Source organism: Fistularia commersonii, chromosome 8 (assembly GCF_037954325.1).
Source record: "Fistularia commersonii isolate RoL2024-O1a breed Wild chromosome 8, RoL_Fcom_v1.0, whole genome shotgun sequence".
Classification (NCBI taxonomy): Eukaryota; Metazoa; Chordata; class Actinopteri; order Syngnathiformes; family Fistulariidae; genus Fistularia; species Fistularia commersonii.
In genome coordinates, this window is record NC_141291.1 from 9,980,071 (window position 1) to 10,108,571 (window position 128,501).

The 128,501-nt window shown below is 42.0% G+C and overlaps 4 protein-coding genes and 2 long non-coding RNA genes across 32 annotated transcripts; 3 read left to right on the forward strand and 3 right to left on the reverse strand.

Moving 5' to 3' along the window:
* The first annotated feature begins 12,020 nt into the window (after positions 1-12,020).
* On the forward strand, positions 12,021-20,739 carry shha (sonic hedgehog signaling molecule a). The gene is made up of 3 exons (XM_086151066.1): positions 12,021-12,737; positions 15,864-16,125; positions 17,881-20,739. The coding sequence occupies exons 1-3, from the start codon at positions 12,438-12,440 to the stop codon at positions 18,555-18,557; spliced, it is 1,239 nt and encodes a 412-aa protein (XP_086007192.1). The 5' UTR covers positions 12,021-12,437; the 3' UTR covers positions 18,558-20,739.
* A 979-nt stretch (positions 20,740-21,718) lies between these two features.
* On the reverse strand, positions 21,719-56,463 carry rbm33a (RNA binding motif protein 33a). 10 transcript variants are annotated; one of them, XM_086151075.1, is made up of 19 exons: positions 56,283-56,463; positions 49,591-49,669; positions 47,416-47,464; positions 46,902-46,975; positions 46,467-46,770; positions 40,373-40,528; positions 39,934-40,102; positions 39,619-39,824; positions 37,513-37,834; positions 36,216-36,277; positions 33,433-33,562; positions 32,668-32,996; positions 31,840-32,118; positions 31,315-31,620; positions 30,106-30,867; positions 28,220-28,396; positions 27,242-27,421; positions 26,872-26,960; positions 21,719-26,696 (listed from the first exon to the last, which is right to left on the reverse strand). In XM_086151075.1, exons 1-19 carry the CDS (start codon positions 56,299-56,301, stop codon positions 26,648-26,650), a joined length of 3,741 nt encoding a protein of 1,246 aa, XP_086007201.1. In that variant the 5' UTR covers positions 56,302-56,463; the 3' UTR covers positions 21,719-26,647. The 10 variants fall into 10 exon arrangements, with proteins under 10 accessions (XP_086007201.1, XP_086007199.1, XP_086007197.1 ...); XM_086151073.1 differs by having other exon boundaries at positions 32,656-32,996; XM_086151071.1 differs by having other exon boundaries at positions 32,668-33,023.
* A 63-nt stretch (positions 56,464-56,526) lies between these two features.
* On the forward strand, positions 56,527-100,462 carry LOC147231882 (uncharacterized). Of its 2 annotated transcripts, none has more exons than XR_015106514.1 (5): positions 56,527-56,627; positions 58,095-58,204; positions 63,271-63,339; positions 92,565-92,687; positions 97,762-100,462. It is a non-coding gene; the product is annotated as an uncharacterized LOC147231882 (long non-coding RNA). The 2 variants fall into 2 exon arrangements; XR_015106513.1 differs by having other exon boundaries at positions 92,565-100,067; positions 100,155-100,262.
* Positions 68,109-68,649, forward strand: LOC147231883 (uncharacterized). The gene is made up of 2 exons (XR_015106515.1): positions 68,109-68,141; positions 68,468-68,649. It is a non-coding gene; the product is annotated as an uncharacterized LOC147231883 (long non-coding RNA).
* On the reverse strand, positions 82,138-85,551 carry en2a (engrailed homeobox 2a). The gene is made up of 2 exons (XM_086151087.1): positions 83,994-85,551; positions 82,138-82,454 (listed from the first exon to the last, which is right to left on the reverse strand). The coding sequence occupies exons 1-2, from the start codon at positions 84,475-84,477 to the stop codon at positions 82,138-82,140; spliced, it is 801 nt and encodes a 266-aa protein (XP_086007213.1). The 5' UTR covers positions 84,478-85,551.
* insig1 (insulin induced gene 1) lies at positions 94,628-104,626 on the reverse strand. Of its 17 annotated transcripts, none has more exons than XR_015106508.1 (10): positions 104,399-104,536; positions 104,184-104,251; positions 103,404-103,544; positions 103,175-103,203; positions 102,739-103,083; positions 101,268-101,392; positions 100,942-101,108; positions 100,235-100,334; positions 96,746-96,888; positions 94,628-96,651 (listed from the first exon to the last, which is right to left on the reverse strand). XR_015106508.1 is itself a non-coding variant. In XM_086151081.1 (9 exons), the coding sequence occupies exons 5-9, from the start codon at positions 103,073-103,075 to the stop codon at positions 96,622-96,624; spliced, it is 759 nt and encodes a 252-aa protein (XP_086007207.1). In that variant the 5' UTR covers positions 103,076-103,083; positions 103,175-103,257; positions 103,404-103,544; positions 104,184-104,251; positions 104,399-104,536; the 3' UTR covers positions 94,628-96,621. The 17 variants fall into 17 exon arrangements, 8 of the variants coding, with proteins under 8 accessions (XP_086007207.1, XP_086007206.1, XP_086007212.1 ...); XR_015106505.1 differs by having other exon boundaries at positions 103,175-103,257; XR_015106506.1 differs by having other exon boundaries at positions 103,175-103,260.
* Positions 104,627-128,501: the final 23,875 nt, after the last annotated feature.

Consider the following 128,501-nt stretch of genomic DNA (forward strand, 5'->3'; position numbering starts at 1 on the left):
TTTTAGTGGTTTGATTTCTGACCAGCTGTGACTGGGTTGGACAAAGGTGTGAGTGGATGTCAAATAAAATCACAGCACCATCAGTTATACCACCACCAGCAACACCGCTGCAAAAAAACACACACTTGGATGGAATATTCCCTGTGAGAACTATTGCTCACAGTACTGGCATGACTTAGCAAATAATTGCCAGTCAGGGGAGGAGGTAGCTTATAATATGCATTGGGAATTTTAATCTTGACTTTTAATAAGCTTTTGACCTTCTTGCGTCAGCCTATAATTAGAAATTCTGGCTGGGCCAGATTGACAGAATGCCGTGTCTTAAGGGAGGTAAAACCTTGTGCGACTGCGGTCAGCAGACCTTCTAAATCATGCAGCTGCATGAGAAGTGTTTAATCTAACAAATTGGTTTCTGTTTCCTCTCCTTTTATTCATTCTTTCGAGCAGTAGGTATTCTGAATATGGAGGTGATGTCATCGTCTCATCCTTTTAAGAGTGACTGTGGACCGTATATTCCAAAGAGGAAGGCAGAGAATCACGACCTAATGGTCTCTGCTCTGTCAGCCAAATCTAATTGTGCCCTTATCTCCCGAAAGTTTAACTGCTCCATTGAAGAGCATTGAGCTGTCTGGACTTTAACTGTTGACTTGCCTATCTGTGGCATTGCATATGTGAAGTTAAATGTCAAATCGTGCTCGGCCATGACTGACGGCGCACAATAGCAGTCGCAATCTTTAGCGGCGCGACTTAAAACGATGAACTTGCGCCTCTTCTGCAGGCCTTTACATCTGTCAGGCAGCACTAAATTTAGCGGCTGGTGTTTATTTACTTTTTGTCCTTGCTGGTGTTTCCTTGCTAAATGAAGGCGAACAGGACTGTCACCATCCTGAGGACAGCGCAGCCCAGCCCCTCTGGGGGTGATGGATAACGTGGGGCGTAGAAACCTGTGCATGCATGCATGTGTGCCCGTGTGCGTGTGTGTGCGCGGGTGTGGGTGCGTGTATGTGTGCGCACACAAAAATGAGACTAAATATGTGTGTCTGCGTGTGCAAATAACATGCATACACTCACAAGCACATGGACAAAAGACCTCCTTTTCGCACAATTACTGGTTTCTGTAATCCACTTAGATCATATACAGGAAGCCAAATGCATGACTAGCCATCACAGCTTCACTTTGAACAACAGGCCAGTGTGCCTTTAGTTATACAGGTATTTGAGTTTGCAGCTTGTGAAGGTATTCAGACTTCCATGTGGCATAGTGGTATTTGCACCTTTGCTGTTTCAGTTTGTCAGTGTTGAGCGCTACGCAGTCCTATGGATCAGTGCCTCTGTATGGATCCCCTGGAGCAGCCTCTTGTTCCTTTAACATTCCAGGTACATCCAAGCCAGCTCCTTCCTGTTGCTCCCCTTGTGTGGCGCTGATTGACAAGCGTCCGCTTCTCTCAGGCGCATAATCAATCTGCTAATTGGTGTCGGAGGGTCGGTTGCTGTTGAAGCGTCCCATGCTTTTTCTTTGGCTAATTTATCTTTGTCACTGCCAGACTCACAAGGTACATTAGTTGGGAAAGTTCAGTCTCTACAGAACCCTCTCTCTGTCTCTGTCTCTCTCTCGCGCTCGCTCTCACTCACACACACACACACACACACACACACATGCACAACCACACGCTCACACAGTATGCTACTATTCTTTGTTCATCTCTTTTTCACTGCAATACATCACACAAAAGAGTGAGGGTAAATGTTAGCCTTGCACTGTTTCCATTGGTAACCACTGCTCGGGAGGTAGAGAAAGAGAGCAGGTCACTCTCTGTGCAGGATAATTGGTGACTGTATGTGCTTTATCATAATCCGCCATGGCAAATAGCAGGAGGAGCATGGAATTCAAATGGGGCATCTTTAAGTTAAGAAACAGGTTGACTGCCGACTCGTTTTGGAAAAACAGAGACGTGACTCTCGGCACAACAGGGTTTTCTAAGCAACATGCACACTGGCAGCATGCTGACTGAGCCCATCAAAGAGTACTTCACATCTGATTGATTTACAGGCTGATTCGACCCGGGGTGCCAATCAAGGCCTGATTAGACATCACTCACTCGCTGATGGTGGTTCAGACAACAGCCGCGTCCTCCGACTCACCAAGCAGGGAAGATGGATTGCAGTTTGGAAGTCAGTTTAACCCAAATTGAATCTGTCCGAATGACGCTGGAGTCTTGAAGTTTCATATTCCTCCGTTTGCTGGTTAAACATGGGCGAGATGGGCAAGTCTGGGAGTAAAAAAAGGAAAGGTGTGAGCCACTGCTGGCTCCAAAACTCGTGGATTAGGCCCCCAGTGCCCCCTATTGGCCCCCAAATCATCTGTTGATCCCCTCTCACGCTGATCCTCTACATTCATGAGCTCAAGTTTTGAGTGAAAAATTATGATTTACTGCATAAACTCTGAAAGAATATTCTAATATCTAACTTTAAAAAGCCCTCTGCTGCAAATCCTTTGTGTTTCTGTGTCCTTCTAATTTCTTTACACGACGCAGTTGTAATTTTGGTGCAGACACAAAGGAGTACATTGGGAAGAAGAGCGGATGAGACGTCCGTATTCCAGCTCTGTAAACCTGTTCTGTCACATCACAACCAGAGCAGCGGCTGCTCACCCATCCTGCCCTTATTATCAACAGTCTCTTTCTTCTTTTCCATCTTTATTTCTTTTCCCCATGACAAAGAGCTTTAAGGCAGTGGAAGTCTGTCTCTAAGCGTGTGACAAACTACTTTACAACAGCGACAGAACTATCAGAAGGTGAGTTTACGTGCACTCCGGTCGGGATCAATCCACCCACCATATTTTCTCATATTTTCCACTGTCTTACTCATTTTCAAAGGAAAAAGGATGCTTTTAACATAGTTAGAGAATATAAACAGGAGCCTCACGCCAGCTGTGAAAAAGCATCACCGATTGAAAACCCTGAAGCTTTTTTATAAAGCTACATTCTTCGGAGCATAAAATAGTCACATTTCTTGATTTTTTTTCAATCAAGTGCGAGGCCACATTTGTGATTTCTGTCTTGCAAGAGCGTCCATTTGCCATGAAATGTGATTGTCCCTGTTAAATTGGTGATATGTCTAACAATCCGACGTGAGATTAAATTATTTATGTTTATGGTTCTCTTACTGGGGACAGAGTACAACAAGATAAGACTGAAAAGATCCGCACTTACGAGAATCTACCGCACAATAATGGTGCTTCTTCCCCTCCGAAAACTTCATAGAAACCCCCTCGCGGGTCATGAGGATAGATTCAAGATAAACAGCTGATCCGCAGTGTTTGGTGTTATATCGGCCCACCGTGCGACACCCTAGGTGTTGTGTCAACCCCGATACACAAGTGCACTAGGATAAACACATCAACTCAAAACTCAATGCTGATACTGTGCAATACCGCTTGGTGAATTTTGTCTGTCATTGCAACATAATAAATGCTTAAATCTGAGTCCTCCTCTCTGTATGGACAATAAATCCTCCGCCTCCGCAAGTTACTGTATTTGTAAACTAAGCATTTAAGGCAATAAATTCAACACATTTCTGAGTGCCGAGCTCCAGTCTGGTCGGTAGCTTACTTTACAATGTTGCAGGTAGGTGAGCTTTTAGACACCGACTCGCAAGTTTTCAGGGAGCCGCGCCAGTGGAGGATGTGGCGAAGTCTCACACCGGTTCTGACCTTCCCCAGATTCCTGCTGTGGATGCAGACTTCTGATACTTTGGAGGAAGAAACACTTTGCAGTGCGATACTGATTTCAACAACGGTTTGTCCGCGCAAACGCCCGAAAAATAGCTTCTTCGTGTCGGAGAGAAAGAGCGGAGATTTGAGATGGGAAAACATCTATTCTGAACAAACAGAATGTAAACATCTATTTGGGAAGCTCCAAACAATAATCAATTTGTGGCGGTATTAAATGAGAGCCCGGAGTAAGATAATCTGTGTGAGATTGGGCGTACCGCAACGTCTAACAATTATCTCTGCTGGATGCAAAGCGGTTTCCTGTGTTTTTATTTGATCCACGGTAAGAGTGAGATTTTCCAAAGCTGGAAGATAATGTACGATAGGGTGTAATGTTCATGTGTAGGCTGCAGTAAACCAGCCATCAAGACACTCCTCAAACACCTGCACGGGCGCTTATGATCCTCTCACCTGTGATCTAAGCCTTTTATAAACCTCTCCACCCTGCTGTTGAAGTCAAAAACTTCCAACCCATAAACTCCTCCCTATGCTCCTCACAGGGCAGCCACTCTCCATGGCAGTAAAGATAATGCTTAAGGAGTTTCCCACCTGAGGAAGGGAAGAGGGTTCTTAGTTAAAGTGCCATTTACAGATTTATTCATACTTTCGCCTTCTCCAATTTTGCCGTGCATGATCATTTCGGCTGCAGCAGCATCGGCATCCAGGGCGAATGTTCTGACGACAATAAAGTCTGACCTTGCCCGATAACACCGGGAAATATAGCGAACCGTACGTGTCCAGGCACGCCTATAACCTACCCATGGCAATGGCCCAATTTCTTTTTTGAATTGTATGAAGTATTTGGGGTTGTATTTGCAGGAGCAGCTCAGGATGTGCCCTGGTTTACTGAGCCAGACACGCATATGCATGTGCATGCGCGCATGCAAACATACATACACACACACACGCGTGGGATAGAAGAAAGTAACTGGCTCCTTCTTATACCTTTGGAAAAAAGAAAGATATTTATGATTCCATTCTCACTTGGTGCTCATATGAAAGTGACCAAAAATGTTTATTCTTGGGCTTGTTTCTTATTTTATAACCCATACATTTACCGGCTCGGTAAATTCTCACTATCAGACTCAACCCGTCTCGAACTGCAGAACCTCTGACAAACCAATGGCAAAGTTTGCCACTAGTGCTTGAACATCGCACAATCTGAAATGTCAAATCTGTGTTTCAGAAGCTGGTGGTGAATTGAGACGAACAAAAGGATCCCCTTTTTACTCGAGGATTCCCGAATACAGCCAGGAGACTCAGACGGCCGTCAAAGCTCACCGATCACCCTTGGATGTGATGGATGAGCGCTGTAATAATTGTTCAGTGTGTAGCTGGCCGGTGGAGTGATAACTGGGCATCGTCCACCCAATCATTTGCATACTGGCGCGGCCTGGAAAAAAAAAAAAAATTGAGATGCACAGTCGGTCGTTCAGATGAAGTCGGCGTGCACGCAGAATGTCATTCTGCAAAGGTGCCCGGGATGCCTGTCTGACTCTGCTGCTGCATGAGGTGTGGTGACATGCAGCAGTAAAGCAATATTCCTTGAAAACCCAGTGTAGAGGGGATTCATTTTAGATTAAGATCTGTGTCGAGGCCAGATACATGACACTGAAAAATGCCAAGGGCTACATTTAGATATATGCTGTTCGAACACTGTCAGCCGGCCATATTAAATCTTCGCTTCTTTGACTCACGGTGAAAAAGTGCTGAGAATTATTAGAAAGATTATTGAGAGATACTTTGATTCATGCCAAACATAACTCAAACCATAACCCACGGGTTGGATACAGAGAAACACATTTCAGGGACATAAAATTTGTGACATTGTGCTTTGAAACAGGAGGGGAAAAAAAGAGATCACATACGGTGACATCCTTTGTCTGGCTTCTCATCCTCTCTTCATTTTCCACATCTACCGGTACGCTGTTTGTCTGGATGTTGCTCTGAGATTCTCCTGAGTGTATTGCATCAGTGGCTTATCAGCCTGGTCCTCCTTTATCGCTGTGAGGTCAATGATCACCCTTCGATTTCCTTCTGCACCGTCACTCTGTCTGTTCCTGGTCAGAGATCAGAGGAGTTTTTAATGCAGGTAAAGGTCTCGTAGTTTCTTCTCAGCCATCTGAGAGCAAAGCTGAACAATCCATACGGAGACCCCGGTGACTGCTGAATCTAGCGATTTGCTGAAATCTTATTCTTCAAGATTTGTCTAAAAATTGAAATCTCAAGGTCCTAGATGCTATTCCAAGTGCAATTTGAGCAAGGGGTGCGAGCAGCAGGGGTCATCGGCAGGGTGAAAGAGGTGGGCCGTCGTCCGGGAGCTAATCAGACGCATCCCGGAGAAGCGTTTGACGTTTCCCATCAACACCGGCTCCCGGCTCGTCGTCTCCTCACCTGGGCTCTCATTTGCTCAGACTGTCTCCCGTTCTGTGTTGACACAGACAGGCTTCTCCGTCAATCACTCGCCTCATTAACTCCTGTATGGCTGTTATTCTCGGTGCTACGGCCGTGCACGCATGCCCACGCAGTCATGTACATTCCCTTGACTCAAAGTTTCCCACTCGAGACGTCAACTGTTTGTCATGTGGCACATTTGGACTCGCTTTGACGTGGGAATTTTCTTCCGCTGCAGGATTCGCCGTCAACCCTCTGATCAGATGAATCGATCGCGCCCGGGAGGACAAGCGTGCACTTTTTCCTTCCTCTCGCCTGTGACGATTGAAGTAAATAGATACATCACTTTTTATTCCCGGGGTGAAACCGCACCGCGTCTCACGATTCGCTCGGGCCGAGAGGTTTTCTATCATTTCTATTACCTCAGACTCGCAGGGAGCATCACTCATTGGGTCTTTCAATTTATTGCTGCTTTTACTTTGAAATGCCAACAAATATCCAGTTGACAAAGTTGCGGGTCCATCCAAAGCAACAACTCAGGATAAAATATGAGGCGGTGTCGCCACTGCTCAGCTTCCCTGTTCCCTCGAGGCAATAATTTTGATCAGTGGCAGCAATTTCCTGGATTAGTAAAGTTTAAATGAATGCACAATGCATGGCAATGATCACTATCAACTTTGACTGAACACATTTTTTGACACCGGGGCGTGCTGGCACTTCCTCTGCATGATAAACTGAGATCTGCGGTGATATTTAGTTTGATGACAGACACAATGTTTTGCAGATATCATTAAGGCAAATGAGAAAGAGCTGATTGAGGAGAGGTATGTCTGAGCAACATGTTCGCATAATATAAATGGCAATCAGACACGTGGGTGATTAGTGTGGTTGGCGTGTGTAATGCCGTCGCCCGCTTACAGGGTGTGTTTAAGCTTTCCCACTGTTTGTTGTGTTCCTAAACCTCGTTTCAGTAAGAGGGGAATTATAACCACCATTTTTTAGCCCGGGGTGAAATGGCACACATTCAAAACATTCAGGGCCCATTAAATAGATAAAATCAGTGTCCTCCGATTTAATGAAAGCAAAGGCTTCGTGTTGAAGCCCATTGCTCCCAGAACTCCACCACGCCGCTGTTTGGTGCTCCAGTCAGACACGGACTATTTCAAAACTCTGTGTCTTTGTAACTCACGGTGTTTTGATTCTTGTAACCTTGTAGAGCAACTTTTCCAAGGAGCGAGCCTTTCAGTGGACGGAGGGCACGGCAAAGGCAACCGAGGTCAGTTTCAGACTCACGTTTCTCGAGGCAAGAAAAGTTACACCGGGTGCTGAGAATAATTGAGTGTTTCGATTCACACGTCCGCCAGGAACGAGTGTTACAAACTGATGGGATTTATGAGAAAGCAGATTGCAGCACTCCAGCATGGGTCAGGTAAAACAACAACATTGATGAGAATATTTTACCTCAGTTAAAGATAAATGATATGATGTACTCATTCTGGAGGAAGGCATTCTGCCTGATGGTGGCTCATAACCAGTAAAAATGAAAAGATGGTTTGAAAATCTCAATGTTGGGATATAATACATGGTTTCATGTAGCTGGGTTAAGTTACTGGTAAAGCAGTAAATGGAATGTCTTTATATTATCTGCAGATAATAACTGCAATAAAAAGAACATGTCACCTTCCGTCAAGCTGCAGTTTATTGTTTTTTTAGATGCTTGCAGTTCTTTTGGACGGGCGTCAAAAAACACATCAGCTTCCGGAAAGGGATATTTTGATTTACCGTGAGACCTCTCAATTTTTTGTTTGGATAGTAAAATCTGTAAGATGAAACTTGAATTTTCCCGCTGACGTGCCATTACGTAAGAGTTAGTGTGTGGGTTTGCTGCGGGAGAACCGTAATACTGTCGACTCCCTTCAGGACATCAACAACAAACAAACCAAGTTGTAGTTGTTGTTGTTGTTGGCATCACCAAAATGCAAATTTCATAAGAGTCATAATGTGAACCTCCACATGCAGACCCCTAATCTGTCACCATTGCCCAAGACTGTGGCAACATTGCAGGACGGCTGCCACTGACTCACCTGGTGGTGTGTAGCACACACAAGCACAAACACACACACAAACACACACATGCACACACACACACGGCAGCCCCTTGCTATCCAGCCACTCACCTCCTTCCCCTCCCACTCACCCCTGCACTGCAGTTCAAAGTGGTTTTGCCTGTCTAGCCTTGGCGTTTAATGTTTAAGTATTGGGAGCGGCTGGAGAGTGCAAATAAAATGCCTTTACAGACTCCAGGGCACGCTGAGAGCTGTGATTCCAGATACTGTATTGTGAAATTTCCATTGTGCTTGTTAGATTAGCCTCAGGGCACCTGAATCTGCAATGCTGGATTTCAGCTCTTTATTTATTCATAATGCTTGATGTGCACAGCCTGGATATAAACCATTAAAAACAACAAAAAAAAACATTTTGAATTTTGCAATGACAAACAAACACACACGTCCTTTAGATAGCTGACGATGTGATCCATTTTGTAAAGTGTTTGTTACAGGTTGATAACAGGGCGCAGGTTTTCATTCAGAACCACCTGCCTGAGAAAAAAACACAAATAGCACAGCGAGTTGCGGCTGCGCTGCTTTTTCTGTTTTCTGGAAGAGAAGGAAATCCTATTTGCAGCAAAGCAAAAAACAACACGGAGAGCCTGATACTACTTATATGTTTGTGCATGATTATTCTGTGGTCCTAATCCGTCTAACAATGTTACAAAACATTCAGACAGGAGAAGGCTTTAAAGCAGTAATTGGGGGGGACTTACACTGGTAAAACTGCGCTCAACCCCCTTCTAGTTCCATCTCGCTCGTACTTGATCGAGATTGTGGCACAAGAAATCAAACATGGGTGTGGGTTTAGTCTGATTGGAAGTATATCTCTTAATTCCCTTGAATGTCAAGGTGAAGAGAGAATTTTAAGAGTAGACTGCCGAGTGTGTCGGGCGAAGTAAGGGATGTCGGGTTTTTCTTGTCACACAAAGGGGGAATTTCCTCGAGACCGGGCAGCCATTTTTACGTCTGGTGCTGGGTTAGTCACGTGCATTGGACGTCAGTGTGAGTAACAACAGCACAACTTCCGCTGGGCCACCAAGCTCGTCTGATATCGAGGAGTTACAGAAAAGCAGCGGAGCAAAATGTTTGTGTGCTGTAAACAGGAGGCTACTGCTGAAAGATTTGTTTAGTTTCTTAGGTTCAGGTGGCCCATTCAAAGGAGAGGATTCCAAGATGCTCTAGGCTCTTGGGAAATTCAATCCCAACACTAATTCTAATCTATCAAATGGTCCAGTTTAATGCTAAATATCAGACTTTTTAACATATATGTTAATGCTGTTTAATTTATATTTTTTTAAGGATTCTGTGTTCTTTCACATAGTTATCCATGTTCAAACACAAAATAGTGTTTATGTTTCTGCAAAAAAAAAAATTCCAGAAACATGCAGGACACAAGTTGAACTTCTGGACACAAGATGTCTTCTGTATATATAATATAATATAATATAATATAATATAATATAATATGATATAATATAATATAATATAATATAATATAATATAATATAATATAATATAATATAATATAATATAATATAATATAATATACCAAATTGTGGAGCAGCATGTCTTTGGAGGTTCTCAGTCATCCAGTTCATGGAGAATTCTTGTTGAAATCTGGCAACTGGACTTGAATTTCTTCACTTGAAGACGTTTTACCCGTCACTCAGTTCAGTTCAGAAGTGAAGTCAGCTCAGAACTGAGGAAGCCTCTCAGATGAGAGGGTGAAACGTCTTCAAGTAAAGACCTTCAAGTCCAGTTGCCAAGACAAGAAGATTTCAACATGAATATCATATCACATCATATCATATATTATCATATACTATCATATAATATAGCACAATCATGATGTATAATAAAACTTTATATCCCCTGCTTGTCGGACCAATAAAAATGATATTATTATTATTAAGTCTCTACGGAGGAGTTCATACAGTCATCAGTGGAAAGATTTTTTCTTTTACTTAGGGAGACTTTTTAGGAAATACGAGTATGTATCAATCATGAAATTATTTCACTCTGCGACATCAATATCGGCCCAAAAATCCCAGCTGGATTTGGCCCTCTCGTTAGTTTTACAAGTTAGAAAGCATCAGCTTAGATTTAATTTCAATTCCAACTCAATTTATCCAACTCTGAACGAGGCCTATATGAAGCAATTACTTTATGTTTGGAAATGCCATTTGACCGAGGTCTGACGGACACATCCGTACCTTCCTGAGTTCACCCTCTGATCCAAAGTTTACCCGAAGCACCATAAAATTTTCTCACTACATGTCCAAAGGATAGGTTTCATCAGTTGGGATTGTTATGAAAATGATCACACCATCCCCGTATCCTCGGCGAGTGGCATCCCCCACGATGCTTGTTGTCCCACATTTTCCCCTTTCGGTGGTTTCTCAGTGCACGTGTGTGCGTGACATGCCGGGTTTTATCTCCGAGTTGTGAAATTTGAGCAGATGCTGACCCCCGGGGCCAAGGAGCGCCTTCAGTGTCCCCCGAGGCTCCACTGCCGCCGTTAGCTCAGTGTTTGAACAGCACCTCCACGCAGGCAGCTGCCGGTATGCGTCTGTAAGAGAAATAACATTGGTGATGGAGCCGGTGCAGGAGTTACCGGAGGTGTGGACCTCGACGGGGGCGATGCAGAAGCTGCCAAGTGCTCGAGTATCTTTTGGCCGACGTTTTAATGTCCCCGGTCCGAATGATCGGCAGGTGGCCTCCCGGTGCCAGAAGCCTGGCGCGGACATCGAGCACCAGCCTGGAGGTCAGCCAGAGGGAGGTTTAATGAACCCAAGGCCACGCCGAAGACCAGCCGTGTTTGTCTTCACTACCTCCATAACAGCCCCTCTCCCTGGTAATTATCCAGACAGTTAAACTAGTTACCAAACAAATAAATCTCAGAGGGGAAACACTTTGGAGATTTGTTCTTTGCCTGACTTGGTCTCATCGGACACATCGGAAACAGCGATTAAAATGATTGAACAACTTTCAAGACAACCAAAGAGAAGGTGGGTGAAGTTTGGTGTGGAGTGGAGGTTACAGAATTAAAGAATGGAAATGAGCCCAAAGCAAAACGCACACATGGTGAAGCCGCGACTGAAACTCGTCCTCTCACCCTGAAATATTTTGGTTCGGAAGAAACAAGAGGGAAACGGTGGTTTCCACCCCTTTGCTCGCCTTGGAAAGTCGCTCCGGTCGCCTTGTTGCTGTTTGGACCCCAAAGGTCCGCCTTTACGCGCACCAATGGCGCACGGCGAGCGCACGGTTTTAAAAAGTTCCGCTCGGACCAAACAGAACCGTGTGTGACTTTTTTTGAAGCGTCCCATGAAGGGAACGGCCGCTAGAACCCGTTTGGGGAACCTCAGTTGGGTGTTTGTGGACGTGTGGTGGGGTTGAGGCGCAACATGTTAGGATTTCATGATGGTAAAATAGACATATTGCGCGTCCACGCAAACCTTGTGCAGCCGTGGGGTGGGGATGGGGGTCCAAAGATGCGCTTTAAGCATCCAAGAACCATCAAGAACCACCATCCCGGTCCATCGCGCCGCGTCTGCCCCCGGAGCCGCGGCACTGCCCGGGCTGCCCGTCTGCGCGCCGGGGACTCTGGAGAACAGGAAGGTGAAGAGAGGAGGAAAGAAAAGAGAGAGAGACGGTTTATAATTGATGTTTTCCCATGGAAGAGCCCCTCCCCGCGACACAGGCTCACCCTCAGGTGGAAGAAATCTTTTAAGGTTTTTGTGGTGGATAACATCAGGAGGGTTTGTCTGGGCGAGCCAATCAAGTCCCTCCCCTGCTATAGATCGGTGATATAATACAAAGCAGTAAAAGCGGTCGCCTCTCACAGGGCGGCTGCAGCTCGACCAGAGAACCCCGTGGCTTCTAATTCCCCTCACTCCTTTCTCGAAAAGCCGTCTCTTCGCTTTTCCTCTCCTCTCCTCTCTTCGCCTCTTTTTTTTTTCCTTTCCTTGTCGCCTTCGATGCGCCCCATTATCGCCGCTTTGCGCGACGCGTTCATTTCCGCACCTGCACCGGCGACGGACGGCGAGGCAGAGGAGGGGCGGCGAGGGCGCAGCAGCGGCGGGCGGACGACCGAGAGGCGGCGACCGGCGTGCGAGGGCTGAAAGGAGAGAGGAAGGAGAAGAGAAAAAAAAAAGAAAGAAATGCTGCTCTGGACCAGAATCGTATTGGTCGGTGTCGTCTGCTTGTCCTTGGCGTCCCCCGGGATGGGATGCGGGCCGGGCAGGGGCTACGGCAGGAGAAGGCACCCGAAGAAACTGACACCTCTCGCGTACAAGCAGTTCATCCCCAACGTGGCAGAGAAAACCCTCGGGGCGAGCGGCAGATACGAGGGCAAGATCACACGGAACTCCGATCGATTTAAAGAGCTGACTCCCAATTATAACACAGACATCATATTCAAGGATGAGGAGAACACCGGGGCCGACAGGCTCATGACTCAGGTAAGGAGACTAGTTTTTTCCTCTCTTCTCCTGAACGCACCATCACTGCGCACTGCACCGACCTCCCCTGTCACACCGATTGCGCACCTTCGGCTGAAGTGTGTTTTACCCGCCGCTGAACTCTTCACACACTTCACTGCAAAGAAGATGCGCTTTTTGCACCGCCAGCTCGGGATTTTTTTTTTCTCTTTTCTTTCGGATGTAGAGGTCCAGCCTGAGACGTGACGTTCGAGCGGACATTCAGGACATTCGGCCTTCATTATTGTGACAGTGCGCGTTAAATATTAATGTGGCCTCTCCTCGTATCTATATTTGTATCCGTGCGGGGCTCGTTGTCTTGCAGACGCACATTCACCCGTCCCCCCCGTGAAGCGCAAACGCGATTCGGAGGCTTTTTTTTTCACGGAAGGCGGAGGTGCTCGAGATGCGCACCGATCCACGCAGCCGGACTCATCCCGGCGCGGCGCAGACGTGTTCCTTCCACGGTGCTGCTGCGATATCACCCCTCTGGCGGTGCGCATCTTTGTGTGTGTGTGTGTGTGTGCGTGCGTGAAAAGACACGACATTTCTTTTGAGCATGGTCAGAACATCAGTTCGTGCACTGAGGGTGGCGGGTTTTTTTTTTGTTTTGTTTTTTTTCTCCATCCTCCATCCTCACAATTTGGATTCACCGTATGGGTGGGGGTGGAGGGGTGCTGTGCACGATGCCGCGTCTCTCCAGCACGGCACCGAGCACGTAGATGCGGATGAATTATTCACGGCGCTCGGGTGATATTGGCTCGGGGATGATGCTGGAGGTGGAGGTGGCTGGTGATGAGGCCAGGCGCACGCCGGAGTCCCTGAACTCCGTGCCTCCCACCAGAGCTTGCGATGAAATATTCACGGTGCGTGCGGTCTCGGCATCCCCCCACCCACTCCCACCCTCACCTCCACCTACCACCCACCCCCCATCCGTGATACACCTACGGGTTCCTGAGCTCGAAGCTCGGGGATCCAGAGGTCGAGTGGTGAAGTAGGGCGCAGTTGGACAGGGCTGGGGGGGGGATTCCAAAGCACCGGAAGTAGAACTCCGCCGCACGAACACACGCGTCTGGCATCCATGTCAGATGGTTTTGTCCAATCAGATACCGCGTTGCTGATAGATTAAAAAATGGGAGCCAGCGGTTGGAGCTTCTCTCGGCACAGCTCTCGCCCCGAGACCCAATCTGAACTTATGACCTTTGATCGGAGACGAAAACAGGTAACTTGATCAAGACGTGTGTGTGTGTGTGTGTGTGTGTGTGTGTGTGTGTGTGTGTGTGTGTGTGTGTGTTTGAGCGTGCGAACCACCGGGGGCAACGGCGTCATCACATGAGAATTAAACGCCGTGCCAAACGGATCCCGCGCCGCGCGGTGACTTTTACGCACGAACCCAACGGGCTATTACGCACAGGGTTTTTTGGCACGGACATGCTCGCCGACTCGGTAAATATCACCTACTTTTGGTTGTTTGGTTTTTTTTACCTCGTCGGGTTAAACACGTGACCAAAACAGTCTCCGACGCCCAGTGCCTACGCCAATCCGCCGTCCCTTCCCGGCAAGGTGAAGCCCAAAAGTTGCCACCAAGAGCAGGGTTTCACACTGAGATCTTCTCTGGGGAAAAGGACCGGCAATGTAGATCTCCGGGGCGCCATCCAACCTTCTAATTTCCCCGCACGGTTTCCTTTCTTAAAACCGTGAACGTGAGGAGGTTTGATGGAAGCAGCATTCAATATTAATCACGTGACGACGTGAAGGTTCACCTTGGGAGCAGCAACCTGCACCGGATTCTCACTGAGAGAAGAGAGAGAGAGAGAGAGAGAGAGAGTGGTGTGTGTGTGTTTTTTTTTTTCTTCTTAGCAGTTGTAGCTCCCTGCCCCTCTCTCCCCCCAAAAAAGCGGAAAGAGAAGAGCTGCCGGCTTGTTTGCACTGACAGGTAGCTGATAAGTGTTTCCTTTAACCAAATCATTTGTGCGGAGATTAAGAGGGGAGGCTGTTGGACAACTCTCCCCCGCAGCACCGGGCGGCTGTGCGGGACGCCCCGCGGGGCTTCAAACCCCGAGGGGATTCACGGCGGCTGAGCACCATCGGACTTGATCTGCGGCACACGACCTGATGAATTAATAAATAAGTGAAGCTTCACGGCTCTTGACTCCGACAGTCTCTCTCACAATGTGGGATTTCGCTTTTTTTCTAATTTAGATGGAAAGGAGTGTGTGTGTGTGTGTGTGTGTGTGTGTGTGTGTGTGTGTGTGTGTGTGTGTGTTTGGGGGGTTGTTTCTCATTCATCACATTCTACAAGTGTGATATCCTCATAAATCAGCCTTTTTTCCTTCTCTCTTGGGAACGGTGGCTTTTGCGTCTGTGTGAACATTTTTGCTGCAGGAATCATAGACACACACACACACACCCACACACACACACACAGAGGTTTCTCTGTGCGCCCGTTCCATCCGTGGATATTTCACAAGTCTGTCAAGAGAGCGGCCAAAAACCTTTTCGACTTAAGGAGGCACGTCACGTCCCCCCAACCCCCTCCTCCTCCTCCTCCACTTCGCAGGGGGAAGAATAATGAAAGTTTCCCTCGGCGGTTGAGTGAAAAGACTCTTTGTGATGTTTTATTTGACATATCGGTTTGAGAGTAGTTGTCCTTGGAGAAGCCAAAGCATCTTCATTGAGGCGGGGTGGAGGTGGGGAGGGGAGGGGGCAGCGGACGGACGGACAGACGAGCGGATGGACGGGGAGGCTCCAGCTGCTCTCCATCTTCATATCATCTGCATATCAATTATTTATTGAAAGAAAACAGACAAGTGGCTAACAAACAAAGGGGTCTCTCATCACCAGCTCTAATAGGGGGGGATTTATGTCGACTAAATTCATAATGCGCGCATGTTGGGTTTGATACCGCGGTTTTTTTGTTTTGTTTTGTTTTTTTTTGGGGGGGGGGGGTGCCAGACCCGGATGTTGTAGACCAGTGAAGCGAACGCAGAGCCTTATCAATATTTCACCAGCGGCTTTCTTATCCGAGATGCGCACATAAGATCCAGGAGGCTCCCGGATCCCACTGACGGCTTCTTCTCTCTCTTCCCTCCTCCTCTCCCTCCTCAGAGGTGTAAAGACAAGCTGAACTCGCTGGCCATTTCGGTGATGAACCAGTGGCCCGGGGTGAAGCTGCGGGTCACGGAGGGCTGGGACGAGGACGGACACCACTTCGAAGAGTCCCTCCACTACGAGGGCCGCGCCGTGGACATCACCACCTCCGACCGGGACAAGAGCAAGTACGGCACCCTGTCCAGGCTGGCGGTGGAGGCGGGCTTCGACTGGGTTTACTACGAATCCAAAGCCCACATCCACTGCTCGGTGAAAGCAGGTACGCAGGGTAACCGTGACATGCGCACTGCGCCGGTCCGCCGGGCCAGGTGCGCAGAGCAGGTGCAGCTTGCAGCAGCGGCGGCGCTTTATCTTGCAGAAGGAGGGGGGGGGGGGGGGGTATCAGCCGTGAGGAGGGGAAAGGTAAACCAGGTTATGTGCCTAAAAATAGGGAGATGGCTGTGCTTATCTTGCGAGGTGTGAGGAATTCAGGGATCAAACCTGGGAGAGCAGACAAAAAAATCACACCGTGTGGGGAAACCGAAGTGGAAAGTTCACGGAATGGAGGTGAAAACGCCACATCGATCAAATAAAGCTACGAATGATCAAATAAATAAATGGTATTAAATGATAAAAAGCACTTCCGGTCGCGTTCCAGAAGCCTTCCCCGCGAGGAGGATTATTTCTTGATCTTACATCGCCCCACTCTGTTTCCTGGTGGGAACCGCGGCCGTCGCTTAACATTATAAAACATTTATTATCATCATTATCTCGTTTTTCAAAAGCGGGATAATACATTTTGTTTATTAGTACTTTTATTTTGGTAGATGACAAATCCATCTACCTACCACCTCTCACGGATTTGACGTCTATATCGCCCCCGTCCCCCCCAATTTCAAGCCTTTATGTGCGTGTTCCTGCAGCAGCAACACCTCCGATGGCCTTCGCGGAGCTCCAGGGGAGGGTTTAGAAGACTCATTGATAACCCCCGCCACCCCCCACCCCCTCCGGCCTCTCTTCTTCGTTTATTGATAAATCCCTTATTAATCATTCAGCACACACTCCGTGAGATCACAGTGTGGGCCAGGCCGGCGTGTCATTTAGGGGTCATGCGACTTTACCAAAAGGATTTGGGGCTGGAACAATGTTGAATTGGCCGGGGTAAATCTGGTTTGCAGTTGTCACCTTATTTCATGCTCGGGAATCTTAAAAGAAGATTAAAAGCCCCCCAAATTCTGAGCAAGGACCCCCCCCTCCACCCCTCCACCCCTGTGTGCAGGATAGCCGCGATCCTAGAGACTGGTATGTGAAGAGCTCCACCAAGTCCAAAATTATTGTCATCCAGACTGACAACAAAGCAGGGAGAGGTGCTGGAAGGAAGGAGGAGGGGAAAAAGGACATTGATGTTGCACAACAGAAAGCATTTAAGAGCCCGGGGCCTCATTTAAATTCAAATCTACAACTCGAGAGGCTTGGAAAAGTGGCTCCGCAGGGTAAATAGTAGTTGTGAGTCGCCTATTTGTGTGAATTGTCACATAGAGGTTTCTGCACCTGAGTAAATATAAGAGGAGTAGCTGGGAAAGGCGTAAGTGTTCTTTACCGAGAGGAGCTCGATCCACAGGCCGATTTAGAATAACAATGCCAGCTCTTTATTGGTTTCTTTTCTTTTCTTTTCTTCTTTTTTTTTAATTAAGAATAGACGAGCAGAGCCTTTCAGGTTTTCGCGTCTCAGACGACGAGCCAATACGCGTCTGGCACGGAGGAGCGTCGTTATGCAAAATGCATACGAAGCCACCAAGACGGGATGGAGGGAAAACAGAGGAAGGGGGAGAAAGAAAGAGAAATTGGTTTAGTGGATTTTGAATAGATGTGAACTCCACTGTCACGGAGGACTGGGTCTGAAAGTTGAACACTGCTATTAAAGAGATTTTTGCAAATTGGCCCCTTCAAAAAAAACAAAAAAAAAAAACAAACAAAAAAAAAAAACAACAAAAAACACATCAACAACAACCGAAATTGTCCTTTGTTTGTGCAGAAAACTCGGTTGCGGCCAAATCCGGCGGATGCTTCCCGGGATCCTCCACGGTCACGCTGCGCAACGGAAGCGCCAAGGCGGTCCGGGACCTGCGGCCCGGCGACCAGGTCCTGGCGGCGGACGGCGGCGGGAACCTGGTTTACACGGACTTCATCATGTTCATCGACCGGGATTCCACGACGCGGCGGCTCTTCTACGTGATCGAAACCCACTCGGGGCAGAAGATCGCCCTCACCGCGGCGCACCTCCTCTTCGTCCGCGGCAACTCCACGGACGCGCCGCGGGCGGCGGTGTTCGCCAGTCAGGTGCGGCCGGGCCAGGCCGTGTTCGTGCCGGACGTGCGGCGTGGGCGGCTACAACTCGTGACCGTGACACGGATTTACACGCAGGAACACGAGGGCTCCTTCGCGCCGGTGACCGTCCATGGCACCATCGTCGTGGACCGGGTGCTGGCGTCCTGTTACGCGGTGATCCAAGACCACGACCTGGCGCACTGGGTGCTGGCGCCAGTCAGGATGGCGCACTGGCTCTCCGCGTGGTTCCTCGGGTCCACGTCACGAATGGGTTCGCAGGAGGACGGCGTGCACTGGTACTCCAACATCCTCTACCAGCTAGGAACATGGCTCTTGGACAGTCACTCCATCCACCCGCTCGGGATGTCGGTCATCTCGAGCTGAAACCTCCACGGGAGCAGACTTGAGACTTGAATGCAGGACGAACGAAACATTCAGTAGATTTAAAAAAAAAGAAGAAAAAAAAAAGTAAATAAAAAATGATAATAATAATAATAATAATAATAAAATAATAATAATAATAAAAAACGAACGAACAAACACGACAAAGGCCCCAGCGGAGTTGGGATATTTATTTCAGTGACTTTTCCATGATGTGTCCCCTTTCAAAGAATGAACGGAGCCTTAAAAAAGAAAAAAACAGAAAAAAAACAAGAAAAGAAAAAAAGGTTTCTCTTTGAATAATTTATTCTCACATGAACTGGCTGCTGTCACAGAAATGGATTCTGGAAAAACAACAACAACAACAAAATGGTTGCGAGCGGCGAATTGTGCATAATCTATTTTTGTATATCTCAAATACAAACGACGACACCAACAACAACAACAAAAAAGAGTTGGAAAAAAAGAGGAAAAACTAAAAATGCAAAAAAAAAAAAAAAAAGAAAAAAAGGAAAGTGCAAAGAGAAAAGAAGACCACGTAGAAAGGAGCTAACTGACAGGCTGTAATGTTCATATGTGCATAAAATATGTGCAACTGACTGTTATATTTTGGGGAGAACAAACTTCGCGGGGTTCCATAAATTATATTTTTATACACAGAATTGTAAATTAGATTTTGACAGATCGCTACCGAATCACATTTCGTTATTTGAAATAGTGTAAGATATGAGAATATATTTTAATTTAAATACAGTAGTTGGGAAAGTATTGGAAAAAAAATCTTGTACTGCTTGGTTTTATTAAGAATTTTATTATTTTGGTAACTGTTCGTTTACGTTGTCGGAGAGGGACAGATATTCTGCCTCATGTCTGCATTCTCTGCTTTTTTAAAATTTTTATTTGTGTTCCTTTTCTCTCCTGTTTTCTTCTGAGAAAAATATTAAATGCAGATTCTGACAATTCAGTAACAGTTTAAAAGTAGTACCGAGACAGTTTCGTTAAATAAATTAATAAGTAACTCATGTAAATGTACTAAAATGTATTTTTCTTTTCATATTTTGTAATAGGGAAATAGTTTTATAGAAATGACCTGCGGCAGATGCACAGTTTGGATAGTCTATATAGCCAGACCCTACCAGTTAACTTTCATAACAGCGCGATGTGTCAAAACAAATGTCTAGAGTTTATTATTTATATGTTTATTACAAAATGAGATAAAGAAAATCTTCAAACTTGCATTTGTTACATGTCTTTGTCTGCACGGGTTCCGCAGGAGACACGGGAGGGACCGTTCGCACGACATCACGTGACACTTTACGACAGAACCGTCCCGATTTACGGCAGCAACCGTATCGAAGCGCCGAACCCTCTTTGTGATGGGGATTCTGGGAGAACTTTCACCCTGCTTTCAGAAAAAAAAAGAGAAAAAAATATTGCGCTTTGAAAGAAAACCTTTTGCATGCTTGCGAAATGTTGAGAGCTCTTGTCAAATTTAACGAAGTTTGCCCTCCGCAAATAACTTCTATCTTGCAGACAAATTAAACAGAAGTGTGTTTGTTGGCCCTGAATCCGCTTCTCACTGTCTGCCGGTTGGTTTCGCGTTGCTTCATCATTTTGACTCGAAGAAATGGATTTAATGGGAGTCATTTTTTTTCTTTTTTGTTTCTTAAATCACTACAAACTGCCGTAATCCTGACATTTCCCGCCGGAGTCGATGCTGAGGTTGCGCCGCTGAATGTCTTGTCTTGTGCAAGTGCGACACCCTGTGGCCCCCACCATGTACTGCAACGCGGCTGTTGAACGCTCTGCTTAAAGATGTGATAAAAAAATGTTTTAAGGCAGTCTGAATGTACGAGCCATCATCACTAAACTCTTGAAATTCTCATAAATGAAGGAGTCAACGACAGCTTTGCACCTAATTTTGATCTTACACAATATCCTGATTGAACAAGGTTCATTCTATTAACTAATGTTATGCACGTCCAATGCCCCAAAGCGGTTGAGTTTCATCAGTTTCTGGACACTGTTGCAACATGGACAGGAATTCCATTTCCTTCTCCTAGGTTGGCCCACATTGTGTTTTGTTGTTGATATTGTGAGGTGGAAACTTGGGGAGGGACAAAGTGGCCCATCTCTGCCGGTACGGTGACCTTGGGTCCCTGAGAGATACAAAGGCGTTTGTGCCAGGCAGCATTCCTCAGAGCAGGTAAACAGAGCCTCCTCTAATCCCTCTGGGGGCCCTCCGTCTGCTGGAGCTCAACAACGGCTTTTACAAATGTTGACATTTGCAAACACGAACAGTCTGGCATTCTGGAAAACAAAACTCCCCGTTTCTAAGAGATCTGCAAATGGCAGTGCTCCTCCTTTCCAGACATTTGCTCCTCTGTGGCTCAAGACTTTTTTTTTTCTTTTTGGTAAGTTGGAGCCAAAGGAGAAAAAAAACATGTTGCTGTTTTTGCAGAAACTGAGCTGAACCATTTCACAAAAGTCTGTATGATCTTTGCAGAAATACTGCGCTTTATAAACTGACAGATGGAGAAGATATAAGAAGACTTAACATGTTCCTTAAACTTTGCATATGAGGATTAAACTTGTGTTGCTGCCTGAAGTAAAAGTATTACCATCAAAATCCTTTAAAATCATTCAACTCGAGTCCTCCGATTCACAGTGGTGAAGAGAACAATGTGTGTGTCTGTGATGTGCTGGTGGAAAACGTCTTCTACTGTTACACCAACACACACATTTAAGTCACCATTATTTGTCAAGTAAGAGTTCTAGCACCTAATCTAATGTGAAAGCACCATGAAATAAAAAAGAAAATTTCCGCAAGTAATATTAACATATTGCCAAACACTTGACTTTCAAATCATCCCTTCATTTCAGTGGGTTATAATCTGGAACTTGTTTCTTTGTTTATTCATAGATATATAATACATTTACATCATTGAGTTTCTATTTTTAATTTACTAAGCGGACAAAACCACAAAAAAGGAAACTTGATAAAATCAATACTTGAAGATTGAAAACTCATCTTAATGAATCTCAGTTTGATCAACGTTCAACCAGCAGAGATTGAAGTAATAGCTCATCCGATGGTTCTTAAAATCTAGTAAGATAAAGATCACAGTTGAAACAAAACGGAAAAAAAAAAACATAAATGCAACTTTACATATCACAAAAGTTTATTTTTTTCAGTTTCTGGAATAAAATTTAACAACTGCTCATACAAAAATATAATCTTTACTCAAAAATAAATTCAAAAAATGCACAGTTTACAACATTGAAAAGAAGCGACTTGTTGAAGTGTCCGACACAAAGTTCAGGTTCTTCCATCAAAGTGTGAAAACACGCGGCGCGACGATTTCGCCAACACTTTTCAAAAGTCAAGAGTTTCAGAGTTTTCATCAACGTCAGTCAAATGGCACATCGTACTGTTCCAGAAAAGGAAACCGCTGGGGTGTTTCTCTCTCTCTCTTTCTTTCTCTCTCTCGCTCTTTCTCTCTCTCTCTCTCTCTCTCTCTCTCTCTTTTTCCAAAATCCAACCAAACAATGAAATGCCAAGAAGTAGGGATGACCTTTGGTGGACTGAGAGCCATAAAGCAGCTTTAGAGTTACGTGTCTGCTCTGTGAACCCGGCTGTCGTCACAGAGATGGAAACCTCCATCCACCGGGTTAACAAACAATGGTAATCCAGGAGGGCCACCCTGCTCGATACAGAAGTCTTACGTTCACTCAACAATGGCGGCGCCAAGGAAAAGAGAGCAACTGTCAAATACATATACATGTTAAAAAAAAAAAAGGGACAGAGGGGGAGAAGCAGCGAGAGGGAGAAACGAACAGTCGGAGGCCGGAAAGCCTTTCTGTGAGAGAAGAAATGAAAGTGAGATCTTGGTTTGGAGGTCCAAGGCTGCGCGGCTGAAATGGACAGGGTTAGTAGAAACAGGTAAAGTGACAGAGCATCCCGCCATTTTCAAGACACCCTGCGGGAGAGTTCAAATCACAGATTAACGTCATTGCCAGAGGACTGTCCGCGGCCACGGTTCTATCGGGTGTGTTTTGGTAAGAAAGATCTCGGCGGTGCCGTTTAAACAAACCTCTCCGAGGGGGGAAACCCCTCCTCTAAACTACTTCCTCAAAGAGATTAAACCAAGAGCAGGTTGTTTGAGACAAGAATCCAGTTTCAGGCAGGCCAGGATCTTTCCGCACAAGACAAAAAAAACAAAAAAAAACAAAACACACCGTCACAACCTGCTGCACTGTCCTCCATGTGATCATCCAGATGAACAACTTAAAAAAAATGAATTATGAATTAAAAGTGCCAGATTCTTTGGAGGCATATAGGAACATGTAATATTATGTAACTCTAAATGAATTGCTACTGCATTTTGGGGGATGAAGTACCGAAAAGTTAAGCGAAATCAACTTCACTTTTTCAAAAACTTAAATCAGAAACCAAGAAATTATGCTTCTATGTCTGTCAATCATTTTGACGACGGCCAAGTGTGGAAATTCAGGGCGATTTAAACCAATTACATCGGCGGTGAAATCCGTTTGAGTGCATTTATAATACACCGTTATTGATTGTGAACCTTGATGCATCAAGGAAAACCGATTGTGACCTCACATTAGTACGACGAAGGGATCGTTAAGCAGAATGACAGATCAATGTGACGGATAATTGACTAAGGTTTCAGCGCTGCTAAAGATTTGGAAAATATCTCAAGTTGTAAAGTAGGTAGGAGCTATGCTAGCTCATCGGTGCAGCCCGATGAAGAGGAGCAAACATTTAAATACATTTAAACAGCCTGCACTGCTGCAGAGGACGTGACCTAGAGCGGGGGAAAAAAACAAAGTGAAATGATTATTGGGGACAAAGTCTGCGAGCCATTAGCACTCCTCACCCTGTAGCCGACCTGATGGAAAAGAGGTATGTTAACTTGAAGAAAAGCCTCCAAACCCAATGCCAGTATAGCTTCTGTTAAACCAGACATCCATAGCTATGAACACAATCACACACTTGGCACAAACCTTAGCTTATCAAAGTAATCTCTTTTAAAGTGCTTCGTGAAACTTTGAGGTAAGATGGTCTATTACAGTGGGTTAATGATTGATTTAAGAAAAGCCTTAAAAGGCTCAAGAAACATCTTAACACAAGATACTATTAGATTCAATATGAATCTGTTGTGGGATTAAAAGACTACGTGTCTTAAAATGGCAACAATATGACTGGCATTGGCAGTACGATCTCAAATCCACAGGATTAAATATCAGAACATCCAGGATATTATGTATAAGTATAAATATATGTACACTTTGTTAAAGGACAAAATCCTCCACATCTAGTCAACTCAAAATAAAAGGAATAAAACCAAGGAGTCAGCTTAGAACATCTATACACAATACAAAAGAAGACATTGACATTTTCATACCTTGGTTGTCGTGTCTTTTTTGACCATGAGCTTATCCTGCATGTGAACCTGATTTTAAAGTTTTTTGAACTTACTTTTAGTTTAGTTAGTTTAATGGCTACTTTAATGGAAACACCACTCTTTTTTTCATTTCTTTTTTTTTTTTTTTTTTAACACAAGCAAGCCATGAGGCCAATCAGTGCTCATTATCAATGTCTACAATCTGTGATGTCATTCAGGTGCACAGCCAGGAATTTTTTTTCTGGTGGCGGTAATGCAAAAGTGTGTGTGTGTGGGGGTCTAAATCTTTAGAACACCCAGAAAAAAAAAAAAACCTTAGAAGAATTTAGGGTGCTGCGAAGTTCACATTATTATTTTCACCTCTTGTAATGCCCTGAGCCGTACAGAGCTGTACATTAGTATAACATCACTGTTAAATATTTGTGAGAAAGCATGGAGAAATCGACCTTGTAAAAGGTGGAACCCAATGTATTAAATGCCGGAATTCTGCGGCACCCACCTCAACCTATGCGAGGCACTATTTCCTGCCGTGTAGGCACTCATTGAAGCGTTGTGGTTTTACCCAGGAGATAATGGGTGAGTGTCTTATGTGTAATAGATGTAACCAAGGCAAGTACTCGGGATTTGGTAAATTACAAGCAAAATAAATAAATAAAAAGGTGGCTCAAACAATAAAGATACTTCATGTTACACGCACACCAGACACACGGACGTCACAAACAACCACACATCTTTGGGCTAAAGTTTCACCGGCTTCACATACCTGCTTTTTCACGGTATATTGGCCATGTTTTATTTTCTTCTCCCTCGCGACTCTCTCTTTTTCAAATATCTCGTAAACAGAAATGCTGTCCAGTCACTTGTCGTTCTGGCTCTACACAAAAACACTTGTAAATTCGAATGATGTCCGGACACCTTACCATAGCCTTACATAAAAAAAAATGTTTTTAACGGTTACAACATATGATTGTGATTACTCGAAAACACTCTGACAGGGTCAATAGTGATAGAAAGCTATGGTCTACTTATGTACACAATGACTATGGAGATAATGGTTGCTCCCTCACCTTCCTATGACAAATTGGCACAGATTATGTACTTCTGAGATTGGCTCTTACAAACTACAGGTGTTTTGATGAAAACAAATAAATAGTTGCCTTCTGGAACTCTAAACCCGGGAGGCGGCGAATGCAATGTCATTGGTCAAAACACGAAACTGGAATAAGAGATAAAGTCAACGAGCCCGACAGGAACGGAGCACTTTGAGAGTTCTGGGTTTTCACATGCCCCACAGGGACAGGTGCTCAGAGGACACCAGATATGGGTCAGGTGTCTGTAGCTTTCTCTCAATGTGAGTGAGTGACGTTTAGAGCCCAGATGTTTGCAGCCAAAGTCTATATTACAATGTGATGAATTGACTGTATGAGTTTATTTTACCTTTCTCTTCCGACGAATGATTCTTCCGATTTATACAAATCGGTGTGATGCCACGTCCTTATGCTATTCCAGGTACCAATGCAACTCAGTGACACTAAATTAGAGACTTGTTTTATTGCAGTCTTTGAGCCGTTTTACTAATGTAAGAAAACCGTATGCCTGATGTATACGAGTAAAAATTTGCACCAACGCGGAAGAGACTCTCCGGTTTACCAAAAGATACAAACATTAGAGTTGTAGTAATATAAATTTGACTCTTAATCATAAAAACTCTTTAAAGAATGAAAGGAATCCCCTCAATAACAAAAAGTACACAACCTTAAAGCACACTGGCCACACTAAAAATCAAAATCCATTCATAATTAAAGATACAACTAAAATCTACATCTCACTGCTTTGAATTGCCTTTTTTTCCCCAAAACTCATTCCTGGTATCAGTTAAAAGCCATAGTATCTTTTACGAACAGGCTGTCCATCTCAAACGAACTCAACTAAATGACGGGGGCGATCGAGGGGCAATGATGAACGTGAAGAGACACAGAAAACCTACACAATCCCGGCAACGGCGACCATTCCCCGAGCCGTTGGAGCTCCAGGAAAGCTGCGCCCTGTGGCCAAAGGTTACATCTGTCTGAGCACAGGCCATCTCTGTGCTTGCATGCTTACCCGCCACTAGACTGCGCTATTTACCCAAAAATAGATTTCAAGATTGACTTCTACCTGGACTTAGACCGCGGAGAACCGAAGCTGAAATAGTGATGAAACACCGCCACCTACTGCGATCATCTGCATCTGCCACGGCATCTGAGCCGACAACGAGCCGCAAATTCACAAGGAGCTCTGAGGAGGTGTTTGTTTTGACGTCTTATTGAGAAGGGGAGCAACCATTATCCCGATGTGAGTTCCTTTCAGTGTCCTTCTATAAAGCACAAAACATTCCTCAAAGACTAGGTCAATGTACAATTAACCGTCCACCGTCTCTCCAGTGCCATTTCACAGTGAACCAGGGCAGAGTCTGGTGAGCTCACAGGTGACATCGGTGCCGTCACTGTTCCGAGTGGACAGGGGCCAGGTCGAACAATGCCTCGGTGCGAAAGTAACTGTGATTGACCCCAGATCGTAGAGGAACTATTCGTAGCGCAGGCTGGAACTAAGCACGAGGGACCGTCATGATCAGAGAAGAGAGATGGCCTCTTGTTGCGGTGCTCCCACGCTTTATTGTGATCCTCAGCCGTCAATCAGTGACACGTCAATGTGGGACAAATCGATCATGTGCCTGTGTGGTAATTTTAATAAAAACAAGTTCAACTTCTAGCTCGGGGAGAGAGGATGTTCAGAAATACGAGACGTTTTTTATAAAAGCCACATTCTAAGTCCACAACAGACCATAGAGGTCTTGAACACAACCCAATTACTTAGGCTGAGTAATTGTATGGAGAGCTAATGTTCACCTGTGGAAGCTCAGTTGAAAACTCGCTGCGTGTTGTGGGCTGGAAAATGTGGCGACTGCTTTCCTCTGCTGGGGCATCATTTTGAACATCTGTGATAACACATAAACAATAAAAAAAAAAGACAAATCTGATTTAATTAGACACTCCTTTTACCCAGGAGAGAGCGCGGGTGTTGAAGAGAAACTGATTAATTCATTAGATGGCTCTCCTTGTTACAACAGGGGGCGCTATGAGATCATTCATCGGCACCAGTTAAAGAGAGTAAATGTTCACTTGGCCATCTGAAAATTCAAAAATGACCTGCAGGAAACTCCTGTGGCAAAGACCCCGGTGTGATCTTCCCATTTTTCTTCACCAAACTGTCTCTCACCTCTATTGGACCGATGGATCGGAGTAGATTCTTCAGCTGGGCATCGGTTGTAGACGAGGAGAGACCTTCTATAGACACAGTGCAGCGTTCGCTCTCCGGACCCTTTTGGCTCTGTCTGGTGGCCATCGGGCATCCCCGACCCATGTGACCGCCCCCTCTGCCTCTACCTGGAACCACAACCTATCCCAGAGATAAAAAAAAAAAAACACGGGGGATAATTGAGACAGCCACCAAAAAAAACGAAACGAAAAAAAGAGCATTTCTCTGCCAAGAAGATCGTTCCAATTCTGAATTCAATTGTATGGGTAGATTCTTTGGGGCCGAGGATGACAATTTTAAAAAGAAAACCCTTCTTCCTGTTGCACGCCTCAGACTGTCAGGCCCTTCACGTGATTGACTTATCATATTTCTGCATAGAACATTAAAGTCTGCGTGCCGCGCCACGTCTTCATACGAGCTGGTGAGTGAGAGGTATTTCTCTTGAGCTGCTGCCGAAGAGGAGGAGGGAAAGACCCCGAAAGGGGATGAGGAAGTAGCGGCTGTGTCTATGCGCTGGGGTTGGGTGGGGGAACATAAAGGAAGGGGAGCCATGCAAGCGTTATGGTGGCTGCCTTACTCTGTCAGCATCAGTGAATATGGTAACTGTGACAGCAGCCTGGTGGTGACAGGCGTGCAGAGAGGCTAGGGGACCCTGTGTAGCCCCCTGTGTAACACCGCTTTCAGCTTGTCAATACTTCTGCGCCTGGCATACTGTCCTGTCTTATTACTACTACTGCTCGATTGGTGTGTCTGCTGAATGCCAAGGCGGTGCCGGTGGCACAGACAACTTTCCGCCAAACGTTTCATCCGGTTACATCTCCGAGCGGCCATTGGCTCTCCGGTCCGCGCTGCTACTTACAGCTTTGTCTTTTTCTATAAGTGCAGCGGTTGAGGAGACCCAGCGTGGCGATGAGCATAGAACCCTAATTTGTGACATACCCTGTTTTGCTGTGGGTTGCCCATGCCCCCCCGGCTAGCCTGGGGTGTCGCGCTCAGTCCTTGTTGCTGCTGTCCTGTCATGGTAACCTTCCTTGGGATGCCCTGCTTGAGCGGGGTTGCAGACCAGGAGCTTTGCTGCTGCACTGGGCTGCTTGCGGCCTCAGGCCCCTGTACAGCCTGCAGAGGGTTGATTAAGGACAGCACTACTTTAGAAGCTAGGAAAAAAAATAGAATAACATTGTCTCGGCATGTAAACTGCCGCCAACATTAAGCATTTAGGCAAAGTTTACAGACAGCGGTGAGGAATAAAAGACCGCGGCTGAATCTCTTGTCGTTGTCGGAGGGGTTGAGTGGAATAAAGATCACCCCGACAAGGTGATGGTCTCATTATCAAATAAAGTCACAGCTCAACTCTGTTGACACGCGGGGAGGAATTGAAGGTCGTCTCTTGCCTGACTCTACGGAGAGATGTGACAGATCAATACGGGGGAAGAAAAGAGGCGATATCTCTGACCTGTCCCCTGTTGAGAGTAAATGGATTAATCCCTCCTATAGAAATCGCAGCTCCCGATTGCACCCATCAAATGCTAAGCTGCGATACACTGGAATGACGGCAGCTGGATGTGTACCCCCATCCCCCCTCGGGCCCCCCCTCCTCACCAGCTTTTGTGTCATGTGCTGCTTTGTATTATCCCTGATGAAAATATAGTTTCCCCTTATCTGTTTGCCTAAGCCATACAAATCCAAATCCTCAAAAGTGGCAACTTTCTTACACAGGTATTATGTTGCCTCTCTACCAAGAAAGATTAATTACAAGGGTCTTGGATTGGCGTTCTTTTGTTGCCATGCACCTGAGGGATGGCTTGGTGGGAAGAAGCAACTGAGGGATGACAGAGAAAGAGAGAGAGAAGGGGGGAGCGGAGATAACATTGTCAAGCTCTTGTTGATGACAGCAGAACAATACGGAAGGGAGAACATCTGGGGAATCTTCTCCTTGCCATAGTTATAGGCCTTAGCAATTTCTTTTCATTTCCATCTTTTTCTCCACCTGACATTCCACCCACCCCCCATTCTTTCTCTCTCTCCCTCTTTCTCTCCCGCTCTCCCTCTCTCTCTCTCTCTCTCTCTCTCTCTCTCTCTCTCTGAGATGGGGTACATCAGATAGCTCTGTGCAGGTTTCCATTAATGCACTGACACCCAGTTATCTTCATCTGCAGCCAGCCAGCGATTTTGGCTCTGCAGCCTGATCCTCTGGGATGGAGTCAGAAAGCGGCTTATTTCAAATACAATCACATCTCACCAAAACGTCTCACCACTAGAAAGTGCGAGTGCTTAACATGCATGCCTTTTGTGTTATTTCAATAAAGATTAATGTGTAATTAAGGCCACAGCAGTAACACGTGAGATGTATGACAGCGGTAATTCCTGACTTTGCGGCGCTTGCTGTCATTCTCGTTTTACACTCTCTAAGGCCTCTATCTTTAAAATAATACTCTTCTGCCTTTAAAAGGATGTCAACCTTTAAGAGCAGCAATGGAGTGTCCTCGACGTAACAGATAAATGTCATACAGCTCTCTCTAATGCCTCCAGCCTTTTTGTTCGAAGGGTAAAATGGACATATAAATTGTGGCTTAAATACCAACACCCCAAGCTTAAGAGTGGAAACTCTTAACAGATCAATTTTGCCAAGATGACGCACAGACATCCCCTTGTCATTCCATAGGTTAGGTTATCTTTTTAAAATCGCAAAATAAGAGAGTGAGGGGAGTCAGTGGCCTTTTTAAATGATCCTATTTCAGAACAACGTCATTGCATTTCGAGGAAAATCAGTCATGAATGTCGGCGCGGCCCTTTAGGCTTTCAGCGTAATTAAATCATTGGCTCACCCCTCCTGAAAGTTTGACGACTCTGACTTTTTGCGGCACCTGCTGGCCTTCAGTCCCGAGGTTCTTCGCCCGCTGCATCACAGTTCTTTTTGTCCCGAGTTTGGGCTCTTGCGTCTGGGACTGACCGGGGTGCGCTGCGGGAGCTCCCAGGAAGTTCTTTCCGGGAAGCTGACCCGGCTGGACGGGAGCACCCAGTTTGTCTAGGGTCTGTGGAGTGTTCCTTCTCAGTGGTTGCTGTTGCGGCTGATTTTGCGGCGCCGGCCTCCACTGCTGATCGGGACCCGGCCGGGGAGGCTGCGGTTGATTACTACCTTTAACCATTTGGAGGCGTGCCTTGACGTTAGGGCGTGGTGTTTGGGCCTGAGGGGCACCATTGGGAGGAATGAAATTGCCTTGAGTAGGATTCCTTAGTGATTGATTTTGGGATTGATTTAGCGATTGCTGTGGCCGCTGAGGAAACGGTCTCTGCTGCTGCGACTGGAGTTGCTGCTGTGGCCTTTGTTCCAGTAACGGTTGTTGTGGCAGTTGCTGCACAGGGTGCGCTGCTTGCTGATTTTGTGAGATAGACGGGATTTGTGAAGGCGCTGGGGTTTGCGCAGGACTGCTGGTCTGCGCGTTGATCCTTTCTAGCAGTTCCTTCTTCCGGACACCAGCCTGCATCTGTCGCCTCAATTCCTTCCTCTTCAGGATCTCCTCTCTCAAACGCTTCTGCTCCTCGATCTTTAGACGGTACTGACGCGTCTCTTCGTCCTCGTCGGGGTCCTACGGCAAAAACCACAAGCTATCGCTATTACCAAATGTCTCTGACGCCCGGCTATTAAGAGACGTGCAGTCACAATACAATCCATGCCATATTATTTGTGACCACCCTCAGATGTAATCAGAGTGAAAACCCAAGAGAAAAATGCAAGGGTATTGATCTGTTCTTTCCAATTGAATGAGGCTGCCGTCATTAACAAGCTTAGAATTGGGTTTTTAATAAATAGGAGTCCTTCTCAGCACTCTAATAAGCTTGACTGAGCTAACAATTTCTGGTCCAGTGAATATGGCTGGGGGAAAATGCTCAGTCTACGATACCATTACAGTGGAATTAAGTCTGCACATTTATCTGTAATAATTTGTGCATTATGTCATCAAATTGAATGTTTTGCTATTCCTTTGCTCGTGTGTGCGTGAGCGCGTGTGTGTGTAAGCGTCAAAAAACCTGACCTGCGGTGCTGTGCTAGACGATGTTTTTGGTATTTCCTTGCGAACCACTGTCCGGCCCATTCCCTCAGCCTGTGAGGTAGTCTTGGCAACAACTTGGCCTCTTTCTCTGCCACCACCAGGCAGTGGGTGAGTGTTCTGCACAGGACGCACCCCCTGTGTTGCCTTGGCAACAGGCCTGACGTTGGTGGCAGGGGAGGCAGTGGGGCGGGAACTGTTCATGTTTGTGTTGCCAGGTGCTACAGGGATCTCCCGTAGGTTGCTGTTGTGTTGAGGAAGGATTTGCATTTGCTTGGAAACAGGTGTGTTCTGAAGATGGGATGTAACAAAACCAGTTCAGATGGTGATCACATTTCATCTTGCCTAAACGATTTTGTTAGATCTATCGCTTTTGCACAAAACGGTTTCAAATAAATAAATAAATACATACATACATAGATATTAGACGGTTAAATTAAAAGGAAGATTTCTGGTGATTTTCTGTCAATTTAAAGAGAGGGTAGTTGAAGTCGTTTGTTTTTCTCTCACCATCCTTTGGCGGTTGGACATGTTTCGCTGTTGGAGGCTTTGCAGGCGGGGAGTCATCTGCCTGGGGCTACCTTGTGCCTGCTGTTGATGGAAGGGATTCTGCCCGTGATGCAACATGGGGCGAGGTTCACCTAGGTTCAGCTGTTGCTGCTGCTGCTGATGGGGTAACTCCTGCCTATGATGCTGCTGCTGCTGCTGCTGCTGCTGGTGCATGGGCTGATGGGAGGGCAAGGGGTCTGGATGTGGGTGCTGGGATACAGGCGGGCCGTGCAGCAAACCCTGATAAAAGGCACAAAAAGAAATTGCCACATAAAACACAACATTTGCATTTTAACAGTAATACCATTGTTTTGAAAAAAAAAGCCAACATTATTTTCTAAATCACAAAAGAAATTACATGCCAACTGGTGTCCTTGTGTGCAAGCAGAGTGGTACTATAGTGTCCATTCTATCACTAGAGGGAGCTCTTGTCTATGGCTCGTAACAAAACATAGGCACTGATGGGTGGTCGCTCTTCCCCCAGCGGTTCACCATTGGTGAGTATGATAACCGGTCTGGATTATTCATGTGCAAATTACAACAACTGGATCTTGCCACAACATTTTAATAATCAGGAGCGAAACAGCTGAGAGTCAGAAATCCAGTTCACATGCGCAATAAGCATGTGAATGTTTCATCAGAGTAACAGAAAGAAGTGCTGTTACAAAATAAAACATTCATGATGGACATCTGAAGCAGCAGAAAAGCCTAGCCAAGTGTTGTGACCAAATATGAACACGGAGATTTAAAAAAAAAAAAAAAAAAAAAATCACTTACTCTCATTCGTACCTGCATCCCGAACTGGACTTGCGGCGGGGGGAAAAGGTTCCCCTGCTGGCCGAAAGGCTGACGAGGGCTCATGAAGGGCCGAGGCTGGTTGGGGGGTCCGGTCTGTGGATTCAAGCCAACCATCCCCTGATGGCCTTGATGAGGAGGGAGATTGGGTCTTGGTGGTTCTCTTGGAAACAGCCCTAATGGGCCCTGGCCTGGCTGGTTGAAGACCGGCCCTGGTGGGCCAAATCCCATGTGGGCTGGGCCAGGCAGCTGCTGCTGCGGATGCAGGTTATTGCCGCTGCTCATCAGAGAACTTGGGCCTTGGTGATCAAACATGTGCTGCCCTGGAAAACGTGTTGAGTCTGTATGATCTGCGTCCACACAAGGAGTCCAAATAACAACAACGCGGAGGTGTCAATTTTGTAGTGTTTGAACCAATTTCAATACATCTCTTAAATCCCTCCTGAGATGTGCAATGTTACAGAAACAGAGAGAGACATCTCTATCAAGGTGAAACGGTAAACAACCAGGTGGGCTTTATTTAATTCTGCATTAATACCAGGACTGAGAAACTAGAAATATATGTTTAATGACGCTTTCCCACAGCTCATTCAGATGTATATATATACAAACATGCATTTAACATGAGTGCTGCTAATAGAGCAGCTCCACAAACCTAGCAGCATACCCTGTAGGTAAACTGCCAGAGGTGATGTCAAACAGTGTTAAATATGCTAAGACAGCTTTGTAACCTTTGTCAAGGCTGGTTGTGGAACTCACCTCCAAGAAAGAGGGGCTCCCTGTCCTGAGGCCCTTGATGTGGCTGGTTCCTAAAGGGCTCCATGTGATGGGGGGGCCGCTGGGGCTGACCAAAATTACCCGGCATGTGCTGATGGAAGTCTCCCTGTACCTGGATAACGAGACTCATGAATTATAGGGCATAGAGGGAGCTCAATAACAACTAACAAATTAAAATAATGAATGGTGTCAATTTGTTGTGGGACACTGTATTTCGTTGAGGGGGGATGTAATTATGGGGCAAGGGTCATTCCGTAGACAACAGCTTTACTGAGGACCCTAAAAATGCAAGACAATATAAAAGAGCGCCCTCAACATATATTTGTGAGCAAGGCTGCATTGAAACTACAGGGGGTTTTGTTGGTAAACCCTCTAAAAGCCTGTTAACGGCTGCATATTTCAGGAGGGAGTAAGTGGACTCATCATTGTTTCAACCACTTACTGTGTTCAACAGCTTTTGAGTCATTGCATGCACGCTACTCCAAATCTATCTTGGAAGGAAAACTAGATAACAACCCTATAATCCCTCCTTGGAATTCAAATACCCCTCATAACTGCCTCCATTACTCGTTTAAACACCAAACTCCGTTGAAAAATTAACCTGCTATTCAACACGTGGCACTTCCACAAATGGGCTGCTTGCCTCCTCCAAGCCTATTGTAAATTACTTAAGATGCTATCAAGACTTAATCCATCTTTATTCCTCTGCTGCGTGGTGGTATTTAGAAGAGAGGTGTTGGAAAGCTGGAAGGCCAGAGTCCCAAAAACTTGCATAACAGAAAGTTAATCAAAGGGGCTTACAAAGACAGCAAATCACAATGTGGGCAGTATCATAATGTTCTCAAAGGTCAGACACGCAGGTTTTCACAATGAGGGCACTGGCATCCATATAATACCTCTCAAATAACACAGCTCATCCTCTCAGTTCTAATCCTTGATAAACAGGCTATTGGCTGGGCTGTTCAATATGCAACTGATGCTGAGCTCTCACCAGTCAGGGTTTAACCAAGATAGATATAATAGGAAGAGGTCAAATGTCAATGTATTATATGAAGAATGGATATTTGAGTTAAAAAATGTTTCTGTGTTTTCATGTTGACGCTTAGATACAATACCAAAGCGGAATGTCATTAGGGGGCCACATTCACGAGTTTCAGAACACGGCATGGTTGACGAGAGATAGCAGTTAAGGAGCTTTGATTAACTGAAGCCTTGTCAGGGAGACTTTTTTTAATGCAACAAAAGTTGTTGGGGGATGGGGTATGACGATTTTCAGTTTTAATTAACATCATTTTTCTGATTGTCTGGTCACTTGGAAATGATGAAATACTGAATGACTAATTTTGTTAATTTTGCTTATTTCAGCTTTCAAATGTCTGTCGCTTTCGCAGTCCTTTTGGAATAAACTGATAAAATTACGCATATTCAATATCTTTGCAGAATGAACTGAGCCAATGTGGTAATCCACTCATAAACAGTTTTAATGTTACAGCATTAATTATAATCACCACTGAGATTAATATTTTAAAACCATTCCCTGCCAGCAAAATTCAGTGCAATAATAGAGGGGGTGTGGGAACCCCCCCAGTCTTTTAACAATTACATTTGATGGGATGATAATGTATGATAATCATGAGCAATGAGATGCCCACTGGTAAATGGGATGTTGCTGGCTGGTATGTCACCTGCATTTCAAATGGTGTCCTTGGCAACAGCAGCCGAAATGCGACTGACAGCTAGGGAATCCAACACTATGCTGTTCATCAATCCAGTTGTCTGCAAACCCCTCTAACCCCACCTCCGCTGTCTGATAAGAGGCAAAACAGTTCCCTGCTGCCATGCTATCAATATCTAGCACGATCACAGACCATTGGGAGCAGGGAAAAATAATGAGACTGAAGGATAGACCAGAAATTATTAAAAAAAAAAAAAAAAACTTTTTCCAGCACATAGATGGGCTCCTGTTTGAAAACCTGGATCATTTGGCAGTGGGACTGGAAATCCAGATGAATGCAATTGGATGTACCCATTTTCCATTGACCAATTTGCATAAATCCATACAAAATGCATTATCCAGGAAGATGTCAGTCAGTAACAGTGCCACCTGATGCCCGGGTATCATTAACTAAAGAACGGAGTAACTACAGGCACATTGGCAGACTTGCTGGGTCGGCTTTCCCCTCTATACAGTAATTCATTTAAAGGCATTTTTGTCATCTTTCGGATTGGCCCTTTGGGAGTGAAATAAGGGCTCTTTTCTTCCAGGGACTCGCGGACTGAAGATGCTTTTTTCTCTGATGTGAAATTCAGCTTCGGAATATGCGATGTAAGAGGGCAAGAAGCCTACCCTCAAACCCATGAAACTACAACCATGTTTCATTAAGTCAAATACCGTTCATGAAGGTCTTTGTGACTTTGGGATACAAACTTGTGGAGAGTGAATTTTAACTGGCAGTATATCATTTCACAATTCCATTATGTGCCAAGCTGGCTAGTTGAGCCCCAGCCCATCCATGAAGAGTTTCTAACTAAGTCCCGTCACCGTAGCGCTGACCTCCAAAAGTCTACTTCCTAAAGCCCCTATCACGGATTTCCAGTTGTGCAGCCAGACTGGTATCAGTGTTTACAGATTTGCTTTAACAGTATTTGGCCAGAGCAGGCGGTCTAATTGCCATAATGATATTGCTTTCACAAAAAGGGCGCTAACCGTGTGTAGAGGGAGTGAAAGTGAGGTAAAGGGAGGGAGAAGAGCAGCTGCTACTCACAGGGAACCTCTGAGGACCCACAGCAGGTCGGGGCTGGCTCTGAGCAGGAGGCATCAAGGGCACTGCAATGAGAGGGGAAAAAGAAAGCAAAAGGAAAGGGGGTACGGGGAGGGGGATGGGTAGAAAAATTAAAATGAGGGCCAGTAGGCAGGGAGAAGGTGGTAACAGTAGAGGAGGGGGCCATTATTTACGCCAATCTAAAGGGTTTACGCAGGCATACATGGTTAATTTGATCAAAGTGCTATTTTCCACACAGGTTGGCACAGTCGTGGGAGATACACACGCTATGAAAGAACAGCTGAATTTTACGAATAAAGACAAAGGAGACGTCTAGTGTGTGGCACCATTTGACATAAAAAATCCATGGGGGGGATTTCAGTGTTTCATATAAGGATAAATATTATTGTATTAGGACTTGAAAGAAAAGGGAAATGAAGTCTTGAATAAATGGCAAAATACACACACGCACAAGCACACACACACCATGACATACATACACTAACATGCTTTGCAAACAAAATTTCAATCTTGGCCTGGACAGGCAGGCCAGATAAACCCATCTCAAGGAATGAAATGGTGATGATGCTACACAAAATAGGGAGATAAACCTATTACTGACTGAGAGGGCTATTCACTTGTCATTCAACCAAACAACAAAATGACATTCTAATTCTGACACCTTTCAGGACAGTGTAAGGACAACAGCCACCTAAAACGGCAGCAAAGAACACATTGCATTGTTTGCAAATTAAAAAAAAAAAAAAAAAAAAAAAAAAAACACGGAAATGTTTTTACTTTCATGCAAACAGAACATGCATGACATGAACAAGTTGTTTCACCTTCATATGGATGGAAAAGGCACAATAAGTTATAAACATCTGGGTATAATAGAACCAGTTGTTCAGCAAATATGCTGGAAATCAAAATAAATAGAAAATATATATTTAAAAAAAAAATGCATTCATAGTACACTGAGCAAGTTGGCAAATCTGCAGATAAAACTCAAAAAAAATATGTTACAAGCAACAATGGAAAACATTTTTTCAAAGTATGTGCTTGAATATAATTTTGAATTTAAAACCTTTCAAGGCAACTGAAAGCAGGTGGTTGATATAATGAGGGGAAGAAGGGGTTGATGCAATGTAATTGCCTGGTAGTTAAGAAATGCCAGATTTGTTTTCACTTATGAATGAGAGAATTTTATGCGGCACCATGGTGAGCCAGGGGAAGTGGGAGCACATACATGTAAGTTGCACAATTTCAAAGAAAGTGCTGGAGCAATATCACATGGACCAACCTTGCACAGAAGTTGATGTGGGTCCTCTGAAATGGGGGTTAATGTGTATGTTTTTTGGTTGCGGAGGCTGTTGCTGCTGCTGATGCTGGGGGAAGTTTGGTGGCGGGGAGCTGATCATTCGTGGTGGCGGCTCCATCTGAGGCCGCATTGGTGGCGAGCGGTGTGTCATGTGTGGGGGAATGAGGGGCTGCAGGGGCTGTTGGCCCAGTGGGTGCCCGTGATCCTGGAAGGGAGGAGGCCCTCTTGGCCGGGAAGGGTGGTGCTGCTGGGACTGCAGATGCTGCTGATGAGACAGATGAGGAAGAGGCATTCGGGAGGATTGCTGCTAATTGGAGAGACAGGGAGGGAAAACCAAAACAACCTGTCAAAACACATTCCTTTCTGATATGATTCTGACATGATTGCTTGCAGCCATGTGTTGGCAAACCAACAAGTCAATTCATAAATCAACATTGGGACTGGCATCTTCTAGGTGAGACACTAGAGTTGAAATGGGTTACATCAGTGCAGCTGGGTGCTCATGTTCAGTTAGAAAGAAACATGTTGACCAAGTGTCAAGCTCCTGATAATAGAAATCAAGAAAATCCATCAGTGCATTTGTTGTTGCTGCAGCCATACCCCCAAATGCAAAGTCAAAGGAGTTGAATCTGGACTGAAAACCTCACATAAATATTCTGCATGGGTGTCTGTTGTTTTTGTTTCACCAGTGGAAAACATAAGGGCATAACACACAATATCTCAATCAAAAGCAGTCTGTATTGGGGCTAGAGAATAACCAAAGAATGTCTGTCATCAAGCAAGTCTTTGAATTTCAAGTCTTAAAGTGTTGATACCTCACTGTATGGCCTGCCTTTAATTCATAGTGAGGACACACTTAAAGCCTTGAACGTGCAGCAGCTCAAACATTGACTGTTGCATTAAATGGCCACTGTCCATATGTAAGGCTGTTGACCTTCAACCTCCTCAGCCATAGTCTGGTCACCTAAGTGATGAAAGCTACTCTTGATTTACCACTAGAAAATAAAGTGGCCCTTTTCTCAAGTCTCTGAGCCTTCTAACATGAACCAGCTATTTGAAATAAAGCGATTGTCATGATTTAATCATTCATTCATAGTATTTGAGAGTAAAAGAAAGTCTTCAATATGTGAAAAAAAAAATTATCTTATCTGTGTAGCTGGAATTTCATTCAAAAGCATTACCTTACACTGAGGTAGTGACTAATTTGATTTGTTTACCAAACATGTTAAAAGTGACTTTCCACCTGGATCCCGACAAGGTCTTGAATGAACTGATGAGTAACGTCAAAGAAAGGATTACATGCCTGGAGAGATAGCTAATAATATAAAGTCTACAGGAAACTAAATCCTCTGACCAAAAAATAAATTTAATTTTGGTTAATACTGTCTAAATGGAGTACAGTCCAATGACTTTCTGTAATCCATGTATCAACAGTGATAACAGGGAGCATGGGAGTCACTATTTGTTTGCACAGACAACACCTGCTTTGCAGGGCTGAGATAGTTGTCTACAGCGATAACACACTTACACCCAGTGATGGATTCAGCTTATTGTGAAACTTGAAGAACTCTGCTGCCTTGAAGATGCAGCATTTCACATTGCATGCACAATTAGGTATTTTACTGACAAAAGTCAACAGGCTCTAAGTTCATCTAAAAAATTACTGAACCCGGGGGTAGTTGTTTAAGACGGCGAGCCGGCAAAATACTGCATTTTGTACATACGTCAAGAGTCTCTCACTGCGTCTATCCATTAAAACCAAATCACTCTTCAGGTGTTCATTGGCCTTATCTTGGCACTTGATCTTGTAAACCTTTTTTAAATGGGCAATGTCAAGATTCACATTTACTTAATCTAAAATCAGCTACCTTTTCTTCTTCTTCTATTTGTTAAAGATACACAACATAATTTGTGGGAGGTTTGGAAACAAAGGTTACTAAATCGACAGAGCTGTTTTAGCACAACAGGATATAAATACCTAGGCTTCTGCGTAATGTGTAAGATCCACACATTATCAGCCCATCGACCGTTTAGTCCTGACACACTTTAACATTTATTGTGATTGTTTCGGCTCATTTCCAAGGTTACCTGCATGCCGATGTTTCCCAATATAGGGAGCCTCTGGTCGTTCATTCTTCCTCTGTTGCCTCCTCTAAAGTCAGGCCTTCCACACCCGGGAAAGCCTCCTCTCCCTCTGCCTCCTCGCCCTCGCCCTCCTCCAAATCGGTTTTGCCGCCTCTGGCGTTCTTGTTCTTCAAACTCCATCAGATCTTGTTTGGCTTTATCTGACAGTTCTGAATATCAAGACAAACAGAATAAAAGGAAATTATACAAACCATTTGGAGAGACAGTCAAACTTTAAATGCTAAGTTGTTCAAAAAGGGCTCTTAAAATATCACATACCCAGTGTCTCTGGGATGTTCCTCCGTTTCGTGCCTGCATCAGCCAACCGCACTACAGCACCTTCTTTTCGCTCTGACTTAAACCTTATGCGGCCAGACTCTTCGTCTTCTTCATCCTCTTCGTCCGATTCCTCCTTTATTTCTTCATTGGGCACGGTGTCATTTTCAACCTGAAATTTTTTAAGTTGAGAGGGAAAGAAAAGTCGTTCCAATTATTCAACCATCAACTCGGACTCCAGATTCAGTTTATCATAGGGTTTTTCCACAGAGACATGATCCACATAGCCTTTATCCCATGATAAAAGTTCTTGCATTTCAAGAAAAAAAACAAAGCATCAGGATGACGTGGCTTTCAGTTTTAATCCTCTGCAAACTTTTTGGGGCTCATACTGAAATAAGTGAATTGAACAACCACTATGATGCGGTGTGACTCCGTGTACCTCATCTGTGTCATAGACCTGACAGCCTACGGCAGTGTCTTCGTCTTCTCCCTGCTGCCCTTCTCCCCCTAACTCCTCCTCCTCAGGGGCCTCATCCCGCTGAACTGTACGTTCATCCAGTTGCCCATCATCATAAGATGTCTGGTATTCACCATCCTTTAAAGGTAGCAAGGAAAACATTTATTGTTTTTAATGCAAAGAACTCATGGAATGATAAGTTGCCGAAAATTTCTTAATAAATTTTTAAAATAAGATGTTTTTTAACTGGCTGCAGTTTAGATATGTAAACAAATTTACTAGAACATAAAAATATTCATTGAATATTAATATTAAGTTCAGTTTTAAAGAATTTCATATGACAAATTATAAGTAAACTCGGGGATGAAATTCTTGGATACAGCACTGACATTAAAATTAAATGTTTATGAAATGTGGTGTAAAAAAAAAAAAAAAAAAAAAAAATCATATAAACCAGGCAGACATTAAAATGTTACGGAGAGGATTTTGGGGAGGCACCATGTAACCCCACCCCCTCTCCGATTGCAAATTACCATAACAGTGGGGGCAAGGCTTCATTACTATTCCTCGCGGCATTTGAAATTCAATGAGATGTAAATGTTAGACATGAGAAATACAGAAATGCGGGCAGAGATAAAAACACTCCTCCCCAGTTCAATGATGGTGAAAATACCATTGACTGACTTCTCGCAAATCACTTCTTTATTGGTTGCACTAGAAGTGCATGATTTTATCCTCCAAAAAAAAAACACACAAACAAACTCAGAGATCACAGATCAGTCTTAACGTCTTGTAATATTCTAGTTGAACTCATTCGAATTCACAGCACAAAACCATGGTACCTACCAGACACTATAAGCCAGGGTAATCTGTCCCACCGAAGTGTGTGTTTTTTTTTTTTTTTTCTCATGGTAAGATAAAATAAATATTTGGTGGTAGTTTTTTTTTCTGTTGGGGCTTTAGGTCAACATTTACATTGGGACTTTTTGGGATGAGTCTGAGGTGTAAAAGCAATCTCAGGAGTGGAAACTACGAGGTAAGTCTATCTAACTAATGCCTTACAACACTATACTCTCTGCCTTTTTATGAGCTCAAATACAATGTTTAGAATGTTGACTAGCTAACAATAAAAAAGAAAGGAGAGAAGGCTGGGGTGGGGGGTCGAGGAAATAACCCAAGCAGTCCCAGTAGACAAAACACATTGTGTTTGTAATTTCTGTTAATTTTATCAGTCTTATAATTTATAATATTTTGACTCTTATAGTGGTGTTGAGAATATGGGGGGCCTGCTTAGGAATTCAAATTGAAAATACTGCAGATATATTAAATCTTTAAAACCCTGACCTGAAGGTCACCATGATGGACATAGTTTTAGGCAGAATGTTGAGGGAGATTGTCTATGAAACAATCAGCGGACACACGCGCACACACGCGCACGCACGCGCACACACACACACACACACACACACACACACACACACACACACACACACACACACACACACACACACACACACACACACACACACACACACGAATATACATTTGCAACTACAAATTTGGGAATGAAAACAAAACTGTTCACATACAATCAGAAGCTCTGTTGCAGATGTAAAATATCACGCTTCAGCCAAGAAAAATAAGTAATCTCAGAACTGATGTTCCATCGATAAGAACTGAATTTGTGGAGAGGAAACATTTTTCCTACATTTGTAAATAATTGTCATCTTTATCAAAACCAGTACCATGCACCTGCCTCAGCTAATGTCAGAGAGGGTGCTGATTTATTAATTGGGACCAAGACATTGAAGTTGTGTTATCGGTGTCGTCTAAGCACATTAAACGAAAGTAACTTCAACTGCACATCACAATATCATCCATATACAACTGAATTTGCTGAAGCTAATTATCACAGAGCATTTCATTTCAGGTTTAGTCATTCAATACTTGGGAAATTCAAAATAATTATCAGATTCCTGGCACGTGAAAGAAAAATATACCAAAACAGTTAGCAACACCCAGAATCACAGTATTATTCTCCCCACATTAAAAACTACAGGATGGGTTCCCATCCTGAAAACGAAACCAGAAGGGTAACATGAATCTCCAGCCACATTCAGTCGACAATCTAGAAAAAACAAATGGGTGAATCTACATTTGAACTATAATTCAGTCACTCCATAACTAATTGCTTTTCTACAAGCTCCAATACAGGTCATAGTGTCTGTGACCTCTGAAACACATCTGTTGTTGATCTCAATTTTGACTGAGTGGCACGTGTCAGCTAGTATTTCATTAACAGTGTTGTGAACTTTAGTCCTGAACAGTGGGAGTTACTCAAGATTTAAGAGTCTTTATTGGTCACACACAAGATGTCAGAGTGACAGGTAGTTCATTGTTTCCTGAACGATCCTCGGCTAGCAAAGATAGTATAGGGGAAAAAACATGATCTGTTCAACAAAAAGAAATGAAATAGCATAAAATTAGTAAATTAAAGTAAGACAAGTGAGCGAGTGGACATACAGGCTAATAATAATTAGTTAAAATCAAAGTAAAAATAGTGCGTATAACGAAGAGAGAAACAAGAGAGATAATATTGGAAATAAAAACAGCATGAAATAGTAGCATGAAACAGAAGTAGCAGCATGAAAGGAATAATTACATACAGTGTGCAAATATTGTGTGCTGTACATGAAAGAGTGCAATCAGTGTTTTAAGTCCGGGGCCTGTATTCTGTACAGTGTGCAAATTAACATGGTGCAATAATCATTTGGGGTCCAGTGATCAACTGTCGAGATAAGCAAAAGAGTCAAGAGTCTTGGTGAGTCTGGGTTAAGTAGCCTAATAGCCTTGGTGTAGAAGCTCCTCTTCACACTCATTTTTGACTAAGATGCTCCGGAAAAGTCTACCTGATCTGAGTTGCAGTCTTTTAATGAAGGTTGAGATGGAGCACTTCAATTATTTAGAACATGTGTGGTGATAACTTTTGTAATGACTGATTCCTTTCTCCCAATGGTTCGTTCACAGATACATTGCCAGATGGTGGGCGTGGCATTGTTCTTTCAGCATCCCAGCTTTCCGGTATCACAGCTGTACAGTTTTTGGCAAAGTGACCCCTATGGTGGCATCACCAGCAGGCATCATCCCCTCGTTGTAGGCGAACCTTCTGCCTCTCCTTTGACCTCTGAATCTGCCTCTTCCCCTGCTTCCACCTCGACCTGATGGGAGTGTGCTTGGCTAATTGTACTATTAGAAGCTTTTCAACTGTTGCTTTTTGGTTTCCTAATTTGTTGGTTCTCTTCAACTTGACCAATAATAACTGCAAAGAAGTAGTCCTTTTTGACTGAATTTGGTAACTGATTTTAGCAACTTTTGCAAGAAATTATCCTGTTCTTTTCTTCCTTTTTTACTCCGTAAGATATTAGAAAGAAAAAAAAATAAAAGAAACACATAACACAAAAATAAATCAAAATTCGAATAGAATTCAGTTGAACTGAAAAGACAAAGAATGAGATTTAGATATCTCAATTGAGAATTATGTAAATTTCAATAATAGGGCCTAAAACCCTGCAGAGAAAGGACAATTTATTTATTCATTTATTTATGGAAACAGGTTCCTTATATCTATACTCTATATTCTTACTCTATACTCTGTACTATAATTAAAGACAAATAAATGTCAATAGATAACTTGTGCTTATCTTATCATCATCATCAGTACTGGCAGTAGTATTAGAATTAAACATATACACATATCAACTTTAAACACTACCACTAGAGTTAAACTCCATATTCCCTCTCCCTCACATTGACAGCACACCGCTTACGATCCAAGAGACAACTCAAAAGTAAACATGGACGGGAGTCTCCAGTAACTTGCAGATATTTCAAACGCGGACAAGAGTTCTATAGGCCAGACACTGAACCACCACCTCTCACACTGAATCGGTTCACAACCAAAAGAATCCCGAGGCAAGAACCATGATTTTTCCTCTTCTGTGCACTTTTTAGCCAGAAAACCATTCCTTTTCTGCTGGGGACCCTGAGGGAAGAAACAATATTCTCCCTCTTTTGTGCACTTTACCAGGCCAACTGCGCCGGGCAGTTTCCTGCCCCACAGCTTAAGGAGACAGACAAAATGAAAAAAAAACACCAAATAATCCCCCGTTAATTACTGTGCATGTGAGTCTAGACTTAAAACACTTAAAAGAGATATATTTACAAATACATATATTTACAAATACATTCAAATACAATTCCCACAGACAGCTCGCTGTGAATAAACATTTTAAGTATTTCTAAACATTTAAAATATTTGAATGATCAAAATCATTCACAGAGAACACTGGGCCTCTCCAAGAAAAAAAAACACTAAAGAGTTGTGGACTCCCAGCTTTCTTTGCTAGTGAAAAGAGTCCTTCCCGACAGCAGTCGCAGAGAGCCATGAACCATGAACACATCTGCCATGACAAATACATATATTTTAGCTACAACATAAAAAGAGACAAAGCAAACTTCATCTCATGGAATCAGAAAGTCTGTCTCACAAAAAAAAAAAAAAAATGGAAATTTGTCTCATACAGTGATTTATAGACGGAGGACATGGTTTTCGTAGGCTATTCTGACTTTTTCCATACTTTCCATCCACCAGGCTTCTGGTCATGTGTTGTTCATACAGAAGACATGTATTTTGACTTGTCTAGTCAACAGTCTGATCCGTAAACTGAAGCAACAAGAGCTGAGCACCACGCGTGACTCCAAACAACACAATGCCCCATATTAATAAGTAATAGCTTGAAAATTACTTGGGTTATAGTTAAAAAAAAAAATAATCTCAAATTCAGATTCATAAAGATATGTTGACTAAACATTATAAATCAAACTGTGACCCTCTAAATTAGAGGCATTATATTCAGGCAGCATATTCATATGGTCATTAGTGTAATTATACTCTTCACACTGGTAAGAATGAGCTGTAAATACTGTTCAACTTGTATCTGTCACAAAGAAGTGTATGGCATCAAAATATTTGCAGTGCAATTGCTAATGATTTAAACACTCCTCCTGCATGGAGCGGTCTAAAGACAATATTCCCTTGAAAGTAAGGTCAAACTATAGGTCACACGATGCTGTTTGTCTTTGTGCTCCATTAGCCAGCCAAACAGAAGCACATATTAATGCAGAAAAAAAAACCCACACACATTCACCAAATTAGATGGACGGATGTGATGCCCTGGGGGATGATAGCAGCTTAATCCTTTAAAATGTTCAACATACTATTGAATACCATAGCCAGCAAAATTACGAGTCCATGCAGTTGAGTGACCTTGTAAAGTGTTATTAAACACAATAAGAATACAAGTCCATATCTGCAGACAATTATTTGGAAAAACAGAGTAGGTTACTATATCTCCGAAAGTTGCCAAACACCATCACACCTCGGTAAATAGAGCATAACGGACATTTGCACATGGATCACTGCTTATCTTTGATCCTCTTAGCTTGGACTGGGGGAGAAGCAGAACAAATAAAAGAAACTCGCCATAAATCATTAGAGAACTGTATAGTGTCCTCGGGAAGGTCAATAATCTTTTCACCTGCATGAGACTTTATCAGATCCAGTCTAAGCATGAGATAAAAGCCCCCCCCAACATTAACCTCTACGATTGGCAGCCTATCTGCGAAACACAAAGCAGGCTCTTACTCCCTGAAAGATATGGGGCCCAAGGTCACAATGGCACTGGATTGGAGGGAGACAGCAGAGCATTACCCCGTGCCAAACAAGCTGTCAACAAAAACTCTGTCAGCAAGATGGAGAAATTAGCAGGCCGGGGTGATAATAAATCTAATCCTCCCCTGCCTCAAAACACCAGGCTACATCTCCCTTTCCTGAATTGATTTCCAATTCTCACCATCCCCTTACAGAGACAAAAAGCTGACATTATCTCTCAGGTACAATACAGTTAGACAGACAAGAGAATGGCAGGACATAAATGTGTGTGTGTGTGTGTGTGTGTGTGTGTGTGTCTGTGTGTGTGTGTGTTTCATACAAAAGTAAACAAATGTGAAAACTCACTTGAAATTCACCATCAATGGGTTCATTGATTTGGATGTCTAGGACTTCATCCTGGTAGCCCTCGTCACCCTCAGCTCCCTCTCCAGAGTAATCCATTTGGTCTTCGGGCATTTCTGCACTGTCGTCCTGGCAGTATTCCTCTGTGTAATTCCCGTCTCGGTCTTGAAGGTACCCCTCCTCCTCTGCGTCCCCCTCCTCACAGCCCTCTGCACCCAGGTTCACAACATCATCCGTATAGTCTGCCTCCAGCTGATCATAGGATGTTCCCAGGGAGTAGGTGGCATTGAGGGTCATATTGTGACCGCTGAACAAAGAAATACATGAAATACAGTATTGGACTTTGCAGGAAAGAGAAATTCTGATCTGGATTGGGTTTTACCAGCTTTACAATCAAAGCAGTCACTATGAACATAAAGTAACAATAAATAAGCTTGCCTCATATTATGATCCTCATCGTCACTTTGTAGGAGGTCATCATTTAGCTCTTCATCTGACCCTTCAGAGGGATTCTGCAACAAAATGCACATAATTTTGATGAACTTAAGAAAAAGTTAACTATTGTGTGCAGCGGGGGGAGGGAGGGGGGGGGGGGGAGGGAGAGAGGGGGGGAGAGAGAGAGAGAGAGCGAGAGAGAGAAATATGGTTGGGGCTTGGGGCGACTTCCCGCCCCAAAGGATGTATAATTCCCATGTGGTGAAGGCAATCTGGGCAGGTCAACACAGTTCTCTTTTGTCCGCAGCGCTTCCTTTTAGTTTACATCAACAGTTCCTCCTGCGGAGGAGCCACCTGCTACCATTTGGCTGTTCACTTCTATTTACCAAATGCTCCATCGACATTCAACGCATTGGGTATTAGTTTGAATTTTTAGCATGCTGATGTGAAATTGTGCCGATAACATGTGCACTTTAAGAATAAAATCATTTTGTGATGTATACTGATGTTATCTTACCTTTTTTCCTGACAGCCAATCTTCCTCCAACAAATCCTCCTCAAAATCACTGTCAAAGAAAAACAATAAGTGGTCAGTAACGTCAATATTTTGTCAAGCTCATCAAGATCAATTTTTGAAAAAAGGGCAAATGGTGAAATAAATAAATAATCGATGGTTAGATTTTTCTGTATTTTTATGACACCTAGAGGAAATGAACAAGAGCACAGGATAGATGTGTCACATTAAATATTTGTATTTAATATATTCTTACAATATACTGTTGGAAATGGCCTGGATGAACAAGATCTTTGATATTTTTATACCATTTGTTACTGATTTCACAATAACAATAATTCAAATTGACACCTAGTTTGTGGGGGCCGTTCCTGGATGTTTTCTTTGAGGTAACTCAAAGAAATACTTAAGATCCTGTCAATGGTACATAAATTTAATACATAAATATATATAAATATATCCAAGCCTGATTGGCCAGGTTACACTTCCAATGTCCAGCACATCTTTCACATTATAAGTTAACGTCTTTCTGCATCAGATGCTGACGAAGTTGAAGCAGCCTGAGGCTTAAGTTAGTTAAGCATCACCGGCTCTGATGCTTTAGAGGGCCAGTCCAGCTTCCATTTGCATTTGTATAACAGAACCTCCTGCTGCTGCAACCACAGACATTTATTAAAACTGCAGTTTACAAAGTCTTTTTGAGCAGGGTAGGAGAACACTCCTACAGTGAATTGTGAATTATTTCAACCAGGAATTTGGACCTTTTTCTATTGATGATGGATGATAAACTACATAAGTGCAATCACTCAGCCCCCCCTTACCCTGCCTCCCCTTGGACCCCGCCCATCGCACAATCCCATCCCCCAAGCACAGACATGATCACCACCAGCCCCCCTCCCCCCGCTGCCCACCGGAAGCTTCCACAGACAGCCCCCCCCCAGCCCCCTACTAAATTCATGGGAACATTAACAAACACACAGCCGCTACTCCTCCCCCTCCCCCTGCCCAACAGCAATTCCCTTGGTCAGTATCCCCCCACATCAACACCCCCCCACCCCCCCAAATACTGACGCAGACACTCCCCTCTACCTTCTCCCCAACTACGGGGGCTCTGCCTCCAGGTTGAGGCAGAGCAAAGCCAGTGGGCTCTACAACATCTTCCCCAGGGTCCTCAAGGTATGTGGTGGGCTCTTCCAGCACCTCTTCAACCTCTCTCTGGTGTTGCTGAAGATGTCTGACCTCTGGAAGAACCCCTGCATTGTCCCAGTACCCAAGAAGGACGTTCAAGCACGGCCAATGACTACAGGCCGGTGGCACTAACATCACATATCATGAAGTGTTTTGAGAGGCTTGTACTCCAGCACCTGAGAGACCAGCTATCTGCTTCCCTGGACCTGGATGCAATCATCTTCCTCACTCATAGGGCCTATCCCACCTTGAGGGTACAGGAAGCACTGTGAGAGTCACCTTCCTTGACTTCTCCAGTGCCTTCAACAGCGTCCAACCCACCCTGCTCAAGGACACGCTGCGGAATACGCAACTTCAACATGACATTACTGCCTGGATCCTGGGCAACCTCACAGGAACAGCTACAGTATGTCAGGGTGGATGGCTGTGTTTCCGACTTCGTGGCGTGCAGCACAGGGCTGTCCCAAGGTACTGTCCTGTCTCCATTCCTCTTCACCTCCAACTTCCAGTACAACTCAGGTTCTTTTCACCTCCAGAAGTTCTCCTATGACTTTTCGATCATTGGCTGCATCAACGATGACAAAAAGGAGTATAGAGGGCTAATCGCGAGTTTTGTTGAGCGGAGCTACTCAATATCTCCAAGACCAAGGAGGTGATTGTGTGATGGAACTGAACCTGGACCACCTTCAAAGGGTAGAAGTTGGCAGCCCACACAGATCCTGACTGTTTTTATTTCTTTTATTCTTGTCATTGATAGTTTCACTCTATTTATATTGTCATTTAGTTCTGGTTGTTTAATTTCCCCACTTACTGTTCCTTTATGTTGTCCATTATTATCCCTGATGTTGCTGCTGTCTCTCTATTTAAATTCATGTTTTACTTTTTTATTTTTTGACATAACTGTTGCGCTGCTGTTACAAGACACAGGAAAAACAACGGAACATTTCAACTTGTGCCATTTTCCTGTAGAGACTTGATAGGATGGTGTACCTCTCCAGATCATCATCTTCACCCCTTCTCCTGCGTGAGCGCTCAGTACCAGGTTTGTCATATTCATCGAAGTCATAATCTGCAAAACAATATAAAAAAAAATCTGTGATCAGAATTATGGTAATTAAATGTACAACACACATACAAACATAGCCCTTAATTTCCAGTACTGTACCTCACAAGTAAAATAAATATGATTCAGTGGACTCATAACGACCGAGAGTTGACAAATCCAGTGAAAAGCAGAGATTAGTATGTTCTACTGGACTGTAGGTTTTAAATAGACAATGCTTTTATGTTACGACTTGACAACATTGTAGCCTTCACATCCCTGGGGGAACATACTTCATAGTGTTTGACACCGAACTAATATCAGGAACAGGAGTCATACAGACAATTCACCTTTGGGTAACAGTGTGGAGTTTGTTTTTTAACAGAGCCTAAAGCTCAACTGTTCCATGGTGAATCAAAGGCGCAAAACGGTTGTAGTGAGATCAGTGAGATAAATACCAATCCCTAGCTCACTCCCCCTCCTAAAATGAAGAGACATCAGCGGCTGATGCATCAACCTCTCCTGGGCAGTTCTACTTTACAGAGATTGCTTCAGGGATAGTCCAAGACGGGTGATTTACAGTTAATACAGTGAATTCATTTTGTGAAAATAGAAATTTAATATTCTCAATGTTATTTTGCGCCCCATCTCCAATACTATCATTCAATGTCTATGAGACCACAGAATAGCTCAGTAACAATGTAGGCCTATCAGATAATGAGCTGTTTTTAAAATACAGCATCCGGTCCACCTATGTATATTCAGTAAGTAAGTAAAAAGCTCCAAATAAATCATCAAAAAAGATGGGCGCGTGTGGCATATTTATACATCTTGATGAGGTAAACAATTTTTTTTTCAGCATAGCATGAATTGCTATTGTTCCACTCTGCACTGCTCACTGGGGATAGGATATTCAATCTCTCAAGCATGAAAGAAAGCATCCCATATGCTCCTCCACATTTCCTCTGCATGTTTTGCCTCACGATGCCTCCTGGGTGACCTGACTCACCTCTGACCACCCTTGTTCAATTGGACAGGATTTTAAAAAGTGTATTGAAAAATTCCCAACTTTCTCCTCTATCAACATTTCTGGCACAACAAATGTAAAATCTAAATTTGAGGCTCGGTTCTAGGTTATGTCTTCAGATAGTGGGTTGTTTCTATTTTCAAATAAAAAGAGCGAGCTCCAGCTAGTTGGAAATTCTCTATCTCCCTGCAAGTTTGACAAACCAAATTGAGTTAGTAAATATCACGTGCAACTTGGTGAGCAATCTGGGAGGGAAAGCATAGTAAAAAAATTTCTGCTTTATTATGGACTATATCCTGAACTTGTGTCAAACTGAGAAACATTACACAGTGGCCCCTTATGATACAAATCACTTTATATATGAATTTTTTAACACGAGAAGCATGGTTTGAGAAAATTTTATCCTTGAAATGTGAAAAAAAATTCATAATACGATTATGAGAGCGAGAAAGAACCACATTCGTGCAGTACACACCGTGTTAGCTCCCACAACTCGAATACGCTGGCGCTGGCGCTGCTCACCGCTCTCACCTTGCAGCTTCCAACATCCCTTGGCCACATCGTCCAGGTACTTTGTACAGTATGCACTTCTCATCTCATGTTCCTATCTCTTGTGTGGCATAATTCAACACACAAGATCACTTCTGGAAAAGATTCAATTTGTATCTTAAGGGACCACTGTACATCAAACACCCACAGCATTTTGGCCACTGGAGAGCGTTTGGGTGAGCCATATAGGGTGGCATGTGAGCATATATATTGTCATCCAGAAGAAGTTCAGTCTCCATGTCAAGTTCTTATAGCAGGACTGGAAGCTACCTCATCCTAAGACTGCTTCTTCCAGGTATTTCTTCCAGCAAATGCAACACCAAACCCAACAGTTTTCTAATACTTGAAGTTCAAGAATAGATAAGGAAGTACAGGTTTGGAGTTATGCACACTAGATCACAACACGGACATAACAAAGGCTTATTTCAGAGAAGACAGCTAAAGTCTTATATTTGGCAATATTTGTATGTATTAAAATGCTTTATTCTCTCTGGGAAAATGCAGACATTACAATAAAACATACATTGGTTTGAACTAAAGTTGTTTTAACCATTTCCAAAGGTCTTTCTCGTGTATGTATGGCTAAATATGAGACTTTGCAAAACGTATAGTCTTCTCAATTCGATGACAAAAATATTTATTGTTTGATTCTATATAATGGTTATTGACCGTTGTTTTAATCTTTGAATAATTTGCTTATTTTGAGGATGATCACTAACACGCATGCATAACAAATTTGCATTGTTTTATTTTTTAATAGCAATGACTAATAGAATCTTGTTTTATAGATTTTTAAAATACTCAGCTATGTCTCACCAGAGAAAACTATGTTTTTGGCAGCACCGTTGAAGCGGTTCAATAAATCATTGACACTACTGTGAAAACACTGGAAATTTGTTATCAGATAGAACCCTAATCTTTAGTAATGTGAAATGCTACCAAATTTGTAATGGTTTTCCACCAGTGCCTTGTATCAACGTATTGATCACTATGAAAAACTGATTCTGCACTGCCAGTGCCACATATTTCAAACTTGAAAAATCACTTTTTTGAGATTTGGAGTTAATTTAACTGTGGCGCTAACACTGGCTGTGGCTTGGGTTGGGTATTGAGCTTGAAACTTTGAAAAGCAATCAACCAAATTACAATAGTAGTAGTATTGACCCACTCCATCAATTGGTTCTCAATTCCTGTACTTGAGACCACAACTGGGTGAGAAAGGGAAGTCTGCTCTCCGTGTTTGAGAAGGAGACACAACATGATATCGTTGTGACACTTCAACAGGCGTCAAAACAGTGAGTTGCTTACTTTTTCCCCCAGAGTGAGCTCTGACAGACCTCTTTGCAAGAATAGGCATTGCAAAAAGTAAGCTATCCAGGAAATAAGAGATGACGATACTTTGGTGCACTGGGAGTAGGACCTTAATGTTTCAGCAAACAGCAAAAGCTAATTCTATTAGTAGACTTGTGGCCTATTTCTGATTTTGATGCACTCCATGTATCACCACTCAACCAGGATATCCAAGGAAATGTGTGCTTCTCTGCTGAAAGTCACCACTGTAAACATCCACGAGGGCTTTAAAGGTGAACTGTTGCTCTACAAAGACCTCCATTCCTTTATGTCCAACGATCCAACCCTTTAACGATGGAATAGAAAAGGCTAATTTCCCCTTCTTACTTAACTCTCTACTGCCAGCCTGTATGCTCAAGCCCTGTCAGAATGAAATTGGTGGGAGATTGTCTGATAAAGCTGACATCCTAATTTCTCCATCCTAAAAAGCATTTGGGGTCTGTGGTTAGCTTTAGATTTCTATATACTGAGGCAGCAACTGTACCCTCATTAGTGGGCCTGATATATTATTGACTTAATAATCAATAATGAATTTTGAACTTGGGGAATATGGATTTCATTTTACGGATGGAATTACATGCTTAGATAATTAGAATTTTACAGATGGAATTACATGGTTAGATAATTAGAGAGAAAATAAGGTGCAGTAAAAAGATACACAGTAAATCCAGGCTGGTGCAGTAAAAAGGTACATAGTAAATCCAGGCTGAAAATGTTAAGATGCCCGTTCAAAGATAACACTGTTACTATAAAAAATGGGAACCTCCTTAGACCATGGAAGTTGCAACATCTGTTTAATGTATTTCCCCAAATTCAAATGAACATCTTATTTCATTTTCTTTGGAACAGCATCCATAGGCACAAATGTGATTGCTATGCTTATTGTGATCTTTAAAGTAGATGTGCCACACCAGAATACTACATGTGCTTTATAGGGCCAACTGCCAATGGAAGGTAAACTGTAAAACCAAGTCAAGAAAAACTCATTTTTAAATGTGCTCAGCCAAACAAACAGATTCAAAATCAATTCCGCTTCCTCTCTCCAATTTAGACATATAAAAACCTTCTCAAAGGTTGTGTTATGTCCCGGCTCAGAGAGGGGAGGCAACATAAAACCGATGTAATTGGTATTTAATAAATCTGTTCATTATGACAGTCTGGAAAAGACAGTACAGAGCTACAATAACAAGGAAAAGGGGCAGGCTGGCTGCGGCTCAAATCCAAAAATAAAAAACAGAGTCCTCATAAGCAGAACAACGCACTGTCTTGGTGAGGGGAAAAAAATCTGCACTACCTAAAACATAAACACATCAGAGGCTGCAATCGCAACACCCTCATAACATTTAGCCTCAACACCTACATGGTAGTAGGGTTCACAAACCATTCAACAGGCAAACAGCGTTTCCCTTTTGCGTGCTACACATCAGCTGGCTGGTTGTATGGTTGTGTCCGGCTTAAAGAAGTCAGTAAGCAGTAATTGGCCACAATTGATTGACTTCAGGTGTTTTTACTGTCAACACAGAACTCCTGCATGACGGTTTGAAACACACAAGGGGGGAGCATGCGCTGGCCGTAACAGGGTGGAAAAATAAAACCCTTTTTATAAAGACTCTGACTCTACCCCATATGTAGCTAAGTTCGCTTTTTTCTCTTATCGGGCCAAGGGCTGTAGAGCACAGAGGATAAAAGCTGTGACCTGTAGCAATTTGCTTTAAAGACCACAGTGTAAGATTTGAAACAATGGGACACACAGTTATAAAGCCTTGTTGTTTCTCCAGCGACATGTTTGCATCGCTTATATCATTCCATTACATTTTACTATTGGTTATCAAAATTCAATGGGAGATTGAACCAGTTCGATGCAATTTATCCCAAATCAATATGGCGTGAAACAGTCCAGGATGTCTGCTTGGTTAGCAGGCCTCAGTGAGTGGTTCAATAACTATATCAACAACTATATTTTGTTTTGAAAAGGAGTACACATTGGTTAGTATGCCAATCGTGGAAAATGAGCTTTGCTGGTGAAATCAAAACCCTGAGAGAAAAAGATTGTCATAATTTAAGAGACAGTTAAACTATCATTGTGGAGTGTTTCCACAATGTTGTTTCCGCTATTATAGCCAAAATACCAGCACTCACCAAGCAGAAATATAAAGCCACTCGATGGTGGTTGATATGTGATGTTTGCTCCATATTGCATGGCTTTCAAAAGGGATCTTATCTTGTTGGGACTAATCGTGCTTTACCCACCAACAACTAACAGCTATCTGACATCCAAGTATTGATGTGACGTTTTTGACACATTACACTTGCTGTGATGATACTGTCATTCCAAAATATGTCTCGGCCAGTGGGTAAGGGCTTTTTACATGCCTGCCAAACACAAATTTCACCCACGGCTGGCATTATATGGGTCTGAATTAAGGCCCTTAAAGCACACTTAATAGGAAAAAAATGAATTTTGACCTTTGGCTATTTGTATGAAAATGACTACTAATTCTACAAAACTCCCACAAATGACAAATTCAGGAGATAAGTGATGGAATGGACAGGCACTATAAGTGACTTTAAAAACCCACCATTGAGTCATATTTACTAAGATTACTGAAGGGGTGTTAAGATACAGCTATCTTACATATCTTACAAAGCATATTTGATGCCCAATATTGCAATAAAGAATCTTTACTTGAATGTTGTGATGTTTAAATGATTGGATGGTTAAGTCAACATGCGTTTTTACATCTTTACTTATTCAAAGTGGATTGCGGACGAAAAACCACCAAGTTGCCAACTGTCTTTGTTGAATTTGTTTTGTGAAATGTGACTGAATGTTTTGGGTTTTTTTTTTATTGACAGCATTAATATTCTGGCACGATGTTACATTGACAACATGTGCAGGCTTCATTGCATATGTGAAAGTGAATAATGATGTGTATTATGGACTTGCTTAAGTAACCATACTATTATGATGTAACAATGAAGCCTCTTGACAGTAATCCCCAACAACGATCGACACTCGGTGAATACTGTCAAGAGGCTTCCTCTGAGTGAAGGGCGGCCCAGTGCGAAATACAGAAAGCATAATGCAGCTAATGTATGTCGGGGCCGAATATATGTCGATTCACAATTTACCGAGCTATAATTCCTTTAAGACTTCTGTTTCTTTAACTTAAAATTGATCAATGGTGCGATCAAAATTATACTAGTGTTCATTCAAATCAATCATTTTCCCGCAAATTTCCTTAGTAACATAGCTGACTGGCTCCGTTACCACATAGCTAGTTAGCTAATTTGCTAATAACAGATAACGGCCCGAGTAATCGGATGCGATACAAAAATACAAAAAATGAAGAAATTTGTCACCCGGACTGATTTCCCGTATGAAAACTACTATCGTTTAGAGAGCTAAATTTGAAAATAAACACTGGTTATCTGGCAGTAACTGCACCGTGTTTTTGCATTTGATGCCAACTGTTGAGGTGAATATAGTTTGCCGAGACCGATCTGTGTTAGGTTAAGAGCGATGCAGTCATTGATATACGTCGGACAGACGGGAATCTGACATTAATGTGTTTCGTTATGGCCGGGAGGCAGCCCGTGGCCTACGATCGTTGCAGCCACGATTTAACTGCAGCTCTCGGTGACTCCCCGTGTTGGCTAACTTAGCATCGAGGCTATCTCACCATTGTCGAAAAAGCAGCTGACATTGCTTACCTTGCGCGTTGGTCGACATAGTGCAAAACGGGTGCCGTTGGGAATCCCTACTAAACAAGTGGCGGCTGCATTTAATCCTTAGAGATTCGCCATTTGTGGAACACAACACTGTGGATTACAAAGATAAGAGTTTCAGTGCGACAACGACATCCATCCAGCACCAGCGGCGGAAAAACATGGCAGAAGGATCTTTGCAGTGCTGTTGCATTGTGGGTGGGAAATAGAAGCCACGCCCCCTTCGGATCCGCCATTGACGTCTCTACCAATGGGTTAGCTGCCGCCACAACAACAACAATGACAACAACAACAACAACAACAACAACACACTGCTTGTAAAGAAACCGGGTAAGACTGAATCAACACGACCCTGCACAGGAGTGCTGGTGACAAAACACCCAGGGTTAATACATAAATAATTTGCATAGCCACAAGAAGTCCGTTACTGGAGAGAACAGCATCATCTGCTTCGCGTTTATATTTACTCATCTGTTTCAATAACAAGAGCCTGTGAACGTGACATTATTGAGAAATGTGGTTTTCAATCAAGTAAACAAAAGGAAAAAAAATGCTGTGAATGAAGCTCCTTCCATCTGAAAACACATGCTGAAATGGATGTTTTATAAGTTTTATGTTCCGTACTCGATGTTATTGTGTGCACCTGTGGGAGTGCGTATTTGAGCTGCAGGGCAAGCAATACTTCCAATTCAAAATTGAAAACTGCAAAATGCCAAGTAATCAAATGTTGAATTCCATCTTCTCAGTGTACCGTTTTTTTGATCATTGATGGTATTGTATTTAGTCATGGAAACTTGAATGTTGAGTCTTGAATGTTAGGGTTTATGTTAATGCTTGTTTTCTGTGTGATTTTGAGGTTGCTGGAAATCAAATGGGTGCGATTTGGGGTGGAAATAATTCTGAGGTGTTTTTTACCTGGATTTGAGCCGGAACAGTTAGTTATATTGTAGGCTCGTGTGGCGTGGCTTTGGCCAACAAGAGCGATTGCTCATTAAACAGACGTTTTACCGTCACCCAGGTGTTTCCCTGACCAAAACGCTACAGTATAATTGTTAGATACATTTGATGTATTTCCATCCTATTCTGCATCATTGTCCAGAAAAAGATAATGAGTGGGATCTAAACTAGTGCCAAAAAGCAAATACTTTTTCCGACTTTTCAACAGAGTAGTTTCACACTTATCATTCCCATGCAGCCGCCGTAAAGGAATCATTTAGTAATTATTCCAAGAAAAAAATAGTGATATATGTTGATATAAAAAGGGCTCATAAATATCCCACCAATACATTTCAATACAGAGTTGTAATGCTGTTATGGTTTACATACAGTCCGACTCCATTTCAGTTTCCTTCAGGTGCATACCATTAGCTTGTGGGTTTTGCCATTATTCAGCTATGCCTGGCAGTGGTCAGAGTTGAAATCTGTGGGGATTTTTTTTGTTTGTTTGGTTGCGTGCTTGTTTGTTGTTTTATCCCAGTAGCATTCAGACGAGCTGTCAGCATGCAAAGAGGGCTTGACAACTATATGGGAAGTCTTAACCTCAGTCTCAAAAGGTCCACCTCTTTAAAAAACCTGTGGCAGCTTTTCACCCACCGGACCCTGTCAAAATGTTCAAAACTGACTGACTTGGTGAGCCTAAACAAAATGGCATATTTGTAAGTGTGTACCCTTTTTAAATTATGGCTTCTTCGGCTGAAATTCAAAACAGTTTTTAATCTTTATTCAAGTCACTCCTTTGATTTTTCTTTCCTGCAAGGTCCATCTCTGACTAATTTTTCCCCACTTTCATTTATTCAGTCTGTGAGTCAAAGTTGTTGTCTACTGCCAGACTACAGTGGAATTCTAACCCCCCGATTCCTCCCGGGCTGACAAACGTCAACAAAGACCCTGAGAGACACCAAAGAGAGGTGAGCAGTGAACTGAAACCTCATTGTATTGGCTCATTATGGGGTCCCACAGTGAGGAAGAAGCTATTTTGTAGCACCACAAGGTCAATATCTGAAAGCCAGGGCAATGGAGGGGATCAGCCGTGAGATTTTTAATTTGAGAAAGCGTAAAGGGACTTTCCTTGGGAAAGACTGTCTGCGTATTATAATGGACTGTGAGGATTAAACGGACAAGCCGTTGAGTTGGCAAATGTTTTCCCTTTTACAGGATATAATGCAATTGCAAGCCCCAAGACACTTCCTGGCATGCTATGAACTGAATCTTAAAAACAGTATACGAGTAACTGCGACACCAGAGGTTATCATACCCACCTCTTTAACAGTCTACTGTAAACTACTTGCATCATCATCAAAATCCAACCCATTCGTTCAATTATCAATTTCAATAAAAAAGTGCACCAATAGCTCCAATATATAATGCACCTGCTGTATGCGGTGTTTTTTCAGCAGTTAACAATCAGAAATCACAAAAAGTTAAATATTACACCCCTTATTTATCATTGTACTGCCACAAAAATTAAATATGCACAAACTTTCAAGCATTCTCTGTAAACCTCCAAACAGCTCATGGTAACGCCAAATAAAATTCATATTGTCTATACATGATTTGCACATCCAGTTTAGATTTTTCAAATGAACACAGGTGCAAATCCTACCCATATGTGTGTCACACTTTATTAAGAATTTACTATAACAGCTGTTTCCAAAACAATGAGATCTTTATAGGTTCCCTGGATTCACTTTCCCAGGAATTTTGATTTTACTTCCAAATAGATGTGAAAAGGGAAAGCTGTCACACTCTGTTATGGTGACCTCAATGATTCCCTGCCCTGTCCCAAACCAGCAGTTTTGCATAACAATGCAAGTTAAAGTGTGCAGAGCTGGAGGAGACCAGACTTGTTATTTTCCACCCAAAGGGCAAAAAAAATCTCTTACAACAAACTTGTCTGCATGCCCGGTGTAGAGTTGACAGAATTCTAATATTAACTTGGCAGTTTTGAGTTGGATGATCAGTTTTGCTGTCAATTCATCTGCAACAATACTGTGAAAGCAAGAGGTGTTGAGTCAGGGAATGTATTAGCAACCGATTGTGTGAGTGACGAGATTTTAATCAGTGCATTGTCTTTCTGTCATTTGGAGGAATTTTCACAATGTGGAAATGTAAAATCTGTGGCACAGATTTCCGTTAACATTCACCAGTGTGAGCAATATTTTTTGCAGATATCCGTCAGTCAGGTTCAAGCCAATATATGTTGTTGGGACTTGAAACAAAAACCCCAAAATGTATGTTTTGTATTGCAGATCAAGACAAATGGACAGATCTTTGTATTGCCCCCCAAACACATGATCACTGGAATGGATCTGCCATTTATTTTCTCCTTTAATAGCTCAATCTATCGAGAGTCAGAAAACAATTCACACATCTTCTTAACAAAAGGTGGGGAAAAGCCAAGCCTTTAAAAATGGCATTTCTTGAGGAAGGTAACATTCAAACCTGATATGACTCATTCAGTTATATCTAACGGACTAAAACACAAATATTCTCTGTTCAATATCAAAGAGGATTAAATCTGAAAAATGCACTTTGGTTTGTCAGAACTGTTGCCAGTTTAAAGATGTGGAGTTTAAATGAAGTTGTCTCTATTTCTGCTGATTGTTCTCATTTTAGCCATCCATTGATTTATCACAGTTCAGCTGTAGGACACTTTTGTTTCTCACACAGATACCGTGCTTGCAATAATCTGAAGCAGTCAACTGTAACAAAGCGTTCCGTGTTCCTAGTATGTCTATATTCGCATACATATGTATAAAGACATCATTTAATGCATTGATTGCATCCAGGCAATGTTGTGACAGGGCAAGTGGCGTTGTTTATGTCTAGATATACGGGGGAAAGTAGAAGAGTGTGATTTCTTTTTTATTCTTGATATCATGTATCTCAGCCATTTTCCCCAAATTGAATAGGCTGCAGTCGGTGACCCACATCCCGGCGCAGTGAACTGCTTAACTCAGACTGTTGTATTATTCAGTGCTCTGTCAACAGCCGGGTGACGAGGCGGGGGGAGGGACCGTGGGCCCCATTGGCCGCGCCTATTGGACAATCGTTTCGGCCGCACTCCGCGATTGGTGCGTGGCGCTGTCCATCCGCGGGGTATGTTATCGCCACTTCCCGCGCCATTAGGCGTGCACGCGCAAGACAAGAAAGCACGTAACCGCTGGGAGACTGTCTGGAGTGTGTCTGAAATTGATCAAATTGGGAGATGGAGTTTTGCATCTCCTTGCTCATCTACGGGGAAGCCGCCCGCTGGAAACGGGGATTTCATCTCTTCCGGCGAAACGCCTCCGCTCTGTTAGTCGCCGCGCTCAGCCAAAATATTTTCTTTTTTTTTTTTTAAGACAAACGCTGTGAAAGTTTTTCCCCCCCTCTCCCGCAATGTGTCAGCAGACAGGCTCTTAATTCACAGGCAGGTAAGACAGGCGCCAGAGTGGAAGTTGGCTGACAGACAGCGGGGATGCTGCAGTGCACCCCTCTGCCAGACCGAAGGTTTATCCCTCAATGTTTTTTTTTTTTTTTTTTTTTTTTTGCGTGTTGATTTAAAAAAAATCAAAAAACTCTTTTTTTGAAATGACTCGAAAAGCTGTTTTAATATGGTTATCGTGCCGTGTGAATGCTGCATTGTGGGTCGCTGTTTTGGAGGGTCGTTCTCTGTCCTTACTTCGGGCGGATGGGCAGGTGACGCACCTTTGCTGACGTGATGTTGATCAACCCCACGCGCGCGCGCCGGCCGCCCCTCACCTGGCCTCTTCCGGCCCACCGCTTCTCATTACTAGGAGAAAAAAAATCACAACATTGTAATTTTTTTATAGAAAAAGAAAAAACTATTTCCGGGTTTGTGGATTAGAGGCGGTTATGAATGAAACCTAAATGTCGCCTGTTTGTTTCTGCTGCGGGGGTGGGAGGGGGAGGGGGTAGCCTTCAGAGTTCAGGGAGGGTGTTATCATCCAGGAGGAGGCCTGAAGCAACGGACAGGTTGGTTTCTGCGTCCACTTTGTTGATTTATATCTCATTTCTAAGTCTGCAAGCAGGATTGAGTGAAAGCATGAATATAGTTTTTTATCGCCATTTATTATTCACCCTGAGTCACATCAAAATAAGTTCTTTGATCAGTACAGGCATGTAGAGTTGCATCACCTGCTGCTGTAGCTGCAAATTTTGATGACAAAGATTCCCAGAGATCTAACAAATTTTTTTAGGTGTGGTTTAATGTTGTAGCTACTTTGAACAGTCTTGTGCATGGAGAAAAGTTACTGAACTTTATGGTGTCAGTGTGCATGTGTAGACATAGGGCTCCACCTGGAATCTTGCTATTAATTCAAAGAAGTTGTGTGCACATGGAGTGGATCTGCTGTCGCCTCAGACCTGTCTAGACAGTTCTGCTCTGTCACTGCAGTTGTCTGCAGACAGTGTGGTCATATGACTGGGGGAGCCCTCCTCCTTCCCCTCAGTGTCTACTCTTTTGGGGCAAGATGGCTGCCACAGCATTGCTAACAGTGACGTCTATCGAAATAAAGCGATGAGGGGAAAATAGTGGTTCTCAGGCTGCTGTCTGGCAAATGTGAGGTTGTTTGACTCATAATTTTTCAGTTTTTTCTCGCCTCTGAAGGATTTCAGTGGGCTCTGTGTGTAATTTGGGATCGCTGTTCATCACAACATAATTGCAAATACAATTTTGACAATATAAGATGATAGCATCTTAGAAATGCAGACACTTGCTTCAGGTGAATCAAAGATAAATGCAGTAATCCGCTGAAGTGAAAGAATGCTATTTGGAATGTAGTAGGGTTGCATTTTGATGTAATCATCACATTCAGTTGGGGAAAAATATAATTGAAAACAATTGAATATGTAATATTGCGAGGATTATGGACTAGTGTCACACAATTAACAGAAAAACCTATGTTATTTCTGTCAAAGTCTCAACTCATCATGTGGAAGCAATTCTTCATAAGAAAAGAAAAGTGTTTTTTTTCAATAATCGTAAAAAGCTGCCAGAAAGCGCAATAATAGCATCTGAAGGCCAATGTTTTTTTTGAATCCACAGCAATGCAATATTTTAAGTAGGTGCGACTATTTCACTTTTTTTTTATAAACAGCATAGCTGACATTCCAGGGAACTGGTGAAGCACCTCTTGTCTGCAAAGCAAACGATTTCTGATCTATTTTCCAGTTGCAATAAGCTTTTCCTGGTAAATTAGTTAGCTTCAAAAGCCGCTCCAAACATCTTTCTGACAGAGGTTCTTTTATTCAGGGGTTCTGTGATGTTTATCAGTTTGCAACGTCAGCGACCGGCCCGAACAGATATCTTCATTAACACCTACTCAAGGCATACGTGTCTGCCATCGACCAGGCCTTTTTTGTCCGGCCTTGTTGCAATCCACCATGTTTTTAATGGAGCAGCATGCAGTTTTAGCAGGTTTCAGACAGCATTTATTTGAATTAAATTGAGGAAGGTGAGGATGATGTGGCAGGAATAGGGTTAGGGCTATGCGTAGCGTCCATGTTGGAAATTCTACTTTTCTTTCTAAATTGGAAAATCGCAGAATGTTGACATTGGATAGTACAATTACACACCCTTGAATTGCCTGTGCTTTTAAATGGCTCCTACTTAATTTCCAATTGTACTTTTAAGTTTAATTTGTGTTATTTAGAAATCATTGTGAACTGTTATTGTTTGGACTCTGGAAACAGTGCATTATGCTCAACCGATGGAACGGTGTATTTTAACAAATTCTCCAATTTTGTTCACAACTGACTTTAAATATATTGCACAAAGTACGCAGTGTTAATAAAAAGAAAAACAAAATGGGAAATTCTCGCGTTTTTTTTTTTTTTTTTTTTTTCTGAGTCTTAGATCACAAAATAATGACTACAAAGTGTATCCTGCCGACTATGCAGCTTCACAGTTGTTTGACAGTGTTTGTTTTTTTTTTGTTTTTTTTTTCTTTCCTTTTTTTATTTCTCACAGGGAATCCATGTTTCCGTGCAGCCTGTCATGTCTGGATGCCTCCAGTGCTGCGATGTGTCCGCCCACCTGGTAAGATCTCAGTTGACCCGTTCATTACAGCACATTTGGGCACGTTTATAGTTGAAAAAAATTGTCATTTTATGAATCCTTTTATATGCTGCAGTGAGTGAATGTGATTGCCTGAGGGAAGTCCTCTCACACAAAACAGTGTTTACTGAGACTGAGCTCAAGCATGCAATACTAAGCTATGGTGCTCAGATATGGCAAAACTTTGTCTGTACTGTATTTCACTCATTATCATCATCATTAGCATCATTTTCTCTTGACACTCATTTTTGATCTCTTCATAAGATAATCATGGATATAGATCGCGTAATTTTCACTTCAAGTAAAAGGCTGCATCTCTTGTCTCATTTTCCTATTGGCCCGTTGTCTCCACCCACAGTGCAGTCACGAGGTCCGGCATCATGATGATGTCTGCAGAAAGCAGGCTTTCATGTAGGCTCTGGTGCTGCCAGAGCTAGAGCCGTCTGAAAATATATCTGGTGTGATTTTCCGTGCACATACAGAGGGAAATGTAAGCATATTTCAAAGCACTTCTCTTGCATCATCATTAGCAGCTGCGACTGTCCGTTGCAAATGGTGAATTGTCATACCACCAGTCCCTGCTACGTAATGACGCAGTTTCCTTTGGCATTAGTGTGGCGTTTTTTTTTTTTGTTGTTGTTTTTTTTTTTTTTTTTTAAATCAAGGCCTCCTCTGTATTTTAAGGAGTCTTCTGGCAGTCTGCCAAACCATGCGTTCATTTGTTCCTAACCCTGTAAGATCACCACTGCACAGCTGCGACCCTTAGCCGGTGCTATCCATCGATAACTGTAAACCCGCAGCGTCCATTTTAGATTTCAGGCAGTGGCGAAATAAACGACCTGTATATCTCCTGGAAGGCGCGATGTGAACTCACTTTTGCTTAAAAAACAGGGATTTTAGTTGAATTGAGGTGCGGATATTAAAATTATGCTGCTTTGTTTTTAATTTATAAATATTCCATGCGTGATTCGCCGCACAAAACAAAATTAATGGGGACCAGCATTTTTACTATTATCGCAAGATTTGTCTTTTTAGAATTTAAACATTGTTGCAAATTGGCGCAATATTTAATACAATTCCACACAATTGCACGCCACCGGAGATTAAGACGAAGTACACAAGCATTAATAAAACAGAGCCCGCGAAATATGCCATAATAGCATTTCATTTGCAGGATTAATTAATTTCTTATAAGAATTTGTTTACGGCAAAAACTCTTCCTTTGCAATATAATTTAGCATTAAATGTTTTAAGTTATACACGCAGCAGATTCATCAAATATCATAGAGTAAGAACTATTCGTCATGACTACAGAGTGTATTTCTTATTTTAAAAACTCCTGCGTGTGCAGTCTGTTTCAACGAGTTTGCAGTGTCTTGTCTTTAATTATTTTGGCTCAACACATATTTATCGCTTAAAGAAAATTAGCGCATTTCACGTTTTAAGGCGTCATTAAGGAAAAAAAATAATGTTATAAAATATGAACATGAATCACGTATCAACATTTCATTCCATTTATTTCAAAACAAATTTCTTAAATAGTGCTAAATTAGATTTGACTGTGCAGTTGACTTGAGTAATAAAAACACTTTACAGAACGGTTATTGCGAATTGCAGTGAATTATATACAAAATAAGTAAACAAAATGTCCTTGTGTTTTGACAGAAAGTATTCATTTTAGATTTGTGCGCTAACCTTAACGTTGAAGCAATAATGAAATAATATAGCTTTGCGGTAAATTGCGTTCAATTCAAAATTGCTTTTGTTTATGACGAAGTCTCAAAATCTGAAAATTGATTTTTTTAAACAAAACTGTTGTGTCAAAATTAGAAGCACTGTATATTGTGATGTACAACTTGCTAATGTACTGAAAGGTTGAAGTGACCCCTTACTCTCTTGAGTACTTGTATTTGTCCGCTGTTGAGGCCTCATGTGAAAGCAGGACTCTGTTCTGATGCCACGTAACACAACAGTGGCTGTCACTAGCATATTAAGCTGGGCCTGCACTCTTATTTCCACAGAAATAGACTTGACTTCATGGAAGTATTGGATGTCAGGAGAAAAAAAATGAAGTAGGTTGTTTTTTTTTTTTTTTGTGCAAACCTAAAGATTGTCAGATTAAATATAAATAAATAAATAAAGAGATAAATGTTATTTTGCAATACTCAAACCTGTTGACCTTTACTGGTGGGAAAACACATTTTATCACATGCTCCTGCAAATGCTTTGCATTATTAGCTACAAAAATGCCAACATAACGTCCGTGGTTATTAGTATTAAAATCTGAAATGCAAGTCGAATTAATACTTTATATTTTTGAGAATTAATTTCACCAGAGCTCTATGTTTGTTTGCGAGTGTTATTTTTGTCCGACAGTCAGATACTTAAACATTTTAACGAAACCGTTTGGATAATGAGCCAAAGACAAATGATATATTACAACAACAGCTTCTTTATGTGGTGAATACAGCCAACTGCCTTGTCTTTTTTTTTTTTTCATAGAAAATACTGTCTCTGAGGAATGAAATTGATCTTTGGTCAGAAGTGAGATCTTTGCCTGGAGATAGCAGAACTTCGATTATTATTAAAGCAAGCGCAGTCACAAAGTGAATGAGCAGATTTAAAATTTGAGGTGCGGCTACAACAGAGAAGTCAACGCATAAATATGAAATACTCAATCGAAGAGGGCTGTCTTCGTGCAAATTGCACAGTAAACATATTTTAATCATCACCTGCAACATGGTTAAAACATTATTTTCGTATTCAGGGAATGGTAAGTACAGAGTTTGCTTTTGTTGACTGCAGTCCTTGCTGTGTAGGTTGTGTGCTCGCACTGGTTTGTGATTCAGCCAGATATGCACATGGTGCATGTCAGTTCCCACTCAGCTGCAGCATTGACAGCTTCAGTAATACTTCCTGTTTTCATTTGTCTGCAAATCCACCACTGCCTTTTAAATGGAGTGTGCTCATCTATAACACCCTCATAAACAGTACAAAGAAGGCTGCAGGCCTGGGTGACCACTGTTTGACTGCAGCGAAAGGCTACATGCCTGCTTAAGCTAAACAGCAGCCTGAACAAGTATTTACCTTCTGGGAAGGAACTTTTGGCCCGAGATGAAGTTTTGCAGTTTTACTCGAGTGCTAACTTTCACAGAGTTTTCCACACAAATGGAGAGGTGCCGGATTCAGCCTTTCCTCTTGTTTGACTTTTCTTTGTTCGTTTTCCAATTAAACAGAAATGTGGGTGCATGCACACATGCATTTAAGTGGTTTCAAAAACTATTTGCATTGAAGAGAAAACTGGGAAGATGTAGATGTTTGACATTCAGAGCAGGCTGAGTTTTGCTGCGGCTTTTTTCCATTCTGCAACAACCTTGTCCTGTGGTGATAGGTCCACATCCAGCCTGCTGCGAGTCTACAGTAACCACCCTGTTCGTGTGAATAAAAATTGGAAAGCTACTATTCGATATAAAGCTGCTGCGCGTGGACGTTCTTGCAATTCTCATTTCTTTATTGAAATTTTCACTCGAAATACTGTCTTAACGTATTGGCCGCTGAAATTTCCTCGATTCAAGGTCTTGACTAAAAGTTCATTTCTAAGACCCAAATTGGATGCTGGAGGGCAGCCTTGATATTTTTTTCTCCTCTAATTGGGGCTTATTTTAAAACACCTGGAATACCTGCTTTGCCATTTGACCTTTGGTGAATTAAGATGGCCTGGCAGAGTTGGGGGGAGTTGACCCTGCGGTACGTGATAGCAAGGGGAAGCTTCACCATGACTAATTAGTAAATCTTACTCCCCTCTAAGGTGCAAATAATGATTTCCTTTTGCGGGAAGGGTCGGGGCCGATGAGTGATCGCCACCTGCACCAGGTTGCGCTACCCTGTGCCTCTCTCCAGACTTTGAAAGTGAATATTTCATATTTCACTGATCTCGAACAGCTTTCCTGCATGTATCATATTTGACTCCATAAGCCATCTTAGCGGGGTAACGGGGAAACACAGACTGCAGGGTCTCTTTACTGTCACACAATGGCGCGGAAAGGTCAGGCCTAATGAAATCGGGGGTGTGACCCCTAGTATTCAGTGACTTTGCATGGGCCCCCACACTACCGCTGCAACCATGCCGGTTAATCCCTTTTTGATCCTAATTGATAGGCATTAACATGATCCTTATCCAGGAGCTGTGTTTTGTCTTCCACAGCCCTTCTCTTTGGGTGTCAATGACACAAAGTGTGAAAGCGTTTAACCAAATGTGAAATTGATATTTTTCCATGTTTGTGTGCTTAAAATCTGGCACCGCTTCCAAATGCTCAAAAGTGCCCAGTGTTTAGTGTTTGCCCCTTTGAGGCTATTAACAGGTCTTAGCACATGACCCCCAGAATCCGACTGTGATGTGAAAGGTACCAGTTTGTTTTCCTTGGAGTCCTTTTATCGTCATCGTGAGCTGATCACCGCCTTTGACCGCTGACTAATTACCCCCTTTCAGTCTTTGCATTGACTTTACATCAAGGCGTGGATCACTTTTACCAAAGCTTGAAAATATCGAGGCAGCTCTCTAAGAAGTCAGATTGTTTAAAGTCTTTGTGTCACACGTTAATCTCTCTCTTTCTCTTGTTCTTTTTTATTGTCTTAACTGTCATTATTAATTATCCATTGCAATTTATTGTCTGCAATATTTTCACTGACATTTGTAATTGTTGGACACTCATTAGATTCTGTTTTTATTATAGCGACAAGATGGTGGACAACGTCAGTAGAGTGAACTCCTCCTAATGCAACAAGTACATCCGCTAAATTTATTTTATTTGCTCCCATTTTTCATTTTTAGTGCAATTTCTCTCATAACGTAATGCGTGTTTTCATCTAATAGCATTTCTAGTGTTTTTCGTTATTATGAAAAGTCACTGGGATTCAGTCCGAGCAGGAACTAAAAGGCAGAAATGTCAGAAATTGTCATTTTATAGCTGAAGAGTTAATGAAACCTCCTTGACGGAACCTATTCAGTTGATGTTTTTTTTTTTTTTTTTGTACTGCTGTATTTTTGGTCCACTATAGCTCTATCGGAAAGACATCAATCTTATTTGTTTTGTTTGTTTGGTAAATTTAGATTTTGAACTCGCCAGTTCAAGGCATGAAACGACACGCCGGCTCGACCCAGTAAAGCACGTTGACGAGCTTTACTTTCAAATTCGCATTTTCTCAAAGGAAAATTATTCAAGCAAATAATAACTTAATCACATTGAAGTTACGCCACTGAAGACAAGTGAAGCTTGTCATCGCCGCACCCCCGACCATCTCTGCTCTCTCACCTTCAGGATGTGAATGCCTCTCGACCTGCATGCCTGTTTTTGAACATTTGTTGCTTTTTCTCACCACATACAATATTTGTCAAACTAATCCTCATTTCATTTGCAGGAACAGGTGCCTTATTAATTTCAAAAAAGAACAATGCTATTGTTTTTTTTTGGGGGGGGGGGCAAAGTTTATGAGAATTGCTTGAAATAATTTCTCAGTATACCCTAGTTAATAATAGCTATATGCATATGGTGTATCGAATTTTTTTTTTTTTTTTTTTTTTTTGGTAATTTAAATTAATTATACTTTTAATCGGCTTTCATCCACAGTTGAATCGTCTCTTTACAGGTGACGTTTTTGTTAAGAGCTTTCCTTCCCCCCCCCAGTTTATGATTCTGAATCTCTATTGTTTTGAAATATCTCTACACTTCCAGATGCTGCTGGGCGGTGCCTGAACATGAGTAATTATGTAGATGCACGCTGACATCAGGACTAGTCTTGTGACAGCATGATAATATATTCCTCAAACTGCTGCTGAGCCACATTCATTTTTGCTTAATTTCTCGTTTTCGTAACAATGTCTTATCATTGATCAACGCTGTTTCCTCCACTATACATGTTTATGGTGGAATTTGGAGCGTACTTTAAAGCAAATTATGTGTGTGTGCTACATTTCTGCAGGTGAGCTCTGCACTGTAAAGACACATTTCTCGCCATTGTGATCATAAATGTGCAACAGTCCCCTTTAGCTGGAAAATGCCAGGTGTCGTGTTGGTTCTTGTTGATTTCACACCGCGACTCAAGCACCTCCCTGGTATGCGTTGCTCAGGTCTCCCTAGGATTGAATATTATTTCCAGCTTGTTTGTTGCACTGAATAATGAGTGTTCTGTAAGGCCTGATGACATAATTTGTGGAGTGCTGTGGAAAAATAACTAATTATACAGCCACCAAACTACAGATTGGAACTGTGCTGGCATACCTCACTTGACTGGCACCACCTGTCCTCTATATGTCACACTCACTTCACTTATCCAGCAGTTGTGAATCGGAGCTGGTGTCTGCCAGTTATTTGTAATCCCCAGCAGACACATATGAGTGGGAATACTGGTGGGCTGGACTTGATTATGCTGCCATTATTTACATTTTCTTAAACCCCTCCAAAGTAAATAATTAGTGGAATGCACACCCTGGATAGAGTCCTGTGAATAAGGGATGCACTTCCAGCAACAATGAGGGAGCACTGCTCTGTGTTGCAGCTTTGACTGCAGGAGAATAGGAGAAGTTGAGAATATAGGAGGAACGCTCTGAAAAGAAGTGTTCCTATTGGTCAGTTTTCTGGAAAATCTTTGCGAGGCATCGCATCTTTTCCTATGATACAAGGACGGAGTACATACAGAAATAATCAATGTAAATGGAATGCACTATCATGGAGCGAGTCAGGAACTGTTTTTTTTTTTGTTTTTTTTTACGAGTTCTTTTTACTACTTTTTGCTGTGCTTTCAGCTGTGACTGTCGTCGTGCATCTTCTATTTTTTATTTTTATTTTCTATTTTGTCTCTTGATTATTATTTCTCTACACTAGCTACTTGAGAAACCAGCAAAGAAGTTCATGAATATGAATCAGTGTGCTAAGTTCTGTGCAAGAGTTAAAAAAAAAAGTTTGTTTGAACATGCGTGCATGGCACCAGCACATTGAAATAAATTAAGCGTTTTTTCTAAAAATGTCTGGGGTTGAGAGGTGTACGCTCAGACTGCTGCCGAACTCCACACATATAGAACCTCATTTTGACTGACTCACAACAATTTACCAATAAACTGTCATCTTAAAGTTGTCTCCCCTCAAATAATATACCCTTTGATGCCCCCCCCTCCATTTTTTTTGTTTTGTTTTCTTCTGGTGTGTAGACCCCTACAGGTCCAAAAGCAGTTTAGAGGAAACCCAGTAAGGAAAACGTAAACATGAAGCGCCTCTTGTTTGTGTGCTCTGGAGGTTTTACTGTCAAGGCTATAAGAACCCAAGCAGATTCAGGTGTGCAGTCTCACTACAAAGATCTAGGACGTGCATGTTAAATCATGATCTTCATCGAAGTCAGCGCAGCAGATCTTGAGCATTATAAAGCAGTAAAATATGTCAGCGCCCCATCTTTGATGTTTTGGACTTTATTTTCTCATCTTTCCACTGGAGCTTTATTGCCAGAGCATCAGACAGATCACAGCATTGTTCCTCCTTTGGGTTTTCCCTCAATATGAAGTCATACTTCCACAAATGACATGGAGAAAAGAAAAGTAATGTGTAGGGTGTTGCTGTATCACAGCAGGGAATTATGAAATAGGTCTTTTATGATATTGGACTTCTCAGTTATTTCTTCTCCTCTCAGGATATTGCTCTCTGAAATCATAAGCAGTTGACTTGTTTCCATTAGTTAAAATTGAAATAAACATTCATTCTTCCATTGATCTGTGCCCCATTTGTGGATAATTAAATTGGCATATGTAAACTCACATCACATGTGTACATTTGACCTATTGTGGAATCCTAAAGCGAACACTCACAGCGAAAACTCGCTAAGTTGCATCGCATTTTCTCAAAGACGGGCCTTAAAAAAAAAAAGTCAGAAAATCCCGACTAATGCCCAGTGTCATTTCCCAGCACAGCTTGGTTTATGTGCTGAGAATCTAGAACCAAACGTTAACATTTACCGAATCATAAAATACCAAAATAATTGCCAGTGAAACGCAATTTAAATGTGTTAAAGACTCATGGTAGCCCAGAATGTGCTAAAATGCATGCCTCAATTTCAGTCATAATTCAAAAATAAAATTGGAAAAACTGAGAGAGATGAAAACCTTAGTAAATTGCAGACATATATTATACTTGGTGGAAAAGTAGAGATACACAGATTCATTGTCCTCACCTGTTGTCGAAAAGGTCTATTTTGAAATTTCTAAATCCTAACCATCATGCAAATCACCAAGATTTAACTTTTAATTTTTCTCTGTCTTCATAACCTCCAAATGTTATAATTCCTCAGTATCATTTACATGTGCGAAGCAAAGTGCATCTGTTCTTCAAAATCAGCCTGATCCTAACAGGTGGTCTGGCTGTGTCAATCTGGAACGGGAATTAACTTTCTTTTCGTCTTTAAAAATCCATTTTTACAACAAAGCTGCTAATCCCATATTGGCCAGAAACTCAGTCTAACTTTTATTTCTTAATGTGTTACACTCACCTTTCTCCTGACAAACTCAAGATCAAGGGCGGCATTACCTTTGCCGCGAATGAGGTTGTTTATTTAACCAAATTTTCTCGTGGGCTTCGGATGTGAGGAAAAACAAACCGAGCACGGCAGAGCTCAATGTCAGCATTAACAAAACACATCCTCCAAAAACTCCCAGGTATCTGGTTTTGTCACAGCAACACTGTGATGCCATTGCGTGTTCCACCGCTCCAAACGGCTGCTGAAGTAAAGTGGTTGCATTGTTATATTTTGGATAAAAGTCTCACAGGATTTAAAATCATACTAATTTAATTGGAGAGAAAGCAATGGCTTCCCAGCCGGTGGTTTCCTGTGAGCAGAGCTCTTCTTTAAACAACGGTGTTGTGAAACGGCAAAAACTTTGGATCTTCCGCGTTGCTTTGACAAAGCCTTGGCTAATGAAGAGAATTACAGACGTACGGCTCACGGTGTACAAGACAGCGAATGGTAGGAACTGACAACAGAGGACTGTGACACCTTGGCTTTGCTGCATTGCTGTTTTACTTTCAGCAAAGTTGGTCCATCTCTTTAACAGGTTTGTTTATGACTAATGCATGATGTTTTAAATATTTAGCTTGGTTTCTGTTGACTATTTTTTTAATTAAAACAAAAAAAAAAAAAGAGGAAAAAAGCCCATTTCTTAATGATTTTCATTACAAATCTAGTCATGTGGCCTACTGTGTAGTTTAACACTGACTGGAGAGCCTCTGGGCATTTATAGTTTGTAATCGCAATGATGTTGAAGGAGTATTCATCATTTGGTGCACAGAATAATTCCATTTCTACTTAAATCTGTCAATGAATCACAGACCTCATCAGAGCCCATGGCTTTATTTGCTCATGCAGATTGGTTGCCAATCTCTGTGTAAATGTGAGGCTTTACTGTATGTTTGCTTATCTGTCCAGCCATCCCATCTATTCAAACAGCGTTCCTTTCATTCAGGCTGTGTGCTGCCTGAGCTTTTTTTTTTTCTTTTTCTTTTTTTTTTCCTTTTTTTTTTTTTTTTTTTTTTCTTCCTGGGACCTTTTCTGTTATATTGGGACCAGATGGTGAGGGGCACGGAAGCGCCTCTTTTGTCCGGGCGCCCCAGTGAAAGGGGTCTGTCCTCCCTAATGTAATCAGTGCCACCGGAAGGGTCCATTTTGGGCTGTGAAAGAAGACAATTGGGTATGGACACGTCTAGATTACAGAATCGCTGAGTTCATCTTTCGACCCTGCCCCCCTTCCGACTAAGGCGCTGGCATGGAAGATCCTCATCTTTGATCAGTGGAGGGTGGAGGTGCTGATCCGACCTCACGAGGGCCAAAGGCCACCCCCACCCTGCCCTGTTTACCCTGCACTTGGCTACTGTTGACCCCTCCTTCCGGAAAGAACCAGGGGGTTGTGGGTTGGTTGAGCATGGGTTGGGTTGGGGTGGAGGGGGGATACCATGACCTGTCTAGACAAAGTTGCTTGTTGCCCTGGTGTTGCCAAGGGGACCTCCTGAACTTTGACCTCAAATGTAGTTGGTTAGGAGCTTCTTGGGTCATCTTTTTAATTTTCAAAGTTGGGGGTGGGGAGATGCAGAATGGATGTGACCCTCATGATACACAATGTGCTTTGACACACAAGGAGCAATTTTCTGGCAACATTTCCTCACTTTTCAGCTCTCTGTCGCTCACAATTAAAAATTGCCAGATGTTTTCTGTCCGTCAGACGACGGGCAAACAGGATCACCTCCTCTGAGCTTCCAGTCACTTTGTTTAATTTTTTTTAAGTTGATCTAATCCAACACAATCACTTTGGGGAGGATTGGATTTTTTTTTTATTTTTTTATTTTTTTAACATATTTGGAAATTTTCTTTCACATGAACAGTAAGTAATGCTTGTCTTCTTAACAATGTTAATACAGGCGTGTAATATTTTAGGTATCTTGCAGAGGTCACCCACAGACACTGCCATCCTGTGTTTTGCTGAATCCTAAAGAAGTAGCATTTATGGTTATCTTCAAGTGAAAGGAAAATACTCTTTTCAGTCCTGCATAGAAACAGCGAGTGCGTTCTCAACAGGCCATACTGATAAAGTATGATTCTGACACGTTTGTAGCATTTTTGGTGCAAGTCGAGAATATCTTCTCACACCTTTTATTGTTTTCTCTATTTGTCAGATTGTCCATATTTCTATGCTCATTCTGTAGCCATCATGTTTCATTGTGCGCACGATGCTACCAGTGACACCTTGTCATAATACAATCCTCCTTTACCAACAGCCGCCGCTTTAGGTCCAAAAATGCAACGTAGTCCCGACGCGTGAGCACGCTTTTGATGTCGAGGCTATTCCTCTGGCATGAGTGCAGCGATTCCGCCATCATGGCCGTCGCTACCGGCCCCGCCCTCTCGCCTGCCACTCAGGAACAGTTAAAATGGCAGCATGCAGCAAAAAAAATGGGTGAGAGGGAGAAGGAGAGAGACGCCCACCACTGTGAGCTGAGCACGGTCGACTGAGCTGGGGCTTGCCTCGTATGCCAACTCAAACCGGAATGATTATTTTTTTTTGTGTTTAAGGCCGCCTGGTACGGCGCATAAAGAATTCTCGACAGGTATAAAGAGCTGAAATCAGTGGAGTGCAACATCCTTTGTCATAGTTTATTGCAAGATGACTAGTTCACCATTGTTTAACATACGGTTTGTTTCAAGTCATGATGCGGAATGGCCGTACTTTCTCATTTGAAACAGTTAAGTTGGAAAAATGAATAACATGAAGAGCACGAGCAACATAAGGAGTCAATGGAATGCTAAAGTTCAAACGCTTCAGAATTTCCGCCTAATATTCTTCTTCAAGATTCAATCTGACCTTTTTTCTGCAACGTCATCTAAAGGGGGATTAAAAAAAAACAACTTTTTGAACTCTTCACCCACATCTTTGGCGGGCTGCCATTTGACTCTCCAAATCATCTTTTGACCAAGTCACAGACATTTTTCCCCCAATGTAGCTTAAAGCGTCTCGTACCCTTGTACGTGATTCTGGGTTGTACTGCTGTCTCAAATCGGGTTGCTGCCATTGGCCACGCTGACATTTTTATTCAGAAGCGGCGCCACACAGTACTGCAGTGACTGTTTCGTTTTGAATATTGAAAGAACAAAGTACAACTCAGTGATCATTGCGAGCCTTTGTTCTGAGTGAAACAGCTCTATGCATGTGTGTATTATGTCATCTAACTGGAACCAATTAGAGGCTATACACTAACCTGTTTCACTGACCCATTTAAAGCAGCCCAAAGAGCAAAAACTGTGCATGTTGAGTCTCTATAAAGCGTCTGAAATCAAGCACTCCACCCAATTATTTCCCCGCCATTGCAGGTATGGCTGCCACCCCAGAACAACTTCATTGCAAGGAATCCCCACGCCCAAACTGCAGTGTGAGGGATTTTTAAGAGAAATGTCCAAATCATCTATTTTTAGCCCCCCCCCCCATCTACTGAGTGACACATTATTTTCTGTTGGTGTGAATATGTGTTTGTTCCCGTCTCCACTGTAGAGAGCTGGCGGTGGACTAGGAGGAAGATGTCATGCTAAGGATGTTTTTTTTTTTCTTTTTTTTTTTCGTGATGATGTTGCTGCTGTTGCCGCGGCATCGAGCTCTCACTTTGTGCCTCTGTCAGCTATGATGCGTAACAACAAAATGAGTGACAGGCCGGTCCCCGGGGAGACCAGGGGCCTGAGGTGAGTCAGATGTATCCTTGACCCTGTCGAGCTGTGTGTCAGCAAACAACACAAACTCTGTGGAAAAAGGCCAGAAATGGCGTGGCTGTGTTGTTGTACATTTTAATTCACTTTGTACAAGAATGTTTCAATTATTTCAAGAAGGCACACAAACACACTGGCTGTTTTGTTGATGGGATTTGATTTTTATTAAGTGGACTCCCCCAGCTTATTAATGCTGAAGTTGTAGCGGAGCATATCACATTACCACTAATGCCTTTGCCCGTGTCTTTAATGGTGATTGTTTTATTCAGGGCTTTGTGATATTAAGAGCCCGAAATGAGTTCATCAGAAAGTGCAGTCCAAACACCCTCAACCCGAGTTTGAGGCTTCGGGAGATCACCTGAACGACAAGCGTCAACGTCTGGAGCGAAATCTTGTTCAATTCCAAGGCAAATAATTAATACCAGATTTTGATCTGTGTGGATAATGCAGGAATCTTCCACTAAAAATTTAGACAGCTAATGTAATATTTTCAAGGTGGAACCGCACAGTGTGCCATAAACAAACTCCTGGTGAAGATTCAATCAACTTCTGTTGTAAATTAGAGCGAGGTGAGCGGATTTGAGAGAAAATGTAATATAGAAACAATATTGGACACTTTTTCAAATAAATCAAAATTCCTCTTTTTCGAGGTGCAGGAGTAAATCATTTTGACACCACAAACCGTTCATTTTAGCCAAATAATTAGGAAATGATAGAAAGCGATAAACAACTGCCCCGTCTTATTAAATTGAGTTTTAACTGGGTTGTTATGAAATCTATGCTACAGTTTATATGACTCAGAAAGGTGCTTCATATCATAAAGAATCATAGGCTTAATAGTCCCTGTGTCATGTCGGTGCTAAAATGAGATGATTAAAGAGCCAATCAGCCTGAGCGGAGGTTAAAACCCGACCTGACGTGTGTTTGCCACATCACCACAGAATCTTTAAGAAAAGTATTTCTATAACGAAAGGGTAATAATTATGTCCCCTTGGGTTGCTTTATTATGTATTTAGTATCTGTGTGTTTTTCCAACACCTCCATGGTTGGTGGCACCAGCAGGTGAAGATTTTAGAGCATCCACATGGAGAATTGCAGGATAAAAAGACTGTTAAAAGTACCATTTTCCAGAGAAGAAGGTAAAATGAATGAAATCTGTTTTGTGTGATCGCTTGCTATATATCTATATATTGCTACATTAGTGTTTAACCTATGGCGCCTTTGTCCCTCTTGTGAATGATAAACAGGGGCTTATAGTAAAGTTTTACAAATTAAGTGTTGAGTGTACAAATCGAGAGTGACTTTCTTATTTAGCCAGACAGAATACAGCATTGGGATTGGAATCTTGCAAATTTTAGAATTTTTTTTTTCTTTATTGATAATAATGTTTTTCAAGGGAGATAGTCAGTAGTCAGAATATAAATTGACAATAAACCTACTGTAATTTGAAGCTTTATGCAATAATGTGATAAAACCGATCACGCTAACATGCATCTGTGTCCAGTGTTAAATTGTTTTAGTGAACGGCATCTACTTCTGCTCGCCAAAAACATATATTTTTCTTACATGGTTTCTGATTCTTTTATTTTACGGTTTGATCTTTTGTTCGCCGGTTCTCTCCTGTCAGTGAGCAGGTCAACCAAACAAAGCTGTTTGGTAAAAAGCTTTATAACCCAGCTGAGGTTTAACCAATGATTCACCTCTGCCGTCGTCTGGAGCATCATCCAGAGACTGTTTCGAAAGACGTTTTTTGTCACCTGGTGTTTTTTTTGTTGCATTTTCTCCCTTTAACCAAAGACTAACAGACATTTGTGCAAAGTGAGCTCTGCTGGTCAAACCTTTCCATAAACAATGTAATGCATGTTTTAATTTGTTTCCCCTGCATGAGAAAATACGCATGGATGTTTTTTCCTCCTGAATTTTGTTAAGTGAAAAAAAAAAAATCTTTATTTAAAAGCGTTGCATCTTCCTCCTTTTTTTTTTTTTTTTTTTTTTTTTTTTTTTCCAAGGGTCACTCAAACACGGTGTGTGAAATAAGAGTTGCCTGGGTGTGACTTTTCCAGAAAGCATCCGCTCGCTATTGTCTGCCTAGTCAACCTCTGCAGGCACCAGTGCCCCGACTTCCATACATGAGAGATCAAGGGTTACCAAGGTGCTTTTGAGAAAGGAGGGCTCAATGTGAGACGGGACACACCAGACCACAAAATACTAATTTCCTTTGCATGTTTGGTGCCCTAGCGGGGATTCAGATGGGGTCGCTGACACATCCACCGGGGTTCAGGGTCTTTCTTTTTTTCTTCCCCCTCCATGGTTGTCCTTAATGAAAACTTTTTTTGCTTTGCCTTTTCACCAGCTTGTGTCTGCAATCTGCCGCTCGTACAGTACGCGGCCGCCATAATGCGTTGAATTTGTCCCAAAAGAAAAAGTTTGCTCGGTCCCTAGCTGTTTATCCGGTGCCAGACAGAGGCACCTCATGTAGAAAAGGTAAAAGTAGTTCTGTCCACCTCTCATTCTCGCCAAAAAAGTTCAGTCACTGACCCACGGCATTAACTTGTATTCTAACAAGATTAAAATATATTCGTCCTGGGGATTAGCATAGTTAGGTGTCCTTTTACCTCTTTTTTTCCCTGCGCTGGTGCGGTGACAGTGGGCTTTGATCTGCGTTGCGAGGCAAGAGCCCTGGCTTGGACCTCGCCATTCGAGTGCCAAGTGTGAAATTGGCCTGATGTCATCCCCATTCTTCACCTTTTTACATCTCTCACCACTTTAATTATGTTTCCGCCACAAAGCGCAGGCACCTCGGAGCAGATTCCACTCCGGCTGTAGGAAGCATTTAGAAGCTGTGGGTAAATGACACAGTAGGGGAGGAGGGGGAGGATGGTAGGAGAGGTCGTAGCTGGACGGGGCCTTTTTGTGTTTCAAGGTGGACATTGATACTTTCCTGTTGCATCCACCTCTCTCCAGCACAAGAACCATGTGGCTTTGTGAAAAACTATTCTTATTTCAGCCGCTTGCAACCTAAAGAGGAAGTTTTTAACTTTTGGTTATATGGTGATTTACGATTAGCTTTACCCGCCCGTATTGTTTATTTTTCTGTTGCGGCTTTCTTTTGGGGTTGGGGTGGAGTTGAACCAGCCCAAAAGCGCCAAACTTCACTGCTTTCGGTCACTCGATCATCGAAAACTCGCGTCCGAAGATCCGAAGATGGATCTCGTTTAGCTGAAGAAAAAAAATTTTTTTTTTTCTTCCACGACACTTGTTTCGATCCAGCCCAGCCACTTTCAGCTATTGGTGTTTCAGTGTCCCCAGGTGAACTCCGGGGAGCAAAGCTTCTCTGCCGGCGAATGTTTGCGATGAAGGTTCCTATTGACGTGTTGGATGGAGAACCGGAGTGCGAGAGCAGAGGAACAAATATAGATGAAGTGTGCTGGCGTGAGCGGGGATGCGTGTTTGCTTGGCAAGAATAAAATAAAGCCAAGTTATAGTAAGATTGTGTGTGTGTGTGTGTGTGTGTGTGTGTGTGTGTGTGTGTGTGTGTGTGTGTGTGTGTGTGTGTGTGTGTGTGTGTGTGTGTGTGTGTGTGTGTGTGTGTGTGTGAGAGAGAGAGTTAGGGAGTGAGAAAGCTGTGTGTGGAGAATGGGTTACTGAGGGGTGGGAGGGGGAAACCAGCCACCTGCAGCCATGACAGGCTTTGACCTTCGTTTCTCTCTCTCTCTCTCTCTCCCTCTTTCTTGCTCTCTCTTTCTGTCTCCTGTTCTCACCCCCTCCCTCCCTCCTTCCCTTCCTCCCTCTTTCTCCTACTCTCCTTTCGACTCCCCGTTTCTGGACTGAAGCGCAGGCTCTTTTCAGAGGCGGCAAAAGGAAGACTGACCGTCATGAAGACAGTGCTGGGAGCAGCCCCTCTCTCTGCCTGCTCCAAGCTGGCTGTTGCGCGTAGCGTCCCAAAGACTAGCGGTGCAAGTAGGAAAATGCAGATAAGGCATTGTTGAGGAAACACGTCTGGAAATTGTTCAAGGCTTTTTCCCTTTTGCATATTGTTTGGTTGTTTTTGTGTGTGTTTTTTTTTTTTTTTTTGAAATGTTTTAATCTTAAAATCCTCTGAATTTGATCCTGAGTGAGTGGGTGGAAGGATTATCATGCTATTCAAATTAATAATGTCTCTGATTGCATTTATGAATTTTGACACCTTGCAACATTGATTTAAAACCGCCATTATGAGTTTCCTTTGACCATTTGGATACTTGTGTGTGTGTGTGTGTGTGTGTGTGTGTGTGTGTGTATGTGTGTGTGTGTGTGTGTGTGTGTCCGTGTGTGAGTGTTTTCATATTATTCATTGTAATGGCTGCTGATGCTCAGAGCTGATTTGACTGTGAGGGTCACGTTTCCTGATTCAACCCCCCACCCCCCTCACAACATAAAACATGTCAGAGGCTTATTCTCTTTTTTTATTTTTATTTTTTTTTATAATCTTCAAGGTTTATTTACTCTTCTTTTGCAGTTTTTCCAGGAGGCAGTTAATTACACAATTAATACATGATACAAATTATGTACATTTATACCAAAGAATACTTCCAACATAAAATAAAAAATAGCATTGTATTCTACAACTCTGTGCTGTAATTTTTATTTAAACATGTTCATATATAGATAGATATACGCTGATGAGTAAATTCATAATGTCGTACCAGCAGTGTTCATAAAGGCATTCAACTTGAATAGTCTGCATTTGTAGTAATACTGCTCATCTGATTCGGCACAGTTCTGTTTAATAAAAAGTTCACACTTGAACTTTTAAGGCAAAGTGTGTTTCTGTTTGGTGGATTTTAATTCACACACACTTTTTGCAGATACACAACAAAACACTTTTGAAAGGCGCAAAAAAAAAGTCCACAATTTGGTTTGGATACAGTCGGAAACTTAGCTCGGCTGCACTCTCCTCGACGAAGACCAAAGTTTTCTTTTTTTAAAAAAAAAAAACACAGTTTGCCCAAGTACAACGAATTGCAGCTTTCATGCAAAAAGGCCCCATAGACTATTTTTCATTCACGATAAAGAAAAACAAAAAGTTATTGCAAGATAAACAAGCAGTGTAAACACCTCAGATATCTACTCTAAAGCAACACTGGTCATTGGATAGATTTTTTTTTTCTTCTCAATATAATCTATATAAATACACATATGAAGTCCTTTTAACAACTATAAGAGATTTCCAACATTTGTAATACAGTCACTGACGGTTTTGCCTTCTTTCTTGATAAATGGATATGTAATAAAACGTTTATAGAGGAAGATTTAACGAGAACATCCAATAAACCTGCATTTATAGTTTTCAAAAGAGTGCGCAAAACGGTTGTCATTGTCTTTATGCTACAGAGTTGTTTCTGTGACTTTTAATAGGCAGCATTACAGCCTTCCATTCATTTAGTTAGAAAAGGAAACAAAAAAGTGATTGGTATTGCTATTTAGAAACTAGAATAGCTGCACAGATGCGTTGGTGTGAGGAAGGGGACGCGCTATCTATGTGGAAGGCGAGGAGACGAGAGCGCAGGCGTTATGAGCGAAGCCGAACGCGGCCCCTCGGTATAAGTGGCGGGTTAGAGAAAAAAAGCCATCGCCGCCTCTTCCTTCGATCATTTACATGATTTTTATTTACGAAAAAAAAAAAGATAAAGTATCAAAGTTCATAGTCTGCCCGATTAGGTTTGCAGGTGACACCCAACCATATCCGTTTTACATCCAAATAAAACAACAACCAAGGAAACCCAACAAGCTTAGAAAAAAAAAAAATCTTTTTTTTTTTTTTTTTAAATTCACAGTAGCCTTGATGATAATGATGATGATGACGATGAAGGAAAAAAAATAAAATAAAATATATTCTTTGGACTTTTTTTAAGTTTTTGTTCGCGTCACTGACGAGATCCGAGCGTCGAGCGCCGGTTCGGCTGAACGGAGGATGGAGACAATCATAGGTGTGCAGGCCTGCAGAGGGTGAAGGGTGTGAGCGTTGGACCTCCTGGTGGGGTGGGGGGGGGGGCAACAAACAATGAAAACATACCTTTTTATACAACATCTTTTATAGACGTAATATTGCAGAAATATCTCTCTGTATTTTTAAAGAATTTATGCTGGTATACTTTATACACTGGCCCTTAACTGGATGAAGTTATTGCATTGAAGGCTCGGTTATATAACGAAAACCGTTATAACACTCCTATAGAGACCTATGGTCGCGTTAAATATTCCCGCCTGGACCCCCATCAGCCCAGTCAACTTGGATTCTAGTTTATGATTATCATTTTTTTTTATTTTATGTTTTTATTCTGTCAACGTTAAGGGAGTAAAAAGCTACTTTCTGGCGTCTTTATCTGCTGCGCGGTGGTTAAATATTTCTGTAGGTAGACTTTTTTTTTTTTATTGTGAGAACATCTGGAAGAGTCGCTGGAGGCTGCGAGTCGTCAGGAGGACGCGTCTCTGGGAAAAAAAAAAAAAAAAAACAACTCAATCGCTGTCCGATTTCTCGTCTTTCGTGACGGTAGCGTGATTGTACAGTCCCTGCGCCATCAGGTGCAAGGCCAGACTGTTTTTAGTGCCACTGGCCTTCTTGATCTTCGCCCTCTTGTTCTGGAACCAGATCTTGATCTGGGACTCGTTGAGGCCCAGCTCCTGCGCCAGGTTCTGCCGCCTCTGCTCGGTCAGGTAGCGGTTCGTCTGGAACTCCGATTTGAGTCTCTGCAGCTGCTCTGCTGTGAAGGCCGTCCGTGGTCGCTTGTCCTCTTTGCTGGTCGTTTTCTTCTTTGGTTTGCGAGATCTCGGCCCTGCAGCAAGGGGTGGGGGGGGGGGGCGTGACGGACACGCACATACACACACACACACACACACACAAACACAAACACACACACACACACACACACACGCAAACACACACACATACACACACACATGCTTTATTCCCATCTACACGCTCGCAACGTGGCCGAAGGGATAGTTTGCTTTTACGCGTAAAACGATGAAATCAAATAAAGTTCAAATGCAAAAAAAAAAACACAACCAAACAACAATCAAGCCATCGGATCCGGTCATAAAAATAAAAATAAACACAATGATGTCATTTTTAAAAAAACACAACCGACATCCTAGAGGCAATAATATCCCCTCCCTTTCTGTCTCTCTAACTCTTCCCCTCACACGCACACGCACATACACACGCACACTGACGTTGCCTGCAGTTGTATGGAATTATTAACCAATGGGAACACTTGAAATCCTCACCAGTGCAGCTCAGGTGAGTTTGAAATGCTGCTGCTTCTGCGGTGCGTGGTGTTTGTGGGTCACTTGATCATGGAGTGAACACACACACACACACACACAGACATACACACACGGGTTCATTTTCGGTGTGGACTAAGGCCTGATGGCTGTTTTTTTAACGCTTGGCTTCTCCAACATCTCACATGATACGAGCCGAGTCGTCTTCGGTGTGTGTGTGTGTGTGTGTGTGTGTGTGTGTGTGTGTGTGTGTGTGTGTGTGTGTGTGTGTGTGTGTATCTTTGTTTTCAAGCAGCATATATGAAAAAACACGTACAACTACAACTCGTAGTAGTCCCCCACTCCACATACCGCGTCAGCTCCATAATGCATGAGAACAAGTTGTACTCCACTTTGGATGGTATATACACACACACACACACACACATGCATATTCACACACGCACACGATAGAACGACTTAAATTCTGGCTCCGAAGTTGTTGCAGAAAGTTCAAGAGAAAATCAGAGGATGAAAAAACAGAAAGCAGAGACGGACCCGTCCGTGCGTACGACGGCAGCGTGCATCGCGAAAACACGCGTATTTTACCCCCTCGGCCCCAAACGCAAATGTTTTTTTGCGCGCAAAATAAACGCAACGAATTGTGCGTCAAATATAATTTTTCTCGTGCAAAATTATTCCACGAATAGACGCGACGTCTGCAGCGCTTCTCGCATCCGGGGTTAGGAGGAAGAGGGGGGGACCTTAATAAGACTACGAGGACGCGGATAGAACGTGCACATTTCCTCCCGAGCCGCAAGTGATATCAGGATTATTTAAAAAAAAAGATTTTTAGTGTGTATTAGCAAGGGAAGATGGCTTGTGTTTTTTTAAGGCGATTTTAAAATGGGTTTTAAAAAATCGCGGCTTGCAAGTAGACCCGGGCCCTATTTTTTTTTTCTTTATTTTCTTTTTTTTTAAAGAGAGGAAAAAAAAATGTTATTTCCCTTCCGCGAAACGCAGCTCCGCGCCGCTCCAGAAAAGTCGGTCACCGCATCCGGGTCAGTGTTACGGGGTATTTCAGGTTACCGGCGGAGGGAGACGCTCACCTGACGAAGGCCTGTCCGAGTAGCGGGTGCAGTAAACCCAGGCGGGCCACAGCATGGGCTGGGACGGCGCCGGGTTCGAGCTGGCTTGGGAACTGTCTGAGTCTGAGCTTAGGCACTGGTCTCCGTTCTCCCCGCGGGATTTGAGCGGCTCCTCCGCGGCTATGGCGGCTTTCTTCGCCGCGGTGACCGTGTGCGGCGTGGAGGTCCCCTCGGTGGGCACCGTGCTGCCCACCGGCTCGGTCTGCGGGGCGGCGGGGCTGCTGTGTCTCTCCGGCGTGGCCAAGCTCTCTTCAAGGTTTGCGCCCGCGTCCTTTTTCCGTCCGAAATCCGGGCGCAGGATGTTATCGATGAAGAAATTGGTGACCCTGTGAGGGATCTGCAGGTTCCCCGGCGCCTGCAGAAGGGGAAGGATGGCTCTGTTGGATTCGTCCGCCGACTCCTGCCGCTCCACCGCGTCTCTGTTGCCGTGATCATTTTCTTCCATACTGATTCACTTTCCCCCACGCTTTACTCTCTTTAACCCCTTTATCGCTCTCCCAAGCTGCTGGATTTGAAAAAATAAAAAATAAAATCTCAAAGAAGTTCAAGCGGAGCGGAGCCAAATCACATGCACACGAACGCACGCACGCAAAAAATGAAAATAAAAAAAATAGAAAATTAAAAAAAAAAAACTCAAATGTCAGTGAGTGTCTCGGACACCATGCAAAGCCTCTCGGTAGTGTCCTCGGAGAAAAACATACTTTTTGGACATAATATTCCCCCTATGTCAGCTCACGGCTGCTATCGCGAGGTTACAACGTGTGCCATTTGCGCACCGTCCAATTCGGCGTTATCCGCTTTGCGCGCTCGGTGACGGCTACACCTAAACTAAACTAAGGGTAAATAAAGAGGCTCCTAAACTGATGCTCTAATACTCTCACTCTGGAGTTTTGTTCTTATTTTCAATACGAGCCCCTTGAGTGACGTTTTCCCACCGTCCTCCCAGACACGTGCCTTGCGCCAATAGGACGCCGGGAACCGGGCCACGTGACCGCGGCTCCGGAGCAATCCGCGAACGCCCCATCCCTCGGCAGAGTAAAGAGAGAGGAGTCCCGGACGAACGGGGGGGGGGGGGAGAAGAAAAAAGGGGGGGAGGGCTCATTTAAATCCACCGCATGAACCGACATACCGCGCTCTGTCTTGCGCCGGCGTCTTCCGACGTGTTATTATTATATTTTTTTTTACTTTTAAGATTTATTTATTTCTGGAGTTGCGCTCCCTCGTTTGTGCGAAGAGCGAAGCACCAAGTTGGAGACCCCCCCCCATACACACACACACACGCACACACACACCTCACCCCACTCCCCAAAACCCTCAACCCCCTATTTTTTTGAGGGGGGGGTCTCTCTTTCCAGGCAAGGAGGGATTCCCACCCAAAAATAGAAGAAGTGCCACATATTGCCCCCTAACATAACGAGATCCAGACGCGTCCACCTGACGTGACCGTAGCGATAGTAATGAGAATTAAAAAAAAAAAAAACAGATAACAGGCGAAATCGGATCGATATTCGGGGTTGAAATAATGCGATCATATCTCCTGCGTGGATTGGTTGTGAATGAGCGCCTGCTGGCGTGAAGTGACGGCTTCCATCTGGGAGGGGACGCGCAGGAAAGGTCATCGGAACACCGCTGAGGTCATTTGATTTGAAGGTCTGAGCAGCGGGGCTTCCAGGGGCCTCCGTTTCCCACTTTATTCCGGGCGGGGGGGGGTTGTTTGAATGTTCGGAAGCGGAAATATGCTCTAATTTTTGCTTATTTGTGTAGTTTGCTTTTTTATTTTAATTGAGATTTTTTTGTTTTCTTCCGCACTCCGCGCGTCATTGCGCCGATGCGTTATAAACGGCCACACAAATAAAAATTAAAAAGATAAAGATAAAAAATAAAGCAGAATAGGGGTCGGATGTGGCCCCCGGTCCTCCTCACAGCCTCCCCGGGCTCGCCGGCGGGGACGCTTCGGCCGCGCAAGAACCGGGTCCGTATCCCTTTAAAAGAAACCCGGTTATGCAAACAAACTGTTTTGTGTGTGTGTGTGTGTGAGAGAGAGAGAGAGAGTGTGTGTGTGTGCATGAATGTGTGTGTGTGTGCGCGCGCGCGCCCGCGACGGCAAGCCTCGCCAAGACGAAACTTTGGCTTTAAAAAAAAACAAAAAAAGTTTGCTGACCGGCGTCAAGTCGAGGGTTCGCCTTCCCGGGGACGCCACCGGACGGGGGGGAGGGCGGGAGGAGACCGACCCTCCCTCCTACCCTCGTCGTCCGGACCTGCAGCACCGCGGAGGAGCGGCGGGACTGACACCGACAGCGGAGACGCGCGGTTTATTCGTGAGTGAAGAGCTTTGTACTCGTGATATTTGTATTTCTATTTTTTGGGGAGGGGCCGAGGAAGGGGGTTCTGCAGCCTGAACTTCTATTTTGGTTTGTTTAGCCCATGTGTAAAAACCCGTGCCCTTTTTCTTGTCTGCAAGAAACCCCCTTCCTCGACTTGTAAAATATGAGCACTCTTTCCCGCAAATTGCGCACACACATCCAAAAACGAGATCCAGAAATAAAAATTAGATATATACATAGGGATAGATATAAAGAAGTGATATCCTAAATCTGTCTACCTGGACCCCCATCCTCCCGGGCGGCGGGGGCCAACCCCCGGGGCTCCCCGGGCTGGAGGGGGGGAAATGTGGAAGTGGAAGGTGTAATGAGACGGGTCCACTCTCACACCGCGATTGTTTCTCGCCTGTGAGGGGAAGCTGAGATGAATGTGGAGCAAACGGACAATGGAGTCGCAGACAGGCCGCTGCCGCCCGGGCTTGGCCTCTAACCCCGCGGAGGGGAGCGAGGGAGAGAGAAACAAAACAAAACAAAACTAAACAAAACAGATCAAATCGGGGATGGCACATTCTCCACTTCCGGGTCCATAATAAAGTGGCCGCGTTGACTTGTAATCAGAAAGAAAGAAAGGGAATGATAAACAAAAACACAAACTACAATTTCCCGGCCGAGATATGACACATTATCTCAACCCCCACCCCAACCTTTGCCCCCCTCACCCGTCCACCACGTCAGGATCCGCCTCTTCCAGCTTGAATAGTTGATCAAGCGTTGGTTTATTTATTCAAAATATAGAAATAAGATAAACACTCACCACCCCCTTCCCTGCGAGTGCAGGACTTGCCCCCCGCCCCCAGAACCGAACCCCCACCTCCATCCGGTTAAAGTTGGTGGTTCGACATTTCGGACCGTGTTCTCCTTGTTTTCGGATTTTGGAGCTGAATTCTTGTATATCGCAGCTTCCTGTTATTTCAAACCTGCTGGCTGATTTTTTTCTTCTATATTTTTATTTTTTATTTTTATTTTTTTTCCCCTTTTCTTATTCACTTGCTGTGAGAATCGCGAGGACAGAAAAATTATACATGTTAACTTTTAAACAATATATTCTGTAATACCTACCAGGCTCATTTGACTTCCAGACTTGTTTTTACGGGCGCAATGAACTGAACGTGTACTGCCATTTCCCCAGCTTTTATTATCGTAAAATATGTATTATTGCAATGTAAAACATTAAACTGCACCATAAAAGCAGATTATTTGTATATTTTTTTTCAATTTCCCCCAAATACCTAATTTCCTTGATTAATTTTTCCCAAAACATCCTTGAATTTCCGCTGAAAGCGTACCCGTCCATGCCTTGTTTTTTTTTTTTTTTTATTTCACCTTCTTTTTTTTTTAATTTCCCGACGTGCACGGGGCTCGAGCTCAGGCGTTGTTTGCTCTAATTTGTATCATAAAGTTCACGTGACCATGTTGTGATCGATAATTATCGATTGGCATTAGTTATTTGGCAACGTCCCGGTGCGGCGCGTCGGCGCTCTGAAACCAAAATCCGACGTCGAAGAGAGCGCGGTGGTTTAAATTAAAAAATAAATAAATGAAAAAAAAAACAGGGAATGGGATGGTTTTCCATTTGCCATGAATTTATTCTGTTCTTGTTCAGAGGAGCAGGAAGTATTGATTATCCTGCACGTCATGTCTGTCAGCTTCTACTAAATAGTGAATGCGTGAGGATTCTTCTCCGGTTTGCGTCAAAACGCACCGGCGCGTCTCCTCTTCCTCCTTTTCCTCTGCTGCGGGGAGCTCAGGTATTTTTCTGGGCCGCGGGTGCGAGTGCGAGTTTGGTGTCTGCCACGGTATGCATCCCATAAACCCAGCTCATATTCACTTATAACTACACATACACACACACACTATGCACAGACACATACACGCATACGCAATCGCGCAGACGCACCCCTCCCACTACTACGATACATCGCGCTTATAGTGCGCATGTGCCCTGTCCTTGAGTTCCTGTACCCCCCCCCCCCCACTCCCCCGCCCCCCGCCCTGTATTTTCCTTGGTAGGATTGTCTTACACGTCACCGGCGCTCAGCAACTATGGAGTACTACAAAAGGTGGCGCGCACAAGGAGGATTTGTGAATGGACGCCGTGATGTGTGCCAGCTCACAGATCAGAGGGCGGCGGGACCTCTGCAGATGCACCCCTATCCCCCCCCACACACACACGCCCCCCCCCCTTCCAGAATGTAGAGGGGAGGGGTGGTGTGTGTGGCGGGGGGTGTCTGAGATATCAGCCCTGTCACCGTGCAGGGGTCGAACCAAATCCTCCAGCTTCCTGTGGCTTTTTTTTTTCTTTTCTTTTTTTTTAATCTCAAAGCACTTCGCTCCTGTTTGATGACCCCGTATGGCGTGTGTGTGTGTGTGTGTGTGTGTGTGTGTGTGTGTGTGTGTGTGTGTGTGTGTGTGAGTGCGCGTCGTGTTATAGATGTGTTTGTGCTTGCTGCCCCTCTGTTTTAATTCTACGGTTATTGTTATTATTTATCCAACTGTCAGCAAAGACCGGAAGCTGGCCGGAAGTTAAAACAAAACAGCAATAAAACTCGACTAATTAAATTGAATCGACATCATTCGGTTGTTTCCTTTGTTTCACAGCGATTAAGCTCTTTTGATTCGACGGAAAAAATATTTTTGATAGTTACTTATATCATTCGGTCCTAACTTACTAAACAAACCGTTCATGAATTTCAACGTGTTTTTATGTTGGAGGAACCACGTGGTGAGGAGGCGCTTCCTCGAAGCCCGTTTGTCTAATGAGTTTATTAATGTTTATATCGATGGAGCTTTATCCACCACTACGTGGATGATGTCTATTTCCCCCCGCCGTGTGCGTGTGTTTACGCGGGCGGAGCCTCCGGAGACACACCGCCGTGGACTTTGGGGCTTCGGAACGCTCGCCATTTTTAAGGCCCCTTTTATAGGTTTTAATAAGCGTTAATCCGCCTGATCGGTCTGGCGTAGATAAGTCTCATTTGAATTGGGATTGTTCTTAAGGAGCGGCTCCCATTTCTCCACAGAAACCTCGAACGCAGCTTAGCGCAAAACAAGCGCACCACCCTGTGCGCAATTAAGGCCTCCGCTAAATTGGATGAAGGGTAATTGAATGCGCGACTTGCGAATAACAAACTCCCGAGTGCGTCTCTAATAAGAGGAAAACGCGTCCATTGTAAAGGACGATTGCACTTTTAAACTTACTGCTCCTTTTAAAAGCAAGCAGCTGACTTGAGGGGTGTATTTTTTAAATGTGAGTATTTATCAAAGTGTTGTGAGTATTTATCATAGTGTATGTGTGTGTGTGTGAGAGTGTTTTTAAACTACTTAATAAAATAATTCCAAGGCTATTTGAGAGCAAACACAACGCGAGGTCGTCGATTTGTGAAATTCCCCAAATCTTTTATTGCGAAAAAGGTTGAGGCCTGTGGGTGGAATAAATAAACGTAGCAGCTTTGAATAGCAGATGGAAAGTTATCCCTTTCGTAGTGAGGCAGACATAAAACGTGTAATAATAATCTAGGAAATTGAAGTTTGAAATACAGTGACTAATTTGAAAATCACACACAATCATCCCAAAGTTAGTGTTCAATGCAGTGCATCTGGCGGAAGTGGTTTCAGAGCGACCTAAAGCAAAGGAGGAAGTGAAACAAAACAAAAACAATGAGAAAAATACTTTATCCCCAGGTACGAGCTCAGGTGCGTCGCAGATTCAGGGCGTCCTCTGATTGGTTGTCGTGGTTCTCCTGCGGTCACCTGGTTACGACGTACAAGTGGCGGAGGCTATTTCCGGAGGGGGGCGCACACTTTAATTCTGCACAGTTTTTGGGGGGGATTTTTGAATGAATTGGGGTCATAATGCAAAACGTAGCCCGCATCAGCCTACAAGTGGGTCGCTCCTCTCCCCCCCCCCCCACTCCACGTCCACGTGTTTGTCGTGATTTGGGTGCCTTGTGCACCTGTCACCCTTTTGAGTGCGGGTCGCGGGTGGGGTGGGGTGGTGGGGGGGCAAGTGGGAGTGGGACAGGTGTGAAGGAGCACTTGTTCTGCAGGAGAGCAGGTGGCAGCGAAAGACACAAAAAAGATTTATGCTTCATTTTTTTTTTCTTCCTCTCAAATATCTCCGGAATGTATTTGAAAAATTTAAAACACACACTATAGTAAAACATGCACGTTTTCATCGTGTATATCGAATTCAACATTGTGATAGACGCACTAAACAGAGTCAAAGTGCGCTTTCAATAAAATGCGATTTTTTTCTCCTCTTTTACGTTCCAGTTGAGAGCAACAATTAGTTTTGTCTCTGGGTCCAGTTTGCAACTTTAATTATAGCGGGAGGAGGCTGCTCCCTCCCGGGTGGACATACGACCCCCTGCTCCCTGTGTGGTATTGCGTCCCGCGTGGATTTTTACTCTCTAAAATAGTGCTGACCCCCCGTGAACGCACCATGGGCGGCGGGGTCCCTTTCACCTCCACGCACCTGAGTTGCTTTTACCCCCCAGCGCTGGGAAATCTAGGCCGCCGAAGGACATAAGGTTATCCCCTCCAAATTTAGCTGCTGCTGTCCACAAATAACGAATTTAATTTTTGTAAAAATAGATTTTGATTTTTGTATAAGATTCATACAACAGGTGTCAACGCAAAGAGTCGAAACCTATCAGAGACCAAATATAAACCCATTTCTTAACACATAATTACATGAAAAAATAACAAATATTACATTACAAATATGACTTAACATTGAAGTAGGAGACATCTTGAGTCCACTGACTAAATTATGTAATGACCGTTATTTTGATATTTATACAGTCCTGTGTTGTTAATGACAGGGCGGGTGTAGATGACATTTTAATGTTTTGAACATAAATGATAGCATTTATTGAGTATTTATGCTTTACTTCATGCACACGTGGAGGGGATGTTTAAATACTTCATTAGATTCATGCAACCTGCTGCCTGTTTGTGAGTTTTTACACGATAATGTGTAGTTCCCTGAGCTCAGGTTAAATCCTGCGGTGGCATTGCTCCCTTTGATTTATTCCATTACCTTTATTCACTTATTATTACCCTGGTTGATTTACAGAGTCTGATCTGGGCTGTAAGAAGCACCGAGTGTGTTTAATTTACACTGGGAAGGATTTGTTTGGATGGCATGCATAATGTGCCATCATCTGAGGTTTATGCTGTCATTTTATTATTGTCCTACAGAGAAAGGCGTGGAATCGGCATACCAAGCTGAACACGCTGACTGAAATGATAAATCCCACTGTGATATGAGCTGTTGTTTACACCGTTAAAGGTGATTTTGCGTGCACGCCTTGTGTTTTTTTATTAAGTGCATAGTTTGCTTTTGTTTGCTGTGATTATGCTGTGATATGGCTCAGAGCGCCGCATGGATGGCAATTAAAAAAAACACACACACCAAAAACCTCGAATTATAGCTCCTTAAATAAGTAAATGAAGAAATGGTGCGAGCAGATCAATTTACCCTCTGACCGGAATGAGGAAAGCAGCCCGAAAGTGCAATTGAATGGGATCTGAGTGGTAATTCAAACTAAAATGGAGTCCAGTTCTGAGCCACTCACTCAGCCCCCCCATGGCATCCACTGTAATTCATTATTCCTGGCCCAGCACAGAGAGAGGCAATGAGCGAGGGCAGAGGACAGAGTGGACCAGCTCTGGAGTAATGAAGACTCAGTAGACCTAAACGGCACACACACACACACCCACACACACGCAGTCTTTCATTATATTTCACAGAAAGCAGGACATTAATGCTACTGAAGACCTTTTGGCAGAGAAAATAAGGGGAGTGCAATGATTTTCTCCACAAACTCAATCCATTTCATTGACCTTTTCTATCATGCATGTGACTCCGCAGTGAGATAAATATTCCACGAATAAAATTCCACTAACTGTTTAATAAATAATTCCCTTGAATCTAATTTATTTTGTAATGTTCATAAATGTTTTTCCCCCAAAATATTTGGAAAGTTTTTTCCCTTCTTTTGCGTTCCCCATGAAAACACCTTATATTGTTATCTGTGATTCTTTATCTGTTTTTATGGCAGCTATGTCTTCTGTCTTGGGTCCTTCAAAAGAAACAGGATCCACAGGAGCGTTTATATCTGTTGCATTTCTGATTCTTGTTCTCCAGGACATTCTTCATCCAACCACTAGGGGTCCACAGATGTCATGATAATAACATCCAGACAACCTTGGAGGATAAATACTGTCATCTGGTGGTAACAAAAACCATCACTGCAGAGTAAATGGCAAGGTAACCTCCACCCCCCCATTTCGCTGCATCATTTACCCCCCCAGTGTATTTCCCTCTACCCTCAGCTCTTCAACGCACCTCTCCACCAGGCTGATGCATGCATTTAACTTTTCAACATCAAAACAACTTGTTTAGTTTCAACTCAATCCGGCCCGGAATCAGCAAACATCAGTTTAGAGCCGGATGAATCAAAGCAAACGCTTGTCAAGATGTCGGTGTAACAGCACCTGAGAGACCTGTAATGTGTACGACAGGCGGAGTGAGGTGACAGCAGCTCCTGGAAGTCAGGAAGTGTCTGGCAGAGAGACTTGGGGAGAGAGGGAGGCCACCGGCTTAGTCAACCTGAGGGGCCGCTGTGGGGCCCCGAGGTCCAGCAGTCTGCAAACAGCAAACTGCTGGATTTGTCAATTAAGAGGCCAAACCGGAGTGGGATGTCAACCAAAAATTTAATTGAAAAAACTGCAATGACAAACACGATATTGGGAATGTCATAGCGATTGTATTGTGGGTACTTTTCTTCAGCCGGCGTTTGAGGCAATTATATTATTTCATTATCAGTTATTTTATGATTATCTAATTATTGCTATGAAAATGCGGGTGTATCATATATCTAAATTTTGTCTTTTTGCATTTTTTTCCATAGCAGGTATACCTTTTCCAATTCCATGGATGAATCTTTGTATTTAAATTCATTTAAAAAATTCTGGTCTCATTATACCTACACAATCTGAATAAGCAGGAAATTCAACTACTTGCTGGATATTGTTATTGAAATTCTTCTTATGTGTTCATTTGTGCATCAACTCTCACTTCATCTCATCTGACCCGGTCGTCTCATCTCTCTACCTGTTTTTATGAAAGACAAAGGAATAATAAAATCGTCTTGTCTAATGCACACTGTTTGTTTTACAACAGCACTTATGCACCGTGCCAAAATTGAGGCTGAATAACAGAAGTACAAATGACAGTCGAAGTCTCAGAGCTCAAGGTGATGCTGCTGGAACTAAACGGTTTGAACCTATAGATGACAGAAATCAATAGATGAGATGGGTCCAGATACAGAAAGAGAGGACAGGCAGAAGACGGATAGAGACAGGGTTCTTTGGCAATAAGGGGCTACTCTAATGGAGTCTTTCTGTTTGCTGTGCCTGGAAATGAAAGGAGGTTGAAATCTGGCCAGTTATTTTGTCTGAGAATAGGAGGGGACTGAGAGAAGAGAAGTGGCGTGTGGCGCTGGATGGACGGAAAGATGGATAGATGGATGTGGAGAGAGCTTTCCAGAGGGTGGGGTGATTCAGAATAGCCTACAGACATTGGCCCCACTCCCAGAAATTTCCCCCAGTGCAAAAGGTTAACTGTCAGTCCCCCGCAAGGTATAAATAGAAGTCTGCCCTCCAGAAAGGCATGTTGAGTAAGGGGGAAGACAGTGGGGGAGGGGGACCAGTTCCTCCTGATCCCCACTGACACACAAGGGTGGGGTTGGACTGGGATGTTTTTCAAGGGGGTGGGGTGGGGGCTCTCACAAGATTCAGCCGAAGACATTATAATGGGTCTGGAGACTGACAGAGACCCCAGACAAAAGAGTGTCTTCGTCTATTCAGCCCGGCCCTGACAGCAGATACAACAAGGGCAATCATCACGGGTGTAGAAAGCTCTGGTCCGATTGAGCTGCCGCTGTATTTGACACCAAGATAAAAACCGAGGGCTATTTTTCTTTGCGTCTGCTGAGACGTCTAATTAGGCTGGTGTCTCGTGATTAAATACAGGATGACTGAGACTCACTTGAATTTGGTACGAGGTTCAAATGGTTACATTTGAGTTCTTAGTTGCATTTTATTATCCTTCTGGAGATCAGCCGTGTCCACAGTCTACTTAGGTGTTCAAATCCGGCATTGTAGGACAAACCAAACAGACAGCTTTGAATAATAAATCTCCATCGATGGCAATATCAGGTATTTTTTTATTTGTCACTTAAATCCAAGGTAGCAAAACGATACACAGCTGAAATATCAGACACACAGAGGTTCTAAAACACTGAAATGAAAAAGGTGCTTCACCACCTCAAACAAAATAAAGCTTCTTCAGTTCAACACACCTGAATGTAGGCAGATCCAGACTCTGCTCTGCCACAAAATGTTTAAAAAAATAAATGAGGTTTCTTTAGATGATGCTACGGAGTCAGATTCGACAAGTTTGACACACTGCATTTTTCATGTTTTCTAAATTTCTCTCTGATGAGAGGCAAGTGATCTGTGAAAGGAATCTTGTTCACAAAAAAAAAACAAAGATGTTATTGCTTTTTTTCTTAAAATATCCACACTGCATATATTTAAAACATAATTTTGAAGCCATTGTCAGGTATAAGAATAAATAAGGGAAAAAAAAAATCAGCTCACGTATACTGATTGCACTTGAACCTGTAGACCCCTAACACTAACATACTGTGGGTCTGGTAGAGTAACGAGTGTCTGATTACATAGGCATGTCTTCAAACATACAAGCAACAGTGTCGTATATTTGTACAAATGATAAAACTCAACTGTTATAGTGACAAAAGCACTACATTTTATGATACATAGGCAATCACAGATTGCAAATCTTTGAGGCTGTAGTCCTGTCCATGTCCTGCCCTCCCTGTTGGTATTTCAAACTAGTTTTCTATTTTTCTCCTCTCTCTTTTTGCTAGTTTTAAACAAACAATTCAAAGTGGGAACAGCTCACAAATATAGCATATTGTCTTGATGGGACTCATGGGCATCGCACAAGACATTAAAACACCAGTTCATGAGGTGAAAGATGCATTGGAAAAGTATTTTCAACAGGCATCACAGCAAAACCCTATTAAGCTCCGTTTACATTCTTTCAAAACAGGACCCATTGTGGTAGCTCTCGTTTTGTGTTAAAAAAAACAAACAACTAAAACCCTCTGCTTAAGAGTGTACTATTCTTCTTCCGAACAGTCAACTTGGAAGAGTTTATGGGTCTGAAACTTAACAGCAAACAACAAAACATACTGCAGGTTTAAGAGAACTTTTTTTTTTCTGAGAATAGCTGTCAATCTAATTAATAATTCATGCCTTGTGGAAAAACTTAAGCAGTCTGCATTTTCCCCTCCAAATGTCTCACTACCGGCAGTACATCTTCTCATATGTACAAGTGAATATCAATCAGTAGAAATTGGTAGTAATTGGCACATCTAAACATATTTCTTGTCTCTCCATTCCTGCAGAGGCTGTGGGATAATTGCTTAATAATGGGAGCTATCATTCATTCACTGCACTTGATATATTTGGTTTGGGTCTTTCAATAAAAAATAAATACTTAATTTGGTTTGATTGGGATCATAAAGTACATCTTCCCTGTGCCCCAAGGAAAGCTGAGGCCTCGTGATACATTTCAGTGTGAGTGGAAACCTTTTTTGCTCACTTCATAAAACAATTCCCTTTGATCATACTATGTCCAAACTAATGAAAAAAACAAACAAAAAAAAAGCAAAGTGAAAATTAAAATACATTATAATACCCTCTCATGTCTTCCCTGCTCAGATCATCCACACTCAAGCAGATACATGTGCAAGTGCGGACAAACAAACACACACGTTGTACATATATACACAAACAACAGGAAGATGCATGGCCAGGTTTCTGATTTCAAAAATTCAAACCAGCTTACTGTTGAGATGAAAAAGAAAAGGCCAAAATGGGAAACACTGCCCTCCCATCTAGTGTGAAGGATGCCTTAAAAGGAGGACAATAGAAGTGGGAGGGATAGGCAGTTTGGCCACAATGAGGTGCAGAGGACATGGCACATTAGATGAGGGCTCTTTTTCCCGAACAGCACTTTGTTATGAATACAAAGGATGAGTCTTTTTCTCCATGTTAATGTTGGTTGTCCACCTGGTTTTCTGCTCTTCTACTGTTCTGTAGATCACCACTCAGTCATTGTGAGGTTTCTCCACACAACCCTGGAGGGAAAAAAAGAACATGGCCGTTAATTGATTTTTCTTTTGAATGCAATACAGTGTTCTGCAGTTAAACTGTTAAAGGTGCTTTACATACTGAAAATGGATGAGCTTTATGGCAAGAGCTGATGTTTAGCTCACATGTGATGTTCAGGTTCAAAAGTATTTCTAACAGCCACACACATTTCGCAGATATACACTGAGCGTACTGCCTTTATTTTCCTGTAGACTGCAAGTGACCTGAAAAAATGTTGTTTTTTCCAGTTAAGTTTCATACAGGCCAAGTCAAGTGTCAAAACAAATATTTTCTTCCACTTCCTGCCCCACCTTTTTTTCCTCTTCATAAAAACTCTGTAGATAAAAACTAAATATTTCATACAAAGGAGGGAAGGAAGACCTATTTGAGCCATGACAAACTGCTTATCTGGTCACTCAACAAAACACATGTGAGATTGAGACATTATGCTTTCAAGGGTCTGCTCATTAAAACGTAGTGCCCATGAATTTCTGGGACTATAAACTGGTCAAAAATAAGTTAATTCCGCTTTAAACCAGATCCAACAAGCGGTAGAGAGAAAAAAGCGTCTTTTATTCTGCATGGATAATACTGTTGTCTCCCCGTAACTGGCTTAAATCCTGAAAAGAAGTAAAAGCCAAAAACAAAAAAACGAGCAAAGCAACTGAAAAAAAAAAAACGTTGGGTTCCGTCTGATGATAAACAAACCACTGGAGGAAAAGAAGGCGAAACAGAAACGAGCGCTGACTTGTGCCAACATTCCAGACCTCATCACAAACAAAAACAACAAGTAGCAAATGACCCGCTGGTCAGCCGAGTTCTGACTGGCTCTGTGTCTTGCCACGACTGTGAAAAACAACAGCTCTTAATCTGCTTTCACGCTTTCACTGAGTCAAACTGAGGGACTGACGGGATTCTTACTTTACAGACAGAATGAGGTGAGGCTTCTGGGCAGAGGCTTAATGAAGACATCAAAAGCTGACTTGATGGGATAATTATGGGGGGGCGCCGCACTTTGCACTACTCTGAACCATTTGACAATCATCATTGCTCTTGTTGTCAGCCGTCTTTTGAAGACATAATTTTCTCTTCGACAGATACACATATTGAGAGATGATGCTGATAAATCTTGAGTGACACACTGCGCCGAGAGTCGATATCTAAGCTGAAACCCAACCGTGGCCGTAAGATTTCAAAGCATCGTCATTTCATCATCAAATCAGCGTTTACCCACAAATGAGATAAAATGGACATTAGGAATCACTAACTAGATAAAGATCAAGGATATCTTGTACTACACTTAAGTATTACAAGTCATTTGGCAGCTTAGAATGAGATTGCCAAAACAGGGCACTGCCAGTATCCAAGAATTTAGGTGCTGTTCAAACAAAATACATTTCCTGTAAAAGTTCTCACTTTCACGTTGAGTCTTACTGTCTGAGGCTGGCAGAAACACGGCAAAGAAAAATGGGGTGACGGAAAGATCTGTGCTAATCTTGGTAACCTCAACACAATTCTCTGGATTAAGATTACGCAGGATGACCTTTTTTCTGATAGACCAAATCTATTTTGTGCCCTTTCTCGGAACTTAATGAGCTTTCGAAAGTATTAATGACAATTCTCTTGTGCCTGGGGCACATGGGTTGGATTTTCACATTTCTACCGATATCAAAAATAGGGAAGACCAAACAGTGCAGATCTAACAAATATCTAACCTCAACCCTTAAGCAGAGAGGCAAAAGCGGGATAAAAAATGTAAGGCTTCAGAAAAAGGAAAACAAAACATATCACACTGTTATTTTGGACTGGTTGCACTTGTGTGTGCTGTGTTTTAGACAGAAAAATACAGAGGATGAAATTATGGCTGTGAAAAATCAGGCTTATCGTTTATATCTCAGGCTCCAGCAGTGAATTGGAGGGGAGCTTGGAAACAACATTTCACACAGCGGAACATCGTCTGCCAGGCGAGTCTTCCAGGCCAGCTGACTCCCACTACCTCATCTGAGTTTATGTTCAGTATTCCATCACCTTTCAAGTTGTAAATATCCTGAACTCTGATATTAATGAGTCCCCTAGCACCATTGACATTATGTCTTTAAATGTCTCTTACCACACAATCCTGTAAGCAAACAGAAAATTAATTGAGTTGTATATAAAATGCTAGAACATGACCAGAGCTTCCCAAAATCCAATATTATGGCCTCAAATCACAACCCAATGATATTCACTTTAATGTTATAAATGGAAAGAAAACATTAAGTGATTATTTACTGAGATAACAGAATTAAGACTTGTGTTTCTCAAGATAAGACTCAAACTGACAGATTGATTACAGAAATAGTTGGTGCTTAATTTCAACGTAGATAGCTGATCATTAACTGTAACCATTTTAAAAGTACAACAAGACTAACTCAGCATTGGACATTTTAACACAAAAAAATTAGGATGCTCATTGGTCATAAGGTTGAATATAGACTAAGGTCATTCTGGAGTTTTTGAGGTCTGCGGTAATATTCTCTGGATCAATAAAACCCATGAAGGGATTTTTCTCTAACTTTAAAGTCTTTAGGCTGTGTTTCTGTAGGTCAGTTAAAAGTAAACTTTTAAAGCAAAAGCTCATTGTCTCTGTTGGTTGAGAAAAAAATACAAGATGAAGTTAAAGTCGGCTCATTCCACAATGAAAGTTGCCATAGCAACCTAGGTTGCTGCATGGAAATAATGTTTGAAAGAAAACACGATTAAAACAGTCAAAAGTTGAGGAAGTAAACAATCTTAATTAGTAGTGATCTTAAAGGTCCAGGGGAAAGGACACGGTGTGGGCTAACTTCAGATGCTGGGATTTTGTGTGCATGATTTTGAACCAATGAGAATCCTTCCTCATACACTATTAAAAGCATTCAGAGTAAGACATGAGCTACAGATCATGTTAAATACACCCCGCTTTCAGAATTTAATGGTCTTACTACTTGTTGACTTGTACCGTTTGTGCAAGAAATTATTCTTGACATCTGGGTCAGCCAGTCATGTGGCCAAGATAATCTCAGGTTGGTTTATTTTTTTTTTCTTGATAAACAAAAAAAAAAATGGAGATCCAGCTTTTAAAGGCAGGCAAGATGTAAAGTTTTGAGTAGGATACTTTGGGGCATTGTAAACAATTGAATTCACTTTAGTTAACTTTTGTGATCTTGTACATCACTTTGAAACTTTTTTGAAAAGCTTTTTATTAAGTCGCCGTAACACACCTTAAAGTCTCAATGCAAGTTAACCGTGATTCTCTAAATCTCCAATAGAGGACTGGTCTCAAATTCCTACAGCAGAAATCCAATCATTGGTGTCTTGATGACTATGGTTGGAAGTGCTGTCTGACACCTGGATCCAGAATCTCCAACAGGGCACAATTTGGGTGAGATCTGCTGACTTTCATATTCATGAAACCATTTAATGTCTCATCGCTTCTTTTTGATGCATGTTTATGTACCATTTTAATCAGATGTTCACTTAAATTCAACATCCCATAGACTGTAAACACAGGCTATTGAAAACAGGCAGTTTCTAAGACCGGTTCCTTACCATGGCAAGTTGGCGTCCTATGTTTCCCACAGTAACACCACCTGAGAAAAATATGCATGGGAGCCAGGAGCGGATATACAAAAAATCCGGGGACGTATATCTGAAAAAGCAGGAGAAAAAAAAACATTTGTGATGGTTCCTAATGTTGAAAAGCAAATGATGTCATATATGAGTTCTGATGTATAATTGTGAAATAAAATTGCCTTTTCCACCGCCAAAACAAAAAAAGAACTCCCTGGAATCATAATAAGGCAATCACTGTTTTATTATCTTTTAGATTTTTTCTTTTACACGAATGCAAAGGACACTTCAGGGTGTAGATATCACACAAAGGCAGCTATGCTTGGAAATATAATTATGCCCCCTCTGTGATTCTACCTTTTAAGAGTCAGCAGGAACAGCAGCTCCCTTAAAGCCTAAGCTCTTACTGTGGGCAGCAGTCCCTTTTCTCTGTGCTATGTGTTTGAAATTTGCCACTGAAGCAGGTAGGAGGGAAATGTAATTGGCCTCCAAGAGGCAAACAGCAATCAGTATTTCATGGGTTATGTATCACAACATGATTGAAAATACAAGATAGATGTAAACAAACACATCCTCATACTTTATCTCCTTGAACTGTGAAACTCTATTTTTTAGTTTTGCCTTAAAAAGTCAAAACTTCAGTAGTATATGTAGGATTTTACAACATAGGAACTTGTTTCACGTACTGGTAGACTCCATTGTAGACCAGCAGCTGTGTGAAGGCAGTAGCTAGGAAGGCAGTGGTGATGCCCAAACCGAAGCCACTCCTTGAACGGTCAAAAGTCCACCACAGACCCAAGGACAGAGCTGCCAAGGTGAGGGAGAGCTGCACGTTGTTGTCAAAATCTAGTTTCTGCAATTTGGGAAGTTGAGGATGAAGTCAAACAGTATGGTGGAGTTAGTACTGCCTCAAATATTTATACAGCCCAAATCCATTTGTAGCACATCCTATTTATTACACACACATCCTGGATTAAGGACAACATTACACAAGAACATTGTGAAAGGATACAACGCTGGCGTGGTTGATACCGACGAACACTGCAATACACCTCATGACGCTGGCCCACTCCCTCTTGAACTTGTGAGGCTCCCCCAAATGGCTGTCAAGGCAGGGATACAGTAGGCCAACAACAGCTATGGAACAGGAAACAAGCAGACCCAAATTTCACAAGATGAGCAGGACAAGTAAAACTGCTGTGTGGGCTCATTTGCTCAGCACTTCCATATTCTACAAATAAACATGCTTGAATGAACAGCCTTCTATGACATTTATTTTTTTACCCCTTATATTACCTTACAGATGCTTTTTAATGTTGACCTCCTGTGAACATATTGAAATGCGTACATTCTGAGCATTACTTGTGTTTTACTGTGCATGGAAAATCCATGCTACTGGGACCTGACTGACTGTCTGAAATATCTATACCTTGTTTACCTTATTTTGATGTCAAAGGAAACTCAAATGTTTAATTACACCATATAGGCATGAAGTAGTACTGTATTTCACCCGCTGGTTTGCTTTGGTTGTAACTTTGTTTGGTTTATTTCTTAGAAAAGAAAACAGGCAAGTTATGTACATGTTGAGCCATTCTAATCTCAACACTTTATCTGTGCTATTTTGGGTTGATTGTATTTGTGAGTGTGTGTTGTAAATGGGGTCAATAAGAGTATATTCCCAGGGCTTAAGATTAAAGATTTTTAAGATTAAAAAAAAACAACCTAACAAATTTCGGCAGTGGTACGCAGTAATAACAGCATTAGATTTGTTTTTCTCTGTTGAGGTTTTACAAACCACACATTAGCTACAACATTAACAGCGTCCTTTGTCAAAAGTAAAGGATTAAATTTTTAATAATGGAAAAGAAAACAGTACAATTCTCAGTCTAAACTAATTACCGAGTTAAATGAACCGTTGAGTCTTAAACATGTATTGACGTGACGCTGGCAAATGCTGACAGCAAAGAGACAATCTAGGTCATAGCACCTCTTCATGCTCACGGATTGTTGTTTTCCCCACACTTTTTCACACTTCCGGGTTCCTGTCCTTAAAGGGACCTCCTCGTCATCTCACCCGTTATTACACAAACCAATGAGCACACAGCACACCTCGTGTAGGGCTGTGGTAGCCAATCAGAATGGAGGAATACACAACGTCATCACAAACAGCTTTTTTCCCCCCCGTTTACCTTAACTTGACCGCCAGACAGAATCATAAAGACTAGCGAGGCCTGAAAAGAGTACATATGTGATGACCATAAAAACAAAGCCCTGTCATCATCCATTCTAGCTCCTGCCTCAGTTAAATGTTTTAGAAATCAAAACTGGCACAGTAAAACACCCCCTGCACTCACTGCATTCCTTTGTCCCAGACAAGCAGCTATGTTGGTCCAGGAACCCCCCCCCACCACCAAAATGCAACAGAACACCCATTTATAACGAAACTATTCACCGATTTCAATCGGAGAACAGCGCTCACTCACCGGCCCCGGTGCCGCAGCACGGCGGGATCCACCAGGCGGACGAAAACAAAGTTGCCATCACCTCCTCCGGGAAGAGGGTGACGTTCCTTTGTATCTGGAGCAAGTTAAGCACCAGGGCGAGGAAAGCCCCAACCGTAAAGAGGACAAGACCCCGGCGGATCAGGTTGGCCGTCCGGACGTCATACAGCGAGCCGTAGACGTTGCCGATCACAGACGTGATGAGGGTCATCATTTCCTCAGCTTTGGATGCCAACCAGGTCGCGCCAGACGACGAATGCCGAGTTTCCACCCTTGATGCGCAGGAGCAGCTCCAGCAGTGGTCTTCAAGTCTGGGCATTTGGCACGCTGGAACCAGAAGTAGGGTAAATAAATTTAATTAGATAAACGTAATAACACGTTAAAAAGTGGTGACGTGTTGCTTATCACCGGTCCTTACCTTGAGCTCCAGACGTCTTCGGTGTCTGGCTGAGACAGAGACCCTCTTCTGAGCGACTGATTAAAACTCCCCGCCGCGTTTCCCTGCTTTTCACAACAAGAACTGCAGTCACGTTGTTTGTTCACATCATCGGTCATAGACTAACAGAGAGAGAGGGAGGGAGAGAGGGAGAGAGAGAGAGAGGAAAAAAAACTCGGCGCCGTTTCACTCCACAGCATAGAGCTCATACCAGGGACGACCGCTTCCCCTGCGGAACACAATCACAGCTGTGTCGGGTGAGACTCGGCAGCCAATCAGCACGCGGCGGCTGATATGACGTCAGGGCCACCCCACCGCCCCCTTGCACCGGACGGACTCGCAGAGCTGCAGGCTGCGGGGGACCGGAGAAACTATACTGGAAACTGGCACCATTGGCCGCGGCACACATCGGACTACTTAGATTGCCAGCCATTGGAGAATTTGATCAACTCAACCTTTGTGCAATTATAAATTTACATGTGTAATTTAAATGTAGCTCTTCATCGTGCAGCCGTGCTGCATTACTTTGGTTTCGCTGCCTCCAGATTCTAATTAAATGTAAATGTAAATGTAAACGTTATCTTGACACGCTGCAATATGTCCAAGCATTCCCTCTTTGCATTTGCTAAACCCACCCAATACGTTTGGTGCAAACCGACTGCGTCCAAGTCAGCTTTTTGTCTATTTCTCCTCGTGTACTGGGCATACAGAGAAATCGAGAAGACATTTCTAAACAATCCCACGGTGACATGAAATAAGCAAAATAATGAGTGCAAGTCAAACTGTAAAGTGCACTGTTAAATTAAACAGTTAACATTAAACTACAAGGTGTAAAGCATAAGGTGCACTCAGACACAAACTGCTGCTTGGCTGGTAACTGCATTGCCATGCAAACAACACATTTTGCAAGTGAAAGCAATAAATGCAACCCAGGAATAAAGAAAATATAGACAAGAAAATGTTGTAACAAAAACATAATAAGTTGTCTAACCTGTCAGGAAAAGTTGAACAGGCTCCTAAAGTGCAGTCTTCCAGCTCTGTGAAGGCTAACTAAAAATTCTGCAAGATATTTTTTGTCAGAAATGAATATATAAATAAAAAATCAGCGACAAAATATGTTGACCACATTTGAACCCGGCCTTTAGATACTCAAAGATTCACAGATCTGCAATGCCTCCTCAGTCTCATACCTGTCTGAACACATACCTTTAAATAGCTGTGTTCAGGGAAATGAGTTCAGTGGTACACCCTTTTGAAAGAGCTGAACTTTAGGTCAGTATTAAATATGACTGGCGTGCAGGGAGTGTGCAGAACTGCCTGTTGTACCCCTGCACATAACCCGGAGATAATGTGAATCATTAAAGGGTTCAATGCCCAGACGACATACCCATACTCAGTGACTGATAGCGCTATGGAAACATATTTTGCAAGAACATGACTGACCCAGCTTTGCGTCGATAAGACAGTTGTTGACAAAAAACTTTCTCCCACTGCCTACGTGCAGGAACAAAACATCCATCTATAGAGGGCATGTTACAGTTACGTATTTGTCTGGACGGGGGCACATATCGGGTCATGTTTGGATTGAGATGGAGTGTTCGAAGCTAAGGTTTCTGTTAAATACAGGTATGCAATATAACTACAAAAGAAAATCAATTCATGCCCAACACAAAAAGATTTATTTAATCCAAGCCTCTGGCACACAGCAGAAAAATGCCATGCATGTTTTTTTTTCATGCAAATTGACTTGCAAAATTGAGTGATGCTTCATGACCCTCAGCCATTTTGGTAAACAAAAACAAGGGAACATATCAATCAGATAGCATTTCTGTTCAATTAAATGTAATTAAAATCCTATTTGGCATAATTATCTTTGCCTCAGAGTATTATGTTCATTCATTTTCATTTGGCAATTAGGTGGTGCAGAAATGATGAAATGAGTTCTGCTCCAAATGAGGGTATGATGTGAAGAATGGTTTCTGGTGATTGTCACCACAATTTGCTTCAAAGCCTCATCCCAAATGCTGACTTTATAACTTATTTTTTTCTGGTTGAATTGTTTCAGAGGGAAATCGTGCTCTAAAAAAGGATTATTAAAAACCTCAAAATAACAACAGACATAGAAACATGACAAGCACACTCCTGTATTCCCATGTTCATGGCTCAATCATAAAGTTGGCCATTATGGTCTGATGCTTGACCAGTTTATTATTTAAACTGTCATTCAAATAAGTAATTTAATTGATTTCATAGTCTTCATATTTTGTCAAGTTGTTTATTTTTTCCAACTTAAACCATGTATTCTCATCCCCCATAGGATCTAAGCTCTGTGGTTTACATTTTAATTCCTCTTTGGCCTTACTGTGACCTGATAAGCATTCAAAACTAAACATCACCTTTTGATAGGATGTTCTTTTTGAGAAAAATGAGGGATCACTGAGTCTGAATCTCAATAGAACATAATGAAGTCAACCCAGAATGTGATGTCCACGGAGGTCAATACCAGGTCTTAGGAGGTTAAGGCTGGTTATTCAGCCTTGCATTTGCAGACAATAGCCATGCTACTATATGTTAAAGTATACTTGAAAGCTAGGTGACCCCAGACAGGCGTAACATTTATTTGCAGGGCAGGGATGATGATCAAAATCTTAATGCTTGCATGACATACGGTACACCAACACATAGTTCGAGTTTTTCTTTGTAAACTAAGAGAGCAAGTTGGTATAAGTTTAGGTATAGTCACCAAGCTGAGTTGTGTATCCACCTTTTTCTAGTCGCTGGAATTTATCATGTTAAGACTACAACCTCTTCTGATGTTCAGCTGCTATGGAAGAGCAAACATGTTATCATACAAATATTAGCATATCGTTCAATGTGCTGCTGTGACAGAGAGTGGCTTCAGAACGACGGTGTCATGGCAGTGGGCTCTTAGCCGTGTACCTGCAAACATGGAAGCCAAAAGCAATGGATGGAAAGCTACTTTATTACTTGGACTTTCATGTTACAAATTACAAACCACGTCATCACTCAATTCAAAAGATAAAGGAGCTTTTTAGTCCCACGAGAGCAGTTTGAGAATGGGATTTTCAATGTTAGTATTATGGATACATAAGTCGAGAGCCACAGCAGTTTCACAGACAGTTCATCCAAATTGTCTGGGTTTAAATTCGATTCACTTGAACAGAATGATGAAATTCCATTTGGGGAATGGAAGTGATAAGTGAAAGGATAAATATAAATGTCACAGCTGGGCCCACATCACTGAAGCTGTTTCACTATTTTGTACCAAATGATTCAAGCATGAAAGTATATTGAAGTTTTAATTGTTTGGATTTGTCCCTTCACTTCTTTTTTGAGAGCTTAGTGTTTTTTTCAATTCATGCAGAAGCCTTGAACAAATACAGCTTTTTTTAAACGATAAAAAGCAGACCGCCAAAGACGAACATACCAGTTTTTAGTGAACAGAACAAGTTTCTTTTTTATATTTACTTGTGCTTATAACTTTCATAAAGGATGGTTGTATGCACATGCATACATCCTCAATTATGACTTCTTTACAAACATGATGCCATGGTGCTAAACCAACATTCAGAGACATATTCACTTTGCTGCAAACCATATAATGACATCAGTCATATTTACTGTATCCTAATTTCACTGGACCATGTGGGTAATGTAGATAAGTCAACAGAGCTGCAGTGCTTCACAAAGGGGAAATGAGGTCAGAATGAAAAAGATGCTCCATCAGGGAGCTCTCAAAGGCCCCAAACTACTACAACAGCGCAGTAATCCAACAATAGTATTCTTTTCTGCCTCAGGACAAAAAGAGTATGATGAAGGCTCGTGTCTGGGAAAGAGAGTGTGTATTTTCCCCAAATGAATAACTTTCTCTCTGTCTAAGTCTTGGCAATCCAGGTGCCTGAGGAGAAAAGCCTACAGCAGTGTGTGGTGTGTATGTGCTTTTGTTTATGTTTATGTTCTTTTTATTGACACTAGCACATGCATTAATATACAGGCTTGAACCATGAGCTGTATGTTAGCTAATGCGGCACCATGATAACCATGAAAATGATGCTTTTAACTCCTGGTGACTGGCAGTGATGATGTTGGTGTTGAGGAGGTCTCACTCACATCAGAAGATAAAGCAGGATGCTTTAACACTTCAAATGAATAGCAGATCAAGCATGTCATAGATTATGCTATTAAGCAGGGGGGATTGAATTATAGTTGAAGGAGAAGCATGCTGGTGCGGCTGGTAAATTGATCCATCAAACTCAAGCTTGACACGTTTTACCTCAATCCTGTCTGAAATTAAGAGGAAAACTACCTAATCCATGTGCTCATAAAGTTGAATGTAGTGACAACAGCTTAGTTCTGTCTATTTCTTCAGATTAATGTGTTAGAATTATTGTATTTTAAAATTTTTTACATTTCAGCTGCAACTGATTAGAAAGAAAAACAAGTTTGTTATATGTTATTTTCACATTAATACAACTATGAATACAATGCACCAAATGTCATTTCAACATGCATTGCTTCTCATGTCAAATAACCCACAGTTTCCACAAAGGTCTTGAGACTTGCAGGAAACTGTTTCCTGCAATACCACTGCTTCAGTTGCATTCTTGGTAGTGTAGATATACACACAACCTTTTTTGCAGCTCTCTCTTTCACCGCACTGCGAAAGATGAAAAGGGATTCTGGGGCATAGAGCAGCTTAACAAAGGGTGCCATAAAGGCCCTAACTCTACAGCCCCAGGGTGTGGCACCAGGATGCAATCTCCTAGCCCCTTTGTTCTTCAGTGCTTAGCTCCAAAAATGTTTCAGAGAAACTCACCTTTTTTTCAGACCCAGATCCTACCCCCTTTCTTGTATTGCACGTGCTTATTTTCCGAGTGTATTATGTCTTAACCAAAAGAATATGTTGGATTGTCAGGGACGATAAACAGATCCCGTTTCAGAGCCATCCGATAAACTCTACTGCTCAGAGACAGTGGGTTGCATTCAGTTTGGTTGCCTAAAGAAACTGTTTGGCAGTTATGGAAAGCTTGTGTTTACTAATTGTACGGAAAGACTGATGCTGGTCATGTCTGTTAATTGAGAATAATACAGGAGCCAGCAGCTGATTCCTATAACAAGTTGTAGCCTCTGAATCAAATGGGAAACATCAGCGTGGGTAAACTGACTAAACAAAAACAAAAACCCGAGCTGAAAAGCTAAAGACAAAGACTTTAATCTTGAATAAGGGGTATTTCTTGATATCATGACAAGGAATGCATCGATAATGAGTATGAAATGACCTTAAAACGAATGCTGTGCCTTACCTTGAAAGCCAACAGTAATAAAGCTCTTTATAATAAAACCCAATGACAACTAAATTATGCTATTTATTTGAAAATGTAAATCATTACACTATTTTTACAAATTTGCACTCAATGGAGTCCAATGTAAATTGCAAATGTTCGACATGATGCTCAGCATAACTTGAGGAGATATTTTGAGCAAATAACAATATCCATGAGGTGTGTTGATGATTATACCCTTGTGTTTCTGAAAATATAGGAAATGGATGAGCATTTTATTTGCACCATTTGCAAAGTCCCAGTCAAAATTGAAGAAATAGGATATATGCTAATTGCTGAGGTTTAGTTATACACACATGCATACAATTAGACAGAATGTCTAATTGTATGCAGTTCAGTGTCCGTGTTTTTATATTCTTCTAATCAACAGTTTGGAGTGTCTGTTATTTAATAATTCAGCAAACCATTCCTACAAACCATAACCTAACACTATTTATTTTAACTTCTAAGCCTTTACTTCTGTGATTTGTCAGTCATACTTACCACCATTATATTTGCTGTCCATGCACACCTCTAAATATTTACATGCATGTTCATGTATAAAATCTCATATGAATATACAGTACATGTACATATGTCAATAACAGGGAAGTTGAGGGAGGCACTTGATACATCTAATTAATGATGCTGTTGCTATCAAGTGAGACGTTGTGTAACTGCATGATAATGAAATCACATAACTAGTGACGCCTGTGCTGATATGACACTATGTATGTCTTTTCACAGTGTGCATGTAATTTTCCACCCCTGTGATGTTACAAGGTGGAACTAAGGGATCTGATAGTGAAAAAGAAAAGGAGCATTCGGAGGGAATTTCAACTTACCAGGTAGAGTGGGCAACAGTAGGAAGAAAAATACAGTTTCTAAAGGCTAGACTGGTTTCTGCTGTTGGTACCCTTTTCACTTCACTTGCCTCTGTGGCCTCCAGGATTTTCTGTGTTTGTTGCACCTAGATTTTTTTTGCCTGGCTTTTCCAAGTAGACACTTGCTCATAGTGCTGCTGTGAGACAGTCGTGAGGTGTGCTGTAGGTGTAACACAGAAGTTCAGGAGGAGGTGGGACTTCATCAGGGATCAGCTCTGACCCCGTTCTTGTTTGCAGTGGTGATGGACAGGCTGACAGATGAGGTTAGACAAGAATCTCCATCGACCATGATGTTTGCTGATGACATTGTGATCTGCAGTGAGAGCAGAGAACATGTGGAACATCTTGAGAGGTGAAGGTATGCTCTGGAAAGGAGAGGAATGAAGGCCAGTTGCAGCAAGACAGAGTATATGTGTGTGAATGAGAGGAATTGTGAGGCTACAGGGAGCGGAGATCAAGAAGTTGTAGGATTTAAGTACTTAGGGTCAACGATCCAGAGCAATGGATTGTGCGGAGAAGAGGTAAAAAAAACCTGTTCAAGCAGGTTGGAATGGATGGAGAATAGTGTCAGGGGTACTTTGCGATAGAAAAATATCAGCCAGAATGAAAGGAAAGTTGTATTTGACAGTAGTGTGACCAGCGATACTGTATGGATTGGAGACAGTAGCGCTGAAGAAAAGACAGGAAGCAGAGCTGGAGGTTGCAGAGATGAAGATGCTGAGGTTCTCTTTGGGAGTGACCAGGATGGATAGGATCGGGGATGTGTCTATCAGAGGGACAGCACATGTTATATGTTTTGGAGAGAAGGTCAGACTGAGATGGTTTAGCAATGAATATTTTGGTAGACGGATGCTGGAATTGGAGCTGCCAGGCCGGAGGTCTCGAGGAAGACCAAAGAGAAGATTTAGTTGGAAGAGTTGGAGAAGTTAGTTGGTGTGAGAGGGGAGGATACAGAAAATCGGGTTAGGTTGGAAAAGGTTGATTCACTGTGGCGACCCTTGAAGGGAAAAGCCAAAAGGGAAAGGAGGAGAAGAAGACACTTGCTAGTAGTGTTGATCCAGCTATACACTGAATTACTCATTCTAAGAGAACTGGTGTCCATCTCTGACACAGCGCTGAATTTCGGGAGTTCTCCTGCCGGAATCAAATAAGAAATTGTACCATCTGCGTTAAATATCATGAAGAAGACGTTCTTGGAAGTGCACTGAAAGTACATTAAAAGGAAACATTTCAATACTAGCCAGAATTTATCTAGAAGTATTAGATCCAGAGCTGGCTTCCTTGACAAGTGATTGATCTGAATTGTTGTTTTAAAGTTATCAGGTCATGGATCAGATAAAAGCTGGTAAATATGGTTTTATTCTTTTGAAAAAAGTGAGCTACAAAATGTTGAACAAAAACACACAAAAACAAAACGACAAAAACTCAGCAGTGAAATAGTGTGGAAAATCGTAAAAGCAAGTGCTTTTTTAATTTACGCGATACAAATCATATTTAACCTGCAGGCAAAATCAAAATTTCTTACTGAGAAGCAGGTGGTTTCTCTGCCTATGAGGTCCCAGCTATTATTATCTGCAAACGTCTCCAAACATATTTGGTTCAGACTCGGCACCCTCATTTAAGTGTCCTCAAACCTCCACCTCAGCATATTGGTGGGCCCCAATATGAGTCTGACAATTGGCAATGTTTGATTTTAGGAGACCGAAACTATGTAAATGGTTCAAGAGGACCATTTGATTAATGCTGATTATGCCTGGAAATATCTAACAGCTGATGTGCCTTTGGGGCTAATTTTACATGTTGGAATAGATTAAGACAAATTCCTGCCTGATTATCACCCACAGGCAGAGCATCAGGAGAATGCAACACCTACCAGCAAAGTAAGGTTACGCATCCCTCCATCTAATTTCCATCAAGAAATACCAAGCTACGCCATTAAGGTGGCACATTGACTTCAATGTGTGTTTGCTGATAAACCACTCCTGCTGTTATCAGTGCTGAGCTGAACGCTGCAAAGCCTCCATTGACCTTTTAACACTTCAGCTGAATAAAACCTCAGTTTGTTATGTTACTTTCAAGGAAATTGCACCGGGGGATAAGTACTGCATCTACAGTGATGATGGTGGCTGTGTTTTCAATTGCGTAACAATTTTTTCTGTGCTCTGGAAAATTGGAAGTATTGTGAGTCAGAACAACTTTGAAACTGTTTCAGTAATTCTCGGAACACAAAGTAGGGGAAAAGCAAGATGCTTGCATGGTGCTGTTGTCACGACGGGTCATGGTATCAGAGGACATTACGCTGTGGTGCAGGTGTTTATGATCCTGCAACATCTGTATGAACATGTTTACACAAAAGCTCTATTCAAGCCAACTGCGCCAGAAGTGCCAATGCACGTCACTGTTTCAGCGATCAATGAGCATCCCAAATGATCCTGAGTGCCCGCTCAGGTTTTATTCTTGACAAAACACTGCTTCCCTCGGTGGTGACATTCTTCTGTGTGAGTGAGAGAGAGGTACAGGACACTTTGCCTCTATTATAGTAGTTGTGTTGTCTTATTTATGCAATTTGAAAACATTCTTTTTCTCAGTGATCGTGACAGAATAACTCTCTATATCAGATTGCCGTAACAGGGGTAAATCAATTTTTCACATGTGCATAAAACTAATAGCTGGAAACGCTAAAAGTCCTGACAGAGAGTCTACAAGACTACATCAGCTACACTTGGATACATTGTTGCTAAGGTTCTCCTTATGATCTAAAATCATAATATATATTTATAAATATAAAAACCAATTTATAGACACTTTGAGGTCACCGATAAAGGCCATTTATATGTTTTATTGAAACTTGAAACACTAAGCTATTTTGCAAACATTCATCCAAAGTGGTTTTAAGTTGTGTTTAACCTGGTGCAGTGGGGGATCAATATTTGCTTAATTTTTGTGTAATCTGTTTTTAACTTTGTTGTCCCAAACCAGTGCTCTGTTGATGATAAAAACAAAGCAAAACTAAGATACTTGCCGAAAGGGACTGTAAATTCCAAACAGCCGAGAGCAACCGTAGCATCGTTAGAGCTGCTTTGCTTCTTCAGTCCTATTTTTTACTGCTGCACCGTACCACATCAGACCACCTTTACCGAAGGTAACCTTTCCCTGTGCGTCCTCTGGCGACAGCTTAATGTTCAACACGGTGGCCTCATATCAGGGGAAGTGGTAAACACCCTCTTTCCAGTGACAATTGGTGTGGGAAAAACATTTGTAACAGTTAAAAATTAACCCTGTGTTGTTTTCTGTTTTCAGGTTTGCCCTTCAACCTGTTGTGTAAAGACAAACCAGTTACACTTAGAAGTTCCTCAAACCTTGACATTACGTGAATGTGGGCCTTTTGAAGGTATATAACTGAATCCATTAACTCAGTCTTGCAATCAAATGGATGGAGGCTTATATCACTTCGGCAAAAGGACGTTTATTTTATATTCAAAACAATCAATGAAAAGGTAGATCTGTATTCAAACATTTTGCCTTCTGTTCACAATAGATTTCTTTTATTTTTTTTCTCCACACCCAACAAATAAAGGCTGACATCACAGCATCATGTGATCATGCTGGAAGTCATAGGATTGGCTGGAGACTTGAACACACAAGGTTCCCATTTCTGTTGTCCTGTTCTGTACTTGTCACATGATTCTGAGTTTTCTGAAGTTGTTTCCCAAAGCCTCACTCACTCTTCAGTTGAGACAGAAACAAAATAATGAAAATAAATAGAAATCATATTTATTGATTAACATTTTGTTGGGGCAATAAGCCAGATAGATTTACCTGGCCACAAAATGTAATTTAATCATAAAATGCAACATAGATACAACATTAAATAGAATAAAAGTTCTATTTAAGATTAAAAATTTGTGGCAACATATCACATGTATATGAATGAGCTAGCTATCAGTATCTACAGTGTTCTCATCCAAGCTTGCCTGTTTTCAAGGATTAGAGGATACAAGACTCTTATTATCATTACACAGAGTGCAATGGAATTTAAAGATAGCAGCTCTCAGGTTCGGTGGGCTCAAACAACAACAAACAGACACAAACAACCTTAAAAAGCAGGACACAGCACAACTATACAACAATAGCAGCATAGGGTGGCTTTTATTGGAAGCAGCTCGACTGGGGAGAAACTGGCGCCCTTTTTTGGTTAAGTGACAACAGCAATAACCCAGAAGTATGCAGGGCTGTATCTGTGATAGAAACCGCAAAAACAAAACATTATCATAGAAAGCAGTCGCCCCTTTTCAGTATTTGATAATTTACGGTTTGGATTTTGTTGAGGGGGATGAGATAATCCATTCTGAGATTAAAACAGTTTGTTAGCTGTAGCCATAAACTGGTTAAATATCCTGCATGGAAAAATTGAGTGTCCCTCCAATAACATACTTGGTGTGACAGAGTTGTTTCCCTGCTAGGGAGCAACCAGCAGATGGCGCACACATAACGGTCCATAACGCTTTGAAAGTTTTGTAGCCGTCTTCCTCTCCTGCACCAAAGCGATTGTTTCCCAACTACTTGATAGAAATCACAGGTTTAGTTCCGACGATTTTCAATTTCAGACCATTTTGAAAGGTGGGTAAATTTTGCTATCAGGGGGGAACTCTTTTCCATCTGGAATCTCAGTGGGTATCTGAATCATAGGGTCTATAACTGTCTCTTCATTTCTCACCGCACATGATAAAAGTATAGTTATTGCAGAGTAACAAAGCCAGGTCACCAACCAGGAGACACTCTTAAAAACAGATTTGCAATCTTGAATAATTTTTTTTTACATCATTTATTTATGAGATTACCCATTGTAAATTCTGAGTCACAACAAGCCATAAATCAAATCTTTGATATATATTGAAAGAATATCACCTAGGGTGAGAAAATACTTCACAAAATCAGCAGCGTGCTCCCATTGCTGACCAAAAATCTTGGTTGCAGGTACACAACAGCAAATACATTCAGTTAATCTGGTGTCCAAAGGGGGTCACAGGAAAGAAAGTGTCTTTTTAATCTACCGTTGTTGAAGTTAGTTAGATTGGACAAGCAAAGGTGACATTACTTCACCGACATTAGCTTTAAATTATTTACTTCTTTTATTCTTTGTCCCACGTTTAATCAAAACATGCTTGTTTTCCCCCAATGCTATGTTGCTTAAACTGTGCTGACCCACAGCAGCAGGGCAGGTGAGTTGTTTTCTCATCATCATCCCTTCATGGGTAATTGTTCTTTGTGGATCTTTTACAATTGGGGGTTTATGGGGTACTCTTAAATCATGAAACAAGCAATATGCTAATAGCACTGGCTGCTCAATAATTGCAGGCAATTATCACAAAAGTTCTCTTATTGCGTAATTGCAGATAATGAAATCATGAGATAGTGAAACAAGGATGATGATTTCGGTCAATATGCATATCAAAAAAACCCATTTTGTCTGTCAAGTGGGGCAGCTTGGCGTCACCATTTTGAATAAGAAAATATCCCACTGATATCTCACTATGACCAGAATTTTGACGTATGTATCTAAAATCTGAAGTGTTTCATACCTTGTTTTTGTTTTTTTTTATCAGATGGTTTCATGATTCTCATGAATCACACTTACATTCTGATGTTGAGTAAAAGCTGAACATTTCATCTAAAAACCTATTTTTCTTTGATTCAGTTCATTCGCACAGTGACACACTGCAGAGAGATTCAGAGAGGGGCCTGGCTTTCATCAGCAGCTCAATGCCTGTGAGCAGGCACTGAAGAGAATCTTTTGGTGTGTAAAGCCCAGAAGGTGGAACTGAAGTCAAATACACTCAGAAGTGAAATGTTTGACAACCATTTGAGGCATCGTAATGTACATGAAGTGGGATGTACGAACCTTGCCTCCGAGGGAAGTAACAGCGTGTGTGTGAGTGTGTCATTAATCATCTGGAGCAAATAGAGAGAGAAATGTGCTGATAAATGTTATCACCACCATATATACAGGCATATGTTTCTAAAGTCCTTAAGACAGAAAAAAACCTAATGAAATGAATAATGCTGGCCTAATAGATCAAAAAGAAATAATGATTATGCCCTTTAATCAACTTAAAGGTTATTATCAGATCAGAGAGATTAGAGGTGTTAAAGAACAGTGCTGGAAAATTGAATATAAAGTTCTCCAGAGAATCTCATGCTCTTTCTAATTAAAATGGAAGCTTTTCAATAAGAGCTGTGACAAGAATGCTTTGCAGCAGTATATTTACCGCCGTGTATCAAGTGTGTGTCCTGACAGACAACCTGCCAGTGTTTACGAGCTGAACGTGTGCACTGTGCCAAAGAGGTAAGCCCTACTGGGATGTAATTGCCCAAACTGGTGCACTGGAGTATTTTGCAGCTTTCAGGGAATGAGAGTGTGTAAACACACATGTGCTTTTGCACTTATACACACATTACGTTAATATCCATACCCTAATTCAATACCCCCTTTTCCTATGCCAGAATCATAAATTAAGGTTTAGATTAGATTACCAGATTCTTCGAGAGATGGTTCGCCCTTTTATTTATGGACACGTAAAAGTATGCATTTCACCCTTCATCAATGTTTCCATTTCCTGGTAATAAAAAACTGATGGCTGATTTCTGTTTTGATCCCAAAACTCTTGACTCGCTAGAACACTACTTGTTTGGTTAATGGTGAATGTGTCAGTCATCTTATTTGTTCCCTTACAGAAAGAGCAAAAATAATATTGCTCTTGTACATTTTGATGCACACTTACATTGTACAATTTTTAAACTCTTTCTGTGACGGATGTCAAAGAGGCCTTGAGCTGACCTGGATCCAACAAGCTGCCTGGTCGTCATGACTGCGTGACCTTGGCAGAGTCCGAGTGACTTCTGGACCTAGCCTTTTCTCAAAAATTGGGTCAACATGGTAACACATTGTAGCATAAAATGTATAGGCTGTCGACCTGTCACTCGCCGGCCCTTCGCTTATCACTGGACCGCAGGCTTGTTATTATACCGTGTGACAAGCCATCCTATATGACATATAGGATGCGGTCACGTGACTGGGGGCGGGATCGATGCAGTTGAAGAGCGAGAAGATTCGAGAAATGACCAGAGAGAGGGAGTGTTATGGAGCATATCGTCGACTATGGGCGTACCAAGGTTGTGTGGAGAATAAAGAGACGACATCTGGAAGGAAAGCCTTGTTGTGGACGTCTTTTTTAAGCGTAACAATATCATCTTTTAAAAACTCCACATAGTTTCTCATGCCATCTACAACACAGGTGTGTTGTTTTCAATAATCAACACGTATGTCAAATCGACGAATGAACTGAAACGGCTGTTTTTGTTGAGTTGCCGCATGTCAGCGGTTCAACGGACAGTTATGTGTCTTCCAAAGAGAGACCCCCGCCCCCTTCCTCCGCCGCAAAGTCAGTAAACCGGGAATGTTCCCAGCGACTTAACACAATTCGTCTGGAGAGGGATCCACAAACTGCACTATGAAACGTTGTCTAGCGAAGCTGTGAAACCCGCTCGGTCAAAGCGGCATCTGGGGAGTAAGCAGAAGGAGGGGGCGCGGGAAGCGGCTAAGCTGAAGTACCGCGAGAAATTGCGAGAGTGGCTTCATTCCAGGTATATGATACCGCCTACGCTATTATTTTAGGTTGGAATTTGTGAAGCTGTTGAAGTTGGCATATTGTTTTGTGGGGGAAATTAAGAGTTGAGTGGTCTGTGACTGTTTGTTTAATGGGTTAAGTGGTCCTTTGCTCTGGACTCATAATCCACTCAATTCTTTTCCAGGTGTGCAGAGAGGACAGGTGGCCTAAACATCTAGAATGCATCCTTGTTTCCCCAAACTGCTGAGATGAGATGGTGATTCTGACAGCCAATCATTGCTACTCACACTTTGGGATGGATCATCAGTGAACTACCTTTTAATGCAAAAGTAGGATTGTACCCAGGTAAGTGATAAATCAAGAACAACAATTGTACTAAGAATGGCAAAAGGACCTGTCGCAAGAATTAACTTTTAGTCATAGAAAAGCAGTATATATAAAGGATTTGGTATTTCACCAAAAGGAAAAAGCGGGCCAAGAGTCCCTGGTTCTCCTGATATGTGGTTTTCTATTCTGCCCCTTGCTATGATTATTATAATAATCATTCATCCTTTATTAATGCCTTTTGGAGAAATTCGTTCTCTCCAATTAACCCATCATGGATGAACCATGAGCAGTAGGCTGCCGCACACCAGCACCAGGGGAGCAGTTAGGGGTTCAGTGTCTTGCTCCAGAACACTTTGACACACTTGGAAGAGCCAGGAATCGAACCAGGAATGTTTGGTTCCAAAGACAATTGCTCTACCTCTACGATTATCACGCCGCCCCAATGTGTTCAAGGTGTAAGGCATCACTCAGACAAAATATTTCCACGTATCACCTCAGGAACCAAAATTCTGCTCTGAATATGTGCCCTCTGTTACTTGTAATATCACTCTTAATGTTGAAATGCACCATTCCTACAAGTAAGACACTAGAGTGCTGGCGTGCGGATGGTGTCATCAGTTTTGTTGTGTCGACGTAAAAGGGATTGCTGTGGCAGAGGAGGCGTTTGTTCTGTTTCTATGTCGTGAACAAACCAACCCTGACACAGTACATACACACTAGCAGGTGCAGAAATTGACTATTTTTGATCTCTCCACAGAGTGGCTTTCCATGGTTATTTCAAGCTCAATGCCTTTGATTCATTTTGCTCTTACAATGGCGAATCTCTATTATAGTGCATCTATTTGGTTGTTTTTCTTTCCTTTTCTCCAGCATTTGTGTTGGAGTGCAAATGGGTACAGGAAGCAGGGATTAAAATGGAGTACACCTACGCCTGTTCATGTAAAGAAAAAAATATAGATTATTGTCCGACCATGAAGTGTTTGAGTGGGTTAAGCTGTTCAAACTTTCAAAAGATAGATATGTTTTTGTAGATGACAACCTCATTTTATGCATCCTAATTAACAATGGATTTTTGCCAAGGGGTTATGGTTCTTATAGCACAGGGGAAAATATTATTCTTCATGCTCCATTATGTGAGGATTTTTTTGCAAATAATCCTCAGGAAGTGAGGATTTTTTTTTGCCTCAACCATAAAATACAGAATTTTCAACTAAGTAAAGTTGGATCAATTCCCTTGGCCATAGATAACCTTAAAAGCCTTCTGGTAGACAGAGCATGTAAAACTACAGACTTTTATAGCAAACCAAATTGATTTTGGGGGGCAAACAAAGTAACCAGTTTTAAATTTGAGGTTTCATTTAAAGAAAAATTAATTTCTCTGCAGTTAAAACTTCAAGATCACATGCACAACATGCACAACTCAGAGGTGGAACCCACAATGACATTGAATATACTAATGTGTCAGTAGTCATCTAAATTTGGTCACTTATATTAGTGTTTCTCTGTCTCTAGTGTTTTTTTTTTTTTTTTTTTGAACATTACAGATGACCTCTGCAGTTATGCTGTGAACTGAGCAGTATGCCATGAGGATGACAGGTTTAACAGAAAGCAACTTTAGAAACTTCTATCCTGAGAAAAATGTTAAATTGCTTTCGGTGCAAACTGGTGATGCAGTTCAAATAATTACAGCCTGAGATTGTAGACTTTTTTTCCCTTTTCACTCCAATAGGTTAAATACAAGTCATTAGGGCATAATGAACTGAGCTGGATAACATGGAGCTCGGCTTTATAATTTACAATCATTAACATCATGCACAAACTCATCATTGCGCATGTAAGTGTCCATGAAAAATGGCTATTTTAGTAAGTTATAAAGGATACAGTTGCATCCAAATGCCGGCAGATCACTTTTTCAGCTCAGGTTTTATGGTTTCCTACCCAGAATCCATTCTGCATCTTTTTTTTTCCTGTCTTATACGCTGTTGTAGTCAATTCAATAACGAACTATAGAGCTGGCGCAAGGCCTTTCACTTACTGACATATGCCTTTGTCTTCAAGAATGCTGGCCACACCAATGTTCTAACCATACATGCGGTAGGCATTTTTGGTATTGCTCAGTATTTCTGCTCCTATTCAAATAGCAAAAATTCAGAATTGGTAATTGAATGTCCTTACTTATTTTGTTCCCCCGGGCTCATTTTCGAGATCCCTCTTCGCCATTCAGAGTCCTCCTCATTATCTTAATGGTAACTTCTATTTATATTCAGAGGAAAGACATTTTTATTTACTAATTAACTTAGATGACAAGAGAAGGTTGAAAACCCTCTTGTAGCAATTAAACCATGGAGGACAGAGATTGTCCTCTAGCTAACAAACCCAAAGTTCACCCTCTTCGCCCCATCACATAATGGAGTGAAACTTCATTGTCAACTTGATGTACCATCTATCATGGAAAGTTTTCTTGGTAAAAATTTGTACTTAATATTTACCGGCATCTCCATGTGAAAAAAGGTTGTTTGTGCGTGGGCTCACATACATGAATGTACATATATATATATATATATATATATATATATATAGAAATGGAGGTAGGTCTGTGTTTTTTACTTTAGAAATTTCGCCAATGTAACAATCCCCGGAAAAAAATGTGGCATTGTGGAAAGACTTGGTTACCCCCCCCCCCCAAATGCGACTATGACAAAAATATTTCTTTGGGAAGAGTTACACTGAAATATGTCTTTAGACACAGGAATCATGCAAAACACCCCCCGGCCATGCTGCTTGAAAAGAGCAAGTTGTCAAGTTCCAACCGATTGTTGTGTTTTTTTTCACATGATTTGATACTCTGCAGATGCTACTGATGTTACAGTTATACCTGAGCGGCATCTGGCAACATAGAATGTTTGGTGCTTAGATCGTCCTCAACAAAAATTTACTCGCAGGGTGTCACTAGTAAAGATGGGAAAGCAACTGCCTCCTGAGCAGCTGCTGATATAATCACGTCTTCCTGTTCATATGCAGGTCTTCCAGCTCTAAACCGTTTTCTGTTCCCCATCAAGTACTGTGAATCATAAACTTTAGAGGCATTAGAAACAGGCTAGCTCTCTGGAAGAGCACTGTGCACAAAAATACTTTAATCACCTTTTTTAGGCTCTGTCTGACACGTCCCCATATCTCCGAACTGCTCTCCACTTGAAACCAAAAATCCTGTTTGAGAAACTCTCTCACAAGGTGTTGATTTATAGAATGCCATGCCTGAGGAGATCAGGCAAATCGCAGCACTGCCCCAGTTTAAACCTCTTTACAAAATAAATACGGTCTGGCAGCTTTGAATTTATCGGTCTTGCAGTTTTCAATGTTTAAATGATATTATAGTTATTATATTATTTTGTGTTCATCACAACCAGTTTTTTTTTACAGTTTTAATAACATTACATATTTATTATTCTGAAGTTATTTTCTTAGCCAATATATCTGTTTTTTTTCTCTCTCATATAGAAGTGTCACTGCAAAATTCCTTCTTGTGATGTAATCTGTACCCTGTTCAAAGGGCGTTCCTATTAGTCGAACAGATGATTAAACCTAAAACACAATCATTTTCAATCATTTCATCTGAAATGCTCAAGCTTTGGCAAAGTCTCAGAAATTTCCTGCAGTAAATCCCTTCAGATGGCCTCATCCCAGCAAGATATGGTCTCTGTATCTCAAATGCCTGTTACTGCTGGATATAAACTGCTCAAAAGCTCTTCAATACGTTTGCTTGTACCTGCCAAGAATGGATCACAAACAATTATCTTTGATCTGTGATTTGTGAAATTTACATGGAAGTTTGAATTTTTAACGAGCCAATAAGTGCAGATATATTATCTTTTCGTCTTTGAAATTTGATACTTTCATATTTTTCTGGGTTTAGAATGCTTGGGCCGCAAAAAAGCTTTTTTTTTGTTGTTGGGGCAATTGAAAAACTTCAGTGTGTGCAATGGTATAGAAGAACCTAATTGATTCTCTCATCCCTGTTTCCCCTATAAATGTAAAGACTTCGAAAATGAAAAAAAGAAGAAATTTTTTCAAGATGATATGGTCAGACATGCCAGATGTTAACCAGAGCACCAAGATTGAATTTCAGATTGTGTCATCAAACATTTATCACATCACCTCTCTGTATATAATTGATAAAGAAAAGACTGCTTGGTCCACTCTGTTCAAAGAACGGATAATCCACCTTGGTTTTTTTGAATACATTATGATGTCTTATTTCCCCAATTCTATTCACCTTTGATTGTGACTGCTTATATCTTTAGCCCTCTATCTGAACAAATGTTCTGTAAAAGAACCATCTAGTACTAGATTGTTATATCTGATATTAAATCTGTGTTATTAGTAGCTACGTGCTGAAAGATCCAGAGTGTCCATAAACTTTAGAAAACTTATGATCTAGATTATTATTCGTCTGTACTTTTTTCAACAATGAAATTAGTTCTCCTGTTGGATTGGATTTATTCACCTCCAATGATCTCTTTGAGAATTGCTGCACAGAGACCAAGCAGTGCTGTTGCAGGCAGAACAAAATCACTTGCAGTATATACAGGAAGCTTTGCTGAACTGAGGAAGTCTGGAGAGATAAGTGTAAATAATTAGTTTGCCAATGGAAACAAATACATCTCAGCCATAACAATTTACCCTCTTTATGTTATTTATAATGATATGTTTATAATTGTAGGTTATGATAATTATGGCAGTTTTAACTTATGTAAGTTAAAAAAAAATCAAGACTTTGTTTTTCCTACACATCACAAGAGAGCACACTTCAGTACTCATGGCTCTCGCCTAAGATATTGCTGTTATGGAAGAGACTGAGCTCCGGATATAAGTGGAATACGCTGGTCACAATATGGAGCACTGGACGCCAATTAACAGTGCTGGCAAAATAGAAAGCAGACATGTGGGAATCAGTGGGGGGGAAATGAGATGGAGTAACTCATTAAGAGGGACGGAGCCTGTTCATCTTGTTTCGCCTTGAGAATTTCACCTTTTATTGATTTGATCCCGATGTACACACACTTACAGTATGATAAATATCACTGTGGAGCCTGGAAACGCACATCTGAGATTCATAAAATTACATTGTGAATCTCAACCAGCACAAAAAGCTTGTTTTTCTTCCCGACAAGGAATCAAACAGTCCTTAATTATACATATGGATATAGTTAGCGTGACTAAAAACACACTGCAGATCCTTTGTTAAATTTGGTTTCCAAAGAAGGCAGAGGTTGATTAGAGGACAAAGAAAAAAAGCTTTTATAGCCAGAAAAAGATAGTTCAGTCAAGAAGTTATTTAGCAAAATAGAGATTATCACACAAACGCATTGAAAAGGCCCAAACCTGCAAGTGTGCTCGAACGAAAGGGACCGTCTTTCAGGGGTTTAAAATAGTTTGGAAAATCACAGTAAATTATAAATTGATGCGCTGGGCAAACCAGATCGCTTTGGTTATAAGAAAGACATTCATGGTGCTGTAATGAAGAAGCGCTTCAGATTACTCATGGGATGACATGCAATGCTGTTACTGGTGTGTTAGCTAGCCTCTGTACTGGCCAAGAACCCCCTTATTAATTCGAAATGCCCTCTCCGCCATACAGACATACACAACTTACTTATAATCCTTACAGCCTGTGATAAGTCATTGTGAAGTTCCAAAAAATAATTTTCTGGGAGAAAAACATGGCATGAAAACTTTGGATCTGTAGAGGCTTAAAAGATCACTATAGTTATAGAGTGGTAGAGAGTATTTATTTATTAGTTTCAGTTCAGTACTGGGGCAATTTGGTAGAATTTAAGTCCCATATGACCATATGACTGTCAATAGGCTGGTGACGAAAACTCACAGCCAACTTTGAAGATTATCATGTGCTTTTTTCTTGCTTTGTGGCTAAGCGGACACATCTATTGTGAATCAGGGAGCAGTGATGAAGCTTTGACTGGCCTCTGTTGGCTTTCTCCTTTCTTTGCCCCCACCCCCACTATTTTTAAATTCCAACCACAGCTTCCTTGCAACATTAACGTGAAAACAGCCAGGGGATCCAAATGGTGGGTAAGGGTTAAGGAAGTCTTATGAAAATCTAGTCCTGAAACCATACCTTAAACCTCAAACAGCATTTCGAAGTGTCCCCAAAATGCAAAGGAGCTATACATAGACATGTACACAATGTTAATTAGTCATTTCTTTCATATTTTCTGGTTCACTTTTTTATCATTTTTTTTTCACCGCCTTGCAGCAGAGCTCTAAATATGGAAAGGTCTTTATCTTGTTTGCCAGTTTTTCCACCACTTTGATCTAGCTGTAAACACAACAAAATGAAGGTGGTAATTCAGATGAGTGGATCAGCGTGACTGTTTTATATAGATTCATAAATAATGCATTTTATTTACGTACTATTACAAAACACACAGGGACATCTCACAGTATTTATATCAACATATAAAACCAGAGATAACATTTTTTTGATTTATGTTGGCGATCTCTCTGATTTAGTGTTTCCATGAGGACTAGTCATACAGTTTGGAATAGACTGTCTTTGTAAACACTTGGTATGATGTTTCAAAAATGTTACTACTGCAATAAATACTCAGTGCAGGAAGAATCATACATCTTATTTCATTAGATAACCTGAAACAAACAAACAAGTTTATCACAGAGTAGGCCCGACAGCAAGGATAAAGAAAAACACTGAACACAAGGATCCGACAGCAACCCGAACAAAAGAAATACAAAAAAAAAGTAAAAAAAAAAAGTAGAAATACAAATTTAGCTCTTACTACTGCTAGAGGTGCAAGTAACTGAATATACAGAAGTACAACATTGAAAATATCAATACCTCCTCCACCATATTCCTACTAGCAGTTGTTTGTTTCTCACATACAAGAGAAATATGTAGTACTAGCTGAGAAACGGTCATATTTTGGGGGTAAAACCAATGACATTTAGAAAGAGGCTTTTCACTTGCATCATATATGTGTTCATTTCTCCACACATCACTGAATGTTTCAAAACTGACGTCTTTTATAGTCTTATCTGCTTTTATTTTCTGGATATTTTCACTAAACACCCACGCAGCACCTCGCTCCCTGATCAGTGTGGTCTAGCAAATCGGACAGCTCAGTCTTCTTGTGTCTGCCCACTCAGCACATTGCCATCCATCTAATTGGTTAATGAATAATAAAATTAACAAAGCAGAATTTGGAAATCACGAACCACACTGAATCATAATATTATTATTTCTGGACTGTTATTCAGTTTGCCATACCATACTATACCATATCATTCATTTTTTTCCTGCTTGACATCCCTCCCATTTGACTTTTACTTTCCAAAAAAGCTGTTTCACAGATCTTGAAGACATTTGGATGTTAAATGATCAAACCTTCAATCGTGAAAACTTTATCCATGTTTGGGCATTCCAGTGGAGAAGAGGCAATTCAGGTCTTGTAAATAATTTGCCTTTTGCTGGCATAGGACATGCTGGTAAGTGATGGATCTCAAAATGATAGATTACTGAAATTACCATTCAACTAATGATTGCTATAAAAGCCAGGGGTGAGCCATTTCCTCAGTTTTATTTTCAAAGATCCTAAAGGGTATCTGTTGTATAGCTCATGTTAATAGATTTAATTTCTTGCAGATACATTCACATCTTGTGTGCATAAAAATGCATAATGAATTTCATTGAGTTTGGACAATTTCAATAACAAACTAATAACAATACCTCTTAGCCTATTGTTAGTTGAGCAAGGCATCGTATTCAGTGTTTATCTGAAAGATGGTAATATCACTGTTAATGCTGCTTGCATAATAGATAATTGCTCAAGTAGAGGCTTCTACAAAATACCATAGTAACAAGCTTGTTATGTATTTTTTAACAAATCCAAAACAAATAATGTTTTCAGTGTCTGAACTTTGACAAAAAAAGTGTTGCTTGGAATATTAATTTTGTGTGTGCCAGTACAACACAATTCCTCCTGAATATAACAATAGAATGCTAAGCAAAACCTGTTTATTTTATTTTGTTTTTTCTTCCGGGACTTACTGTGCCAGTTCATGGAGATCAACCAATGTTCCCAGCTGCTGCAGTTGGACCGTCTTTTTGTCTGAGACGGCTATGAATTTATCTGACAAGACACAAGTTGTGGTATTTTCACCGTGAAATCTTGGTGAGCATATGAAAGCCACTGAAGGGCAGGGGAACGCTGATCTCACTGTTGTTCTAATCATCAGGGAGGATAATCAACCACATCTGTTTCTCTGCAACTGATCTCATTCATATTGTAATTTTTCGTCATGGAAATTGAAACTGGACCACATTATACACACCTAATGTAAAATTGGGCGTGTATAATGTGAATGAAAAATACAATGTGACTGAAGATAAAATAGAGCCGACATTTACATCATCAGACATCATGGGTTGAAAGCAAACATCCTTTGGGCTTATTCTGCTGAGGAGCAATGATATGGAAAAAAAAAAATGAGCAAAATTAACTTAAGGTATGAAAACTCGAGCTTCGGTATCATAGCTGACATTGGAATATATCCAGTATTCTTTATATCTTAACTTCAGGGACACCCTGATAAAGGCTGTAATCAGCTGGCGAGTAATCCAAAGTGTATTCCACAGGAAAACTGGTATTGATGATGCATAGAAGATCCAGTAAAAAAAAGCTATGTCTTAGTTTTTATTGGGGGACGACATACACTGGAAAAGAGCAAGTCCAAAAGAGATCTTTGTATGGAGAAAGGGATGTAAGCTTTAATGTTGGAGATCCTGTTACCAAGAGTGATCCTTTTTTGAAAGGTGTCTAGCCAGGTTCTTTGCAGAAAAAGACAGATCAACTAAGAAATCACTCTGTCAGCAACAGTTAGTCGCTTTAGATTGATTCAAGGTAGCCATGGGAACTCAATGCAAGACAGTGGGTGGCCTTTGGCATTTTGCCATTTTTGGTTGATCACAAAAAAGACATACAGCATTCGACATATACTGCTCGGGTTTCACTTTGTTTGAAGGAAATTACGTGCCACGTAGACATCAATGTAAGCTAATCGGAGATAGGTGTATAATTTCGCTTTAAGACCTGAGATTATTTACAAATCCAACAAGGATGGCAATGCAACGTTGCTAGATTGCCACAAATCTTGAAATTAATGTTGACCTCATTTGCAGGATAAGTGCTGCTGACAATGAATGAATGAATGAATGAATGAAATATGTAGCTTACATTTTGCTGGATAAATCCACCTTGCAGACTTCCATGTTCTTGACCTATATGATCTGTGTGATGAGAATCATATAGTCACACATATAATCCTTTCTTTTACTCCCATGGTACTATAGCAACAGAGCTGGTGGTTGTATTGATTGTCCTTGCTGTGTTGAAGAACAGGTGGAGGATATATTTCCCCATTTTCTGTTCACCCTGCATGGTGACCGAGCTCTGCCTTTTCTTTGTGTCTATATTGTGAACATGTACTATCCATGCATCTCAGTCACAATGATGACCTTATGGAGAAAACGCCCATATTTTGCAATTATCACACACTTCAGCAGTCATATCTTGAATTAGTCTTCCGGTTGTTTACCTCAGCCTCAGAATTACAACACCACCTACCTAATTTCGCCAGGAGGCAGCCCACATCAAATGGCATTCAGTCTAAGTTTGCGTCATGTTTGTTTTCCTAGTTTCCTCAAAAAGCTTTTCTCTCTCTCCTTATCTGAAATTGTAAATCCCGCTGGTATGTCAAACGTACACACTGGCAGTCCGAGAACACTGACAATAACATTTATAGAAAAATACTAGTTATTACAAGAATATCTTTCTTAGCATACACAGACAGTGTGTTGTGAAATGCATTTTAAACACTCACACTACATAGTTCACTGCTATTGTTAGAGCAGGGTATGATTCTGTTTAGATAGGAGGAGGAAATACAGATACTCCAGTGTTTCCATTTTTAACATCATAAGCTTACACTCAATTATTAGATCTCTGTAACTTAGCAACTTCTGCCAAAGATGCTTCACACTTCCATTGTATTAACTATTTATGGCCTGGCAGTGTGAGAGGAAGCAACAGGGTCAGGAGAGAGGCTGTAACAAAAAAAAAAAGTTTTTTGAAAAATAAGAGGCACAATATTTTAGATTTACAAAAACAGAAGACTGGTCTTGAGGTAGCACAGGAATTTCAACCTCAAAAACCTCAACTTGTACTTTTCCTCCAAGGATACTAAGAAAACTATATCAAAGCCTGATGCATTCACATACCATATGGCCCTGGCTGTTGAATGATTTAAAAAATGGACAACTACTGTACATCTCCACATTTGTGAATTCATTTCGATCTTGAGTTCTAGGAACTTGTGGCCACAATTGTAATAAAAAAAAGACTTTCTGTCTTTGTCTTTGCAAGGTTATTGCGAAACAAAAAAATGAAACTATGAAACACGTATCAACATATTTAGCTGCAGTGTGCTCAAAGATTCCAGCAAAATGTAAATGATTTATAATGTAACTCTGTGTTTTGCACCAATGTAACACATTGTCATGTTGTCAACAGAGGCAGTGAATGCTCTAGACATTATAAGATGAACAAACATGACAAGCCCATTGTAATGATACTGACATTTGCTCTTTGCTCCAAGTTTTGACTCCGAGGGCTGCCTCAAATGTATTTAAGCTTATGTTTCTGCCTCCATACTATTTATTTTCTTGTAAAGTTTTACCCAAACATGGTAGGTTTTATATTCTTGTGACTGCAGTCATAAATAAAATATATTTGTTTCTAGCAAGCAGTTGTTTTGGGGCAGTTTTTGATAGCTAATATACAGGTAGCATCACAACAGCAGTCATGTTTGCATATTTAAAATGAGGATTTGTCCATTAGGAAGTGCAATCCATTCCAGCCATATCCTAAGGCAAATAAAGATTTATCATCCCATATCTCTTCTGAAGTATTTTAGAATCTTTTATTTTCTCTCCAACTATGATAACCTCTGTTTTGCCCTGAGAACCTGAATTACAAGCAAATGAGGAAGAGCGTGAGGGAAGGGGTCCTCTTCTTCCCAGTCCTGCTTAGCATTT

Bases quoted from the DNA above. Each gene is read 5' to 3' on its own strand.
- shha (XM_086151066.1), top strand. From the start codon at position 12,438: ATGCTGCTCTGGACCAGAATCGTATTGGTCGGTGTCGTCTGCTTGTCC. The intron at 12,738-15,863 runs GTAAGGAGACTA...CTCCCTCCTCAG, and splicing joins CCGACAGGCTCATGACTCAG to AGGTGTAAAGACAAGCTGAA. The intron at 16,126-17,880 runs GTACGCAGGGTA...TTGTTTGTGCAG, and splicing joins CCACTGCTCGGTGAAAGCAG to AAAACTCGGTTGCGGCCAAA.
- rbm33a (XM_086151068.1), bottom strand. The intron at 46,976-47,415 runs GTAAGATAACAT...ATTTTGTTGCAG, and splicing joins ATTGGCTGTCAGGAAAAAAG to AATCCCTCTGAAGGGTCAGA. The intron at 40,529-46,466 runs GTGAGTTTTCAC...CTACCTTTAAAG, and splicing joins CCATTGATGGTGAATTTCAA to GATGGTGAATACCAGACATC.
- en2a (XM_086151087.1), bottom strand. From the start codon at position 84,477: ATGGAAGAAAATGATCACGGCAACAGAGACGCGGTGGAGCGGCAGGAG. The intron at 82,455-83,993 runs GTGAGCGTCTCC...CCCTTGCTGCAG, and splicing joins CTCGGACAGGCCTTCGTCAG to GGCCGAGATCTCGCAAACCA.
- insig1 (XM_086151086.1), bottom strand. From the start codon at position 103,075: ATGCCCAGACTTGAAGACCACTGCTGGAGCTGCTCCTGCGCATCAAGG. The intron at 100,335-100,941 runs GTACGTGAAACA...CTGCTTTTTCAG, and splicing joins GTCTACAATGGAGTCTACCA to ATATACGTCCCCGGATTTTT. The intron at 96,652-100,234 runs GTAAGGAACCGG...TTTTCCCTCCAG, and splicing joins TAGGACGCCAACTTGCCATG to GGTTGTGTGGAGAAACCTCA.